Here is a 144179-nt window from a genome sequence, read left to right as displayed (position 1 = left end):
TTAATCAAGTTTTGAACAGATGAGTGATCTATATATAAGTTAAGGAGGGTAGTTTGGTCCCTCCCCACTTAGAATTTGAAACGACTTTCAACAAGTCAAGTGCCTTCAGACATTTAGTTTTAAAGGAGTTTAATGCGACGACCAGAAACGTTATGATATTGAGGTGAAACATCGTCTGATTCAAAGGCAATGTAGCGTTGCGTATCATTCGCATATATGTGGAAACCAATGAAATGTCTCCTGATAATGTCACCAATGGGAGAATGAGACTGTGCACAGAAGGGGCCGAGAACTGATCCCTGGAGAACACCATGTAACAATGCTGACTTTGATGATTGAGCATTTCCGATTTTGACAGATTGTGTGCGGCCTCGCAAATGAAGAGATCCACTTGAGGCCAATTTCCTGTTACACCAATGTGATGTTTAAGTCGTTGCAGGGAGTAAGGTATGATCCTATGGTATCGAATGTCCACACACATCCATGATATCAGAGCAGTGGTAACACGTCCCGCACAGTACAGTGTCTAAACCAAGAATGGCTTTACACCCAACGACTGTAGTCTCTAGGGTTTACAAAGACCCATTCTTGTCGTAAGAGGCGACTAACGGCATGTAGAGTAACCTATGTGTCACATGATGTCGAATAAGTGTCATAAACATGGACATAAGATGGTTTTATGTTTTGAATTTGAGAGTAAAACTTTTAAAATGTTGAGTAAAGTGAAAGGTTTTACAGGAAAACACATATTTCTTATTCAGTAATATATATGACAAATGCTAAATCATTTCATCACTGAACAACCAATATACTTTAGATATTCAGTGACCATCAGTCCCCTCAACTGCTTACTATTTCCTGTATTTAATTCCGGTCTTGTCTCCCTACATAACGTCAGCATACATTCAACATCACATTGACAATTATCCATGCCATGTACTCATGATTACAGTCTTTAAACAGCGGAAGCTGACCGTATGTGACACTACACCACGCTGAAAGAAAATTATCACCAACCATGTACACATGATTACAGTCAGGCAGCCACACACAGGAAGCTAAAGACATCAACCCTCCTAGGTCCGCACCAACTGTCACCTACTTGAACATATCTGTACACGCATAAGCATAAGTGATACAAATGACAGCATTAAATGCTTAAATGGTGGTCAGATTTAATGACTGGATGCTGGTGCTTTTAACAAACATAACACCTTACACTATTTCATCAATCACGGCTGTCACATGTCTCTTCAGTGACGGCTCAGTGAGCAAACGATTCTGCTGTTAGTACTGACAGTGAGTACATAGACAGCATATACGGGGGGCCCACATGGATTTAACAGCTACAATCGTTTATTGTTCACAGATATCGAAACATTAAGACTTGTTCCTTGTTAGCTGACAGCGTATTTTAACCAGGCTTGTGATTTGACAAAATGCGCTCTGATATTTTACCTTATAAATGGCAGCTAAATTTCCCCTCATTGTGTGAGATTAATTCTTCGTTGAACCAGAGACCATATAATAGAGGGACGGCCCTCCCCAACAGTTTATCACTAACCATCAGCGCTCCGGCCTGGCATGTAACTGATACACATCGACACCCTGCTGCTAACTTCCCTCTACCGGTACACATGCGCAACAAATGCGCAGACATTCGCAAATGAAGCACTCTGGTAACCACGTAAACAATATTGCGTAATATCCGGGTCGAGGAGTTAATTCCCTTAGCGGTATTTCACCGGCTGCGTTTGACAGTTAAGCATTACATGGACAGCTCCATTAAACTGATTACAATAATCTTAATTGTTATCTTCTCTCATTTGCACATGTCAACTGACAACATCGCAGAACATGTATCATTCGCGAAATGCGTGTCGTCATAAGCCTGGAATATTTGTTTCAACATTCGGCATGGTCATGGATGACTTCATTCATTCACTGGGATGATTCCGACTTGGACCTCGATACTTACTTGGAGAATTCACAGACTCCGACAGGACAGAGAATATAAACCAAAATACAAAATCAAACTAACCCAGTCAGGTAAAGGCAGTTTTAACATTACAGTTGCCAAATATCCCCGATGCTCGCTAAACGTATCATCACATGGCTAATCCAAGATTTACTTGCAAGTATTCGTTGGCACAAAACGAGGGTGTGGTCAAGCAGTCGATGAAAGTAAAATTCCCGCGAATATATAAAGAATGTGCAGATTTGCAAGCGTTAGCCAATCAGAGGACTTGCTTCGACCACACCCTTTTGTGTGCGGACATATCGTCATCCATTTGTGTCAAGATCGTTTAGTTGAGAGTCAAAATTGGTTTTCAATCGACTTGCAGAAATAACAATAAAATTGGTAGGTGTCATGAGTGTTGCTCGATAGGCCAATCATCTATGATTATGTTTACATAAAGTTTTTAATCGATTGCATGCGATGGTAGCGTAGCGATCGGCAACACCAGTCGGGTAGGAGTGCACCCTAGAAGTGTCCGGCCTTGTCATTATGTATTGTACTGTGAAGCATTTTGAGTCGGGGTGTCATCTCCAAAACAATATTATTAAAATCCATGAATCCTCGGAAAGACACGAGGGCCTGTGACTGACTGGTGTTTATTATAAAGTTTATAGTCCCAACGAAACACGATTTCACATTTTCCAAGAGCGTTAATGTGTTTATAATGCCAGTTTGGGGCTAGCAGTGATTCTGCTTCGGGCCGTATGGAGACACTTGTTGTTTTTTTCAAAGGGAAGCCACTAAATACTAAAGTCACTTGCCTCCGAGCCCATGAAATATATGTGTTAAATGGGCTGTACTACATTCCCCTATCAATTAAAAAAATTCAGCAAAGTGTCAACTTTAACTTGGCAGGAAAATGCAACCAATATCATTAAAACACAACATCACACGTTCTTATATGTACAATGTATTTATTGTAGGAATAGGACCATAGATCTATATGTATTACTAAATTCAACCATTTAGATATTCTTTCATTCTTTCATTAAAAAAACACAGTAAATGTGAATTTCAACTGTTGCAAATAAACTCTAAACTGAATTTGAAATTAAAATTATGCAATAGTTGGTTGCCAATGCTCTTTCAAACAAGGTATATCTACTTAATCAAGATGGGAATATTGTACTTAATAGTAGGCTCTTTGAGTAGCCCTACCGATGAAAACTTTCTTTTCCTGGGCATCTACAAAACCAATGATAATTTTTGATATAAATATAATGTTGAATAATGAGTTCATTTTTCATTTTTTGTTGTTGCATAAGACAGGCTGTAGGTACTGTCTAAGCCCAGGTAAACTCATAATCAAACTTCTTTAGGAAGAATAATGATAACAGAAAAATATATTAATTGTAGTCATGATAAAATAAAGGGAAGATGATAACTTATAAACTTCCTGCAACACAACCTGCATAGTTATGTTGTTCATTTTAGGACTGATTGTGAATGTAAAACATAAAATCATACAAATCTGAACACAATCTTAATATGACTTCATTAACAGATATTTTAGATATCCATGAAGTGAACTGTACATTGGATTTTAATTTCCATAATTTCTACTCATGTACTTTATTACATGTTAAATTATTAGGCAGATATTGTTGAAATAGCTCCTTCACTTATGTCTGCACCAACTGGAATCAAATCTGCAAATCTGTGTTCATAATTGTGCCAACGCAAACATGGTATGTAGACAGTTTTGATAAAAATTTCTTCATATCTCTTAGAGTGGGGAAAATGCAGATAAACCAATCCAGAATTCATGATTTGGGCCAAAGTCACGTCGATGTGCATATACTAGTATTGCTGATGTAAAGGATGGCTTGATGACTACTGAAAGCTGGACTGAGCCTACGTCAGTCATAAAATTGCACAATACTAATGTTTTTCACGCTTGTTCCTTGAAATTGTAAAATTGCCTAGCTCATCTACATGAGGCTCCTTTTTAATGTTAAATATTGCTGGTATCGCAGGATGTCATCAACAAATTCATCTTCATTGTTGTCCGGATGATACTGGTGAATTGTCAATGAAATAAACCCAAAGAATTCATCAGCCGAACAACCATCAGAATCTATCACTTCTTCCAGGCATGGGGGAATTTGTGGGTTCATCGGTGAGGTCAATGAAGAATGACTTCCATGCTTTGTCCCACAGTGCATCTCTTGAACTGAAAATGGAGTTACACAATATTAATATTAAAAAATAAATTTGAAGTGTTCTAAATAGTTGTTAAAATTATGCAATAGTTGGTTGCCAATGCTCTTCCAAACAAGGTCTAGTTACTTACTCAAGATGGGAATATTGTATTTAATAATTTACACTATACCGTTGTTTTACATAAGAAAAGAAACAATATTAATATTTGATTATACAATTGCTTTGATATTTTAAACTTATTTCTGCAGGTACCAGATATACAAGTACCAATAACTACAAAATATCAACACAAAATTACTCATTTTTTTTCTTTCAAAGACATCATTTGTGAATTTCTTACTTCCATTATTACTTACCTGCAATCGTCGAGAACAGTTGATTGAACTGATGAATAAGAATGTCAGAGAGAGGAAGAACTGACACCTTGTTGTCTCGGACCCCACTTTGAGTAGCCCTTCCGGCGACTGCCGATGAAAACTTTCTTTTTCCTGGGCATCTGCCAAACAAATGATAATTTATTATATAAATAGTGTAATGATATAAATAAAATGTTGATTCATTGTTGCATAAAGTCAGGCTGCTGGTACTGTATAATAATATAATAATATATAGCAATATAACTCTAACTTCAGTAGGAAGAATAATGATAACAGAAAAATATATGAATTGTTACATGATAAATATGGACCTTTTCCACAAATATAATCATCAAAATGAACAATAATGGAAATATGTACTTTTTTCAAACGATCAGGTGAATGAGACTTTTGTAGAATGATTTAAATATATATTCACGTTATATTAATGAACAAAATGAATGTTATGTCGTCTGCTACATGATAACTGAAATGTTCAGTATACGACGCAAATATGGGTTTACGCCAAAAATCATAAAAAATAAAATACCGATCGTAGCCATATAAAAAGTGTACCACGCAAAAGAGGAAATCGCCGTGAATGTTCACGTTTATTTTAAACATGCTAGTAATAAGCTGTTCTTGTGAAAGCGTGCGAAAATCAAGTGTTGTGGAGTAAAATATTTCGGAAAACATCATATTTCATCGCATTGCACGAGCCAAAATAAGGAATGACGCGAACGCCACAGACTTATAAATGCCCCTATACAAATCTTTATCTTATTTTCTTTCATTACACCCTGGTAACTAAGGATTTGCATTCAGAATTAGTATCCGTTATTGAAAATCAAAATCGGGACTTTTGCCGATTTTACACTTCCGCCATTGTTCTCCACAGAACGACGAGCACACATGACAGTATTCATCAAATACAAAGACAAATAATGCTTTAGCACCCCTTATACACCTCTAATGCACTGTTGCAAATGTAATTTTATGCATGAGAATACATGAAAAAATCAAATCTCACCTTTGCAATGAAAATACGCGAAATCGATGATTGAAGTCAACACTCGTTTTCGCCAGCTTCCCAGATAGGCTGCGCAGTACAAGCCGTAGCGCTGATGGTTTTGCGCACTGGCTAGAGGGGCGTCCCTCTATTATATGGTCTCTGGTTGAACACTGTGCCTGAATAACATTATTTTCCCTACTGCCACATGCCCTCTCTGCAGTGCTAAAGCCCTAAATAAAGCAGGTCTAGATTTCCTCAGGTTCTGAATCTCTTGTGTACTTAGGGCTTCTTTTCAGGGAGGGTGGGGCTCAACAATCGTTTAGGTCACACAAAGGTCACACCTATGTTACGTCATAAAAAGAAAATGGCGGATTTGAGGCTCAAGCAAACACCCCCTTCCCCCCCTCCACTCTACCCTTACAACAGTCAAATACCACTTCCTCTGATTAGTTATTTATTCTGTACGATCAAATGCTATATATAAAAACATTATTACTGAAAGTATTGGAGATATACATGGTTGACGAATAATAACAACACAATAACATACATTCAAGGATAAATCAATATTACAGAGTTTTGTATTAACATCTCATTTAGGTACGACACACATGACGTCATATTCATATTTAATACATTACATTATAAATTCTTGAAACTCTTAGCAGACCGATGTCTGTCGGCATATTGAGATATTATAGAACTCTGTGACGCTCAGAAGGTAGTCATTTTGATTAGTGACCAAGACCTGTAAAATCATTTTAACTGTTCGAACTCTTCATCTATGTAATATTAACATCTTAAATGTGCTGCCCGTTGCCAAGAGACAGAAATAAAATGTAGCATCACGAATATTACTACATAACATGTTTCTTACACTTTCTGATTTTCTGACTTTATAAGAAAACAGTTCTTGATATTCTAAACAAGGGGGTATTTTCAGTTATGATATATATATGGTATTGCACAGATTATTATACCACTCGTCAAGGAATGTTACATCACCCCTCTGTGTGGGTGATACAAGTATGCAGTATTAACCATTAAACAAGGAGTATGTGATACACAAACCGAGTTGAGGAACATGTAACATCTTACCTAACATCCGTACGGCCAACTGTCAATGGAGTGGAAATGACAGGAGACGCCCTTCATGAGTCACGTGACCAGTGCTTGCAGGACGTGTTGAATGGCCTACACTTGTCAACACTTGAACAACAAACACTTTTTAGTGGCGTTGTAAATCTCCTTTAGCAATTACAACTGCGGATATAATGTGATCGTCAGCTGTGTTGTCTGTAAACCAGTACCTCCTGGAAATCACAAAACACTAAGGTGATCATAAGTCACTAAGGTAACCTTAGTGCAATGTTAAAGAATGGGGTTAAGGTTAACCCGAGAAACATGCGTGCTGGGGAGATGAGGTGCAGCTGTCCTTTATAAGTATTGATTACAACGTTAAATTAGTACATAAAGTCATTGGTGGCGTCGTTGGCTAGGGTTTACCGCCGCACCCATTGTATGGGTGTCATATTGTACGGAACTGTCCTTTCTCGTGACGGGGTCATAGTTATTCAACCATTTATATATACTAGTATACCACGCAGCAATATTTCCAGTTATGTGACGCTGGTCTGTAAATATTCGAGTCAGGACCAGACAATCCATTGATCAACAGCATGAGCATCGATCTACGCAACTGGGATACGATGACGTATGTGAACCAAGTCAACGAGTCTAGACTACCCGATCCCGTTAGTACCCGATCCCGTTAGTCCCCTTTTACGACAAGCATGCATATGGGTTACTGAGGATCAATTCTAACCCTGACCCTCACGGCCATTGCTCACGTAGACGAAGTCGCGAATGTCGTGAAAACATAGCGAGGCAAAGATTCCAAGAATCCTCTGTTCGCCCTCGATATATACGCAGGTATGTCTTTACCAGACTTGTGTGCTTTGGTTTCAACTACTGCAAGTTCAACTTTGACCCGTGAGGAAAATAGGAGAATATTGTGCCCTGTTCAATGATGTGTTCAGTCTGTGCCAAATTGTTTGGAGTGACTTGTGGCAAGATTAGACATTGTGTCGTGATGAGAATCGTTAGGGCTTCCAATCTGCACATGATAAACTGGGCCCCGTTCCTCAAAGCGATCGTAGCGCTACGACGATCGTAAGTCCCATACTTTAACATAGACTTAAGACTGTCGTAGCTCTACGATCGCTTTGAGGAACAGGGCCCTGGACGTATAGTTGAGAGCCGACGTGTGTGTGCGTGCGCATGCGTGTGAGCGTGCGTTTCGGCTCAGCACTTCCGGTGTCCATTGTTTACAGTTGTTACTGAAAGGTCTAGTTGATAGATCCTAGCTGATGATACTTTGCTGTCGGACATGTGACAAGGGGCAGGGACACTCCCAATGACAGATATTACTTATCCTGGGTTGCCATGACGATGTATAGAGTGCGGAAGGAAAATAATTGACGTCTGACCCCTGTTGGCGAGTATTTTATTACGAATTACGAATTTTGCCGACACCTCCACTTCTGTGTTACAACACCATTCTAGAAATTCAAACGTATCAAAAAGCAAATCGTATTCGTGTGTAATTAATGCGAATAAATCACTTGAAGCTCTGGGAACTATTTCATTAATTCATAATAGTTTCCCTAAAATAGTAAGTTCACCAAATAGTTTCAAAAGCTATGATCGTGCATATATTTTTCTTATGTCATTTAGGGCAGTGGGGTAGCCAAGAGGTTAAAGCGTTCGTTCGTCACACCGAAGATCCGGGTTTGATTCCCTATATTGGTAAAATGTGTGAAGCCCATTTCTGGTGTCCCCTGCCGTGATACTGCTGGAATGTTGCTAAAAGCGGCGTAAAACCAAACTCACTCACTCTTAAGACTGCACTGAGCAGAAATGATAAGCATATGGACACTGCTTGTCATTTTTCTCGAAAGTAATGCTTCTTGCCCATTTCATGCAATTGGATCAAGAACCTGGTTACGTTTCTTGGACCATTTCAACTCACTCTTTCCCTGGTTCAAACCCAACAATTCATTTTCAAGATTCCCAATAAAAAAATAATTTCACAATAACTGTGCCTCTGGGTTTAGTTGGCTGGCGTACCAAGGGACCGAACTCCGCGCAACGAAGTGCAATGTCTGAGACGAATTCCTCAGACCTTCCATGCTCCAAGACGTCATCTGAGAGTGAGGAGGCAATAAACTACGTCAGTGATTACTGTCAGGCAATACTGAGACAACGCTGCTGTGAGTGATGGCAGCCTCGGGAATCCGCTTAACTCCCAGTCCGTAGATCCCCCCTCGACCTCCCCACCACGGTAACGTCGTCCTCTCACGACCGAGCTCTGTCTACAATACATATGTGTAAGGCGTTGTGCGCGCAGAGAAATGAAATAACCCGTTGTTTCACAACACACGCTAGATTCCGATTGCTCACGACTTGGACATATTGTTATCGACCAGCATCTGAACATTGTCTCCTGAGGGGTGACACCAGCAGGTGCGCGATGCCGCTCCCCGGGCTGCCTCCAAGTCCTCCTTCTCCACCACACGTACCTCCTCCTGAGCAGTATCCGCACCCCTCACAGGCGAGTCTTAGAAGCCTAGGGTCCAAACAACAGAGTTTTGCAAGGTCAGTGACTTAAAATGTTTAAATTTTACATACTGAGTTTCCTTTCGCGTCAACCTTCGCATCTAGCGTGTCACAAAGAGGTATGTGCGCTCTTCTTATATTCTTCTTTATATGTTAGAGAATCAGTTTCCCTTAAAAGTTTTAAATCCCATATAAGCTCGCGTAAGTCAAAAGCACCAGGATATTTCTCATTTGGTAATAGAAAACTCAATGTAATTAATACCCAGCTAAGATATTCGAATAGTAGATTAAATGGTGATCTATATAGGATCGGTCTCATAGGAACCCAGAATGTAATTGTAAATTTACCTGTGAAAATTCTCAACATTATTTTATGGAATGTTCTTTGTGTATTCTGTTATCAGACAGGAAATGATTATAAAATATTAGCAGAATTTGTAACATTAAAGCACCAACAAACCTAGACGTACTATTAAATGGCAGTGCAGATCTTCCGTATAGTGACAATATTCACATTTTTAGAGAATTTCAAAAATATATATCAAATTCCAAAAGGTTCAGTGATTGGATATAATGTGTATGATCTAAATAATTCATGTATTCATTGTATTGTATATATCATTTTGTATATATCTTTCTATCCCTGTACATATAGTTTGTTTCACTTTTGCATGTAAGCACTGTAAATAGGAGAGGGTTTCACTAAGTTGGCATAACTTGTACCCAATCCATTCTCTTGAATAAATATGTTTAAATCAAAATCAAATCTTCTTATACCTCCATAAAACTCAACTTTGGACGCACAAAACCACGCTGACCCCGATGGTACTGCTGACTCTTACCGTGTTTCAACCCTAGTTATTAAAGGACTAAAAACGAATTAAAAGTGTCAGAAAGCAGCAGTTCGATTGAGCTAAGGTTATCACGTGACTTTGACTCAGGAACGCTTTTTATTAGAAGCAGGGTGCTCCAAGGCTGTACTGAATGCTTAGCCCATGGATGTATAGTAATTCAAACTCCCAGAGAGGCAAGTCTTTATAAGCGGACAATACAAACAAGTAAGGACGCCAGTATGTTTGAGGGAATATATATATGTTTTAGAAATTATCATTTAAACTATTAATCATTCAGTATAGAATTCTGCAAGTCTAGTTACAAGGGATTTATTGAAGAAATGCATTTCCCTGCCGAGAGGGCAGATAGTTATTGTGCAATGATATTTTGAATCAATCACGCCTCAACATTCCAACGTCACGATATGGCTGAAATATTGCCGATGTGACGTTAAATATTAACTCACTCACTCACTCAGCATTCTAACATGGTGGTGTGGTTATTATTTGATCGTCAGTTTAGATTTGATCGTCATTAATGTAGTAAGTAATTTACGTATATATTCATAATAGGACATTGGACCACAGTTCCGTGAAGATCCGGATTAAAATTGGTCTTCAGTAACCCATGCCTTTCATAAGAGGTGACTAACGGGATCGGGTGGTCAGATTCGCTGACTTGGTTGACACATGTCATCGTATCCCAATTGCGTTGATCGATGCTGTTGATCACTGGATTGTCTGGTCCAGACCGCCGCCATATAGCTGCAATATTGCTGAGTGAGGAGTAAAGTAAACTTGACTCACTCACTCACTTGCATCTCATTAGCGGCAGCTGTGTGTAGCCTAAAGAAGAGATGTGACATTAAGCAGTCGATTGTCACTGCAATTCGGAAATATTTGACTTGACGTTTAGCATGTATTTAACTGTATCTTGTCTACTAGTCTGTCTCACAGTCCCCGAACTACATTATTTATCCCTCTGCCCAACCTTTCTGATGAAGCAGGCCACCAAGCGGACACATCCAGTTTTGGGGACATAATATTTCAGTCTTGTCAGAGGTTACACCTGTTTTATTTGGGATTACACTTTTTCAGTAAAGTACAGATTTTAATGTTTTGTCGGGTTGAGACTCATCACACTCAAGAGTCTGGCACCTAATCGCCAGCACACAAAGTCAGCCGTCTAACCCACTCAGCCACCACAGCTTCCACAACAGTGGACTGACTGACTGACACCAGAAATGGGCTTCACTCATTGTACCCATGTGGGGATTCGAACCCGGGTCTTCGGCGTGACGAGCCAATCCACAACAGTGGAAGTCGGACTACTGGGAATCTGGACCTCAGACTGTATTGCACCCCTCTGATGAGGAGTAAACTGGCAGGGTGGACAGCTATGGACATACAATGTCATTTAGGAAATGGTCAGATGTAACACATATTATATTTGGGAGTACGTTTTCTCAGAATTGTGTGTTCTTGTCAGATGTTCGCGATGGGACAGGCGATGGGGCACCCATGGTTCGAAGCTGAACAGATGTTTAGTATGTTTTCCTTCCTGAGAATATTTTGCTTCATAACTGTAATGGATTTAGGACTTTCGTAGGAGCTTCGAGCCTGGTTGTCCACACCCAGTTTACTAATAAACGACAAAAGGCGACGTAGAACGAGTAACTTGTGAGTGAGTGAGTTTAGTTTTACGCCGCATTTAGCAATTGTCCAGAAATATCACCAGAAATGGGAAATGGGCTTTACATTGTACCCACGTGGGGCCTCGAACCTGGACCATTGGCGTGACGAGCGAACACTTTAACCACTAGGCTACCCCATCGCCCCTTGACTTGAGACGAGAAATAATTGTATTACACAGTGAAGTCTCGGGCTGTTCTCGTTACATGTGACCGTCACCGTGGTGTAGTGGCTAGAGCGTCCGCCCGGAGAGCGGAAGGTCGCGGGTTCGATCCCCGACCGCGTCATACCAAAGTCGTTAAAATATGGTACTTGTTGGTCCCTACCTGGCGCTCGGCATTAACAAGGACTGGTCGGCTCCGGAGTCAGTATAATGTGTCTGAGTGGGGTATTCATGCTTCACTGCGGCATGGTATCTCAGTGGGCAAGCACTATAAAACCAGCTTCAGTCTGGGCTGAGTACAAGCAGCCGCACATACACAAACACACGCATGCACGTCGTCATATGAGCGAAATATTCTCAAGCACGACGTTAAACCTAATTTCACCTCACCTCACCTCGTTTCATGTCGACAAGACGTTTGACACAAGACAAATGTCACGTTTTTCTGGATTTGATGTCACTTTGAATTGTAACGGTACAACACTTCTCTGATTACGTGAAACTCTCACCACTCTCCCCACCCTCATGTCCTGTGACTCTGGTGAGTTAACAAACATTTCACGATATCATGTTGATATGGAGGAAGACAGTTATTACTTCGTTGAAAGCCGAGAGTATGGTGCTGAGACGGGATGCAGTCCCACGCCACATGTCCCTAGGACGCCCCGAGGGACTATCTCTTCAGCCAGTAACAGAGCGACACTTAATGCGCTGGGCGAAGGAAAGTATACAATTTAAGATTGTATTTGACCAAACAAAAGAGTTACCAGCATCCGAAACATTGTAGACTTCAGATCCAAACACACAACAAAGGGTTCCCTGTTCACATATGTGGGTGAGGTTGAAGGTTGTGTGATCTTCTGTGATCACGCCACCTTGAATCAGCTTGACTACCTGAACAAGTCTGACATGGTCGTTATCGAGACTCGGATCTCATAAAGAATCGTAATTAATCACCACTGTTGTATTGTGTTAAAGGTGTGCGTGCATATCGATTAGCAGGTGCGTGGTTGATTATAAGTGTACACCACGGTGGTGTGGCCGTGGACGCAGTGTAGCGTACGGTACACCTAATGGAGATCTGATTTGTTAATGTGTGTAGAACAAGAGATCGAGGGGGTATTTTCTCCTTGTTCTGGTTGTTGCTTAACGACACACTCAGCAATATTCAGCTATATAGCGGCGGTCTGTAAACAATCTAGTAATCAACAGCATGAACATCGATCTACGCAACTGGGATACGATGACATGTGTCAACCAAGTCAGCGAACCTGGCCATCCGTTCCCGTTAGTCGCCTCTTACGACAAGCATGGGTTGCTGAAGATCAAGTTTAACCCGGATCTTCACGGGCAATGTGATCCAATGTGCTATGATGAATATATACCTAAATTACTTACTAATTCAATAAACTGACGGTCAAGAAATTATCACACCAACATGTAGAATGCTGAGATGTGATTGGTTCACAAGATCGTTGTAAAATAACTATCTGCTCTCGGCAGGGATATGCATTTCTAAGTGAAATGAATACATCCCTTATAACTGAACACAAGTCCCTAAGGTAATAATTGATAGTTTAAATGATATTTTGTACACGGGTTCATATTATGATTTAAACCCAAAATATGAAGATTTCCGTTTCAAGTAATGACGATGCAATTTGTTTTTAGTATAATTGACAACACAGATACAGAAACCTGGTAACCACCCATTACCCCTACATGCCACTACCCTACAGCTTATAACAACATAGTTTATGGTCTGTTGCATAACTAATCTCCTGCCTGTTCCCTATTCCATACAGTGGACTGGTCCACTTAAGATGCACAACATGACACAAGACAGATTTTAAAAAGTGACTTTAATACATGTGTTATCACAAAGTACCACATCATTGAGATCAATTGTCAAGTTTTTCAGTCTATTTTACATTCAGTGTTTTAATCATCTCATCTCATATCACATCAGGATAAGAGAAAACCAAATTATTACATTATCAAAAGTGTGACCTTAATACATCACACATTGAGATCAATAATTGTCAAGTTTTTCAGTCTATTTACATTCAGTGTTTTCATATCATCATCATATAAGGATGAACAAAAGATCACATTTGTGAAAACCTCATTTGTAATTCTGATTGGAACTAGGGATCGAGGGAGCATACCTATGTAGTATGCCTGTAGTCATAAACATTATATGTACCCGTGAAGGTCCGGGTTAGAATGAACCTTCAGTAACCCATGCTCGTCGTAGAGGCGACTAACGGGATCGGGTGGTCAGGCTCGTTGACTTGGTTGACACATGTCATCGTATCCCAATTGCGCAGATCGATGCTCATGCTGATGATCACTGGATTGTCTGGTCCAGACTCGAGTATTTACAGACCGCCGCCATATAGCTGGAATATTGCTGAGTGCGGCGTATAACTGAACTCACTCACTCATTCTATGGATACAGGACAGGTAACAACTTTTTAAACCATAATGGTTTGACAAGACGCAAGTACCACCTGGTGTTGATGCCCGTCAGTGAACCAGCCTCAACACAATCACGTCACAATACCTTATGACGTAAGTTAGGAAATGTTCTACGAGATGCAAAGGCGAAACAAATTCGTGTGACGTCATTATAGCTTAGATATTAGATATTCGAGTCCGGGCCAGACAAGCCGGTGATCGATGTTGTGAGTTATAACGGCGCGCACAACCAAATGTTCTATCTCGGCTTTTGATCAGTCCGATTGCTTCTCTGACCGCCACGGGTTATAACAACGTACAATAAACTGCGCAATGTGTCGAATTGGACTGTTACGGCGACACCGCTTATCTCGAGGATCGGACACCTGACCCCGCCCATCAGAGGCTGAAGGCGTGGCACCGAGGAACAGTTCATTATTGATACAAGTAATGAGTAATGAAGCCATTGTGTCCACACTAGAATTAATTAATACAGATCAACGGTTGATTAACTTCTGTTATATATATACCTGATTTGTTTTGTTGCTTGAGTGCAGAATTCCCTTGATTTGATTGCCCCGCCTCGGCCCGTTTCCTGTGTTTTCGTATCGGGTTGGCAAGCTCTGGACTAGATCTCTGTCGCGATATTTGTAAGGAAATCGTAGAAATCAATAAACTAAAAGACGGAGGGCAGGTTATACTGACCGTTTGACGTCATCACTATTTGATAGAAGTTCATGAATACATGCTTGTGAAATATTTAGAATAGTACGATGGACGTTCAGAGGATTATGTTTATGAGGGAGTTGTCTCTTTATTCACCTGTTCTTAAAATATACAAGGATTGACACCCCAAATCGGCATAACGTGTTTTCCATATTTCTTTGTGATTGTGGTAAAGAATCTTATTTTTGTTTGTTTGTTTGTTTGTTTGTTTGTCGCCCTTTGAAACATTCCAGCTGAACAGCGGTCTATAAGTAGTCGAATCCCGGTCAGACAATCGCCGTTTTAAAATAAACAAGCTGTAGAACGTGCAAGATAAAGGTCTTTGCTAAAAAATATTGACATTTTCACAGTTTATTAGTTTGATGTTGATTTAATATCTAATAAAACAGTTTATTACTTAATTATACGTGACGTGCATACTCGGTGTAACTCTAAACTGTGGTGTAACTCCTGTGATCGATAATCAGCTGATGGGCACAGGGCACGGATCGATATATGATCAATATAGGCTTACGATCGTATTGGTAATGTTACTACGACAGGCGTTAACAGGGCGGGGGGAGAGGGGGAGATTGGAGTTACACATGCACTTTGATTCTATAACCATTCACCGCCCTCCTAACCCGCACACCCGAGTCGTTTTAACAGTACTGGCTTAAAGCGCCAATGCGATAAAATATTTGATATAAAGATAACTGTGTACATTTCATACTGAGACAATGCAAATCAATCATAGTGTTGAAGCTTTTGAATGATTCAGAGCGATACTGTGAGGTATAGTTTTACAAGCTTCTCATTAATCATGTATTTTCTGCGTCAAACCTTGCCTCTTCTCGTGTAACAGCTAGATTCTTGCGGACTGCAATAGTTGGCGCGCACCTGCTATACCCGGTTCGGGGAATAGGCTCTTTCCTCCCGAGATGATCTATAGACGGTAAGTGATGTGTGAAACATGAGCACCGATGAGGCGGGGACGTGAACGACGTTCATCTACAAGAATGGATTATATTTAGAGCTCCTGATTTAACACAGGGACGACGGACATGGCCAGGAGTTGTTGAAGGTGGGAGCATCTAGGGTTGCAGGTGCGTACATACGGATACGTCTGACAGAAAGGCGAAAGACAATTGTACTTATTTATCAGCGATGTGAGGATCATATACGAACCTTTTCATCTGATATACGAACCTTTTCATCTGGTATACGAACCTTTTCATCTGGTATACGAACCTTTTTGTCTGGTATACAAACCTTTTCGTCGGCTATACAAACCTTTTCATCTGGTATAGAACCTTTTCGTCGGCTATACGAACCTTTTCATCTGGTATACGAATCTTTTCGTCTGGTATACGAACCTTTTCATCTGACATACAAACCTTTTCCTCTGGTATATGAACCTTTGCATTTGATATTCTGGACCTCTTCATCTGATATTCTGGACCTTTCGAGTAGACGGATACCGTTCAGGAATCGTGGATTACTTTGCACCACACCACATCCAAGCCTGTCGTTATTTTAGCGTCATGAACCACGGGTGTAGAAATACTTGATTGTTGTGTTGGAATACTGAAGGTACGCGGGCTCCGTGAACCACTTCTGCAGGAATACTGGACCGTTGAGCCCCTTACCAGGTACCCTAGCCTCTTGGACCACGTGCAGGAATACTGGGCCTTTGAGTCTCATTACAAGGCACCCTAGCCTCTTGGACCACGTGCAGGTATACTGGACCTTTGAGTCTCATTACTAGACACCCTAGCCTCTTTTACCACGTGCGAAGGGATACTGGACCTTTGAGTCTCATTACTAGACACCCTAGCCTCTTGGACCAAGTGTGAAGGAATACTGGACCTTTGACTCTCATTACTAGACACCCTAGCCTCTTGGACCAGGTGTGAAGGAATACTGGACCCTTGAGTCTCATTTCTAGACATCCTAGCCTCTTGGACCACGTGTGAAGGAATACTGGACCTTTGAGTTTCATTACTAGGCACCCTAGCCTCTTGGACCACGTGTGAAGGAATACTGGACCTTTGACTCTCATTACAAGGCACCCTAGCCGTTTGGACCACGTGCAGGAATACTGGACCTTTGAGTTTCATTACTAGGCACCCTAGCCTCTTGGACCACGTGTAAAGGAATACTGGACCTTTGACTCTCATTACTAGGCTCCCTAGCCTCTTGGACCAAGTGTGAAGGAATACTGGACCTTTGACTCTCATTACTAGGCACCCTAGCCTCTTGGACCACGTGCAAAGGAATACTGGACCTTTGACTCTCATTACTAGGCACCCTAGCCTCTTGGACCACGTGTGAAGGAATACTGGACCTTTGACTCTCATTACAAGGCACCCAAGCCTCTTGGACCAGGTGTGAAGGAATGCTGGACCTTTGACTCTCATTACTAGACACCCTAGCCTCTTGGACCAGGTGTGAAGGGATCCTGGACCTTTGACTCTCATTACTAGGCACCCTAGCGTCTTGGACCACATGTGAAGGGATACTGGACCTTTGACTCTCATTACTAGGCACCCTAACTTCTTGGACCACATGTGAAGGGATACTGGACCTTTGACTCTCATTACTAGACACCCTAGCCTCTTGGACCACGTGTGAAGGGATACTGGACCTTTGACTCTCATTACTAGGCACCCTAGCCTCTTGGACCAAGTGTGAAGGAATACTGGACCTTTGACTCTCATCACTAGGCACCCTAGCCTCTTGGACCACGTGTGAAGGAATACTGGACCTTTGACTCTCATTACTAGGCAACCTAGCCTCTTGGACCAGGTGTGAAGGAATACTGGACCTTTGAGTCTCATTACTAGGCAACCTCGCCTCTTGGACCACGTGTGAAGGAATACTGGACCTTTGACTCTCATTACTAGGCACCCTAGCTTCTTGGACCACGTGTGAAGGAATACTGGACCTTTGACTCTCATTACTAGGCACCCTAGCCGTTTGGACCACGTGCAGGAATACTGGACCTTTGAGTTTCATTACTAGGCACCCTAGCCTCTTGGACCACGTGTAAAGGAATACTGGACCTTTGACTCTCATTACTAGGCACCCTAGCCTCTTGGACCAAGTGTGAAGGAATACTGGACCTTTGACTCTCATTACTAGGCACCCTAGCCTCTTGGACCACGTGCAAAGGAATATTGGACCTTTGACTCCCATTACTAGGCACCCTAGCCGTTTGGACCACGTGCAGGAATACTGGACCTTTGAGTTTCATTACTAGGCACCCTAGCCTCTTGGACCACGTGTAAAGGAATACTGGACCTTTGACTCTCATTACTAGGCACCCTAGCCTCTTGGACCAAGTGTGAAGGAATACTGGACCTTTGACTCTCATTACTAGGCACCCTAGCCTCTTGGACCACGTGCAAAGGAATACTGGACCTTTGACTCTCATTACTAGACACCCTAGCCTCTTGGACCAGGTGTGCAGGAATTCTTAATTCTTGACAACATGCATAAATGGTAGCATTTCCTTAGGTCTCAGGGTCAAATACGCATATTTAGAGACACGCCTTTCAACATACTTCTCGTGGCGTCGGATCAAGGGAATGTCCAACGAGGCGCAGTAGGAGATAATCACAGAGTAAAATCCTTACCTGGATGTTCTATTAAACACGTGATGCTACAGAGTCTTCACACACGTAACATGCTTATGATACGCTGGTGTACATGCGGTTGAGAGAATATCCGATATCGGTCTGGAGGTTATTGTTACCAGATAATCGGAGGATAGCAGCACCTGGCTTTACTATCAGGAGTGGGATTACTCAATATCGTGATGGCATCTGGCGAGAAGCCCAACATGATGTGGACAAAGCTGGGGTAAGTTGTCCAAGACGAAGGGGAGTGTTTGGTGATGTATAAGGAGTGAGTGAGTGAGTGAGTTTAGTTTTACGCCGCATTCAGCAGTATTCCAGCGGCGGTCTGTAAATAATCGAGTTTGGGCCAAACAATCCAGTAATCAAAAGCATGAACATCAATCTACGCAATTGAGAACCAATGAAATGTGTCAACCAAGTCAGCGAGCCTGACCACCCGATCCCGTTAGTCGCCTCTGACGATAAGCATGGTTTACTGAAGATCAATTCTAACCCGGACCGTCGATACCGATTATTTGTGTTTTGTATCATACAACTGATTTTGAATGTGGTGAAACGTGACAAATGTTATGTTTCTGAGGACACTCTGTCAGTAAAGTACAAACTAGGGTTGAATCCCATTCGCGTTACCAAAATAACGCGTTTGCATTGTGTCTCAGTCAGAAAGCGGTAGTATTTTATTTGTACAGTAGAACACGGATATAACGAACTCCAAGGGACCAAGAAATTTAGTTCGCTATATCCGTTGTTCGTTATTCACATTTGACCGCCATCTTGGATTGTAGAGATGTAGAGAAATGTATATGCTGAGGCTACAAATCTTTATTCTTGTACATGTATTACTGACATAACACTAAGTGTTCGGTGGAAGGAAGACCAGTTTGACGTGTGTCCGGTGTTTCACAACAGGATGGGCAGGACAGGACTGGCAAACTGCGTACATTTTGAAGCATCTAAGCTTTGCTGACTTCCTGTGACTAACAACTTAAGTGTTTCACTTCCGGACGTGTTTGCCGCTTGAAGTATACCGCTAAGTGGCTTGAGCTGACAATGAGCTGACACTGAGTGAGTTCGCTAGTCACGTTGTTAATTGGGTCTTGGGGTAGTAAATCAATTCGCTATAGCCGTTAATTCGCCACTCACGAGTTCGTTATTCGCGTATGATTTTAATGATATTATAAAGGACTATTGACGGGACTTTAAATTTGTTCGCTATATCCGTTTGTACGCTATATCCGTGTTCGCTATATCCATGTTTTACTGTATGTGTGATTGTGTGATGAAGACAAGTCTTGTGGATAACAGCTTCTTTATTTGTTTACCATGACAACTGTGAGGTTTTAACTCACCACTCAGCAATATCCAAGCTATACGATACCGACCTCAGAATAACTGTACATGAACCAGACAATCTAGTGATCCATCTAAGCATAGTTCCACCCTCTTGCATTGACACGATATCAGTGAGTGAGTGAGTTTGGTTTTAAACCGCACTCAGTTATATTCAAGCTGTATGGCGGTTTGTAAATAATCGTTTCTGGACCAGACAGTCAAGTGGTCAACATCATAAGCATCGTTCTACACAATTGGGACACGATGAGATGTGAAATATTGCAGACTACGTCACAAGACACTATCCATGCACTCGCTCTGAACGCGAGGCGCAACTTCCGGTAATAGATTTCCGGTGACAGGCATGTATACAAGAACCAGTTCTGGTTCCATATTGCGCGACCGCAATATATGACTTCACTAGACTGGACCAAGTGTACTACCACCCTTGGCTGCTTGAATATACCCCTTGTAACAGTGCTATCGACATTGCCGTAAAACCTTGTTTGTCACCGGAAGTACTAAAGTCTCGCAAAGTGCCGTGACCTATTTACGGGCTCTAAAAGGCCTTGACACAGGAATGGGATCTGTGAGGCGAGGTGAGGTGAGGTGAAATTGGGTTTAACGTCGTGCTTGAGAATATTTCGCTCATATGACGACGTGCATGCGTGTGTATGTGTATGTGCGGCTGCTTGTACTAGCCCAGACTTAAGCTGGTTTTATAGTGCTAGCTCACTGAGATACCATGCCGCAGTGAAGCATGAATACCCCACTCAGACATATTATACTGACTCCGAGCCGACCAGTCCTTGTTGTACCCATTAATGCCGAGCGCCAGGCAGGGACCAAAACGTCTTTTGGTATGACGCCGTCGGGGATCGAACCCGCGACCTTCCGCTCTCCGGGCGGGCGCTGTGTTTCCCACTACACCACGGAGGCGGTCATGGGATCTGTGACGTCAGTAATGTATCAATTTTGAAATCTTTGTTTGGTGTTTAACGCCGCACTCTCCAGTTATAGGCTTTGTGACAGCAGTCTGTAAATGTTCCAGTCTGGACCACTCCATCCAGTGATGGACATTACGAGCACCGATCTACTGAACTGCAATAAGAAGACATGCATAAATAATGTCACCGCGTCTGACCTAGCTAGCCTCAAATCTCAACAGTCGTCTCCCTACGACAAGCATGCTGAAGATAACTTCATCTTTAGGGTTATTTTGAACATTATTTGAATTGTATCACGACAAATTCTAGCGAGTTGGCCTGAATTAGTGCATGGCAAGGTTGTGAACGTGTGCCTTCTTGGAGCGTTGAGTTCTGCACACTGGCGATGCTTGGGTAGTCGGAAGAAAATATTTCTAACTCGACTGTTTTCGTGTTAAACTTGCGGTCCGTTTGTCTAGAAAAGAGAACGATGTACTGACAAATTACTTAAAAGTGCTTGTTTTGGGCTAGTCCTCCTTACGTTGTGCCCCATCCGTTAAACATGTCAACTTGTCCACATAACAGCATGGTAGTTTCTAAAACAACTTGTTTCAGTGATGGGTATAAAATAACAAATCGCAGATATTATTGGTTATACAGAGTATTCCTTGACCCGTACCGTTCTTTACGATTATGAGTTATTTTGTAATTCATCGGCCTCATTCACAGACAAAACGGGCCGTAGTAAGGACTTTAACGTGTGCCGTAGAGGTGTGTTATGTTTACCTTCTTTGTTTCAAAGAGTCGTGCATGGTATTCAAATGTTGGTGTTTTTTTTCATATTTTGACTCTTGTATTTATTTTTTATACATGCTGGGTGGGCCATATCATAAAGAGGTGTACTTTATCATTCATTCCCATGACTAATCATTCACAACAATTGATTAACACAACTCTATTTTCAATTTTCGTAATGAGCGCTGGATGTTTTCGAAAAACAATTTCATGATAACAGCGTTTGAAGGAGCACTTCTTCGGAAATGAACGCTATTCTCCTTTCGGAATTATTTCAAAATATTCTTGGTTTAGTTCAATGCAATCTTGAATCGAATGTTGGGTGTACCTATTTATCAGAATAAATCCTTCTTCCTTCATCTCATGTAGGTATTCTTTGTCAGAGTGAGTGAATTTAGTTTTACGCCGCACTCAGCAATATTCCAGCTATATGGTGGCGGTCTGTAAATAATCGAGTCTAGACCAGACAATCCAGTGATCAACAGCATGGGCATCGACCTGCGCAATTGGGAACCGATGACATGTGTCAACCAAGCCAGCGAGCCTGACCGCCCTATCCCGTTCTTACAACAAGCATGGGTTACTGAAGGTTCATTCTAACCCGGACCTTCACGGGTTATTCTGTCAGAAGTGGAGGTATTTGCAAATGGTCTATCAGGCGCGGGTGGTCAGACTCATTGTGTATCTCAGCTGGATGCATGTCGTATTTTCGGACATAACAAGCATCGAGACGGGGACGAGACTTCTTGGAGGTTACGGAAATGGGCGAGTGGTGACGAATGCCGTGGTATGCAGCACGTCGCCTCTCGTCTCTTTCCGTGCTTGACCCGGAATCACACGTGTTGGCCCATTCGTCACCACTCGCCCTTTCCGTAACCTCCAAGAAGACGTCCCCGTCTCGATGCTTGTTATGTACGAAAATACCACAGAGCAATCAGAACGCGCGTAATGGTTGCGATGCTTTGATAAAAATAATCCGAACTACTTAAATCGTTTTTGGCATTATGTTATTGTTTAAAAAATGATGAAAATATTTATCGTCTTTTTGAAAGTATTAAGAACGTAGGTAACAGAATTGTGCTATCTAATGTGAAGTTTTTTTTTATCAGAATCATGCGATTGACGGTGAGAGATTCAAATACACGCATATGAGTTTATTTGACATAACGGTCCAAATGAGTGTATTTCTGCGGGCTTGTGGTGATTGTACGTGCGCTTCTAACAGTTTCTGGAAATGTAATTATAGATCGCTACGACTTTCAATAATAATAATATTATATCTGTATACATGTAACTCATCAACTTTAATCCTTAACATTGGGTATAAATTTTAATTCTCTGGGAATATTTTAATCTGACCTTTTTTTGGTCATTCATATATTTTTCAGCGAATTCATTTAAAATTCCACTTGGGGTATGACAGCAAGGTTACGCGTATGAAATATTACAAAAGTCATTTTTGAGTTTCTGCTTTTTATAAATTATTTGCATATCCAATAAAACAAATCCCATTTCTCATTATTAAACCCTTTCCAGAAATAAAATTGAAAATATAAGGGGAAAATCTGGTAATAATTACGCCAGAATATGTCTTTAACAAATATGTTTTTCTCTTTCTTTTAGTTGTACCAAGGAGGTTTAATTCTTTGAAATAAATAAGCCAAAAACAAAAACCACAATACAATGTATGAGTACTTCGGTGATATTAAGTACCATTGGAATCAAACAAATAGAGTTATCGTTCCTGTTTGAAGTAGTTCTGATGTTCCTACATACGCCAATATGAAATCCTTCCAGAGGGCACGAGTCGCTATTCTGCTTGTCCCGGAATAACACGAGTTGGTCACGAATGGAGTTGGCCATGGCCGATATCGATGTAGCATTATATTGAGAAGCTGAAATATCGATAATATCAATGCCTGAAAAAGTGATTGATGGCAAAAACAATATTAAGAAACAGGGAACCCACGCCACACAGTTACGGCCATGCTGTCCAGGGAATCCACCTTCGATGACTGGATACCGACAACCTTGTAAATGCACGATCACTAACGCGTGTGCTGCGGATGAATACATCAATGAATGTTCTGTTTTTTAAGCTCTATACTTTTTTATTTAAAATATAATTGATTTATTGAGATCAATCATCAATCTTGTGAAGTTTAATCTACTATTCTAAAGATGCGCACCACAGCAAAAAAAACCCACCCACCCCAACACCCACCCCGCCCCCGACCCGCCTTTGGTTAGTCGATCCCACTTGCGTTGAACGATGCCCATGATATCAATCACAGGACTGTCTGGTTCAGAATTTTGCTGAGTGCGGCGTAAAAAATTAAATAAAACAAACACGACAAAACCCCACAAATATGATTGAATATACTCATGCCAATAATGGTTGTCAGACCCCCACACACACACACACACACACACACACACACACACCCCTCACACCCCACACTCCCTCTCCAATTAAAACAATTAAAGGGGTGACAACCATTATTGGCATGAGTATAATTAGTATGTATGAGTATAAATATATTTTGCTTAACCCACTGTCATCTTGACATCTTACGTTACATAGGAGAGGCAATTGTTGAATACGTAATAAGCATAAATAACTGCGATATTCCTTTAGATGTACATTAGAAATTTAGTATTCAACATTCAGTAATGACTTTAATGATTTGTAATAAGATAAATGTGCTGATTCATTTATTTTGCTAAACATATTTTGATTTGCAGAATCTATAAAGTCTTTGTTTTAAACATAAATACAAAATCATGTACGCTACCAACTTTTATGGCTTACTCACACAAAACCAAATCCATACGTGTTTAACAATATTCTTATATAAGATGCCCAAGTAATTCTGCTACAATCATCAAGCTTTTCAAAAGAATATAAGATTGCTTGGGGTAACATGTGGCTACATGTACACTAGTGAGTCCAAACTTTTGATGGGGAGTATATATGAAGGCGTATAAATATATACATATAAACATCGTTTGACCCACCGTAATGGCCTGTATGTCGTCAGTTCGCAGACAAACACCTTTTGTAGAAACAGAGGACATGGTAAATTGTTCCGACGTCAAGTGGTTGATTATAGCTGTGTCGACTTCACACAAAGCGACACAAAGTCTAAGGGATACAGTCGAGTTCAGCTCCTTTCAGGGGCTATTGATACCGTTCCATTGATTCCACTTGCTATTCAAAACGGAACAAGCAGATTCATTTACGGCAAATGGAGCGGGATATCTACATTGTCCTTAACATGTGCAGGCCTTGAGTGGACGTAAACACCCCGTACATGTTAGGGTATAATCTATGGAACGCTTACTGACTTGAGGGAACCGCTCAAAGAGCGGGTGGAAGCAAAGCGTTAAAGGGGACTACCAGAATATAGGTTGTTTGTTGTTTAACGTTACACTCTGCCATATTGCAGTTATATGACAGCAGATATTCAAGCCGAGTCTTAGACGAGACTATCCAGTGATTGATATTATGAGCGACAATCCACGCCGTTAGGGCACTATGATGGTCTGGTCACCTGATTCAATAACTTGCCGTGATTATAGCGCTCGCTCTCGTCACGCCGAAGACGCACAAGGGTACAATGTATGAAGCCCATTTCTGGTGTTCCCCGCTGTGAAATTGCTAAAAGCGGCATAAATTTAAACTCACTCACTAAGACTGTCTCCGTTGCCTTGTGGTCTGAGTGTGTGCCCCGATAGCGGAAGGTCTCTGGTTCGATTCCCGGACGCGTCACACCAAAATAAGTTATAAGATGGTCCTTGTTGTTTCCGTGTGTGTCACTCGACTTTGATTGAGTGAGTGAGTGAGTTTAGTTTTACGCCGCTTTAAGCAATATTCCAGCAATATCACGGCGGGGGACAACAGAAATGGGCTTCACACATTACATCCATGTGGGGAATCGAACCCGGGTCTTCGGTGTGACGAGCGAACGCTTTCACCATTTGGCTACCCCACCGCCCCACACCTTGAGGGGATACAACCATTGCATGATCGCCACGGAGTCGAATACGATGTCTGAGCCGGGTATCCATGTTGTAGGCTCAACCGACATTAGTCCTCACAAGTGCACATACGCACACACGCACGCACGCACGCAATGGGGGCTGAAATGAAATGCACAAGAAATAGTTATTGATCGATATTGGCGTGTTTGATACAGGTATCACAGGTGTTGTTAGTGAGGTGAGTGAGTGAGTGAGTGAGTGAGTGAGTGAGTATGGTTGCGCTTTTAGCAATATTCCAGAAATATCACGGCCGGGACACCAGAAAGGAGCTTCACAGTGTACCCTTGTGGGCAATCGAACCCGGGTCTTTGGCTCTTTAACCACTTCAGGTTACCCCACCGCCCCTTTGTTTTGGTAAGCGTTTTGACGATTGTTTTCAGTCTTATATTTCCTGGCAACGTTATTTATTTATTTATTTATTTATTTGTTTGTTTGTTTGTTTGTTTTGTTTATTCTAAAATCCAGTTTTCAAGTGTATACTTTAATGTGCCAGGCAGTTCAGCTTTAATATTGCTAAGTAAGACTTTAAACAACAAACAAACAAAACAAACATGCCTTTCTACCAGCCCGAAGTTGTGTCGCTCGATCCTTTGATATGTTTAAAAGGCCTCACTGTCTGTAAAAGGCCCTCACTGTCTATGAAGGTCCGGCAGTGGGTCTTTGATACACTAGGCATTCAGCCGCTCTGACAGTCATAGAGCTCGGACAGAGAAGGGTGTCTTTAGACACAATCCACCCTGCATACCACGGTGACAGCTAGGTGAAATATAGGCTCGACCGCTGACATGGAGGGAGGAGACGCGTCAGTTTCATCGACAATATGGCCGAAATGGGTCTCAGTAGTCTCTCGATCGCCGCCAAGAGATTCAAGAAGAAGGGAGCTAAAGATGAGGAGGGGATATCGCCAGCTCGCGCTCTTGGGGTAGGTGTTAAAAACCGCAGTATTAATCTGTCCAAACAGACGTATTTCGGTGAATGGTTGGAATATTCCCAGACACTGGCGGCTTAAACATGTTGATTCTGACATCCATTTTATACTTAACGATAGGAATTAATCAAGAAAAGTAATAATCGAAAGACGAAGGCACGGTTACCATTGGCTTGTGGGTTTCATCTTGGCTTTACACTCCAGTGAAACCTTGATGTTACCACGTACTTTGCTAGATATTTGAGGCGCACTGAAAGAAAAAGGGAACTTAATATTTTTGACTACCCTTAAGCATGTATGATATCACATCTTCTAAGTACCACTTAAATATATCATAATACGAAGATTACTTTCACAAATACTCAAATATTTGTATTTTACAGAATTGATAAATGTATCGACCTTTACTACACAAAGTAATTATTCAAGTTTGAATGTATGATTACAATGATATAAACATTTATTGTGACGAACTGAAGCCACTAACAAACATAATATATTTATTATATTTGTTGTGTGGAACGATTTATTTGTTGTGTGGAACGATTTATTCGTTGTGTCGGACCTTATATTTGTTGTGTGGAACGATTTATTCGTTGTGTGGAACGATTTATTCGTTGTGTCGGACCTTATATTTGTTGTGTGGAACGATTTATTTGTAGTGTCGGACTTTATATTTGTTGTGTGGAACGATTTATTTGTAGTGTCGGACTTTATATTTGTTGTGTGGAACGATTTATTCGTAGTGTCGTACCTTATATTTGTTGTGTGGAACGATTTATTTGTAGTGTCGGACCTTATATTTGTTGTGTGGAACGATATATTCGTTGTGTCGGACCTTATATTTGTTGTGGAACGATTTATTTGTAGTGTCGGACCTTATATTTGTTGTGTGGAACGATTTATTTGTAGTGTCGGACTTTATATTTGTTGTGTGGAGCGATTTATTTGTAGTGTCGGACCTTATATTTGTTGTGTGGAACGATTTATTCGTTGTGTCGGACCTTATATTTGTTGTGTGGAACGATTTGTTTGTAGTGTCGGACTTTATATTTGTTGTGTGGAACGATTTATTTGTAGTGTCGGACTTTATATTTGTTGTGTGGAACGATTTATTTGTTGTGTCGGACTTTATATTTGTTGTGTGGAACGATTTGTTTGTAGTGTCGGACTTTATATTTGTTGTGTGGAGCGATTTAATTGTAGTGTCGGACCTTATATTTGTTCTGTGGAACGATTTATTTGTAGTGTCGGACCTTATATTTGTTGTGTGGAACGATTTATTGGTTGTGTCGGACTTTATATTTGTTGTGTGGAACGATTTATTTGTAGTGTCGGACCTTATATTTGTTGTGTGGAACGATTTATTGGTTGTGTCGGACTTTATATTTGTTGTGTGGAACGATTTGTTTGTAGTGTCGGACTTTATATTTGTTGTGTGGAACGATTTATTGGTTGTGTCGGACCTTATATTTGTTGTGTGGAACGATTTATTTGTAGTGTCGGACCTTATATTTGTTGTGTGGAACGATTTATTCGTTGTGTCGGACCTATATTTGTTGTGTGGAACGATTTATTTGTAGTCGGATCTTATATTTGTTGTGTGGAACGATTTATTCGTTGTGTCGGACTTTATATTTGTTGTGTGGAAACGATTTATTTGTAGTGTCGGACTTTATATTTGTTGTGTGGAACAATGCGTTTTAGGTGGTGTGAGACTATGTATTCGAATTTGGGACGTTGGAATAGCCCACTGGTTAAACCGTTTGCTCGTCACACCGAAGACGCGGGTTCGATCGATTCCCCATATGGGTACAATGTGTGAAACCCATTTCTGGTGTCCCCCGCCGTGATGTTGCTGGAATATTGCTGGAAGCGGCGTATTCGAAGACTTTATATTCGTATGGAACTATGTGTTAGTGTTGGACTGTACTCTGGGTATGTTTGGTAAATGGGTGCTTTGTTTGGAACTAATTATACTTTATTAGATGAAAGCAAAGCAGAATTATTCTTTTGCAAATTCACATTTTTCAACGGGCTAGATACACAGTAACATCCTTGGAGGGTCAGTTATAAACATAATATTTTCATCAGGAAACATATCAAAGCGATGAATTGTGTATTGGTGTAAAACAAGATTTGGTTCCCCATAGTAAAGGTTCCGTTGGAACTTTTCATTTCAATATTTGTTCCTGTAATAGTGCATGCTGAACAATTATTTAGTTCCGTATACAGAAAATTTATTCCGGTAAATAGGAACTTTCACACACATCCTAAAGTGTCTAAAAGAAGGTTTTGTTTGTTGGGGTTGAAGTCTTAAAATTGGGGCGCGGGAGACGGAAAGGAAAAAGGGATTTTTCCTACGGTATTTGTTCCATATGGAACAAATCATGTGGCTATCAAGGAGCAATTATCATGTGTGAAAGTTCCGTACATTTTTTATGAAAATAGATTCCGCAGAATGCGAACTGATGATTCTAAATGAATCTTGTGTTAAAAAGAGTTCACAGTCATTATGTAACCAAGTTACCTTCATTAATCAGGTTACAGTCAATATGTAACCAAGTTACCTTCGTTAATCAGGTTACCGTGTAAACAAGTTACATGTCAGTCAGTATCAAGTTACCAAGTCCAGTCAGTATCCAGGTTACAGTCAACATGTAACCAAGTTACAGTCAGTCAGTATCCAGGTTACAGTCAATATGTTATCAGGTTACAGTCAGTAGCCAAGTTACAGTCAATATGTAATCAAGTTACTGTTAGTCAGTAGCCAGGTTAGTGAACATGTAAATAAGTTACAGTCAGTATCCAGGTTACAGTCAACATGTAACCAAGTTACAGTCAGTATCCAAGTTACAGTCCATATGTAACCAAGTTAATTAGTCAGTCAGTATCCAGTTTACAGTCACGATGTAACCAAGTTAATTAGTCAGTCAGTATCCAGGTTACAGTCACGATGTAACCCAAGTTACAGTCAGTATTCAGGTTACAGTCAACATGTAACCATGTTACAGTCAGTAGCCAGGTTACAGTCAACATGTAACCAAGTTACAGTCAGTAGCCAGGTTACAGTCAACATGTAACCAAGTTACAGAACAGTATCCAGGTTACAGTCAACATGTAACCAAGTTACTGTCAGTATCCAGGTTACAGTCAACATGTAACCAAGTTACAGTCAGTCAGTATCCAGGTTACAGTGAATATATAACCAAGTTACAGTCAGTATCCAGGTTACAGTCAACATGTAACCAAGTTACTGTCAGTATCCAGGTTACAGTCAACATGTAACTTAAGTTACAGTCAGTATCCAGGTTACAGTCAATATGTAACCAAGTTACAGTCAGTCAGTATCCAGGTTACAGTCAACATGTAACCAAGTTACAGTCAGTATCCAGGTTACAATCAACATGTAACCAAGTAACAGTCAGTATCCAGGTTACAGTCACGATGTAACCTAGTTACAGTCAGTATCCAGGTTACAGTCAACATGTAACCAAGTTACAGTCAGGAGCCCGGTTACAGTCAACATGTAACCAAGTTACAGTCAGTATCCAGGTTACAGTCAACATGTAACCAAGTTACAGTCAGTATCCAGGTCACAGTCAACATGTATCCAGGTTACAGTTAGTATCCATCATTACAGTCAACATGTAACCAAGTTACAGTCAGTATCCAGGTTACAGTCAACATGTAACCAAGTTACAGTCAGTAGCCCGGTTACAGTCAACATGTAACCAAGTTACTGTCAGTAGCCAGGTTACAGTCAACATGTAACCAAGTTAAGTTAGTCAGTAATCAAATTACAGTCAACATGTTAAGTTACATTCAGTCTGTAGCCAGGTTACAGTCAGTATGTAACCAAGTTGAAGTTAGTAGACATCCCGGATGTTGACAAGTTGGATGATTCCATTTTGCATTCAATAATGACTGGAATAGATTAGGCTTATGGTATTTGTTCCTGTTCGATATAATATTTGCCGTATGTTCGGAATTTTTATTCGTGTCATCCATTCTCTATTTCACGGCATTTATTCCGAACTGGAACATTTACTACTCGGAACAAAATCATTTTTACATTGTTACATGGGATCTAGTCAAATGGGCCGAAGGACAAAGGGCCGAGAGGTGCCAAGTATAGGCTGATGAAAAGTCAAATGGGCCGTAGTGAAAGTCAAATGGGCCGTGACAAAATGTCACAAGGGCCTTATTCTTAGTTATATGAGCCGAAAACACAAAAGTTTGCAAAAAATTTCTCCATTTTTCATTGATATATATAACACTAAAGAAATATCATAATAATATCAATAGCATCCTCCTGGCAGACTTGAACAGGTCTTGTGTTGCAGTCTTCACTTGTTACATATACGTCATTAATTTTACGTGTCTGTTAATCTTTTAATTTATTCAGTCATTTTCTTATTCACACACTGATTCCTTTGTGTTTAAGATATAAAAACGCGAACCAAAGTGGCATAGAACAGACTGTGTATGTGTGCCAAGGGGAGACCACTCTTATTCAGTTGCTAGGCTCGCTAATCACTTGGCGTAGTAATAATATCTCTATTTTTTGAGATGGCTCTCTAACATGTCAGTTTATGTTCAAGGATGATCGTACATTGTTTTGATCTTTGGAACGATATGGATGTCTCTGGTACAAGTCCAAAAGCGGAGCACTGGACTATTATAGATGAACTATTTCTACTCCGCTTGCTTCCGGTAAATGCAATTCGGTGAACGATTGTTTACAAATGGTTGCAGATGGAAAGAGGAGGAAAGCAGTGAAAGAAGTACTGTTTCCTCATATTATGTGTGTCATGTTTGTTTGTATGCATATGATATTTTCGACAGATGACGGCATAATATTCTCGTGTATGTCAGGCTAGACAGTGTTGGCCATCTGTTGATTCATTCCACTATTATCACGATTTTTATTATTTCAGCATCGCAGCAAGAATCAAAATGGGTCGCAAGGGTGACAAGACTTTAGGCAAAGACAAGAACCAGTCATCATCAAGTCAAGATGCCCAAGACGAGGATTCCAACAAAACCCCAGGTTTGTAATAATAGCAATACCTTTTGGCTCTGTAATTAGGATTTAGAATTGGTGACTGACATAGGTCAGACAGACAGAAAGTTATAATTTTAGTATTCTTATTTAGGGCTAAGCATAGCTTCTCAAACCCGATCATGCTATCAATAGTATCATTACCTTTGCTTAACACTGACACTCCACATGTTCAGTATTATGGAAAACCTGAATGTATTTTGAGATGCTCTCCTTGACATCAAGATAACAATGAAGGTTTTGTAGAAAGAGGTACATAATATCCTTATATGGAGAAGAAAGTTGGACATATTAACAACTTGATCATTGTCTTTAATCAGAATTCAGAAGTGGACCTGAGAATCACCTCCTTTTCTATATTAGAAATTTGAAGATAATTTCCTTTTGCTGTTATGTTGGTCAAAATTAGTAAACAGGTGCTTTTTTGTTTACTGGTCATATTGATATGTTTTTTTAATTGTTTATATTTATCAGTTTAAGATAATATAAGTAGTTTCAAGATATCTTTATTGTAATTTGATAATTTTGATTGAATACTGTTCGACAGGTTAGCAACTTGATGGATAACTTTAATTAGATTTCAGACCTGGAGCTTGACGAATCATGTCCTTTTAGTTTTAAGCATCTCTGAGACAGAAGCAGAACATTGATTGCCTCTTCACAACAGGACCAAATCCAATTTGTGTTTGGTATAATATATCAGAGGTTATTCATATCCATTATTACTGATGTATTATGTCCAGCTTGCAGTAAAATAGCCTAATCGTTCAAGGCCCTGATTCAATTCTCCTTATGGATACAATATATGAAAACATTCCCATTGTCTACTCATGTGACAAAGGAGGAGGGGAGGAAATCTCTTAGTGACAGGTTCGGTCCTCAAGTTAATTTTTTCAATCTTGGCTGCAACAGGATCACAAAGTTTTGGACTCATGTTTGTTTCAGAGCCATACAACTGCTCCGGGCTGTTCCAGTCCGACTTTGCTGAGTTGTGTCATAGGCAAGACATGACATTTGTCCCACAGATAGTTCCACGCCCGCGGCCGCCGGCGCCATCTCCCAGTCAGGTTGCGGAAGGTAAACCAGAGAAAGGAAGGGATAAAAACAAACAAGTCAGTGCCCCGGAACCAGACCCGGAACCTTTGTTAGACGAGGACGGTGGTAAACGTTTATTTTGTTTCTTTTCATTTCTTCTCATCTGCTTATTTCTAGTATTAAAGAGAAAACCCAGTTCTATTACTTTCTTTATCTGTTTCTTTGAGGACCATCAGGGATGCAGATCGCATCGCTTGTCCAAGGGGCTGTTTTCAGTTATTTTCAATCATTACTTTTTTCCTTCTTTTAGTGTGGTTTTGATTGTGTATGCTTAGTCATTCAATTATTTTATAAAGTCTTATTTAAATCTTATTTCATATATTTATAATCATATTGTGTTTTTGCTTTTTCCTTTTTTATACCTTTAAACTACCAGTCCTCAAATACGGGTTGAATATGATGTGTTATTAAGTAGACAGTGTTCAAAAGTAAGGGTGTCCTTGAGGTTTACATCTGTTGCATGGAATATGAGGTCTTCTCCGTTTGAATCATGTATCATGCCTTTATGTATTGAATCATGTATCATGCCTTTATGTATTGAATCATGTATCATGCCTTTATGTATTGAATCATACAGGAATCCTGTTCCTATTTTTTTTGGGCATCAGCCTTATTGATCAGTTAATTCATTTTCATTTTCAAAAATTCCAATTGAAACCAGTTGATAAAACCAACATCATTTCAACTGACAATGTCATTTCAGTTAACATTATTAACATTCATTTAACAGCATATTAAAGCCATGTTTTACTGGACCTGGAGGGATGCTGTGTAGTGATGTTGTTCATAGCAGCTTGTCATAAGAGGCTGACTAAATACATGTAGTGGTCAGACTGACTTGGTTGACACATGTCATCATGTCCTGATTGCATGGATTGTTGCTCGTGATGCCAATCACTGGATTGTCAGGTCCAGACTCAAATATTTACAGACCTCTCTGATATGAGTGGAATATTGCTAAGTGCAGTACAAAACAACAAACAAAAGGTTGTGTAACTGTCACTGAATTCCTGATTGCTTGCTACCAGAGCCAGTGGAGCCTCCTCCCAAGACGTACACTGTGAAGGACAAGTTTGAGTACTTCAAGCCATCGATACAGGTGGAGATGGACAACCCTGACAAGCTGGACACTGTCACTGAAATATACATTCGTGGTGGGTATATGTGGACACTGTCACTGAAATATACATCTGTGGTGGGTATATGTGGACACTGTCACTGAAATATACATCTGTGGTGGGTATATGTGAACACTGTCACTGAAATATACATCTGTGGTGGGTATATGTGAACACTGTCACTGAAATATACATCTGTGGTGGGTATATGTGAACACTGTCACTGAAATATACATCTGTGGTGGGTATATGTGAACACTGTCATTGAAATATACATCTGTGGTATGTGAAAACTGTCACTGAAATATACATCTGTGGTGGGTATATGTGGACACTGTCACTGAAATATACATCCGTGGTGGGTATATGTGGACACTGTCACTGAAATATACATCCGTGGTGGGTATATGTGGACACTGTCACTGAAATATACATCTGTGGTGGGTATATGTGGACACTGTCACTGAAATATACATCCGTGGTGGGTATATGTGGACACTGTCACTGAAATATACATCCGTGGTGGGTATATGTGGACACTGTCACTGAAATATACATCCGTGGTGGGTATATGTGGACACTGTCACTGAAATATACATCCGTGGTGGGTATATGTGGACACTGTCACTGAAATATACATCCATGGTGGGTATATGTGGACACTCTATTACCTTAGGTTTTCGGGGTGTTGTACCCTTATTACCTAGGCAATCTGTCTAGCCACTCTGGTTCTGGGGATGATGTAGCTAGATGGATAATCAAGGATAAGTCCAGTATGGTGTTCAAGTCCGGTTTATTTTAACATGATTTCTTTCACAAAAGTCCTCAAATATTTCCTAGATGTCCTGGTTTACATGTAACACAGATTCACACATCTCCTGGAAGAACTTGTTGGTTTCTTTTCACAATTACTAAAGTTACAATTCCATCTGAGCCAATCTCTCCATGTGCAGAGAGAACCTCTCAAGTCAACAGCAGGGCTCAGTCTCTCCCCTCTCTCTCAGTCACTAGTTTTTTAGTTTTCTTCACAATTTCTGGGCTCCTCCCCGAAATGACTCATATCCAATCTTGATAATTAGTTATTTTCATTAGTCCCTTTCGGAGACTTTATTTGGTACCATCAATTTCTTCCAGTGATAAAATGACATTTCTAGTTATCCTTAAGCCATACATCAACCCAACGTTGGCATATCTAACTAGTATCTCAGACTAGTAGACACTACTAGATACTTAATCAAAATCATTTCAGATCTTATGCATGCCCTTTATTGACAAACTGACCAAACTGACCATCTGTATCCCAAATGTCCATCCACCCAATTTGTGTAGGAACACCAGTTTGAACGTTTCACCCTCATTTATGTCAATTGAGAGAATTTGTTATTCCCCAAAGAAAAGTAAATCAATAACAGTTCAGTTAGCTTGGTCAACGCACTTTCCCAGTACATTCACCCTTCTGAACTTAACTTCAAATTTTCCTTAAATATTATAAAATGTATATAATATTTTCAACTCTAAATACCCTGGTTATACATGCCCCTCCTCCTGTTGTAGAGCATGTCCCATGCGACTGATAAATGGCTTAAGTTCTAACATACATACACATATATCAAATACATATCAATTGTTTACATATTAATAAGTCAAGAATATAATATCAATGAGAAATATTAAATAAGTAACTACATATTTGAGGACCAGAAAACGCAAAAATTCAAGTACAGGTAGAAGTGTCTCAGATAGGATCTGTCTTAGGTTGTACCTATCTGAGAAGTGTAGAAGACATGTTAGAGTAAATAACATTTTAAAGTAGCAATTGCTGATTGAGTATAAAAATTTAAACATTATAGGTATTACAAATCAAATATCGAAAGTTTGGATTCTTGAACATTTTCTTCTGGTTTTTTTCTTTACAAATCATGATAGTTTTACAACACCATATTATACATCCAGATTATAAATGTACAAAGCATGCAACATCAGAATACAATATGGAATCATTTATACATGAGGACACTAGTACGTCCTGAGTTCAAGTAAGTTTGTAAAATGAATTAGATAATTCAAAGTCACATCAGCTTTCAAAATGAAACTTGAAAGTCATCACAAAGTTCTCCTGTTTTGAAGGAACTGAAGGTGAAATTAACTTTATATCTTGTTTGTGTTACTGTTGAGCAAGGTGGGTGGAGCAGAAAGACTACCTAACTCATGAATAAGTATTGGATATTGTTCACTTCCATGTACCAGTGGAAACAGAAAATGAATAAAATTATGAGTACAAATAATCACCCATATATGAGATATGGTCTTGATATCCATTGCATGTTCCCAATCATAGACCATCTATTCATTAAGATAGAGTCAGTTGGGTATATGTAAATTATCTTATTCTCTTCTGCTAACTTTTATATGGCTCTTGAAGACACTCTTTCGAACGACTTTCCTTGATAAAGTTGAGTTTTTCTGTCATTGGACTTTACTGGTAACATCATAGAAACATAGTAGTAGGGTAATGTCTGTACCTTAGAAGCTGTGTAGTATTTGAGTATTTCTGTCCTTTGGAAGTCTATTTTATTACCAATGTATGATTCTGTGTCTGTTCATACGTCAAGATTTCTCCCCTTATAATGACTAAAGGTAGTACCCCAAAGAAACCCATAGGTATCTAAAACACATATCGTCAGTGGTATTAAGTTCCACATCGTCAGAAGTGTCATCATCACTTTAATTGTGAAGCCCGAAGGGTCCTGTAGAACACAAACATCCGAATAAGTTCCTGTTTTCAAATACTGTTCCTCTCCTAATCATCAAGTCAGTATCTCTCTCAAATATAGGAATATTTAACAATCCCAATTGGTGCGTCACCAATGTACCCTACAACGTATCAATATCTCATAGATAATGTTTGTAACATTCAATTAACTGAAGAACAGTTACACTGTTCATACAGCCTTAGTTCATGAGAAAATAACCGCACGCGGTACTTTCGTTGAGTCAGTCAAATATTCCATCTAGAAGGTCTTGTTAAACTGTTTTAATCACTTAAGTCAGTTCTGTCCCAGTCATAGGTAGTCATTCCTATGTTAATCTCTTACTTTGGTCTATCCAAATAGATTGTACGTCTTGTACTCATAAAGCGCCTCTGACCAGGAAAAATTTTTTGTCTCCCATTGATGTAATTGGCCTCAGCTTACATTCCACGACCGATTTATAGGTCTTCACCCAGGCTCACGAGATAGATCGACACTCCATCCTTCGTCCTCCAATGAATTCATCGTTAGTCTTTCTCGACTGTCCTCATATTTCAGCAACCTGAGGTAGATGCCAATCTACCCCACACTAGAGAGTGTCAGTCATCTCTAGACTCTTTTGAGCTTTTCCGTTCACGAATGCAGTCCTTCTGCTTCATAACCAAGGCGGTCTCTCTCCGCTACAAATTCATCAAGTCTCACTGGTGCGGTCTCTCCGCTTCATATACATCAATTCTCATAGTGCAGGCATGTCCCTCTGCTTCATATTCATCAATTCTCACAAATGCGGTCTCTCCGCCTCATATACATCAATTCTCATAGGCGCGGGCATGTCCTCCGCGACTTTTCCATAACCATTCTCATAACTTTTGGGTACCCATATAAGTTGACACGTGTCATGATAAAGTGGGACTTAGAAATATGTCTTACTATCTTATACTCAGAGATTCAGGAACATTTTGATCAGGAGTCTTATCCTTCGGTATTTTGCTTCCATTTCACTTTTCCTTTCATTGTTTTTCTGACATGGAAATCTTCCACTATTTCTGCTGGGAGAAATTCCCATAGGACCTATTCACTTTCTGTGACACCTACATACCGGACCTCGTACAATTTCCTCCTGTAATCCAACATACATTCTCTATTGCTTCAATTTGTCTGTCCTCTGTTGCAGGACTGGTTCCAAAGAATGGTCCTTGCTAAGATTGATTGTATTTCCTACTTAATTAACCAATTTTCGTCCCTAAAACAACTATTTGGTTTGTCTGTCATGTCACTTACAGCAGACATTAAATTGTCAAAATCAGATTCAGGTAAGGTATCTGGAAACATACCTGGGTAGGTGTAACTACACCTGTGGTACCACCTGTGATTTCCTGCTCTAACTTATATCACATATTGATACACCTGGGAACACCTGATGGTGTACCTGTGGACATACCTGAACACTCACCTATAGTCATGCCAGTGTCACCCGATGACTTACCTGTAGTCATATCAGTGACACCAGATGACCTACCTGTGTCATCACCAACAGGTACAGTGTGTATGTGTACATCATTAAACAATCTGACGTTGTTACCTGCTCCATTAACAGGGTACACAGATAGATGGGCCATGAATAGGTGAGCCAACCTGTAATGACAGGTCACTGTGTTTATCCGACATGGAGGCAAGTTACCATGTGTACCTGAGTGCATGGCCAAAACCATATCAGGATTTGTCATATAGTCTTCAACACTATCAGTCAAATCAACCTGACACTCGAGTCCTACTGTCAGTCAACTTGGTAAAAACTGTCACCTGTGTCAACTTGTTGTATAATGTGTGAGCTGTTTCCAGTATTGGTCTCACTATACATATTCTCAAAGACAACTTTCTCTATTACCCAGATTCCTACCAAAGCAGGTATATTAATTTCTCAACTGGTAGTGTTTATCAATCTAAATGATGCTATTTGATTTATAGGTGAAGTGATACCTCTAGTACCCTAACACATGTAAAAATCTTGTAACAGACTCAATTGGTTCAATGACTCCTAATTCAGTGTCTGGGTTATTCACTTAACATGTAATAGTGTCTCTATACTGGACACTGGAATTAGCAAAGAAGCAATAAACTTTGTCTCTGCAAGTCCTTAAGTGTAAGTTAATGAGTCAATCCATTGCTAGACTTAAATCAGTGGTAGTTTTCTGTCTCTGTAACAAAAAATGTAAACCTAACAATGCATCAACAGATATGTTGAATGTACATGAAATGCTTGATCAATGCTTGAGATATACCTAAAACATTTAACTGATTCCAATCTGCTCCAACCAATGCCCTTGCACCTTGTCTTGTAATAGGGAAAATAGCTCTCATTCTTGTTAAATGAGAAAACATATCTGATTTCATGCAGCTCAAACTTGCACCTGAGTCACATAGCACATTGCATGATTTCCCTGAATCTTAACCCTAACACTGCTATGGGATAGTCCCACACTACATGTCAAAATAACAACATCACTCAAATCAATATTCTTACTGTGATTTGGCTCTTGATCATCTTCAATTGTAAATGTGTGCCTACCGCTCTTAATAGCATTATCATGAATGTGTGCTAATTCATCACCAGGTTCACACAATATGTGTCACACTGTGACTTTGGCAAAAGTTTGGCTCAGAAAAACAGAATCAGCTAATGTGGCAATCCTACCACATCAATAACATTGTAATATTCTAGCAAAGTACTCAGACATACTAAAATGTGTCCTACCGCAACCTCTGCATATCCTCATAGGATGTGGCATCTGTGTACCATCCATATGGTTCATATGGTCCATAGTACCCAGGTCTGTCTATGGACTTAGACCTCTGATACAGAGATCCGGGTTTCTGTCCCTGAGAGCTATAAAAGTTCTGTGTCCCACTAGGCTCTTGAGGCTGAAATCCTGAATTGTCCCGAATGTCACTCTGGAATGTCACCCGGCGAGGAGAAGCACTACGCCGTCCATATGAATTGTCTCTGTAGTCACGTCCATATGAATTGTCTCTCTGGTCCCTTGAATTCTCCCTCGATGTCAAGGATAATATTTGTCCCTTTAAGTCCTCAATAACAGCTACAAGTCTATCTGAGGAGGGCGATGCACTACCAAAAGCTGCGTCTCCCATCCTTGCACTCTCCAGCACCTCATCTTTTTGTATCGTGAGGGCCTGGTCAAGATAAATTGCTTTATCTGAGGTTTGGAGTTCCTGATTACAGCATCCTTGACAAAATTGTCGTTAAAACGATAAAGACTCCTTGCCTCATGTTCAAGGTCTTGTAGGAAGTCCCTCAAAGTTCTCAGAGTCTTTCTGCTTCCTACTGTACAGCTTATCTAACCTATCATAAATTTTCACAGAATTTTGCTTGTACCTAGCAAGAAAAGCAGCTTTACTTCCTCCCAGGTATCATCCTAAAAATCTTTTGCCTCGAACCATTTAAAAGCTTTGCCATCTAGCCACAAAATGAAAGCTTCGTTCTTGCCCTCATCAGAATAATTGTTCAGAGAGGTAAACTTTTCATAACGTTTCAACCAAGCACTGGCCTCACCTGATTCACTTCCATCTAATTTCTCACAATTGATGTGACTATGGGCAAATGTATTAGCCAATGTACAAACACTTCTGTCTAGTCTGTCTGGGCGTTCCCCATCATACTGCAAAAGAAACTAGACTGACCCTCTTTCTTAACTCTAGTCACTCCACTCTCTTCATTGACATACGGCATTTTGAAATTAACAGTTGTATCAACAGTAGACTCTCCAAAACAATCTAACTCTTTCTGAGAAGTAGGAGAAATAAAAGAAGCACTAATTAGAGATCTAACAACTGGCTCAGTTAAAGTAGCGAAACTTGGTGAGAATGCTGGCAAATCAAGAGAGGCATTGGAATGGTTAGTGGGAGTAGAAAACTTAACTACTGTACCCTTATCATCAGATGACATGACGCGATATAACACATAATTGGTACAAACAATAGTAACAAGATAGATAAATGTCAGATTCACAGTACACAAACTAAACAGTCAATGCACACTGAAGAAAGTTACTAATCACACACAGTAGGCTGCTGTGAGGGTCTGTCCCGCTGAAACTGTCCAACACCAGGAAATCAATAACACTGTAGTGGTAGTGACCACACTGTCCAGAAAATCAATAAGTCCGGGGGCCCACAGATTTAATGTTCACTGTCAGGCGTGGAGAGGTCCTCACACGGTTGAAAGGCAAAATGCACCCTTTTCAGTAAATCAGGACATAACCTACCATGAATGGCAACAGTCTCTTCCAGGTCCACATAGCACATACCCATAGCAGGAGATGGAAACAGTTCACGTTATTTTGCTTTTCACATGAATTGCAAGTCCAACACAATCATAACTTTTTCACACAGCAGGAAAAGCTTTTGAGCATGGTACAGAGAACTTAAAGCAACTCCACCATTTATTACCTTAGGTTTTTCAAGTTGTACCCTTATTACCTAGGCAATCTGTCTAGCCACTCTGGTTCTGGGGATGATGTAGCTAGATGGATAATCAAGGATAAGTCCAGTATGGTGTTCAAGTCCGGTTTATTTTAACATGATTTCTTTCACAAAAGTCCTCAAATATTTCCTAGATGTCCTGGTTTACATGTAACACAGATTCACACATCTCCTGGAAGAACTTGTTGGTTTCTTTTTCACAATTACTAAAGTTACAATTCCATCTGAGCCAATCTCTCCATGTGCAGAGAGAACCTCTCAAGTCAACAGCAGGGGCTCCAGTCTCTCCCTCCTCTCTCTCAGTCACTAGTTTTAGTTTTCTTCACAATTTCTGGGCTCCTCCCCCGAAATGACTCATATCCAATCTTGATAATTAGTTATTTTCATTAGTCCCTTTCGGAGACTTTATTTGGTACCATCAATTTCTTCCAGTGATAAAATGACATTTCTAGTTATCCTTAAGCCATACATCAACTCCTAACGTTGGCATATCTAACTAGTATCCTCAGACTAGTAGACACTACTAGATACTTAATCAAAAATCATTTCAGATCTTATGCATGCCCCTTTATTGACAAACTGACCAAACTGACCATCTGTATCCCAAATGTCCATCCACCCAATTTGTGTAGGAACACCAGTTTGAACGTTTCACCCTCATTTATGTCAATTGAGAGAATTTGTTATTCCCAAGAAAAGTAAATCAATAACAGTTCAGTTAGCTTGGTCAACGACTTTCCCAGTACATTCACCCTTCTGAACTTAACTTCAAATTTTCCTTAAATATTATAAAATGTATATAATATTTTCAACTCTAAATACCCTGGTTATAACTCACTGAAATATACATCTGTGGTGGGTATATGTGAACACTGTCTGGGAAATATACATCTGTGGTGGGTATATGTGGACACTCACTGAAATATACATCCATGGTGGGTATATGTGGACACTGTCACTGAAATATACATCTGTGGTGGGTATATGTGGACACTGTCACTGAAATATACATCTGTGGTGTGTATATGTGGACACTGTCACTGAAATATACATCTGTGGTGGGTATATGTGGACACTGTCACTGAAATATACATCTGTGGTGGGTATATGTGGACACTGTCACTGAAATATACATCTGTGGTGGGTATATGTGGACACTGTCACTGAAATATACAATCGTGGGTATATATGTGGACACTGTTACTGAAAATATACATTCATATATGTTAACATGACCGGAAATAGAGTGAATTCATTAGTATACATGGACACTAAAATAACAGGCTGTATGTACAGTTGATGGGGAGAGTAGCCTGTCAGTAGATGTCATGTTAGCAAGCTCTAATGCAGGGTGTGTATGAAGGAGGCTGCATGGGACAAGGGGAAGTAACCCATGGTTTCTGTTTCCAGGTTGGAAGGTTGACGAGTGTATGATGAACATATTCAAACAGTGCTGGCCGGCCATGGAGAGGCTACATACAATCAAGTGAGTCGATTATTTAAACATTTTACTGAAATTGGAAAAATGTGTTATCAAATACCTGTCACCATGGAGCTGGAGACTAAAGGACCATTCATAATTTATGGCTAAGGGGCTGTGATTGTAATTTGAATTTTGTGGAGAAGCATGTCCCCTAAACTTTATGTTCAAAGTAAGCCAGCTGGTTTGAAAGTAATTCTATTGATTCTGTGTTGGCATATGAATCTTGGAAATGTTATCTTATGTCTTTCATATCAGCATTATAGCTCTTCCAGGCTTACTGTTGAACACTATTAAGACTTTCTTTGAACACTAGTAAGACTGTTGAACACTAGTAAGACTGTTGAACACTGTTAAGACTGTTGAACACTATTAAGACTGTTGAACACTGTTAAGACGGGTTGAACACTATCAAGACTGTTGAACACTATTAAGACTGTTGAACACTAGTAAGACTGTTGAACACTAGTAAGACTATTGAACACTGTTAAGACTGTTGAACACTAGTAAGACCGTTGAACACTATTAAGACTGTTGAACACTATTGAGACTGTTGAACACTATTAAGACTGTTGAACACTAGTAAGACGGTTGAACACTATCAAGACTGTTGAACACTAGTAAGACTGTTGAACACTGTTAAGACTGTTGAACACTGTTAAGACCGTTGAACACTATTAAGACTGTTGAACACTATTAAGATTGTTGAACACTATTAAGACTGTTGAACACTAATGTAAGATCGCTGAGACACTAGTAAGAGCGGTTGAACACTATCAAGACTGTTGAACACTATTAAGACTGTTAAACACTGTTAAGACTGTTGAACACTGTTAAGACTATTGAACACTATCAAGACTGTTGAAAACTATGAAGACTGTTGAACACTGTTAAGGCGGTTGAACACTGTTAAGACTGTTGAACACTGTTAAGACGGTTGAAAACTATGAAGACTGTTGAACACTGTTAAGACAGTTGAAGACTGTTAAGACTGTTGAACATTGTTAAGACGGTTGAACACTGTTAAAGACTATTGAACACTGTTAAGACTGTTGAACACTGTTAAGACTGTTGAACACTGTTAAGACTGTTGAACACTATTAAGACTGTTGAACACTATTAAGACTGTTGAACACTAGTAAGACTGTTGAACACTATTAAGACTGTTGAACACTGTTAAGACTGTTGAACACTATTAAGACTGTTGAACAATGTTAAAACGTTGAACACTATTAAGACTGCTGAACACTGTTAAGGCGGTTGAACACTGTTAAGGCGGTTGAACACTAGTAAGGCGGTTGAACACTATTAAGACGGGTTGAACACTAGTAAGACAGGTTGAACAGTATTAAGACTGTTGAACACTATTAAGACGGTTGAACACTATTAAGACTGTTGAACACTGTTAAGACGGTTGAACACTATCAAGACTGTTGAACACTATTAAGACTGTTGAACACTAGTAAGACTGTTGAACACTAGTAAGACTATTGAACACTGTTAAGACTGTTGAACACTGTTAAGACCGTTGAACACTATTAAGACTGTTGAACACTATTGAGACTGTTGAACACTATTAAGACTGTTGAACACTAGTAAAGCCGGTTGAACACTATCAAGACTGATATGTACAGTGATACCTATCTATTTAGACAACATGAGGTTTACAACAGTTTTATTTACAATCAGTGTGAGATAAAACAAAATGATCCTGTACATGTGGGCCTCAAATCATTTTTCACATCGTTATATTTGATAGGATATTTATTTAGTGCACATATCCACACAACTAGTACATGCTCAAAGGTGCTTGAGTGTTCCCTTGATCAAACACTGTTAAGACTGTTGAACACTGTTAAGACTGTTGAACACTGTTAAGACTGTTGAAGACTATTAAGACTGTTGAACACTATTAAGACTGTTGAACACTAGTAAGACTGTTGAACACTATTAAGACTGTTGAACACTGTTAAGACTGTTGAACACTATTAAGACTGTTGAACAATGTTAAAACGTTGAACACTATTAAGACTGCTGAACACTGTTAAGACGGTTGAACACTGTTAAGACGGGTTGAACACTAGTAAGACGGTTGAACACTATTAAGACGGTTGAACACTAGTAAAGACGGTTGAACAGTATTAAGACTGTTGAACACTATTAAGACGGTTGAACACTATTAAGATTGTTGAACACTATTAAGACTGTTGAACACTATTAAGATCGTTGAACACTAGTAAGACGGTTGAACAGTATTAAGACTGTTGAACACTATTAAGACTGTTGAACACTAGTAAGACTGTTTGAACACTATTAGGACTGTTGAACACTATTAAGACGGTTGAACACTATTAAGACGGTTGAACACTAGTAAGAGACGGTTGAACAAATTATTAAGACTGTTGAACACTATTAAGACTGTTGAACACTAGTAAGACTGTTGAACACTATTAGGACTGTTGAACACTATTAAGACGGTTTGAACACTATTATGACGGGACTTGAACACTAGTAAGACGGTTGAACAGTATTAAGACTGTTGAACACTGTTAAGACTGTTGAACACTGTTAAGACGGTTGAACACTATTATGACGGTTGAACATTAGTAAGACGGTTGAACAGTATTAAGACTGTTGAACACTATTAAGACTGTTGAACACACTATTAGGACTGTTGAACACTGTTAAGACTGTTGAACACTGTTAAGACTGTTGAACACTGTTAAGACTGTATTTTGCTCGTGATGTTCTTCTCATTATTTGTTAAACTCTTTATGGGGAGATTATTTGTTAAACTCTTTATGGGGAGATTATTTGTTTACGTGTGAGTGTCCTGTATATGTTTCTGTTCCCAGTTTGTGGCAGGTGGGACTGACCGGGAGACTGTGGCCATCTTGGCGTCCTTCATGCCGCTCTGCATGAATCTGAAGTAAGTTGTTTCCTTCCAGGTTTCACCTCTGTGAGGGTTCCAGGGTGGCACAGTTCTTGCCTAGCAACCATAGATGTTGTACATTGTTTCATTGTGTGTTACTGTATCCTGTTTTCATGGTGTGTTGCTCATTATATTGATAGTTGGTTTTGTCTGCTTTCTTAGATACATGTCCCAGGTGTATTTCCACTTGAAATGGTTTTGTTTTGATTTGCAACTTAAGTATGTACAGTGATACCTATCTATTTAGACAACATGAGGTACAACAGTTTTATTTACAATCAGTGTGAGATAAACAAAATGATCCTGTACATGTGGGCCCCAAATCATTTTTCACATCGTTATATTTGATAGGATATTTATTTAGTGCACATATCCACACAACTAGTACATGCTCAAGGTGCTTGAGTGTTCCCTTGATCAACAGATGTCTTTTTCTGGCAATCTTTTAACCAGCTCAACTCCCCTGGGAGTATTCAGCTCATGCAGCCTTTCAGGCTAATGCGAGGTTATCACACAGCCTCATCCTCACAAGGTACCCATTTGCAGCTAGGTGAACTGGGACACATAGTCACAGTGTTTTGTCCAATGATACTGCACGTTACTATACCCGCAACTAGGTGTACGCACGTGTTCGTGTGTCCACCGTTTATGTAGGTGTACATGTTGATAAGTGGGCTGTGGATTATTATTAACTGATCCGGGACTTGGAACAACACACTGCTATGTGTTGAAGTGGCTACTTAGAGTGAGTGAGTTTAGTTTTATGCCGCCTTTAGCAATATTACAGTAATATCACAGCAGGGACACCTGAAATGGGCTTCACACATTGTAACCATGTGGGGAATCGAACCTGGGCCTCGGCGTGACGAGCCAACACTTGAACCACATGGTTACCCCACGCCCTGGGTACTTGAAACACTGCACAAGCATGCTATAGGTTAAGGTAACTAACTGCGGTCAGGCCGCGTTAGACTCAAGCTGTTACCAATCTTGTTTACTATATTAACACGTCAATTGTTGATTCATTAATCCGATGGTTCAATCTCCGGCGCATCCTCGATAATCTCCAGGGTATAGATTCGATAAGTCTCCACTATACCCTGGATGCATCTATGGCTTGAGCCGATGATTTTATTACCTCCCTTTGCCGCCCGTAACCGAGCTTGCCAGTTTCAACAAAGATAGCTATCGCGGCCAGCGAAGTTTGTTAAGCAGTGCGACTCAGAACATACAGAAAAATTGACAGGTCTGAAATCTTAAAAATATATGCAAGAACTCCTTCTACCTCTTTCTGAGTACCCTGCAACAATATATTATTGCGTTGCACAAGTTTAATCGGTTAGATAATTTAAAAGCGACAGTGAGTTGTGATTGAATAATGCTCAGCTTGACACCTGATTGGATGAAAAGCCAACCAAGGGAGGTAATAAAATCATTGAGGCGCATCAGGGTATAGTGGAGATTTATCGAAGCGTATACCCTGGAGATTATCGAGGATGTCTCTGACCCGAACATCAATTATTGGTAATGGATTAGTTAATTGTTCTTGATTTTCTTTTATTAATCCGTCTGTAAATACAGCGGCCATATTGTACAATTATAGACTGGTGATGAAGTCAACACAGGTACTGACTGAATTCACCAGTCCATATTGTTTTATTATGTAATTACCAAAAGAAAGAAGCTTCTAAAAGCCAAACCATGTCGGTTTAGTCAATAAAAGTAATTTTATTTTCGGTACAAACCAATAACATTATGTCAACAATACTGTGACATGTAAACAATAGAATCACGTCATAGCTTGACATCAATGTTCTTTTGTCTCTCTCAGACAAGTGAAAGGGAAGTAACGCTACTGCAGTTTCATCATCCAAAACATTTTTTATGGCACTGTTCTAATTATCGCGGCCTGACTGTGATAAGCAGCAAGGTGGACTCGGTGCAGTCGTACCTAGATGGGATCCTGCTAATTATGTCCACTGCTGGTTTGTCTGTCCTGGATATTTACATGCCCAGTGCTACACACAGCTACATACAGAATACTGCTTACTTTGACGTGAAACAACCACAGACAATGCAAGACCTACATGTGATAATGATCCTGTCAGTGCTGGATATGATGGATGTGGGACTGTAGATGAAATTGTCTGTTACAGGAACCTGGTCCTGGATGGCAACTGTATACAGGAAGGTGAAGAGAGAACTGGCATCTGTTGGTGGATGATGACAGCAGGTGAGGGTGTGTGCATTAGGGTGAGGTGCAGAGGAGACATAGCACCTGTAGAGGAACTTTCCTTGTCCTCCTCTCTCTTCCTCCTTCTCTTCTCTCTTTCCCCTTTTCTCTTCCTCCTCCACCTCTTCTTCCTTTTCCGTTTCCCCTCTTCTTCCCCTCCTCAACTGATTCCTCTTCTTCCTTTATTTTCCCCTCTTCTGCCTTCCCTCCTCCTCTTCTTCCTTTTCCGTTTCCCCTCTTCTTCCCCTCCTCAACTGATTCCTCTTCTTCCTTTTCCATTTTCCCTCTTCTTTCTCCCCTCTTCCCACTGCTTTCCTCTTTTCATTTCCCTCTTCTTCCTCCCCTCTTCCACTGCTTCCCCCATCTTCCTTTTTTAATTTTCCCTTTCCCTCTCCCCTCCACTGCTTGCTCTTCTTCCTTTTCCTTTTTCCCTCTTCTGCCTTCCCTCCTCCTCTTCCTCTTCCATTTTCTCTTCTTCTTCCCCACCTCCACTGCTTTCCTCTTTTCATTTTTTCCTCTTCTTCCTTCCTCTCCTCCTCTTCATCCTTTTCCATTTTTCCCTCTTCTTTCTCCCTCCTCCACTGCTTCCTCATCTCTTTTCATTTTCCCTCTTCTTCCTCCCCTCCCTCTACTGCTTCTTCTTCCTTTTTCCATTTCCCTCTTCTGCCTTCCCTCCTCCACTCCATCCTCTTCCATTTCCCTCTTCTTTCTCCCCTCTTCCACTGCTTCCATCATCTCTTTTTCATTTCCCTCTTCTGCCTTCCCTCCTCCACTCCATCCTCTTCCATTTTCCCTCTTCTTCTTCCCCTCCTCCTGCTGTCTGCTTCCTCTTCTCTTTCCATTTCCTCCCTCTGCCTCCTCTCCTCCTCCACTGCCTCTCTTTCTTCCTTGCCCATTGTCCTCTTCTGCCTCCACTCCTCCACCGCTTCCTCCTTCTACCTTTTTCGATTTTCTTCTTCTTCCCGACCTCCTCCTGCTTCCACATCTTCCTTTTCCCTTTCCCCTTCCATTTTCATCCCCTCCTCTTTCTGCTTCCTCTTCTTCTTTCTTATTCTGGGCAAGTGGCGGTTTGCCTAGTGGTTAAAAGCGTTCGCACTCGCTCGAAGACCAGGGTTCAACTCCTCTTCTGCCTCCCCTCCTGCCATGATATTGCTGGAATATTGCTGGCGGCGAAACCATGTTCCTCCTTCCCTTCTCTTTCTTCATCTTTTCTGCCTCCCTCCTCCTTTCTCCCCTGCTTCCTTCCCTCTTCCTGCCTTCCTCTTCTCTTGTTCCTCCTTCCCCTCTTCTGCCTCCCCCTCCACTGCTTCCTCTTCTCCTTTCCCCTCTTCCTGCCTCCCCTCCTCTTGTTCCTCCTTCCCTCTTCTGCCTCCTCCACTGCTTCCTCTTCCCTCCTCCCCTTTCTGCCTCCCCTCCACTGCTTCCCTCTTCTTCCTCCATCTTCCTTTCTCCTTTCCTTCTCTTCCTCCTCTCCTTCTCTTCCTCCTTTCCTTCTTCTCTTCCTCCCTCATCTTCCTCCATCTCCTCTTCTTCCTCTTCATCATCACTGTGCCTTGATTACCTTTTGGTATTGAAACTTGTAAGAGGTCTCTCACATAATTAGATAAACTGTTATATTTCTGAATTTAGTTTCTCAATCATTCAGCCAAACTCACCCACTGACTCACTCCTTTCAGTGTTCAGCTTCTCTCACTCCAACATTGCGCCGTCTCTGATGAAGCTGCCGAGGGCATTGGCAAGGCTCTGGGTACTGCCAAACGCTTCAACACAAAGCTCTTGTCTCTCAACCTGGCTGGCAACAGAATCACAGATGTTGGCGCGGAGCATTTAGCAGGGGTAATTTCTGGAAAAATCTCTCAAGTAACAGATTCGGGGAAGTGACTGTGTGTCTGATTTACATAGCTTGCTAAGACTGCATGGCCTGTTTCATGTCATTAAGCTGGCTCTTTTGATAGTGTCTCGATAAACCAACACAAATATGTACAATTTTTTTATGAGAATTGCTCAGATACTCCAGATTAACTAGGTTTCACATGAAGATTCGCTGGTTAGACTAACATCTAGTTTCAGAAATTGAAAAATTTCACAGAAAAAATTGTTCTGATAAATATATTATAAAGGAGCCCAGTTACTCTTTTTTCAGAAGTTGTAGTAATGAAGACTGTTGTACTAATACAGTCATATTTGGGTTATATTGGATGTATTCGTGTCGGTCAGTATTACTGGTAGTTGCTTGTCTAGCTCAGTTGTATATGTGACCTGCAACGTTGTGCCAGGACTTGTACATACAGGGCACAATCCACACTCTGGTGCTGTGATGACTTAGCATTACATCACTGCCACAGGCTAATTTGCATATCACGTGACCAGACTATTTTCTTGTTTGTAAACAAACGCGCATATTCATAATAAGAAGAGACTAGTCTTACCAGAGATCATATAATATGGTCTCTGGTCTTACGCAAGCTTTTCGGTGGGCTCTTCACAATGTTTTACATTGTTGCATATATATACTGACACACATTGAAAACACAAAACCAAATTCAAATGAGGAAAACTTAACAAACAACAATACTTGGATGAAAATTGTTCTACAGTTATGTTGAGAATTTCATTGTGCTTCATTTTCATAAAAAATGATTGCAAGAGTTCCGCCAATATGACTGACACGTCAAGCGTCACACACAGACCCTCCTTACGTCCGTCAGTAGCGAGTGTGACCTCCCTGAGCCTGTACACATGCATGGAGTCGACATGGCATGGATTCGCACAAATGTCGAACAGGTGCTTGGGGGATGTTCTGCCACTCCTGTCAACTCAGCGACGTTGTTTGGCTGACGTTGACGTTGCCATTGATGAATCCAGCGACCAAGCTCATGTTCATGTTGCTGCCTGTGGACGCGTTGTCTGCCATCTGCAAATGACACACAGAACCTGGACCCATTGAAAAACACCCACTGGTTGGAGATTCATGGTGGTTGGAGGCTATGTTGCTGTGCAAAAAGGAGTCTGTTGACTCGATGACGTTGCGTAATGATGTTTCCCGATATGGCCCCTTAGTGCCACAGCCTGCAGACGTCAAATGACTGTCATGGCGCTGATGTGGCGTACTTTACGTCCTACGGTGTTTCGAGGTGAGTTTGCTGCTGTCTGAAAGCGGCTTCTTTGGTGAACTCGTCGGATGTGCCGGCCTGGAAGTGCGTCATGACCGGAGTTTGTCCTGGTAAGGGACAGTCATGGATGCTTCCAGTTTGCTGATGACGATTTTGGAGTCTGTTGATGGTGGATTTGTGATGTTCCCACCGACAGCATCCCGATAGCTTGTTCCCTCTGCTGTTCACTGAGCCGTGGCATTTTGTGACTGCTAGTGAAACGGTTGAACCATAATGCCTTTTATCGCGTCCAAAACCTGGCTTTGCATGTGTATGTCATGATAATGTAGGTCCATATGCATGATAATCCATGCAGAAAACTTAAGGCTGGAATGATTGAGAGGAACTGTGGCTGTCTGTAAGGAATGATGCCAGAGTTGTGTTTCCATCACCATAAAAAAAAGGGCCGAAGGTTTAACTTTTAACTGGACAATGTGATTTTCTCAGATGAAAGTTCTGTGTGGCTGTTTCCTAATACACTGAAATTCTGGACCCAACAAACTGAAAAACCTTTGTATCAGCCCAAAGTACAGTCGAAATTTAGCGTGTGGGGGCATATCTGTGTTAGGGGCAACACCACTCTGTATATTTGAAGGGAATATGAAAAGTGGCGGTACACAGATATTCTCGAGGGACATATACTTCCATCTGCTCATGTGTTCTATGGAAATTGTTGGATTTTCCAGCAGGACAACGACCAAAACATCGTTCAAATCATTCACAGGCCTGGTTTCGGACCCAAAATATTACATTATTAGATTGGCCAAGCTATAGCCCTGACGTAAACCCAATAGAAAATGTTTTGGGACTTATGAAGGAAAGTGTCAATAAGAAACATCTGACAAATATTGCTGAAATGAAAAAAGAGGTGGTCCGATATTGGGACAGCATGGACCACGACTTTCTAACTTCTTTGATCAGTAGTATGCCCCGCCGCATTGAAGCCTGCATTGCTGCCCATGGTGACTTGACAAAATACTAACTGTTCACTTGTCTTTGAATCTGGAGTTATGTTCAGCTAATATTCACATTTAATACGTTAGTAATGAGTTAAAAAAAATTTTTTTATGATCTTTAAATTTTCAATAATTTCTTGTTGTACTGTATATTCTTCCACACCGGCGACATTAAGGTTTATGAAATACATTATTTTTCCTTATCCTGACTCATGATGTTTTCCTTAGCTCCCTTTCCCTTGCGAATGGTAGTGGAACACTTGAATCCCTTGTAGTTCCCGAAGCGGATGTAAAAATACACTCACCCACGAGTTGCCTCCCTTCTTTCCCACGCAAACAGTCATGTGACCAGCCTTGCTGTCACTCTCTCCCTTTTCGCCCAAGCGGATGGTTGGGTGAGCACTGGAGTCCCATATACGGCAGATATCCTTTGTAATTAGATCCTATTTATCAAAATTACGCTGTGTATGGTATTTGACTATAACTATAATGCATTAGTTGTATAAAATTTGAAGAAATTTTCGTAATTTGTTACACTTTTTCATCATAATGTAACGTGTCTACATTTCATGAAATCTTGCATTGTTTGCAGGCACCGGCTATCTGTGGCTGATCCTCACCCCCAATGCCCATCGTGCATTAAACCATGTTCTTCCAGCTCACGCTGTACATATTGCAGTGATTTATCAAATTTGCAATTTAATCAATATTTGTCTTATATCTATAGACGTGCCATGGATAGGGTGAGGAAGTCATCACAAGTCATGGTTGATAAACCTGGAGTTCAAGCCGGTAACCGTAACGTTGTTTGCTACTGCAGAAATAAATAATTTTGGTGCTATGTTGAGTACGTTGCAGGGGTCGTCGTCTGGTACGGGGTCGAAACAGAGGTCTGCTACGACGGAGTTGATGCCCTCTCAGAGTGAGAAAAAGACTACTGCTTTATCCACAACGCAGAAATGGGCATCTATAACTAGGTTAGCGTCAAAATCAACACAACCTAGCAAGTCAACTCATCAGAGGTCGTTTAATGAGGAGATCTTTCTACCGCACGAGGCAGACGTGTTTGATGAACCACCGTTACTTCTGCCTGAAGTACCTACTAGATCGGCGATGCAGACGACCTCCACGACTACTAGATCGTCTCCTGCAACTACAACAGCGGGCGAGCTGTTTGACGACCAACCACCAACTTCTCAATGCAGTGAAGTTGAAGCACACAACACATCAATGCAGAATCAGTTCCAGTCAACGCAGAACTTCGATCCAGGCGACTTTATGAGGCAATTTACTACCCAAATGATGGCCATGATGGAACGACGGTTTGATGAGGAAGTGAAGGCACGACAGAATCTTACATCAACCGACAACATTCGCAAACCCTCAGACCTGCGCGAACCTGATACGCCGTTGGTGAACGTGTACGTTCATCACAATCGGACAACTTTGTCATCATGGAACAGGATGGAAGGTTTGTGAAGGCTACTAACTCTACGAGAACTTCGTCTGCAAACCCTCAAGATTTGAGAACGCCTAGGAATCCATCTCCAAGAGCCAGCTGTTCCAGATCTACGTCCCGCTCTCACACACGAACAGAAGGTTTCGCGAAGGTAAGGTTTGCGATAGCACCGGAGTTCGCTAAGGCTAGGTTTTCTGCGAGAGACAAGTTTGCGAAGGGATGGATCCGCGAGACAAGGTTAGCGAAGGGGTGGATCCGCGAGACAGACGTTCGTGAAAGGATGGATCACGAGATAGAGGTTCGCGGAAGCTAGATTCGCAAAAGGAAGGTTCGCAGAAGGAGGATTTGCGAAGGCATAGGTCTATAGAACGAGAACTATCTGATGAACATACCAACTACGTCTTCTCAGATACGGAAGTTACAGCTTGGATAGCTAATTGATTGAACTTAGAGTCTCCCTCCAAGGAATTGGATGAAGCTTACACATACAAGATGTGCAAGGATGACTTCGACTCGGTGACTATTCCTCCTTTTGAGCCAATATCCAAGGTGCCTTCAAACCCTCGCATATCTTTGACAAAGCTACTAGATTCCAGAATCAATATCTGCCACCCCTTTATGAGAGCGCTGGACTTAGATGAGAACATAAAACTGGTCAACAAATTTCGGAACAAGTTTTACAAGGTGGAGGATAAAAAGTTGGCCCAATTTGATACTGCGACGAGGAGATCCTTCTTCGGATTAGCGAGATCCAGAGCAATCAATGAGGCATTAATTAACAAGTTCCAGAACCCCAGTTCGAAAGAAGATAGGATGATATTATCTGCTCTGCTCACTCAGAAGAAGGACCAATATCCATATCGGATCATTTGGCCTCAGCGTCGGCAGGGTCTCACCTTGTTCCTGGAGTGACAAATTTACCCAACCCCTACTTAGAGCTCCTTGGCGGTGCCTACCATCTTGGAGGTGAGATAGATGAAGCAGCTAAGGAAGGGAGGGGAATCCATGATGATCAAGTCTATAGATACTCTAACCAAGCGTCATTAAGTCATACTTCACAGAAGTACAACAGCAAGTCAAAATATTCAGGTATCCAGAAGGCTAAGGAGAAGAAATACTCCAGTTTCAGAGGCGGGAAAGGCTCTTTTTGTTGCCCATCCGAAACTAGAGAGGAAACTCAGGGAAGGACGTACTCCCAGAGGTTTCAGAGGAGCTAGGCGTTGAAATTGGGGCTCTGAGCGACTGGATACTTCCACCCCCAGCCGTTCCTGTACAACCATCGACAGTGGGTGCTTGTCTACAAAGGTACTGGGAACATTGGGGAATACTGGAGGACGACTATGTCTCACAAGTACTGCGAGAAGGATACAGAGTGCAGCTCAAGGCCACACCACCGTTAACCCTCAGATGGATGGTCTTCAACTATGCAGATGAGCAAGCAGACAAGCTACAAGACTCAACTCACTTTTCTAACCAAGAATGTGGTAGAGAGAATAGATCAACATCATCTCACGCCAGGCTTCTACACCCCAATTTTCCCTAGCAACCAGAAGAATTCCAAAGAGAAAATTCAGGTTGATTTACAACATCTTGGAAATTCAACCAAGACTATCTACTCAACCAGAAAGGTTCAGAATGATCCACCTACCTCAACTCAGACTACTAATTCGTCCAGCAGATTATATGGCCAGCATAGACCTCCAGGATGCATATCTACACATCCCCATGTTCCAGCTACTGCGTGTGGACCATATCAAAACCTGTCTGAAGAAAGAGGATGCTCCGCCAGAGCAGCGAAAGCAGTAACCTTGGCGTTACGCAGATGTACTCGCAATTTGTAAGGATGACAAATGGCAGAAATTTGAAAATATGCAAGGCGAGGAAGGGCTTCACAGCTATGAAAGCTGCTCATTCTCAAGTGGCCGAATATCTATGTCACGTTAGATATACAAGACATCTGAAAGGTTCGACATTATCCACATCAGCATCAGCCATCAGCACAGTCGTCACTAAGAAGTCAGGCATCAAATTGACGAAAGTACCAGAATTACTGGATCTGCTGCGATCTTTTAAACCGGAGGACCAACAAAAGAAATTCAGAGCACCAGCCTGGGATCTGAATGTAATTCTACGTCATCTCATGAGCGTTGCCTATGAGCCTCTAGAACAGACTAACTTCGAGCTACTCACACAGAAAACTCTGTTCCTACTTGCCCTAGCCACGGCAGCTCGTATGTCTGAGATACATGGGCTGTACGAATTAGATTCAACACGGGGCACCGTGCTGCAGTACATCTAGGACTAAGATGGGACTTTATTGCAAAGAATCAACTACCTGGTCAACCAGATAAACAGTTCCATGTGCCAGCGCTATCTAGGATCCTCGGACCAGAGGACACCCTGGACCTATCCTTGAGAGCCGTTATACTAAGAGCCTACAAAGCAGCATGATTAGAACCTCCAAGAGCTTCCAACCCACCGCGAAGTCAGAGCACTGTCATCAACACTTTCGCTGTACATGGAAATTGCTCTATATCATCAATTATGGAGGGCTGCTTCTGGAAGTCAGATCACGGTGTTTGGCAACCACTACCTCGAGACATAGCCACCGAAGACTGGCTGGTCACATGACTGTTTCTTGGGGAAAGGGAGGTAACTCCTGTGGATGAGTGTATTTTTACGCCGCTTCAGGGAACTACAAAGGATTCAAGTGTTCCACTACCATTAAGCAAGGAAAAGGAGATAAGCAAAGATCATGAGTCAGGATAAGAATAAAATATCAATTTTACTTTTAAAAATTACATATTAATATATCAACTGGCTGCATCGTTTGCTGTCTGTAATGGCTTTGGCGATAGCATGTGGAGCCATTACAACGCATGTAAACAAAAGGATCGCTACATAAAATCGAAATATTGTTACAGGTTTCAGAGCTACAGATAACTTTTGGGTCAATGAGTTATGTACTTCGCTTAAGCTTGTGAAACGATAAGAAAGAGTGAGTGAGTGAGTTTTTGTGTAATGTCACATCGGCAATATTTCAGCCATATAAGTGACCGATAAGAAAGACCACAAGTTGCCAAGTCCAGGAGCTGAAATAAAAACACTCAATACACCTCAGTTATTTATCTATTTTTGTTTGTAAGCATGTATTTACAAAAACTGAAGCGTACTTGTACGCAACAGATGTAATAAGAATTGAGTTTTCACATAAATATTTGCGTAATTTACGCAGATACGCAGCTTATCTGTACCTCTGACGTTTTAGGATATTTTGTCAGTGAAACTAAACGATTCTATCAAGGATGATTTGTTAGATATGTAGACTCGTCAAAAATAGAAGAGTTAAGAAAAATGTACATTATATTGAATGGTCGGTGCAAGATGTGACGAATCGTCACATCTTTCTGGCCTGTGGCAGAGGTACTGTGCTGGCCACATGGAACTCCGGGTAGGAGAATGGGCACAATCAGGCTGGTAAACAGTGTTGATTGCTGGGGATGGGTGATGTTTCTTACGTGCGTGTCTGTGAGAATCTTCAATGATTAAAGGGAGATAACACACATCATGTACTACATGTTGAACAAGTGAAGGTAACAAAACTAGCTGGTTATATTAATGGATTTTTACATAATGGATGTGCAGCAACCCATTTTTGTTTTAAGAGGCGGCTAACAGGATTGGACAGTCATTCCTGGTTGAAACATTATCATTTCTTAATTGCATAAATAAATGGTCATGATGTTAATCACTGGATTGTCTGGTCTTAACTTGATTATTTACAAACAGCCATCAGACAACAAATAACAAACATAACAAACAACAAACCTGGTATTATGATGATTATAGTGTTTTGTGTTCTGTGTTCCAGGGACTTAGGATGAACAGAACACTGCTGTCTCTCTCCCTGGCCAACAACCAGATCGGAGATAAGGGGGTGAAGAAAATAGCAGAGGTCAGTGAGCATTGCTTCATTTAATTCATGGGGCACATAATGCAAGACACATTCTTTTGTTATGATTATAATACTGAAAATGTACATATTGGATATATGGGTACAGTTACCCTGTTTTGAGGGTTTGAAAGGGCAGTGTGCAAAATAGCCACTGGCCCGCTAGCCTAATGGCTAGTAAAATCAAGTTAGGCCAGTAAATGTCCACAGTCTCTGGCCTGACTGGCTAGTGAATTTTCATTGGGTCATTTTGTAAATATATCACTCTCTCCAACATATCAGCATCTTAATGATAAAACCCATGTCTACATTCAAATTTCGGACTAGTAAATTATTTTGTGGGCTAGTAACTGAATGGCTAGCAAAATTTGGAAACTATTTTGCACACTGGAAAGGGAGCTGCTTTATGCACGGGGTTAAAGATGTCTGAGTATTGTTTTATCTGTATAACTTTCTGATTCTAATGGTGATGTCAACCAGCATCCGATTGTCACTGATGTGTTTTGATGAAATTATGGGGTCACTTAAAACATGTGGTTGCATGTGGAATATCGGGGTTGTGCATGTGATGTACTTCATTCCGACTTCTAGCACGACGTTGTGTGATACTTGATTCTGATTGGCTGAGAGCTCATCAAAACCGTATGTAAATGGCAGTTAAAGGACTGCTAATTAAAGTGACCGATTCACCGCATATTAATAAAGTGAACCTGTTGTAAACAAACACATCGGACATTGGTGATTTCTACCTCAACAACATCTCAGATGTTTTTGAAGTAAGGGACTGTTCATAATTTATGGCTAGGGGGGTGTGATGATGATTTTAAGGGGGATCACCCATTCTGTTCAGGGGAGCAAGGTGGGTGTCATCAATTTTGCACACATGTACTAGGGGGTCAGCAATTTTGTACATGACATGCAGGGGGGATGTCACTTATTTTGTACATATATTATAGGAGGGGTAATTCACAATGGACATGCTCCTCCATAAATGTCATCATCATCCCCCCCAACCATAAATTATGAACGGTCCCTAAAAAGCAAATGGTTTGAAGAAGAATTTTTTTAGCTTAATCCCATTGAAGAAACTTCCAAGCAGGAAAAAGCACGTTCAGTTTTTAAGTTACATTTAGCCATCTTAAATCAACGATAAAGGACTGCCACATTGAAAACAGAGTAGCATTATCTTCTAATTAGTTTGCAAGCAGGGTACAGAGATTAGCATTGAGTTCATTGATTTTACAAGGGGTCACCTTATGAGTGAGATTACATGTATAGCCTATATCTCGTCTGTAGGCACTGTCTCGGTTTCCCCTGACACACGAAGAGGTGGTGGCACGTCGTCGTCTCATCTCAGAGAAAGGTTCTCCAGAGAGAAATAAATCTGTAAGTACTATTAATAATTAATACTTATTTGTGATGCACAAAAAACACCCACTGATGCATGGTCACAGCACTCCATTGGGTACCTTGCCTAGTGGATCAGTGTGCACTAAATTCCCATTCTCAACACCCTGGGGAGTATGCAAATACCAACCTTATAGAGAGTAAGGCGCCTTACAATCACTGCCACTAGTTACCCGTTCACTGCAGGGAGAACAGAGACATGTTTCACTCAGGAAAGTCACTCAGGAGATACTAGTGTTTCAGTTTGGTCAGGATTAAAGCACAAGAAACTCTCAGAACTACATGATAACCCATCCTCCAACTCTCCTTTACACGTCCTACCTTTACCAAATTTGTGAAATCAAAATGGGGAAACTACTGTTTGTAAGATAAATTACCTCCCTTTGATCTGTCGTAGTCTTTAGATCCGTCTGTAAGACCAGGCTGTTGGGTGCACAGATGATGGAATTGGATCTGCCATAGTTTTTAGATCCGTCTGTAAGACCGTACGACCAGGCTGTTGGGTGCATAGATGATGGAATTTCACTGGTACATTTTGAAAATTAGAGTGAGTGAGTGAGTTTAGTTTTATGCCGCTTTTAGCAATAATCCAGCAACATCACGGTGGGGGACACCAGAAATGACCTTCACGAATTGTACCCATTTGGGAAATCGAACCCAAGTCTTTGGCGCGAAGAGTTAACGCTTCAACCACTAGGCTACCCAACCCATGAAAATTAAGACTGGTAAGACTGTCTCTACATTCCTGCCTGATAACGACGCCATTGTACTTGCACAGGCTACCTTCGTGAGCAGGAAATATTTCTGCTTCATGAACCTTTCCTTTGAGTATGGGTCGCCAAAAGGCCTTCATGACCTGTTGAACCTTTTAGACCTTGTAGGTGATATATGATGGTATATCTGCATGTCTTTGTTCACTGTTCACTTTGCACTGTTCACCCCTAGCCACCACCGAGTCGCAGAGCGGATTCTAAGGACCGTCCTGGCAGTGTACGTAGCAGCTCTCACACGGACAGGGACAAGTCTAAGCGAGACAAGCCATCTGCCAAAAAGAATAAGGTACTCTCTGTGGCTTTATACTGTTGCAGGCAACTGATACATGTCAAATGTATTGTTCCAGTATTGCGTTAGTACTGACAACGGTATACAAGCAGTACTGGTGTACAAGCTGGTAATACAATATTGGTAATACAATACTGGTGATACAATATTGGTAATACAATATTGGTAATACAATAATGGTAATATAGTATTGGCAATACAGTACTGGTGATACAATATTGGTAATACAATACTGGTAATATAATATTGGCAATACAGTACCGGTGATACAATATTGGTAATACAGTACTGGTGATACAATATTGGTAATACAGTACTGGTGATACAACATTGGTAATACAGTACTGGTGATACAATATTGGTAATACAAAACTGGTGATACAACATTGGTAATACAGTACTGGTGATACAATATTGGTAATACAATACTGGTGATACAATATTGGTAATACAATAATGGTAATATAGTATTGGCAATACAGTACTGGTGATACAATATTGGTAATACAGTACTGGTGATGGTAATACAGTACTGGTGATACAATATTGGTAATACAATACTGGTGATACAATATTGGTAACACAGTACTGGTGATACAATATTGATAATAAAGTACCGGTGATACAATATTGGTAATACAGTACTGGTGATACAATATTGGTAATACAGTACTGGTGATATTATATTGGTAATACAGTACTGGTGATACAATATTGGTAATACAGTACTGGTGATATTATATTGGTAATAAAGTACCAGTGATACAATATTGGTAATACAGCACTGGTGATACAATATTGGTAATACAATACTGGTGATACAATATTGGTAATACAAAACTGGTGATACAACATTGGTAATATAGTACGGGTGATAGAATATTGGTAAACAAGTACTGGTGATACAATATTGGTAATACAGTACTCGTGATACAATATTGGTAATACAATACTGGTGATACAATATTGGTAATACAGTACTCGTGATACAATATTGGTAATACAATACTGGTGATACAATATTGGTAATACAATAATGGTAATATAGTATTGGCAATACAGTACTGGTGATACAATATTGGTAATACAATACTGGTAATATAATATTGGCAATACAGTACCGGTGATACAATATTGGTAATACAGTACTGGTGATACAATATTGGTAATACAGTACTGGTGATACAATATTGGTAATACAGTACTGGTGATACAACATTGGTAATACAGTACTGGTACAATATTGGTAATACAAACACTGGTTGATACAACATTGGTAATACAAAACTGGTGATACAACATTGGTAATACAATACTGGTGATACAATATTGGTAATACAATAATGGTAATATAGTATTGGCAATAGTACTGGTGATACAATATTGGTAATACAGTACTGGTGATGGCAATACAGTACTGGTGATACAATATTGGTAATACAATACTGGTGATACAATATTGGTAACACAGCACTGGTGATACAATATTGATAATAAAGCACCGGTGATACAATATTGGTAATACAGTACTGGTGATACAATATTGGTAATACAGTACTGGTGATATTATATTGGTAATACAGTACTGGTGATACAATATTGGTAATACAGTACTGGTGATATTATATTGGTAATAAAGTACCAGTGATACAATATTGGTAATACAGCACTGGTGATACAATATTGGTAATACAATACTGGTGATACAATATTGGTAATACAAAACTGGTGATACAACATTGGTAATATAGTACGGGTGATAGAATATTGGTAAACAAGTACTGGTGATACAATATTGGTAATACAGTACTCGTGATACAATATTGGTAATACAATACTGGTGATACAATATTGGTAACACAGTACTCGTGATACAATATTGGTAATACAATACTGGTGATACAATATTGGTAATACAATAATGGTAATATAGTATTGGCAATACAGTACTGGTGATACAATATTGGTAATACAGTACTGGTGATGGTAATACAGTACTGGTGATACAATATTGGTAATACAATACTGGTGATACAATATTGGTAATATAGTACGGGTGATAGAATATTGGTAAACAAGTACTGGTGATACTATATTGGTAATACAATACTGGTGATACAATATTGGTAATACAACCGAGATAAGAGATAAGAGTTCCAGTATTATAACACTTGCCATGTTAGAGATACTACCAGTATTATAACACTTGCCATGTTAGAGATACTACCAGTATTATAACACTTGCCATGTTAGAGATACTACCAGTATTATAACACTTGCCATGTTAGAGATACTACCAGTATTACAACACTTGCCATGTTAGAGATACTACCAGTATTACAACACTTGCCATGTTAGAGATACTACCAGTATTATAACACTTGCCATGTTAGAGATACTACCAGTATTATAACACTTGCCATGTTAGAGATACTACCAGTATTACAACACTTGCCATGTTAGAGATACTACCAGTATTATAACACTTGCCATGTTAGAGATACTACCAGTATTACAACACTTGCCATGTTAGAGATACTACCAGTATTATAACACTTGCCATGTTAGAGATAAGAGTACCAGTATTATAACATTTGCCATGTTAGAGATAAGAGTACCAGTATTATAACACTTGCCATGTTAGAGATAAGAATACCAGTATTATAACACTTGCCATGTTAGATATAAGAGTACCAGTACTATAACACTTGCCATGTTAGAGATAAGAGTACCAGTACTACAACACTTGCCATGTTAGTGATAAGAGTTCCAGTATTATAACACTTTCCATGTTAGAGATAAGAGTACCACTATTATAACACTTTCCATGTTAGAGATAAAGAGTACCATGTTAGAGATAAGAGTACCAGTATTATAACACTTGCCATGTTAGAGATAAGAGTACCAGTATTATAACACTTGCCATGTTAGAGATAAGAGTACCAGTATTATAACACTTGCCATGTTAGAGATAAGAGTACCAGTATTATAACACTTGCCATGTTAGAGATAAGAGTACCAGTATTACAACACTTGCCATGTTAGAGATAAGAGTACCAGTATTATAACACTTGCCATGTTAGAGATAAGAGTTCCAGTATTATAACACTTGCCATGTTAGAGATAAGAGTACCAGTATTATAACACTTGCCATGTTAGAGATAAGAGTACCAGTATTATAACACTTGCCATGTTAGAGATAAGAGTACCAGTATTATAACACTTGCCATGTTAGAGATAAGAGTACCAGTATTATAACACTTGCCATGTTAGAGATAAGAGTACCAGTATTATAACACTTGCCATGTTAGAGATAAGAGTACCAGTATTATAACACTTGCCATGTTAGAGATAAGACCAGTATATAACCAGTATTATAACACTTGCCATGTTAGTGATAAGAGTTCCAGTATTATAACACTTTCCATGTTAGAGATAAGAGTACCAATATTATAACACTTTCCATGTTAGAGATAAGAGTACCAGTATTATAACACTTTCCATGTTAGAGATAAGAGTACCAGTATTATAACACTTGCCATGTTAGAGATAAGAGTACCAGTATTATAACACTTTCCATGTTAGAGATAAGAGTACCAGTATTATAACACTTTCCATGTTAGAGATAAGAGTACCAGTATTATAACACTTGCCATGTTAGTGATAAGAGTTCCAGTATTATAACACTTTCCATGTTAGAGATAAGAGTACCAATATTATAACACTTTCCATGTTAGAGATAAGAGTACCAGTATTATAACACTTTCCATGTTAGAGATACTACCAGTATTATAACACTTGCCATGTTAGAGATAAGAGTACCAGTATTACAACACTTGCCATGTTAGAGATAAGAGTTCCAGTATTATAACACTTGCCATGTTAGAGATAAGAGTACCAGTATTACAACACTTGCCATGTTAGAGATAAGAGTTCCAGTATTATAACACTTGCCATGTTAGAGATAAGAGTTCCAGTATTATAACACTTGCCATGTTAGAGATAAGAGTACCAGTATTATAACACTTGCCATGTTAGAGATAAGAGTACCAGTATGATAACACTTGCCATGTTAGAGATACTACCAGTATTATAACACTTGCCATGTTAGAGATAAGAGTACCAGTATTATAACACTTGCCATGTTAGAGATAAGAGTACCAGTACTACATCACTTGCCATGTTAGTGATAAGAGTTCCAGTATTATAACACTTGCAATGTTAGAGATAAGAGTACCAGTATTATAACACTTGCCATGTTAGAGATAAGAGTACCGGTATTACAACACTGGCCATGTTAGAGATAAGAGTACCAGTATTATAACACTTGCCATGTTAGAGATAAGAGTACCAGTGTTATAACACTTGCCATGTTAGAGATAAGAGTACCAGTATTATAACACTTGCCATGTTAGAGATAAGAATACCAGTATTATAACACTTGCCATGTTAGATATAAGAGTACCAGTACTATAACACTTGCCATGTTAGAGATAAGAGTACCAGTACTACAACACTTGCCATGTTAGTGATAAGAGTTCCAGTATTATAACACTTTCCATGTTAGAGATAAGAGTACCAATATTATAACACTTTCCATGTTAGAGATAAGAGTACCAGTATTATAACACTTGCCATGTTAGAGATACTACCAGTATTATAACACTTGCCATGTTAGAGATAAGAGTACCAGTATTATAACACTTGCCATGTTAGAGATAAGAGTACCAGTACTACATCACTTGCCATGTTAGTGATAAGAGTTCCAGTATTATAACACTTGCAATGTTAGAGATAAGAGTACCAGTATTATAACACTTGCCATGTTAGAGATAAGAGTACCGGTATTACAACACTGGCCATGTTAGAGATAAGAGTACCAGTATTATAACACTTGCCATGTTAGAGATAAGAGTACCAGTGTTAAAACACTTGCCATGTTAGAGATAAGAGTACCAGTATTATAACACTTGCCATGTTAGAGATAAGAGTACCAGTATTACAACACTTGCCATGTTAGAGATACTACCAGTATTACAACACTTGCCATGTTAGAGATACTACCAGTATTATAACACTTGCTATGTTAGAGATACTACCAGTATTATAACACTTGCCATGTTAGAGATACTACCAGTATTATAACACTTCGTTCCCATGTCTGTAGGACCCCAAAGCGAAAGAGGAGGACAAGAAGGGAGGGACAAGGAAAGAAAAAGATGACAAAGGCGGCACCAAGAAGGGTAGGTTTGATGTTCCGATGTTCCTGTATCAGCTCAGTCAGAGAACCACTGATCTGTGTGAGACATAGTGTACATCAGTAGGACATATACAGTGATGGTACTTGTGGTCCTTTTGTCATAGTTAATTATTAGTGTCTGATGCTCATTCTTATTTGTTTATTGTGTTTGCTATTTGTATGAATGTGTGATTGTGTTTTAGGGTTTGTTTTGTAATTTGTTTCTGATATTGAGACAATCTTTTACCGATTCCAGCTGTCCAATCATTCGACTCCTTATATCTGTATGCCCCCGAACGTGAGGACACGATGACTGAAACCATAACAGGTTAACCTCTAACTATATTCCAGAGATATACATTTATGACATACTGGTAACAGTAGCTTTAAGATCACTTGAAACAGAACCTGTTGTGATGATTTGATGGTTTTATTTAGGTGTTTTCAAATCATTTATTGGACAGTTGATGTTTGAAAGTAAGTTGTGCATGCTTCTGTTGACAAATTAGATTCCAGAACTGTCACCTCTAGTGACAACTAAGTCCCTCAGATTCTGACGTAGTATCCTGTCCGGCCCTGTCCATTAGCTGAACGCTAACTTATCAACTCTCGCAGGGATTTATCTAGACCAGTGTGCGGTTGTACTAAGCGATATTAGCACTAAGGTGATTGTTACTCCCATACCTTAACATAGACATGCAATATTCTTAGCATTAAGGTGATTGTAACACCAAGACCTTAACATAGACTTACGAAAGTCTTGGCGCTGAGGTCATTTTGTGCAACACCGCCCTCCTGTATTTGGCCCCAAAACGGCAGCCAACGTCGCTACAAGTGACATGTAGTCATAGTAACATGACTACCAGTGTTATGGCATTGTAGAGGGGTGTTTTATTTTGCCGAAAATAGAACCAGTAGAGGAGTTGAAAAGGCTATAGTGGTTAGTTTTCCCCTCAAGTTAATTTGAAATCCTACCAACTTTAACAGAAATCCCTATTTTGAAAAGAATGATGTGCTTTCCCAGTTTGGTTGCCATGGTAATTAAGTTTAAAATCTTAGAAAGATCCCTCATACTAATGATACTGTTTGTTTTTAACATTCTTGCTTCTTTCTCAAAGTGAAGAAAACAAATTCCTGTGACCCTTATCTTGTCGGTCACTGAATAGGGCTCCAGCAATCTATTCTCTTCCTAAGAGGCCACTAAACATATGTAATGAAGACTCTCACTGAATAGGGCTCAAGCAATCTATACTCTTCCTGAGAGGCCACTAAACATATCTAATGAAGACTCTCACTGAATAGGGTTCCAGCAATCTATTCTCTTCCTGAGAGGCCACTAAACATATCTGATGAAGACTCTCACTGAATAGGACTCCAGCAATCTATTCTCTTCCTAAGAGGCCACTAAACATTTCTAATGAAGACGCTCACTGAATAGGACTCCAGCAATCTATACTCTTCCTAAGAGGCCACTAAACATTTCTAATGAAGACGCTCACTGAATAGGGCTCCAGCAATCTATACTCTTCCTGAGAGGCCACTAAACATATCTAATGAAGACGCTCACTGAATAGGACTCCAGCAATCTATACTCTTCCTGAGAGGCCACTAAACATATCTAATGAAGACGCTCACTGAATAGGACTCCAGCAATATATTCTCTTCCTGAGAGGCCACTAAACATTTCTAATGAAGACGCTCACTGAATAGGGCTCCAGCAATCTATACTCTTCCTGAGAGGCCACTAAACATATGTAATGAAGACTCTCACTGAATAGGACTCCAGCAATCTATACTCTTCCTGAGAGGCCACTAAACATATCTAATGAAGACGCTCACTGAATAGGGCTCCAGCAATCTATACTCTTCCTGAGAGGCCACTAAACATATCTGATGAAGACGCTCACTGAATAGGACTCCAGCAATCTATTCTCTTCCTAAGAGGCCACTAAACATTTCTAATGAAGACGCTCACTGAATAGGGCTCCAGCAATCTATACTCTTCCTAAGAGGCCACTAAACATATCTAATGAAGACACTCACTGAATAGGACTCCAGCAATCTATACTCTTCCTGAGAGGCCACTAAACATATCTAATGAAGACGCTCACTGAATAGGGCTCCAGCAATCTATACTCTTCCTGAGAGGCCACTAAACATATCTAATGAAGACGCTCACTGAATAGGGCTCCAGCAATCTATACTCTTCCTGAGAGGCCACTAAACATATCTAATGAAGACTCTCACTGAATAGGACTCCAGCAATCTATTCTCTTCCTGAGAGGCCACTAAACATTTCTAATGAAGACGCTCACTGAATAGGGCTCCAGCAATCTATTCTCTCCAGCAATCTATACTCTTCCTGAGAGGCCACTAAACTTATCTGATGAAGACTCTCACTGAATAGGGCTCCAGCAATCTATTCTCTTCCTGAGAGGCCACTAAACATATCTAATGAAGACTCTCACTCTCACTGAATAGGGCTCCAGCAATCTATTCTCTTCCTGAGAGGCCTCACTAATACTCCAGCAATATTCTCTTGAGAGGCCACTAAACATATCTAATGCTCACTGAATAGGGTTCCAGCAATCTATTCTCTTCCTGAGAGGCCACTAAACTTATCTTGTGAAGACGCTCACTGAATAGGACTCCAGCAATCTATTCTCTTCCTGAGAGGCCACTAAACATATCTAATGAAGACTCTCACTGAATAGGACTCCAGCAATCTATTCTCTTCCTGAGAGGCCACTAAACATATCTAATGAAGACGCTCACTGAATAGGACTCCAGCAATCTATTCTCTTCCTGAGAGGCCACTAAACATATCTAATGAAGACGCTCACTGAATAGGACTCCAGCAATCTATACTCTTCCTGAGAGGCCACTAAACATATCTAATGACGACGCTCACTGAATAGGACTCCAGCAATCTATACTCTTCCTGAGAGGCCACTAAACATTTCTAATGAAGACGCTCACTGAATAGGGCTCCAGCAATCTATTCTCTTCCTGAGAGGCCACTAAACATTTCTAATGAAGACGCTCACTGAATAGGGCTCAAACAATCTATACTCTTCCTGAGAGGCCACTAAACTTATCTAATGAAGACTCTCACTGAATAGGACTCCAGCAATCTATTCTCTTCCTAAGAGGCCACTAAACATATCTAATGAAGACTCTCACTGAATAGGACTCCAGCAATCTATTCTCTTCCTAAGAGGCCACTAAACATATGTAATGAAGACTCTCACTGAATAGGGCTCCAGCAATCTATTCTCTTCCTGAGAGGCCACTAAACATATCTAATGAAGACGCTCACTGAATAGGGCTCAAGCAATCTATACTCTTCCTGAGAGGCCACTAAACTTATCTTGTGAAGACGCTCACTAAATAGGACTCCAGCAATCTATTCTCTTCCTGAGAGGCCACTAAACTTATCTTATGAAGACGCTCACCGAATAGCAATCTGTCTAGTTTTGCTATGGTTGTAACCTGCTTGACACATGTCATCGGTTCCCAATTGCATAGATTGATGCACATGCTGTTGATCACTGGATTGTTTGGTCCAGTCTCGATTATTCACACAGTCGCCATATAGCTGGAATATAGTTTGGCGTTAAACAAGAAACAGTCATCATAAGGTAAAGCAATATGCGTGAAGCAGGATATCTGGTCGCAACCTGCTTATAAGTAATGTAAGAGAAGAACTACTTTATGGCACAGTAAAACTCCAATGATGATATTTCAGCCCTGAAGGTGTTATAGAGCCTTCCTCCAGGTGAGCGTCACAGACAAACCATTGACAAAATTCCTTTAATAGAACAGCTTGAGGTAGAATCTGCAACAGTCTAGTGCATGACTAGAGTTGAACTGGGTGAAATATCTTGGCTTTCTTGCATGATACATTGTAGATATGAATGTAGAGTAGACAAACAGATTAGCTAACTTAATGGCTCTAGCTAACTTAATGGCTCTAGCTGCCTGTGTAAACAGCACATGAATTGACATGGACAAACATGTTCCAGTCTTGGTGCCTGTAGATGTGTAGACAGTCTAGATAACTCGCTTCATTGGCTGAGACACTGATGATGTCACTGTGATGTCATGGTGGTCTGTGAAGCAATAGGTTGTAATATTTCCAGGGAGAGGTCACTTGATCTCATCCAAGTGCTACCTCCTGTGGAGGTCAGTTTTGGATGGTAACAGACAATACCATACTCAGGCCTCAGTTCAGTAGTTCAAGTCATAGTCTGTATATGTCTCTGCCATGCTTGCTAAACGGAGTATTTTCTTAAATCTGCCTCAGGATTAAAGTACAAGTGAGGATATATATAAGTTAGAATGCTACTTATTTGCAAAAGTGTTCTCATTGGGAATCTTAAACATTTTTTCAAAAGATATTATTTCACAATTTGGTCACTGCTGTGTTTAAATGTAAGACAATCAGTAGAGAGAGCTTTAGTCATGTACAGTGCTTGTAAGATGGGTAGAGTTATCTCCCTTACACTGCTCCATGACAGTCTTGTGACGTGAGTTTTCTCTTGAAACTCTCTTGAATACATTGAGTATAGTGTATGTGGGACAGGTCAGAGTTGACCCCCACAATCACGGGACTGACCTCTGTCCTGAAGCTGTTGATGATTACTGAGATGACATTAAAGAAATTAGATATGAAACAAACATCTTCCTGAGCACATTGTCTTCGATGAACCATTTATCTTAAATAACTGTACTTGTCAGGTACTTTTGGCATCACATATCGGTAGATATTTATTGATAAATCTCTGATTGCCACCATGTAATGCAGTGTTTATAACTTTGGATCAGTAGCTGAAGCAGCAGTGTATGTATGATGACTAGTTTGTCTTTAGCATTTTTGCAGATTGGTTCAAACACTTTTTTCTTTAGCTTTTTATCTGAGCAATTTACTTTGATTTGGTAAACGAATCCTTGCCAATTTTAGATATTTTGCAGAAATCTTTATTATTTCTTTTCTTTCATTTTAAGTAAGTTATTTACCCTTGGTTTGTTTTTGATAACCATTATAATTAAGACAGTTTGCTTTGTTTATTGTCCTTGAAATGTTTTGCTATGCAAACACTTTGCTTTGATTATATTTTTTAACTGTTTATTATATTTTGTATTTATGTTTGGAATATGGGACACACCACTGTTCTAGCTGGCTATCTTGTCCTGAGCAGGCTAGAACACTTTCTGTTCTGTGGTGATTCCTGCATGGAGTTGAACCCAGACTATCAGTGGTTTGGTGGACAGGTTCTATGGTCTCTGGTCATCATGACCCAATGTGTGGGATGCTGCTCCCAATATCAGTCACTGGATTGTCTGGTCCAGGCTAGAGACATGTGATTTACAGGCTTGTTTTGTGTGCGTGAATATAGCTGAACACAGTGTTGTGAAGCTGTAATGATGCATGTTAAGTTTTGATAACGTGTTTTATAATGAAATTTCAGTTTAATAATCACAATGTATTGAAACTAACGTTTATTTTTGTTGCTTCCAATGTTGCAATGTTCAGTCAATGAGAGCGTTGATTCCTGAGGCCCTGATTTTCAGTATGAGCATGAAAGATTTGAGATTACTTGCCACTTTTGAGGCAATAGTTACCCCACCTGACTTCAGAAGGGGACGTAATGATTTACCTGCATCAAAAGAAGTAAATTTTGAGTATTTTTCTGAAAAAAAATTGTCTGCCAGACTTGGCACGTCTTGGCTTCCTTTTACAGTTTAGTGGTTTTTCATACAAAACATTCTTCAAAATTAATCGTGATTGTCAAAGTGTCATTAACTCTTTCATTAAAAACACAGGTTTATCTATTGGGCCACTGAAAATATTAATGGTTAGTGTAACAATGATAATAAATTCAATTTATAATTCATCAACATACATTCCACAGTAAAAGATCACTACATTGGTATTGTCTTGGTCAGTGGGTCAGTGTGCTTGTTGATTCATTTCAACCCACAATTAACTGACAGGTGCCCTTTCCCTGATGTATCTAGAGTGGGGTCTATTTTGTAAGGTCACTCACTGAAGGAGACGCATCATGTGCTATGTGTGCTCCTGTGTAGGGCAGTCACTCAGGCCTACCAAAGAAAGCTATCCGACTGTGTAGAAAAACGCAGAAAAGCCCACATTAATCGTGGAAAAAGCAACATAAACATATTACCTCGCTACTGAAACAGTAAACACGGGCAACGAAAGACTATGAAACTGCAACATTTTAATCAGAAAACTTTGACCTCTACTGCGCATTACGATCCGCGCTTCTTTCAGCTTACTGAACAACCTTGAATGGCCTCACGTAGAAAAAGTATTGAATATGTCGAAATAATTGCTGTCAATCATTTCATATGAATGGAAAGTAAACTAAACAAGTGTGCACACAAGTATCATGATGATAAATGCCAAATAACACAGCAAAAATACTTAGAAAGGTACATGTATGTAACTTTTGTCCAAGCTGTAAAATGTCAACATGCGTTCGAGGCTTCCTCTTCCATATGCACATGCGCAAACTCAAAGTTGCAGGCTCTTCGTTTTTTTATCCAGTTTTAGCGATTTAAAGTTCCCGTTTTAACTGTTTCAGTAGCGAGGTATTATGTTTATGCTGCTATTTCCACCATTAATGTGGGCTTTCCTGCGTTTTTCTGCACAGTGGCAAAGTTTTCTTTGGTAGGCCTGTCACCGATCCATCTGATTTCACTGACCCAGTTAGTGACCTTCACCTTCACCTTCACCTGTCCGGAACACAGAGCCTCTACCCAACCAACCTACATTCAAATACAGACTCATTGAAAAACAAACAACCATAGGACCCAATCTGGTAGAGAAATGTGAAATAAATGATTCCAAAACATGTACAGTCCAAAATGAGAGTGAGTTGCCGGGTTGTGATAGTTGTGGAACAGTCAAAACCACAAAATTAAATGTTACTGTGGTTTTTACAGTCATATTTCAAAACAGTTGCTGCTTCTACTTATCAGATAAATACTGTTTTTGCTCAACAAAATGTTAAAGATTATAAATATTTAAGGAATATTTCTTTTTTATGAAATTGCTTACCTCACAGGGACTGTTCATAATTTATGGCGGGGGGAGGGTGTGTGATGACACACCTCTCCCCCCAAATCAATGTGTACAAGATTTATGAACTCCCACCTCCCCAGAACAAAATGTGTGTTTACCCTACCCCACCCCAAATCATCATCACCCCCCAGCCATACATTATGAACAGTTTCTTTACTTAAAGAACCACTAAACTTTGTTTTTTTGTACTCTGTTAACTATTACATATGAAAGATTTGTGGTTAGACTTATGCGGAACACCAAATTCATTCTTAAAAAACTTGTGGTTAATTAATACCGAGCGATTAAAAGTTGCCAAAATGTCGCCTGCTTCACTCTCGCCCGCCTTTACGAAACCACAGACAGGTTACGTAACTCTGTCGCCAGAGCACTGCAGTGACGTCATATGAGGAACGATTTTCAGTTAATTGTATAGAAAGTGTGTAGCACGCTCATCATTTTGATGATTTCTCGACATCAAAGACAACATGCCGAATCGTTGCTTTGTCGTCAATTGTTCCTAGGGGTCGGGCGATGGTGTCACCATGCACAGATTTCCACAGGACCTCGCAGTTCGTTCTAAATGGGTTATGTTTGCGAAGCGACCATTGTGGAAGCCTGAAACGATATCTTACTTGTGTTCAGATCGCTTCATGGAAGTTAAAGAATCAAAACTACTTACTAGTTGTAGTAAAAGATGTACATGATTGATGACCATAAAGATTTTCCGTGACACAACTTGTAACATAACGATTTCATCCTCGGGGGAGAGGTTGTGGTCGAAGTAACAATAATATTGTAAGTAGTATTATATTGACACCCACCTCGCTGCCACGAGAGAAATTGTTATGTTATAAGCTATGTCATGCAAAATCCTATTGCCATCAATCAAATACATATTTTACTACCAGTAGAAAGTAGTTTTGATTTTGTAACTCGATGAAAACAAACCTAATTAGCATTTATCCTCAGACTGGCGAATGTTCGCGACAGGGCGCCGCCATTTTGAAAATCGTAAAGTGACGGGCTGAAGTCTGTTAGAATTAATGAGATTATGGTTTGTTTTCATCAAGTTAGAAAATCAAAACTGATTTCTACTCGTAGTTAAATATGAATTGGAATCATAACCAAAAGGATTTTGCATGACACAACTTATAACATAACGATTTCTTCCACGGAAGCGAGGTGGGGGTCGAAGTCACAATACTGCGCAATAAATTTCTTGCTAGATGCACATGGTTAATGTCCACTCACCGGGATGTAGATACTAGTCAATGCGCGTCTTTATATTTGGTCTTATAATCCTAATTAGTTTATTATCATACTTGTATGCATTTTGAAACTTAATAAGAAACAGACGATCTGCTGATGCTTATAGTGAATATATACCAGAACTGTAACATCTAGACATTTTGTAGTTTGCCAATGTGAATCATAATTCGCACACACACCCTAGTGTATGTTGTCTGTCTCATTACACTTCACGGCGAAAACAATGATTCTGTTGAATGCCACGACAAATGAATAAAAACAAAATGCAAATATTAAAATTAAAAGATTAAAAATGCAAAGATTAAAGTTATAGGAACAATGTCAGGCTATTACCTTGCTCGAGGAATGTATCCATCGATATCCACAAAAACGAGTGATATGCCATTCATCTGCAGCTGTTCCAAGTGATGTGTCTTTTAACAGTTTAATATACGAAAAAGTGATAAATCTTTTCAGGTATTTCACATTGGTGTATAGTCTCATTGGTCACCCAAGATAGCACACCTGGCAACTAATTGCATAATGTCCGTCTTTCTTTACAGTAATTTAGTTAGCCAATAATGAGCAATCAATCAATGTATTGCCGGTTAATCCTTTGAAAGAAGGACATTGTTTTTACGCAGACACTGACACGCCAGAGTGTATTCAGTATAGTTTAGTAAATGTACATACATAAACACTACCTTTTGACAAATCAGCTGTGAAAAATAAAAGTAATTAATCAATTAGCGTGTTATCGGTTAATCCTTTGATTGATGTTTATAATGTTGAATATTTACTCCAGACACAAGAAATGCCAAATGGGAACCTTTGTCGGGTAATCTAAGTGTGTTACCATTAATTATATCTGTTATAAATTCATTAACTGACCATCAAGTGAATGATGACAAATAACATGTGTAGGTTTATACCACCTAACACGGGTTACAACAAGGGAGTATTAATTGCTGTATTGCATGTGTGAACTTATGGGCCGACACTGTTTTGAGAATACAAACAGATTTTTACATGACATGATTAAATATTGAGGTAAAAAAACACAGAAATAGGATCAATTTGGATTAGTCATTATACAAATAAGGCCTAACGATACCAAGCGATTTTGACAGAATCGTCTATGAAAACAAGTTGTAACTCGGAAACTAGGCAAAGCAGGAGACAAAATTAAATGACAGTAGATTGTGAGAACATTTATCTTTCATTTTCAACAACAGTTGTCACGATTTCAGGTTTATACAAACCTGTAAACAAGATAATTTACCCCCTGAAATGTAGATGAATTCTGCATCGGCCATCACATCTATTCCTCATATGACGTCACAGAGACGCCCCGCTCTGATTGGTTGAGATTTCGTTCCCGGGTGAGAATTGTGCACTGTTGTCAAAAAGGTCGATTTAAGTTAATTAAATACCGAAGTGAGTAGTTTTAATGACGGGGTTTCATTTATAGCGATGCCAGCTAGTGATTTATGTATTTGTACCCCCCTAGAGTATATGTGATCTTTAACCTTTAAGCATATGCCCATTGATATTCATGACCCCTAACTTTTGTTGTTGAGTAAATGTGACTGACAACTAATGATGTTATTTCTTCTCTCCTCTAGAAGCCCGAGGAGCAAGAGGTTATGATCCTTTTCTCCAGTTTTACTCCAGTTTTACTCCACATTGCTTTGAAGCTGTCCCTGTCCGAGAGATTCACCTGCCCAACACAACACACACATACAAGTTGTTGAAGGGATAACAGTTTTACTACAGTAATCGTGTACAACATTTGAGGTTTAGGATGGCCCTATATTCCAAGGTGCCCCAAATTGCTGTGCAGAGTTACATCCCCTAGGTGCACCAGTAACCTATAATCACGTAATTGATCGGTTTCATTATTGTTGTCTCAAGCGGGAAGTCCTAAATAAGTGGCATGCAGCTTTAAGCAGGATGTTAGCCAATCTGACCACTGTAATCTCAATAAATGTCACCATTTCTTTGGCAGTAAATTAATACATTCGTAGTGATGTTCATACATTTGTAGCGATACATTGTCAACTTTAAATATCTATTAATACGTCAATATCCCAATATAAAATGGCAGCTTAAGTATTTGACAAAACTGAACATGAATCTTATAACATTGTGATTTGAAATTTCAAATATCAGATCCTGCCCTGCCTAGGGGACACAACTCTGGACTTCACATTCCTGTACATATGGTGACAGGGGCACTGTGGGATTTATAAAAAGCTATCAGTCAGCAAATGCTTTGTAACAGTCATAAGAAAATCAAAACTTCTCTTACAAAATATGCCGCATGTGTGAATTTACTTGAGATCTGCTGCTTGTCGGAATATGTGTGACAGAGTGTTTGGGGTGGATCTCTTTAGTGTTTCTCTCCTCTTGAGGTTTTTTGACAGTGGGTGGTACTAGCTGTGTGTCTGACCCTCCTACAGCTGTTTCTGACCCTCCTACAGCTGTGTCTGACCTTCATCCTGTGTGCTTGTACTTCTCAAATACTCCCGCTGATATGAGTGTTCTTACTATAAAGAAAACATATTTACAATGTGTATGGTTAAACATGTACTGATTTCATACATCTACTTGTTGAGTGTTTCATTTATGTGTTTCAATTTGCCCATTAATCTGTGATACTTTTCACAATAGTGATTCTTGCTCCTTTCTGTGACTATTTGTTGGTCAGTAAATTCTGTAATGATATTATACCAATTGATAAGCTCCTACTTTGTCAAGATATTTGAAAGGTTTTGATGCTGGTTCATGTTTCATGCAGTATTTGTTCAGGTTTTGATGAAGACGTGATATGAGCCTATGTAGACTGGCCTTTGTGTGCAGACATAGGAACACAGGTTTTTACTGCAGACAGTTTTCTTTAAGATCAATAGTATTCATTAATACCATAATAGATGCATTAATAGCAAAAACTCAACTCATGAGAGTTCTTTGGAATTTTGACTGCAATATGCACTATATTCCATAGACACACCTATAGTTTCATATATCTCACAGAAACACAACTAGTTCCATATATCTCACAGAAACACAACTAGTTCCATATATCTCACTGAAACACAACTAGTTCCATATATCTCACAGAAACACAACTAGTTCCATATATCTCACAGAAACACAACTAGTTCCATATATCTCACACAGAAACACAACTTGTTCCATATGTCTCACAGAAACACAACTAGTTCCATATATCTCACAGAAACACAACTAGTTCCATATATCTCACAGAAACACAACTAGTTCCATATATCTCTCACAGAAACACAACTAGTTCCATATATCTCACAGAAACACAACTAGTTCCATATATCTCACAGAAACACAACTAGTTCCATATATCTCACAGAAACACACCTAGTTCCATATATCTCACAGAAACACAACTAGTTCCATATATCTCACACAGAAACACAACTAGTTCCATATATCTCACAGAAACACAACTAGTTCCATATGTCTCACAGCAACACAACTAGTTCCATATATCTCACAGAAACACAACTAGTTCCATATATCTCACAGAAACACAACTAGTTCCATATATCTCACAGAAACACAACTAGTTCCATATATCTCACAGAAACACAACTAGTTCCATATATCTCACAGGAAACACAACTAGTTCCATATACACAACTAGTTCCATATATCTCACAGAAAACACAACTAGTTCCATATCTCACTCACAGATATATCTCACAGAAACACAACTAGTTCCATATATCTCACAGAAACACAACTAGTTCCATATATCTCACAGAAACACAACTAGTTCCATTCCATATATCTCACAGAAACACAACTAGTTCCATATATCTCACAGAAACACAACTAGTTCCATATATCTCACAGAAACACAACTAGTTCCATATATCTCACAGAAACACAACTAGTTCCATATATCTCACAGAAACACAACTAGTTCCATATATCTCACAGAAACACAATTAGTTCCATATATCTCACAGAAAGAACTAGTTCCATATATCTCACAGAAACACAACCAGTTCCATGTATTTTTCAGAAACACAACTAGTATCATATATCTCACATAAATACAACTTGTTTCATGTATCACAGAAACATTACTAGTTTCATATATCTGACATAAATACAAGTTGTTTCAAATATTTGTAGCAGAAGCATAACCCATTTTTACCATATCTCCCTGCTTACAATGGTATTACTGTTTGTAGCAGGTGCTAACCCAACCATACCATGTAGTCCCAGCTTACAATGGCTTACTGTTTGTAGCAGGTGCTAACCCATCCATACCATGTAGTCCCAGCTTACAATGGCTTACTGTTTGTAGCAGGTGCTAACCCATCCATACCATGTAGTCCCAGCTTACAATGGCTTACTGTTTGTAGCAGGTGCTAACCCATCCATACCATGTAGTCCCAGCTTACAATGGCTTACTGTTTGTAGCAGGTGCTAACCCATCCATACCATGTAGTCCCAGCTTACAATGGCTTACTGTTTGTAGCAGGTGCTAACCCATCCATACCATGTAGTCCCAGCTTACAATGGCTTACTGTTTGTAGCAGGTGCTAACCCAGCCATACCATGTAGTCCCAGCTTACAATGGCTTACTGTTTGTAGCAGGTGCTAACCCATCCATACCATGTAGTCCCAGCTTACAATGGCTTACTGTTTGTAGCAGGTGCTAACCCATCCATACCATGTAGTCCCAGCTTACAATGGCTTACTGTTTGTAGCAGGTGCTAACCCATCCATACCATGTAGTCCCAGCTTACAATGGCTTACTGTTTGTAGCAGGTGCTAACCCAGCCATACCATGTAGTCCCAGCTTACAATGGCTTACTGTTTGTAGCAGGTGCTAACCCATCCATACCATGTAGTCCCAGCTTACAATGGCTTACTGTTTGTAGCAGGTGCTAACCCATCCATACCATGTAGTCCCAGCTTACAATGGCTTACTGTTTGTAGCAGGTGCTAACCCATCCATACCATGTAGTCCCAGCTTACAATGGCTTACTGTTTGTAGCAGGTGCTAACCCATCCATACCATGTGTAGTCCCAGCTTACAATGGCTTACTGTTTGTAGCAGGTGCTAACCCATCCATACCATGTAGTCCCAGCTTACAATGGCTTACTGTTTGTAGCAGGTCCCAGCTAACTGTTTGTAGCAACCCATCCATACCATGTAGTCCCAGCTTACAATGGCTTACTGTTTGTAGCAGGTGCTAACCCATCCATACCATGTAGTCCCAGCTTACAATGGCTTACTGTTTGTAGCAGGTGCTAACCCATCCATACCATGTAGTCCCAGCTTACAATGGCTTACTGTTTGTAGCAGGTGCTAACCCATCCATACCATGTAGTCCCAGCTTACAATGGCTTACTGTTTGTAGCAGGTGCTAACCCATCCATACCATGTAGTCCCAGCTTACAATGGCTTACTGTTTGTAGCAGGTGCTAACCCATCCATACCATGTAGTCCCAGCTTACAATGGCTTACTGTTTGTAGCAGGTGCTAACCCATCCATACCATGTAGTCCCAGCTTACAATGGCTTACTGTTTGTAGCAGGTGCTAACCCATCCATACCATGTAGTCCCAGCTTACAATGGCTTACTGTTTGTAGCAGGTGCTAACCCATCCATACCATGTAGTCCCAGCTTACAATGGCTTACTGTTTGTAGCAGGTGCTAACCCATCCATACCATGTAGTCCCAGCTTACAATGGCTTACTGTTTGTAGCAGGTGCTAACCCATCCATACCATGTAGTCCCAGCTTACAATGGCTTACTGTTTGTAGCAGGTGCTAACCCATCCATACCATGTAGTCCCAGCTTACAATGGCTTACTGTTTGTAGCAGGTGCTAACCCATCCATACCATGTAGTCCCAGCTTACAATGGCTTACTGTTTGTAGCAGGTGCTAACCCATCCATACCATGTAGTCCCAGCTTACAATGGCTTACTGTTTGTAGCAGGTGCTAACCCATCCATACCATGTAGTCCCAGCTTACAATGGCTTACTGTTTGTAGCAGGTGCTAACCCATCCATACCATGTAGTCCCAGCTTACAATGGCTTACTGTTTGTAGCAGGTGCTAACCCAGCCATACCATGTAGTCCCAGCTTACAATGGCTTACTGTTTGTAGCAGGTGCTAACCCATCCATACCATGTAGTCCCAGCTTACAATGGCTTACTGTTTGTAGCAGGTGCTAACCCATCCATACCATGTAGTCCCAGCTTACAATGGCTTACTGTTTGTAGCAGGTGCTAACCCAGCCATACCATGTAGTCCCAGCTTACAATGGCTTACTGTTTGTAGCAGGTGCTAACCCATCCATACCATGTAGTCCCAGCTTACAATGGCTTACTGTTTGTAGCAGGTGCTAACCCAGCCATACCATGTAGTCCCAGCTTACAATGGCTTACTGTTTGTAGCAGGTGCTAACCCATCCATACCATGTAGTCCCAGCTTACAATGGCTTACTGTTTGTAGCAGGTGCTAACCCATCCATACCATGTAGTCCCAGCTTACAATGGCTTACTGTTTGTAGCAGGTGCTAACCCATCCATACCATGTAGTCCCAGCTTACAATGGCTTACTGTTTGTAGCAGGTGCTAACCCATCCATACCATGTAGTCCCAGCTTACAATGGCTTACTGTTTGTAGCAGGTGCTAACCCATCCATACCATGTAGTCCCAGCTTACAATGGCTTACTGTTTGTAGCAGGTGCTAACCCATCCATACCATGTAGTCCCAGCTTACAATGGCTTACTGTTTGTAGCAGGTGCTAACCCATCCATACCATGTAGTCCCAGCTTACAATGGCTTACTGTTTGTAGCAGGTGCTAACCCATCCATACCATGTAGTCCCAGCTTACAATGGCTTACTGTTTGTAGCAGGTGCTAACCCATCCATACCATGTAGTCCCAGCTTACAATGGCTTACTGTTTGTAGCAGCAGCTAACCCATCCATACCATGTAGTCCCAGCTTACAATGGCTTACTGTTTGTAGCAGGTGCTAACCCATCCATACCATACCATGTAGTCCCAGCTTACAATGGCTTACTGTTTGTAGCAGGTGCTAACCCAGCCATACCATGTAGTCCCAGCTTACAATGGCTTACTGTTTGTAGCAGGTGCTAACCCAGCCATACCATGTAGTCCCAGCTTACAATGGCTTACTGTTTGTAGCAGGTGCTAACCCATCCATACCATGTAGTCCCAGCTTACAATGGCTTACTGTTTGTAGCAGGTGCTAACCCATCCATACCATGTAGTCCCAGCTTACAATGGCTTACTGTTTGTAGCAGGTGCTAACCCATCCATACCATGTAGTCCCAGCTTACAATGGCTTACTGTTTGTAGCAGGTGCTAACCCATCCATACCATGTAGTCCCAGCTTACAATGGCTTACTGTTTGTAGCAGGTGCTAACCCATCCATACCATGTAGTCCCAGCTTACAATGGCTTACTGTTTGTAGCAGGTGCTAACCCAGCCATACCATGTAGTCCCAGCTTACAATGGCTTACTGTTTGTAGCAGGTGCTAACCCATCCATACCATGTAGTCCCAGCTTACAATGGCTTACTGTTTGTAGCAGGTGCTAACCCAGCCATACCATGTAGTCCCAGCTTACAATGGCTTACTGTTTGTAGCAGGTGCTAACCCAGCCATACCATGTAGTCCCAGCTTACAATGGCTTACTGTTTGTAGCAGGTGCTAACCCATCCATACCATGTAGTCCCAGCTTACAATGGCTTACTGTTTGTAGCAGGTGCTAACCCATCCATACCATGTAGTCCCAGCTTACAATGGCTTACTGTTTGTAGCAGGTGCTAACCCAGCCATATACCATGTAGTCCCAGCTTACAATGGCTTACTGTTTGTAGCAGGTGCTAACCCATCCATACCATGTAGTCCCAGCTTACAATGGCTTACTGTTTGTAGCAGGTGCTAACCCATCCATACCATGTAGTCCCAGCTTACAATGGCTTACTGTTTGTAGCAGGTGCTAACCCAGCCATACCATGTAGTCCCAGCTTACAAATGGCTTACTGTTTGTAGCAGGTGCTAACCCATCCATACCATGTAGTCCCAGCTTACAATGGCTTACTGTTTGTAGCAACCCATCCATACCATGTAGTCCCAGCTTACAATGGCTTACTGTTTGTAGCAGGTGCTAACCCATCCATACCATGTAGTCCCAGCTTACAATGGCTTACTGTTTGTAGCAGGTGCTAACCCATCCATACCATGTAGTCCCAGCTTACAATGGCTTACTGTTTGTAGCAGGTGCTAACCCATCCATACCATGTAGTCCCAGCTTACAATGGCTTACTGTTTGTAGCAGGTGCTAACCCATCCATACCATGTAGTCCCAGCTTACAATGGCTTACTGTTTGTAGCAGGTGCTAACCCATCCATACCATGTAGTCCCAGCTTACAATGGCTTACTGTTTGTAGCAGGTGCTAACCCATCCATACCATGTAGTCCCAGCTTACAATGGCTTACTGTTTGTAGCAGGTGCTAACCCATCCATACCATGTAGTCCCAGCTTACAATGGCTTACTGTTTGTAGCAGGTGCTAACCCAGCCATACCATGTAGTCCCAGCTTACAATGGCTTACTGTTTGTAGCAGGTGCTAACCCAGCCATACCATGTAGTCCCAGCTTACAATGGCTTACTGTTTGTAGCAGGTGCTAACCCATCCATACCATGTAGTCCCAGCTTACAATGGCTTACTGTTTGTAGCAGGTGCTAACCCATCCATACCATGTAGTCCCAGCTTACAATGGCTTACTGTTTGTAGCAGGTGCTAACCCATCCATACCATGTAGTCCCAGCTTACAATGGCTTACTGTTTGTAGCAGGTGCTAACCCATCCATACCATGTAGTCCCAGCTTACAATGGCTTACTGTTTGTAGCAGGTGCTAACCCATCCATACCATGTAGTCCCAGCTTACAATGGCTTACTGTTTGTAGCAGGTGCTAACCCATCCATACCATGTAGTCCCAGCTTACAATGGCTTACTGTTTGTAGCAGGTGCTAACCCATCCATACCATGTAGTCCCAGCTTACAATGGCTTACTGTTTGTAGCAGGTGCTAACCCAGCCATACCATGTAGTCCCAGCTTACAATGGCTTACTGTTTGTAGCAGGTGCTAACCCATCCATACCATGTAGTCCCAGCTTACAATGGCTTACTGTTTGTAGCAGGTGCTAACCCATCCATACCATGTAGTCCCAGCTTACAATGGCTTACTGTTTGTAGCAGGTGCTAACCCAACTATTGGTGGTCGCAGTTCTGGTGGTGAGTAGCTGAAGTGTTGAGCTGTTTGACTCGATTAGTTCTTGTAACAACTGTTGTGACAGACTTTACCCTGGAAGAATTGGTTAGTGTAGATTCATAGGTTGTTCTGAGAATTTGCTTTAAATTGTTCAGTATTTTGGCATCGATAGGGGCACATGATGTTTATTTGTATCATAGCAACGAACCGTGAATATTTCATGGTATCGAAATCAGAAATGTTGACCTAACTGATTCTGTGCATGTTGACATCATTAGATAATTCCTTATGTTTTGCTTTGGGAAGTTTTTACTGACAACGTTGCACTTTCTGTTTTGGCCCTTGACAAACTGATTTGTCTCAAGCTTATGACTGACCTGAAACTGATACTCAAACTTAATATTTACATTTAACTGATGCTCTGGATTTTAACAAGTTACATACCTTCTTTCACAGATTCCAGTGTAACTTTACAGTGTGTTAATGTTGTAGGATTTCTGACTTACATGGAAATCTAATATAGCTCTACAGGGAAAAGTCTGCATAGAAATTTACAAGATATTTTTATTCAGTTTTTCAAAAGTTTCTTATAATTAACGATTTTACTAAAATGCATACTAATAGCAGTGTTGAGTCTAACACGCACTCTCCTAGACACTGTTGTGTGATCACAGTGTCGTAAGGCCGAACACATTGACACTGTTGTGATAACACTCCTCTGTAGTTGTAACACTTCAGTAATACAACTGAAAACAACAAAGCAACATTACCTGAACATACAGTGTCCACTACTTTATAACCTGAACATTTATATTACCTGAACATACAGTGTTCACTACATTATTACCTGAACATACAGTGTTCACTACATTACCTGAACATACAGTGTTCACTACATTATTACCTGAATACATCCAGTGTTCACTATGTTGTGTACTACTGAAAATACAGTGTTCACTACGTTATTACCTGAAAAATACAGTGTTCACTACGTTATTACCTGAACATACAGTGTCCACTATGTTACCTGAACATACAGTGTCCACTACGTTATTACCTGAACATACAGTGTCCACTATGTTATTACCTGAACATACAGTGTCCACTATGTTATTACCTGAACATACAGTGTTCACTACGTTATTACCTGAACATACAGTGTCCACTACGTTATTACCTGAACATACAGTGTTCACTACATTATTACCTGAACATACAGTGTTCACTACGTTATTACCTGAACATACAGTGTTCACTATGTTATTACCTGAACATACAGTGTTCACTACATTATTACCTGAACATACAGTGTTCACTATGTTATTACCTGAACATACAGTGTTCACTACGTTATTACCTGAACATACAGTGTTCACTACGTTATTACCTGAACATACAGTGTTCACTATGTTATTACCTGAACATACAGTGTTCACTACATACAGTTATTACCTGAACATACAGTGTTCACTACGTTATTACCTGAACATACAGTGTTCACTACAGTTATTACCTATGAACATACAGTGTTCCACTATGTTATTAACATTACCTGAACTTTGTTCACTATGTTATTACCTGAACATACAGTGTTCACTATGTTATTACCTGAACATACAGTGTTCACTACATTATTACCTGAACATACAGTGTTCACTACGTTATTACCTGAACATACAGTGTTCACTACATTAGGACCTGAACATACAGTGTTCACTATTTTATTACCTGAACATACAGTGTTACACTACATTGTTACCTGAACATACAGTGTTCACTATGTTATTACCTGAACTTGCAGTGTTCACTATGTTATTACCTGAACATCCAGTGTCCACTACTTTATAACCTGAACATACAGTGTCCACTACATTATTACCTGAACATTGCAGTGTTCACTATGTTATTACCTGACCTGAACATACAGTGTCCCTGAACATACAGTGTTACTACATTATTACCTGAACATACAGTGTCCACCTACATTGTTACCTGAACATGAACATACAGTGTCCACTACATTATTACCTGAACATACAGTGTTCATTACACCTGAACATTCAGTGTTCACACTCCACAAGTTCTGCAATTGCTAAAAGCAAATCTACATCACCTGAAAATATATTGTCCATAACACTCACACCCGCTGCACAGATGCTTGTCCGATCACATCCTTCTAAATAACAGGAAAGCTGCATTATCTGAAGATACAATGTCCACAACACTCACACCCACACAGATGCTGGTACGATCATGAGCCTTCTAAATAACAGGACATCTTTATCACCTGAAGATACATCATCCACAACAGTCACACCCACACCCACACAGACGCTGGTCCAATCACATCCTTCTATACAAAAGGAAAGCTGCATTATCTGAAGATGCATTGTCCACAACACTCAAACCCACACACAGACGCTCGACTGATCACATCCTTCTAACCCACACAGACGGATAATAGGACACCAGCATCACCTGAAGAACTCCATGGACTGTGTAAACTACAAACTACAGACTGTACAGTCAGTTCCTGTATTCTCTGGTAGGGTTAGTTGTAATCGTAATCGTGACCAGTTGATTCAGGGCAATATTGCTGCCTTCACCTGGCTTCTGTACTTCGCAGCTGGGCCATGGTGGCTGTCTTGTACTGTGATGTTCTAGTCTACGACTGGCTGGTGCCATGGTGGCTGTCTTGTACTGTGATGTTCTAGTCTACGACTGGCTGGTTGCCATGGTGGCTGTCCTGTACTGTGATGTTCTAGTCTACGACTGGCTGGTTGCCATGGTGGCTGTCCTGTACTGTGATGTTCTAGTCCACAACCTGCTGGTTGCCATGGTGCCTGTCCTGTACTGTGATGTTCTAGTCCACGACTGGCTGGTTGCCATGGTGGCTGTCCTGTACTGTGATGTTCTAGTCCACAACCTGCTGGTTGCCATGGTGGCTGTCCTGTACTGTGATGTTCTAGTCCACGACTGGCTGGTTGCCATGGTGGCTGTCCTGTACTGTGATGTTCTAGTCCACAACTGGCTGCTGCCATGGTGGCTGTCCTGCACTGTGATGTTCTAGTCTACGACTGGCTGCTGCCATGGTGGCTGTCCTGTACTGTGACGTTCTAGTCCACGACTGGCTGGTTGCCATGGTGGCTGTCCTGTACTGTGATGTTCTAGTCTACGACCTGCTGGTTGCCATGGTGGCTGTGCTGTACTGTGATGTTCTAGTCCACGACTGGCTGGTGCCATGGTGGCTGTCTTGTACTGTGATGTTCTAGTCCACGACTGGCTGGTTGCCATGGTGGCTGTCCTGTACTGTGATGTTCTAGTCTACGACCTGCTGGTTGCCATGGTGGCTGTCCTGTACTGTGATGTTCTATTCCACAACCTGCTGGTTTTGCCATGGTGGCTGTCCTGTACTGTGATGTTCTAGTCCACGACTGGCTGGTTGCCATGGTGGCTGTCCTGTACTGTGATGTTCTAGTCCACAACCTGCTGGTTGCCATGGTGGCTGTCCTGTACTGTGATGTTCTAGTCCACGACTGGCTGGTTGCCATGGTGGCTGTCCTGTATTGTGATGTTCTAGTCCACAACTGGCTGCTGCCATGGTGGCTGTCCTGCACTGTGATGTTCTAGTCTACGACTGGCTGGTGCCATGGTGGCTGTCCTGTACTGTGACGTTCTAGTCCACGACTGGCTGGTTGCCATGGTGGCTGTCCTGTACTGTGATGTTCTAGTCTACGACCTGCTGGTTGCCATGGTGGCTGTGCTGTACTGTGACGTTCTAGTCCACGACTGGCTGGTTGCCATGGTGGCTGTCCTGTACTGTGATGTTCTAGTCTACGACTGGCTGGTGCCATGGTGGCTGTCCTGTACTGTGATGTTCTAGTCTACGACTGGCTGGTTGCCATGGTGGCTGTCCTGTACTGTGATGTTCTAGTCTACGACTGGCTGGTTGCCATGGTGGCTGTCCTGTACTGTGATGTTCTAGTCAACGACTGGCTGCTGCCATGGTGGCTGTCTTGTGCTGTGATGTTCTAGTCTACGACCTGCTGCTGGTGCCATGGTGGCTGTCCTGTATTGTGATGTATTATTCTATGACTGGCTGGTGCAATGGTGGCTGTCCTGTACTGTGATGTTCTAGTCTATGACTGGCTGGTGCCATGGTGGCTGTCCTGTACTGTGATGTTCTAGTCCACGACTGGCTGCTGCCATGGTGGCTGTCTTGTACTGTGATGTTCTAGTCTACGACCTGCTGGTTGCCATGGTGGCTGTCCTGTACTGTGATGTTCTAGTCTACGACCTGCTGGTTGCCATGGTGGCTGTCCTGTACTGTGATGTTCTAGTCCACGACTGGCTGGTTGCCATGGTGGCTGTCTTGTACTGTGATGTTCTAGTCCACAACTGGCTGGTGCCATGGTGGCTGTCCTGTACTGTGATGTTCTAGTCTACAACTGGCTGGTTGCCATGGTGGCTGTCCTGTACTGTGATGTTCTAGTCCACAACTGGCTGGTGCCATGGTGGCTGTCCTGTACTGTGATGTTCTAGTCTACGACTGGCTGGTTGCCATGGTGGCTGTCCTGTACTGTGTGATGTTCTAGTCTACGACTGGCTGCTGCCATGGTGGCTGTCTTGTACTGTGATGTTCTATTCCACAACCTGCTGGTTGCCATGGTGGCTGTCCTGTACTGTGATGTTCTAGTCCACGACTGGCTGGTTGCCATGGTGGCTGTCCTGTACTGTGATGTTCTAGTCCACAACCTGCTGGTTGCCATGGTGGCTGTCCTGTACTGTGATGTTCTAGTCCACGACTGGCTGGTTGCCATGGTGGCTGTCCTGTATTGTGATGTTCTAGTCCACAACTGGCTGCTGCCATGGTGGCTGTCCTGCACTGTGATGTTCTAGTCTACGACTGGCTGCTGCCATGGTGGCTGTCCTGTACTGTGACGTTCTAGTCCACGACTGGCTGGTTGCCATGGTGGCTGTCCTGTACTGTGATGTTCTAGTCTACGACCTGCTGGTTGCCATGGTGGCTGTGCTGTACTGTGACGTTCTAGTCCACGACTGGCTGGTTGCCATGGTGGCTGTCCTGTACTGTGATGTTCTAGTCTACGACTGGCTGGTGCCATGGTGGCTGTCTTGTACTGTGATGTTCTAGTCTACGACCTGCTGGTTGCCATGGTGGCTGTCCTGTACTGTGATGTTCTAGTCTACGACTGGCTGGTTGCCATGGTGGCTGTCCTGTACTGTGATGTTCTAGTCCACGACTGGCTGCTGCCATGGTGGCTGTCTTGTACTGTGATGTTCTAGTCTACGACCTGCTGGTTGCCATGGTGGCTGTCCTGTATTGTGATGTATTATTCTATGACTGGCTGGTGCAATGGTGGCTGTCTTGTACTGTGATGTTCTAGTCTATGACTGGCTGGTGCCATGGTGGCTGTCCTGTACTGTGATGTTCTAGTCCACGACTGGCTGCTGCCATGGTGGCTGTCTTGTACTGTGATGTTCTACAGTCTACGACCTGCTGGTTGCCATGGTGGCTGTCCTGTACTGTGATGTTCTAGTCTACGACCTGCTGGTTGCCATGGTGGCTGTCCTGTACTGTGATGTTCTAGTCCACGACTGGCTGGTTGCCATGGTGGCTGTCTTGTACTGTGATGTTCTAGTCCACAACTGGCTGGTGCCATGGTGGCTGTCCAATACTGTGATGTTCCTAGTCCACAACTGGCTGGTGCCATGGTGGCTGTCTTGTACTGTGATGTTCTAGTCCACAACTGGCTGGTGCCATGGTGGCTGTCCTGTACTGTGATGTTCTAGTCTACGACTGGCTGGTTGCCATGGTGGCTGTCCTGTACTGTGATGTTCTAGTCAACGACTGGCTGCTGCCATGGTGGCTGTCTTGTACTGTGATGTTCTAGTCTACGACCTGCTGGTTGCCATGGTGTCTGTCCTGTACTGTGATGTTCTAGTCTACGACTGGCTGGTTGCCATGGTGTCTGTCCTGTACTATGATGTTCTAGTCCACAACTGGCTGGTGCCATGGTGTCTGTCCTGTACTGTGATGTTCTAGTCTACGACTGGCTGGTTGCCATGGTGGCTGTCCTGTACTGTGATGTTCTAGTCTACGACTGGCTGGTGCCATGGTGGCAGTCCTGTACTGTGGTGTTTTATTCTATGACTGGCTGGTGCAATGGTGGCTGTCTTGTACTGTGATGTTCTAGTCTATGACTGGCTGGTGCCATGGTGGCTGTCCTGTACTGTGATGTTCTAGTCTACGACTGGCTGGTGCCATGTTGTCTGTCCTGTACTGTGATGCTCTAGTCTACGACTGGCTGGTGCCATGGTGCCTGTGCTGTACTCTGATGCTCTAGTCTACGACTGGCTGGTTGCCATGGTGTCTGTCCTGTACTGTGATGTTCTAGTCAATGATTTGCTGTTGCCACGCCCTCCTCACCTCTCTCATGAGCCATTCCCTCCCATCTTTTTGATGGTGCCACACCTTCCCTAAACTATCTGATAATGCCATGACACCCTCCAAATCTCTGATGCTCCTCCCATCTCTTTGATAGTTCCATGTGTCTCCCTGGCTGTGCCCTCCCCACCTGCTTCAGTCTGCCCTGTCAATGTTGATTGTTTCTAGCTCTTGGCTGGTCTAATTGAAGTCAGATCTTTTGCTCAGTTACAACTCATGTGACAACCTCAGGTTATCCCTGTATATAAGTTTGTCCAGTCAGTGTAAGTGGAGCACCCATGAGCACAGATACCATGGATACAGATACCATGGCCCTCAGAAATGACCTGGTGTTTAAAGTGGTAACAATATAGTGATGTAATGGTGCAGCCTTTAATAGTTACATTCAGAGCCGGTCGTACAACTTTGTACAGTAGTCTGATACTCATCCGAATATGTATCAGAATTAATAAGTCTTAGTTACTTATTAAGAAGTTTACACTGTTGGTTTTCTGAGGTCATCTGATCCTGTTGTATCCGAGTACAAGATCTGAATTTAATGATACTGAATTTTGTGGGCCTTGACTTCACTGTCAAAGGGGCCATCTTGTTTTCTTTGAAAATTGTTTTGCCCATGTTGAAACATTCCATAGATGATGTTTTGAAGGCTTGGTGGCCCAGTCATCATAGTACCACAATCTATGTCAAATTGTGTCAAAATGTCCCTTCCTGCCATTCTGGGTTTGAATCCTGGTTTGCCAGTGTATTGGGGTTTGTCAGTACCAGACCTGTGCCTGTGGGTAGCACCAAAATGGTAAAGATCTGAGACCAGCATCCCTTCAGGATTTCTTACCACATGAAGCTGACATGCCGAGATGTAACTGGGAGACTGTTTAAACAGCATGATACCCAACTCACTCAAAATGTTTGTGTTTATGTAACATGTCAGTGTGTCCTGACCCAACTAGTAATTATGTCCTGTGGTTGACCTTCTGCTAACAACTTAATCATGTCTATTTGTTGAAATATCTGTTTCATAATGCTGATGTTGCTGGTGTATGTTAATGTTCATGTTATCCATGGTTTATGTAACAATTATCATGGGGATGACCGTATCCTATATCACGAGTCCTCTCACACCTTGACTGGTTTATGTAAGAATTATCATGGGGATGACCGTATCCTATATCACGAGTCCTCTCACACCTTGACTGGTTTATGTAACAATTATCATGGGGATGACCGTATCCTATATCACGAGTCCTCTCACACCTTGACTGGTTTATGTAACAATTATCATGGGGATGACCGTATCCTATATCACGAGTCCTCTCACACCTTGACTGGTTTATGTAACAATTATCATGGGGATGACCGTATCCTATATCACGAGTCCTCTCACACCTTGACTGGTTTATGTAACAATTATCATGGGGATGACCGTATCCTATATCACGAGTCCTCTCACACCTTGACTGGTTTATGTAACAATTATCATGGGGATGACCGTATCCTATATCACGAGTCCTCTCACACCTTGACTGGTTTATGTAACAATTATCATGGGGATGACCGTATCCTATATCACGAGTCCTCTCACACCTTACCACAAATCTAGCTGAGCACTACAGTGCTGTTGTGCTGTTAATCCTGCCTTTAATACCATGGATAGGTTTACTGATACAGCGAGCCAGTCGGTGACCTTGGCAGTACGGCCTGATAAACATGGAGGGCAGGTCAGGGAGCTGGTGGTACCTAAGGTCCATACATCGCTCCAATGCTGATGCAGTAAAACAGCTAATGTGTTATAATCTCAGAATTATTCTCAAAATGTCATTATTTAATGTCACATTTTGTATTATACATACTAATATCTTTGTTTGGGATTGTATATTGGGTTCACGTTTCTATGTTCAGTGACTTGTTAACTTATTCAGAAGCTGAGTTGATACAGATACAAACTCATTCATACCCTGACTTAGTGTTTGGTGATGGACGGATGCCTGTTTAACATCAGTATTAATAAACTATGTATGGAGTTTGTTTATTAATGTGGTTTCTACTTGTGGGTGTTTCAGACCATCGTCCAGGTCAGTTAACCAGAACAGTCACTGTCTTTACACCACAGAGTGCTGTCAACTCACCTAACATCGCTATGATCACATGTCACACACGTGTGTCAGTCCATTGCACTCACCACTCTCTCTGTCGTTATTAAGTAACTCACCTTCAGGAACATGGGTTTAATCAGTGTCGTAACTCACCTTCAGGAACATGGGTTAAATCAGCAATACTAAAGACATCTTGGCCCCCATGACCCAAACTTTTATGGTATTGTATCTCACCCTCAGGAACATGGGTTTAGTCAGCAATTCAAAAGATCATTGCCCCCCATCCTATTGTACTGACATTCAGGAAATCTTGAGTTCTTGTGATCTGCTATTGTCCCAATGATCAGCTATGCTCCCCAGGATCAGCTATTGTCCCAGTGATCAGCTATGCTCCCCAGGATCAGCTATTGTCCCCATGATCAGCTGTGCTCCTTCAGGATCAGCTATTGTCCCTAAGATCAGCTATGCTCCCCATGATCATCTATTGACACCATGATCAGCTATGCTCCCCAGGATCAGCTATTGTCCCTAAGATCAGCTATGCTCCCCATGATCATCTATTGACACCATGATCAGCTATGCTCCTTCAGGATCAGCTAGGATCAGCTCAGCTATGCTCCCCAGGATCAGCTGTTGTTCCTCCTATGATCAGCTATATGCCCCCAGGATCAGCTGTTGTTCCTAAGATCAGCTATGCTCCCCAGGAGGATCAGCTCCCCATTGACCCTCCCCAGGATCAGATCATCTAGCTATGCTCCCCCCCAGGATCAGCTGTTGTTCCTAAGATCAGCTAAGATGCTCCCCAGGATCGTCCCAGTCTATTGTCCCAATGATCCTATGCATGATCAGCTATTGTCCCTAGCAATGCTCCTTCAGGATCACCTATGCAGTCCCAGCTAAGATCTGCTTTTCTTCCAAGGATCAGCTTTTCTTAATATGATCATCTGTTCTTTCCAAGATGTGCTATTCTAACTTGGATCAGCTATTCTCCCCAGATAAGGACAAAACTTAATGGATGAACAACTCCGTTATTCTGGACGATGCGACGTTGATGCAGTTGTTGATCCATAAAGTTTTGTCCTTATCTGATTCTGCAACTTCAAACATGCCATTCAAAGAAGTTATTCTCCCAGGGATAAGATACTCATTAAGATCAGTTATTCTGCCCAGCATCATTAGCTATGGTCCCTAAGATCAGCTGTTCTCCCCGTTCTAATACATGTATTTGGTCTGCCAGCAGCATACTGGTGCTAGTGGTTTTCAACCCTCAAGGGCATTTTTAGTGACCTTTGCTTCAAGAGCTTTATGTTGTGATATAAACCGTTAGTATTCAGTGTCATGGCCTTGCCCTTTGGAAGTCAATGTCGTGACCTTTCATTTTGGGGTTTAATATGGCAACCTTGCCTTTTGGGGTTTAATCTAGCGATCTTGTCCTCTGTGTTTTTGCATGAAGTAACCTCATCTAACTACTGAAGGTTGCTGTAGCTGCTCTTAGGTAATAGTCAAAGCCTGTGTTAGAGGTCCATTCTGGCCTCATTTCCTTAGCATAACCATGTTCTTGAAACAGAGTGAGTTCTTTTTGGTCAAGAATTATCACAACTTTTAATCTTTTCTCTTAACATTCACCATTCTAACAAATCTTTGATTTTTCACCTCAACAGCCCTAAAACTTCTGTCCGTGCTCACTGGTATGATCTTGTCTTGACCCACACCCTTACTGTCATGTGGCATGTTTTTCTCACTATCATCACCGAGCACGCTGACTGTCATGCAGCATGACCTTCACTGTTGCTAACAAGCAGGCTGTTGATGTAGCATGACCTCCCTTGCTGTTGTCAATTAGCAGGTTGTGATGTAGCATGACCCCCTCGCTGTTGTCAATTTATTAGGCTGTGATGTAGCATGATCCCCTCGCTGCTGTCAATTTATTAGGCTGTGATGTTGCAAGATCCCCCTTGCTGTTGTCAATGAGCAGGCTGTGATGTTGGAAGATCCCCCTCGCTGTTGTCAATTAGCAGGCTGTGATGTTGCAAGTTCCCATTAGCTGTTGTCAATTAGCAGGCTGTGATGTAGCATCACCCCCTCGCTGTTGTCAATTAACAGGCTGTGATGTTGCAAGATCCCCCTAGCTGTTGTCAATTAGCAGGCTGTGATGTAGCATGACCCCCTCGCTGTTGTCAATCAGCAGGCTGTGATGTTGCAAGTTCCCATTAACTGTTGTCAATGAGCAGGCTGTTGATGTTGCATGACCCCCTCGCTGTTGTCAATGAGCAGGCTGTTGATGTTGCAAGACCCCCTCGCTGTTGTCAAATAGCAGGCTGTGATGTAGCATGACCCCCTCGCTGTTGTCATTGAGCAGGCTGTGATGTAGCATGACCCCCTCGCTGTTGTCAATGAGCAGGCTGTGATGTAGCATGACCCCTCGCTGTTGTCAATGAGCAGGCTGTTGATGTAGCATGACCCCTCGCTGTTGTCAAATGAGCAAGCTGTTGATGTAGCATGACCCCTGGCTGTTGTCAATGAGCAGGCTGTGATGTAGCATGACCCCTCGCTGTTGTCAATGAGCAGGCTGTTGATGTAGCATAACCCCCTGCTGTTGTCAATGAGCAGGCTGTGATGTAGCATGACCCCTCGCTGTTGTCAATGAGCAGGCTGTGATGTAGCATGACCCCTCGCTGTTGTCAATGAGCAGGCTGTTGATGTAGCATGACCCCCTCGCTGTTGTCAATGAGCAGGCTGTGATATAGCATGACCCCATCGCTGTTGTCAAATAGCAGGCTGTTGATGTTGCAAGACCCCCTCGCTGTTGTCAATGAGCAGGCTGTGATGTAGCATGACCCCCTCGCTGTTGTCAATGAGCAGGCTGTGATGTAGCATGACCCCCTCGCTGTTGTCAATGAGCAGGCTGTGATGTAGCATGACCCCCTCGCTGTTGTCAATGAGCAGGCTGTGATATAGCATGACCCCCTCGCTGTTGTCAAATAGCAGGCTGTTGATGTTGCAAGACCCCCTCGCTGTTGTCAATGAGCAGGCTGTGATGTAGCATGACCATCTTGCTGTTATCAATTAGCAGGCTGTTGATGCTGCATGCCCCCTCGCTGTTGTCAATGAGCAGGCTGTGATGTAGCAAGACCGGCTCAGCACACCTGTCTGTTGTCAGTGAGCATGCTTGTCTGTTTCAGCACACCTGTCATTCAGCTATATTCAGGATACCACGGTTAAATTGTTCACAATATCCACCCCTGTCATCTCAGCACACCAGTGGATGCATGCGTCCATGTTCACCAACGTTTTTCCATGATGGACAATTATTTTCTTTTGTACTAATGTTGTGTCAACAGACTAACTTATTTCTCATATTTCTCATACATCAATGGTGTTTGTGAAGTTTGTGCTGTACTATACTGTTATTGTTGCCATATCTGGTGACAATTTGTGCTTGCCTGTTATTGTCAACAATGTGCTTGCTTCATTTCATCAACAATGTGCTTGTCAATTCTGTCAAAATGTGTAGTTCCATATTGTCAACACTGTGTACACCCATTTTATATTTTTATAAAAACAATTACCCTGGACTAATCAGTGCAATCATTTGGAGTCTAGCTGAAGCAGTAAACGGTGCCTTCCAGTCCAAGTGCATGCACGCTTTTTACATGATTGCAACAAGTTTTTATGTGACAAGCCATGTTTCATGACCTCAACCAATATAACTGGAAAAACCTGCAGCACAGGAACTGCCTGTGAAAAATCTCTGAAATATAACTAGTGCTCAGGAACCAGGTACTGAGTTCTTCTTTCACTACACATCACTCCTGTGTCAGTGTTACTGTTATCACTTTATGTTTTAATTGAATACTTCATCTAGTTCATAACATTTACTCTGCACTGACCTTTCTGTTCCAGTTCAATTCACCATTACTCACACACCAACATCATGTTATGTTTTCAGCTATGTTAAATTTTGTTCAATGACACTATGATGTATTTGCTATATATTGTTAAACTAGAGTTTTAATGTTGCAGTGAATGTAAATATGCAACATACTGTTGTCTTGCTGTTGATATAGAGTATAACATCTCATACTTTCTAGTTAAGTATTTTCAATGGTAATGTCTTCATCCAGATCTCTTTCCAATTCTTCTTTAATTAATAAGAATGAAAATATAATGTTGAAGTAAAATGGAAACGTGATACAAGACTGACTATTTGACAGTGTGTTCTGCTCACTTGTTTGAAATCCCTATGTGTATTGATGTTTATCGTGTCACTACCGGGTACCCACCAACAGCTATGTACATGTATGTTGTACAGCCTCTATAGCAGCTGATGCAGGGAAGAGTGTGGGGAAGACAAAGGACAAGAAGAACAAGAAACCCACACCACAGGAGCAGGAGGTAAGTAGTTTATCTCTACAGAAGTGAATCAGCAAAATTTCATGCCAATTTTATCAATATTTCAGCAATATCACAGTGGGAGGGCACCAGAATTGGACTTATCACATTGAAAAAAACGTCTTCAGTGGACTAATCGATAAACCATTGGTGGTTCCATCTTGGCATTGCAAGACCAACAGATGTCAAAAGATGGTACTTGATATTGCCTTGCCTGGCACAAGACTTGAAGGGATAAACTAAGGGTGTGTCTAGGTGTCTGTATCTGTATGTATCTGTATCAATATGTATCTGAGTGGAGTATCCATGGTTTTAAGTAGGCTAGCACGATAGAAGCGATGCTTGGCTGGTCTAGTACAAGCGCACGCGCGCACACACACACACACACACACTCACTATATAGGTGATATAATCTTGAGTGTAGCCCTGTTTCACCTCAGCACATGTGAAGAGATAATCTGACCCAGTATAATATCAAGATATCCAGGTGTGTTTTACCTATATTTGTAATCACCATTTAGCCCTGTACATGTTTGATATACCTGTGTGTCTTCCCATTTGGCAAATCTAAATGTCAAGCTTGATTTACAACATAAAACATGCATCCCTTCAACCTATGATCAACGAGGCAACCTAAGAGTGTTATGTCTTCTTACACCAAGTGCATGCAAAAACATTTTCAATTCATGTCTGACTAACCGTAGTTCTCCATACAACAGGGCGATGGAATAACATAGTGGTTAAAGCATATGATCGTCATGCCGAAGACCAGGGTTCGATTCCTCACATGGATACAATGTGTGGTGCCCATATCTGGTATCCTCCGCCGTGATATTGCTGGAATATTGCTAAAAGCGATGTAAAACTAAACTCACTCACTCACTCTCCATACAACATGGAGCTATGAGCACACTCAGATCCTCAAAGCTTTATGTAACGTTCACTGTTTTCTTTGTCACGCTTTTGTGGACTTTAGGTCATTAAATGTGCAAGATTTTTTAGTGAAAAATCATAACACTGATTATACTTATAAAGAGAAGATGAACCATTTTGCTGATAATTGCTGTTAATAACAATGCTGACAGGAATGGCAAGGTTGCAAGCTCCAAGTAGCATCAGTGAGTTACAATCTGGCCAAGATTTAGGACATTCTAACCAATAAATATTGGCACCCAAATTGAGTAAACGTGGTTTATATTATATATATGTAAATTTCACAATCTTAAAAAAATAGCATAACTAACAGTGGTGTTTAACATGGTCACTTCAATACACTCACAGTTAACTATGTTATAGCATATGATTGAAAAGTTCACGTCCTTTATTTATCAACTACCTGTGAAGATCTTCAGTATTCCATGCTTGTCTTAAGAGGCAACAAATGGGATTGGGTGGTCAGACTCGCTGACTTGGTTGACGTATGTCGTATCCCAATTGCACAGATTGGTGCTCATGCTGTTGATCACTGAATTATCTTGCACAGACTGGATTATTTACAGACTGCCACCATATAGCTGGAATATTGCTGAGTGTGGCGTAAAACAGGGCAAGTGACTTTAAGGAAAGTAACTTGTCCTGACTAATTTTCCACTTGCCCTGACATAATTATGATGATGGTATTATGAGAGAAGAAATCAACATGGTATTTGATGTTAATGTTTACTGGACTATTTATTGAAAAGTGATAAATAGCAAAGAAAGATAACATGACCTACGGCAGAGATCGTCCTCACGAGAAGTTGTGGTGCTGTATTCTAAAGGTGCTCTCTCTGCTTTATTATCATTGCGAAATGTAATTGCTACATTTTGAGCAGGTATGAAATTAAATCCAAGTTAATTTGCAGTTTGAAACCATTAGTGGAAATTATCTAGTAGCCCACGGACAAGTAAGATACCATTATTTGATTGCGAAATGAATACTGACTTGTCCCGGGCGTCGGGCGATGGGATTTTTGAACCCCTGTTATTTATCAACTAACTTAACACAAAATGGCAGCCACACCATTGGACATGCATGTTTAGAAGCTGATGGTTTTAGCACACAGAGCTACAGTCAAAGTTGGTCCTCTCAGTCGTTGTGTACAAAATCATAATGTTCAGTCTGATTTTATGATGTTGAAAATACACATGACCATATCTAATTTGAACATTTAGTTTACCGACCTACCAGGCTCCCTAGTCTGACTCCAAACACTGTGCTTCAGTTTCTCTGTTGTTCTTCCACAGCAGCCGGATGTCCCCGAGGTCATCAACCCTCTGATGGAGGTGGCGGACTACATGTCGGAGCTGAAGACGCTCATGGTGGCCGGCAACCGGGTCTTGTTGAACCTTAACCTGTCCAGTAAGTCGACTACATGCTTACATCACAGCTGGTGTTGATCATGTTAGACCAAGGTGTTGTATCTCAGTGGGCCAACACTATACAGCTGTCCAGTAAGTCGACTACATGCTTACATCACAGCTGGTGTTGACCGTGTTAGACCAAGGTGTGGTATCTCAGTGGGCCAACACTATACAGCTGTCCAATAAGTCGACTACATGCTTACATCACTGCTGGTGTTGACCGTGTTAGACCGAGGTGTGGTATCTCAGTGGGCCAACACTATACAGCTGTCCAGTAAGTCGACTACATGCTTACATCACAGCTGGTGTTGACCGTGTTAGACCAAGGTGTGGTATCTCAGTGGGCCAACACTATACAGCTGTCCAGTAAGTCGACTACATGCTTACATCACAGCTGGTGTTGACCGTGTTAGACCAAGGTGTGGTATCTCAGTGGGCCAACACTATACAGCTGTCCAGTAAGTCGACTACATGCTTACATCACAGCTGGTGTTGACCGTGTTAGACCAAGGTGTGGTATCTCAGTGGGCCAACACTATACAGCTGTCCAGTAAGTCGACTACATGCTTACATCACAGCTGGTGTTGACCGTGTTAGACTAAGGTGTGGTATCTCAGTGGGCCAACACTATACAGCTGTCCAGTAAGTCGACTACATGCTTACATCACAGCTGGTGTTGACCGTGTTAGACCAAGGTGTGGTATCTCAGTGGGCCAACACTATACAGCTGTCCAGTAAGTCGACTACATTCTTACATCACAGCTGGTGTTGACCGTGTTAGACCAAGATGTGGTATCTCAGTGGGCCAACACTATACAGCTGCCAATGTATAGCCCTCAACAGCTCTTCCTGGTGTCGTGTGTTGCAGCTGTGTGATTGTGATGTGTGTATAGTGTGTGGTTTGCTTGTGGAATGTGAGTAATATTTGAAGTATATGTGTAATGTGTGTGTGCAGAGTTTGTGTGTACTGTCCAGTGCCAAATTTTGGGTATGGGTGGCACCCCCATCATTTTCCAAATGTCTCTACAATAATAGTATACAATAATAGCGTGTTGATTTGTTGGTGTGACTTGCGCTTGGGTGGATTTTCACCCCTTGCCCTTATCCCTCTACCCACCACTACTGCAATAACAAATAATGCCAAATCCTAAAAATACTGGCTGAACATATGATGTGAATGTGTTGCAGGGAACCAGATCACGGAGGACGGTGTGATGGAGCTGATCAAGGCGGCGCAGTACCAGAAGACCCTGCTCATGGACAACAAGATTAATGGCACCGGTCTCATGAGGATCTGTCTGCATGTACGTCAGCTTCGACATTGATTCTTTGTTTCCTTGTTCCTTGTCTAATGTCACACGTGGCACCGGTCTCATGAGGATCTGTCTGCATGTACGTCAGCTTTAACATTGATACTTTGTTTCCTTGTTCCTTGTCTAATGTCACACTTGGCACCGGTCTCATGAGGATCTGTCTGTATGTACGTCAACTTCGACATTGATTCGTTGTTTCCTTGTTCCTTGTCTAATGTCACACTCAGCAAAATTCCATCTATTTAGGGTTCGCTCATCACGCTGAAGTCAGGTTGGATTCCCCACTTATTCACTCACTCACTCCATCTATTTGACAACAACCTGTATGCTATCAGATCTCGATTAGACTGTCCAGTGATTGATGTAATGAGCATTACTCAACGCCATCCAATATATCACCAAGTCACCACTCATTACGCCGCCTCATGGCATAGCCCAGAGGTTTAAGTGTTCCCTGGTAACGCTGAGGACCCTGGTTCGATTTCCCACACAGGTACAATGTTTGAAGCCCATTTCTGGTGTTTCTTGCTGTAGTGTAGCTGGATATTGCCAAAAATGGGGTGAACCCGTGCTCTTTGAAATTTCAGAGGATATTGAATTGTGTTGTTTGTTCTTCTGGGATCTGTCAGGTAATAGGGTTATCATCAGTTAGTTTCTTTTGTAGAAGAACAAACAGGGTGAGTCATGTGGGGAGGCAGTGTGACAGGTAGGTCCAGGCTGAGTGTGAAGAGCTGAAGAAACTGAATGACATGATGGCAGCTAAACATCCGGGTTCTACAAACCTCCGGGGAGGCAGTGTGAGAGGTAGGTCACACCTGATGGGGAGGCAGTGTGAGAGGTAGGTCCAGGGTCAGTCGAATCTGATGGGGAGGGTGGTGAGGTAGGTCAGGGTCAGTCACACCTGATGGGGAGGCAGTGTGAGGTAGGTCCAGGGTCAGGATGTCAGTGTGAGAGGTAGGTCAGGGTCAGTCACTGATGGGGAGGCAGTGTGAGAAGTAGGTCCAGGGTCAGACAGGTAGGCCCAGGGTCAGTCACACCTCTGATGGGGTCCAGGCAGTGTGGCAGTAAGGTCCAGGTCACAGTCACATCTGATGGGGAGGCAGTGTGAGGTAGGTCCAGGGTCAGTCACACCCATGGGGCAGCAGTGAGAGAGTAGGGAGTCACACCTGCAGTGTGAGAGAGTAGGTCCAGGGTCAGTCACATCTGATGGGGAGGCAGTGTGAGAGGTAGGTCCAGGGTCAGTCAGATGGGGAGGCAGTGTGAGCCCAGGGTCAGGGTCAGTCACACCTGATGGGGAGGCAGTGTGAGAGTAGGTCCAGGGTCAGTCACATCTGATGGGGGAGGCAGGAGGGAGGCAGTGTAGGTCAGTGTGACAGGTGAGAGGTCAGGGTCAGTCACACCTGATGGGGAGGCAGTGTGAGAGGTAGGTCAGGGTCAGTCACACCTGATGGGGGGCAGGCAGTGTGAGAGGTAGGTCTAGAGTCAGTCACATCTGGAGCATTTTAGTGTGTTGTTTTGTAAGTTACAAGTCTCCCAAGCATCCAAAGGGTCGTGAAAGTGCTGTTTTGTGTTAAATATTGTTTTTGGTTGAGTTTCCATCGGTATTGTTTTGGGAACATAATTCTAAAATTACTGGAACAATCTTCACCAAATTTGATATACTGCATCTCCACATCATCTAGATGGGCCTTTTTGTCGTTTGAGTGTTTTAAAATTTTTATTATTTTCTGTTTCCATGGCAACAATTTGGTCTTTGTCTATTTGAAGGGTAAAGTTCATTTCCAGAGCAAAATTCTGAAACTAATTGACCCATCTTCACCAAAGTTGGTATACTGCCTCTCCATATCATGTAGATGTGCCTTTGGGGGTTTGAACCTTTATTTCAGCTGTATTTTTTTCTGTTTCAAGGCAACAAATTTGGACTTGGTGTTTTTGAAGGATAGGGTTTGTGTTCGGAGCTTAACTCTAAAACCACTTCACCCATCTTCAACCAAATTTTGTATGCTTAATACCAATACCAATTATTAGTGAGCTTAGAAGTATCAACCACATACATATACATGTACTACTATAAAACATGTATGATATGTATTTTCATACTTAGATATTTTGAAATTGAAGGGATCAAATGAATTGTTTGAGGTCTCAACGTTGAATTAGGGAAGGGAGTAAAACACTTTCGTTTTTAAGTTTTCATTATGACAAGTTGGAATTAAGGGTATTGCTCTATTCTCGATTATAACTCCACAACTCTTGAATATTTCTAGATTAAACAAGGTGTACAGATCAGTCACAATAGGGCTTTTTCAATGTGTTGCATGTATTTTTCATGTTTTCATGATGTCAAGTTAATTTAAAATAATACTATAAAATGAAAATATTATTGTTTCGAAAACTATTTATAATACAAGATGGAAGAGATCAGACTAGTGGTGAAGTGGTGCTTTTCTATGATTTGATGATACGAAACAGCAATATTTTTTAATTCACTTAACTGTCAAGGGTATCGTATCCAGAGGCAATGGGGTGAGTGAGTGAGTTGACTTTAATGGTTTATCAGCTTTATCTGTCATATAGTACCTCTTTTGGCAATGAACCAAAAGAGGGGTACGAGAAGCCAAACTCCAGCTCAAAATTACAAGAGATTGGGAGGATATGTCATCTCCTTATGATGGCTGGAAGTTTTAGAAACAACATTGGGAGTTGTTCGAGTTTCTCTCTGATGTGACTGTTGCAGCAAGGCCTGGGGAACATCTCCTCACATGTTGCATGTTATGCTCTTTTACGCAACTATAATATATCTTCTTTCTTTTGCAGGTGTCAAAATTTAAGCAAAATGGATCGACACTTGTAACAACACAAATTCTGACTGAGGACATCAAAATACCAAAAATGCTGCTTTATGGCTTTTTGATCGAGGGAGCTTGAAACGGAACCTTACCACGATGATGCTGATGTATTTGCATGTTTTATAGTAAAACAGTGTGTGTGTGTTCAGAACTCATGCTGTGATGGTATAATTGTGATATAGAAAATGTAAATATTCTCAAAATGATAATAAACCTGTTTGCCTTTACATATTGTGTAAATGTTCATGACTTTGAGGGCAACAGGAATAAGGCCTGACCTCCCCCCGACCAAGTTGTATGCTTCTCTCGAGGGTAATATGGTCTGATAAAAACCTGTCGACGAAGGACAGCAAAACAACTAGACGATCACAGCTAGGGAATTAAAACTAGCAAGTAACATTTAACGTTTAAAATAAATTACGCTTTACTGGATACAAGAAGAGATCCCTCCCTGCCCACAGATTTCAACTATCTGGATTAGATTTTGACGCTGTACTCCAAGAAATGAGTAATTGGAATTGATAGATAAATCTATAAATTAGACAAAAATCATGAAATACATGCGAATTCTGATGTCAGAAATAAAAAATCTGAAATGAACCAATGAAATTCCTTCACGTAACACTATCAAGTTACCTTTTCTCCTATAGCAGTAGCTGTACATTGCGGAGACTTAGTAGCCAGTGTGTACAACAAGCTTAGTAGCTAGTGTGTACAACGAGCTTAGTAGCCAGTGTGTACAACGAGCTTAGTAGTGTATAACGAGCTTACTAGTGTGTACAACGAGCTTAGTAGCCAGTGTGTACAACGAGCTTAGTAGCCAGTGTGTACAACGAGCTTAGTAGCCAGTGTGTACAACGAGCAAGGGAAGTGCAGGCCAATACTATGAAGTAAAACAGGCGCTGATCTCATGCACATCCAATAATCATTCGTAGTATTATACATTTTAGTGTAGATTTGAAAATACTATGAATAAGATGTATGAATTGGAAACGGTAACGTGCTGAATGTTTAACTCCAATTCTCAGAGAGAATGCCCAATTGGAAACACGCGAATTGTAAAACATATATCGACAGCTTTGGCGACACCAAGAATGACTAAATTGTTACACGTTTTGATTGCTACAAACAAAATAGCCATTTTAAGGAAATTTCTACTAATTTTACCAGTTTACTAGGTAGTACTGGGTGCGTATTTGACTTCATGTTTATTCGTCTGCTAAACAAATACAAATCAAAAACGACATAAAAAAAAATGACTGCGCATTCTCTCTGAGCATTGGTTTTAAGTCGTTTCATTGCTTTATGTATCATGACATACAGCGTTACTATTTTTGCCGCCTCCTTTCTAATGTCTTGGCATTCTGTCAAGAACATCTACGTCACACATGTATTCTGATGCCAGTCTGATAAAACCTACCTGTATTCTTGCCAAGTGTGATCCACTTAACACGCCAACATCTGACGCATCAGTGATAAAAAATGCAATCTGAAGCAATCTGCTCTCTTGACTTGTCTCAGAAGTTCCCGATGTTGTTGTTTTTCAACAGAACAACAGTTTCTGACTTTCTGACGTGTTTATAGTGAATGCCACCGGTTGGGCAGGTTGCACTCACCGTCTCCTGAACACCTGTGGCCGTATGCATATGTCGGGCGTAAATTCTAATCCGGGCGTAAGTAAAATGTGCGCCCGGACGTAACGTTAAACCTGTATGCACATATTAGACGTAGTTTAAGTTACGCCAGTCGTAGCGCTCTATATTTACGCCACCTACCCAGCAGGCGTAAGCCAGGCGTAGCCTTGTAAGGGTGGCACTGGATGCCGAGTTTTTTTTCAGGCGCACATTTTCAAAAGGTTTGAAAAGTGAACGTTGTGCGAGAATTGCTCTCGCGTGGTCCTGGATCAGCGTACGGCTATAAAATTACGCAGAAATGTAGAATATTTAATTTCCAATCCGTTGGTATAAATATAAGTGCGACTACCTGGGCGGTTTTAGAAATAGTCACTGCTAAATGTTGTCCAAAATTTTGTTACCCGTTAAAAAACTGTCAATTTCTTAGCTTTTTGTCGTGCACCGATAAAAGCGCTCTGCTAAGATTTTTTTAATTTGGCATCTTTACAGAAAGTGTGAGCGAAGAAAATACAGACTGATATCTGAACGACATAAGTGTATATGAATTGGGTTTATGTGCTAATATGGCATTGAACAAGGCTAAATGTATATTCTAAAATTAATTTGATGAAAAAATATCTGAACGATATGCAAAATGTACATCATAATACTGAAAGTGTAATCAGAAGGATAGGGCGATTGTGTTTACTCTTGTTCAACCGACCTTCACCTCAAAGAAATGGCCTAACATGTACAACAATGTTGACGTATGACATCACTACCGCCGACCGATTTCTTATAAAATGGCGGCCTCGCTGACATGGGTACACAGGATTTTGCGACGACCCTTTCCTTGATTCAGGGATCGTTTGTACATAAATATGATATGTAAGTAATCAGAATGATTCTGACTATATGTGTATTGTTATATGTTTTATTGTTTTCATTGTAAGTAAGAGAAGAAGCCATGCTAATAATTACCTTTGTCGTTCTGCCGTAATCATTAAAACCCTATATCAGTGATCATTAATATGCTATTTTTTGAAATTCAAAACTTCTGAATAGTAATTATCCGATTTGAACATTTCAAAACATACACCAAATAACGCTGTGAATCGTGATTTTATAATGTGTCAAAATTGGCGACATTTATGATGAAGCCTATTTTGAAAGTCCATGTTATTTCTCCATTATGAACCATCGGTTTTCATTGGCTTTCCATGATTACGGCTGCAACGGATGTACCGCGCCTTTTACCGGTGGTTTAAAAACGTTCGAAAATCTAAAAATAGCACACTGCTCCTCGACGTAAATCCGTTAAGTCGGGCGTAGTAACGCCTAGGCTTAACCGACGTTGTGCATGACGTGTAAGAGGAGGGCGCTGCTAAGCCCGACGTAGTGTGTTACGCCTGACGTTAGCTACGCCCGACATGCGCATACGGCCACAGGTCTCCTGTGTGGTTGTCTTGTTGTATTCCGACGTCGACAATGGCTCCGGTGCGAGTATTTCCATGCTGTACATAACATCTCCAGACATGATGCTGTATTTTGATGACCACACTACTAGGTCGGACAATATCTTCACCATTCCAGGGTGTCGTTGTACAGCACAACCTTAGCGCTATAAAGGCTACCTTAAGCCTATGTTAAGGTATGGGAGTTACGGTTACCTTAGCGCTAAGATCGCTTTCTACAACGGCACCCAGGGGCAACATACCCATGGTGCTTAGAACGTTGTTTGTAAGCAAGCCGTTGCTTTACTTAATCATCTTTTAGTGTTGAAGAGGACCTGATACCTAAACAATGACTACATTCACTTTACATGTATGTACTGTGATATAATACACAACAGTAACACATTGCACTTTAATGCAAAACCAGTGTTACCACCTAACCAAATTGTACAACATTCAAGATGAGTCGGTCGTCTTTCAACAGTATCGTTTTTCACAAAAACTAAAACGTTTATGCACTACATCTAGCTTGCCATCGGTGAATGTGCCGGCATTCTACGTTTGTTACATAATTCCAACATAAATCGTTAATACATGTCCAACCACTTCCACTCTTTCCACCTATCGACATGATCGATACCATATCCAAAATACGGCACGAAGAAAAATGCAATTGGCAGTTTTCATTCTGTTTGAAATTCGGTTTTCTATCACATCATCTGCTCACTGTAAGGCAAATATACTGCATCGTAATTCTGGCCAGTTTTGACACATTACGAAATACACACAGTTAACGTCAAAGTGAATTTTCAGCCGTATTGCAGAGTGTTTATAAAATCACGTCACACGTACTCTTACACGAATCCCTGAATCCCCCATACAGTTCAAAATAAAATGACAAATGGTATTTGTCACTAATATCAAGTGTTTCAGTGAAATCTAACGAAATATATCAGATGCCGCGCTGGGAAAGGACCACGTCGTTTGAAATGTAAACAAAGTCGAATTCTGATTTCACTCTGTGTATCTGTTCGCCTACTTTTGTTGCATACACTTGTTCACTAGTTTTAGACCATGTACGGGAAAGGTATTGTAGCAAGCGCTGGTTAAATAAAATAGGTGTATTCAAATGATTTCCGAGATTCATCACAACATATATAGTTTCTGAAAGCGTGACGCCATGACTGATGAAAAATTCACGCACGGCGACGATGGAAGTTCTCCTCATTTCTGACTGTTTTCCTTGGTCACAATGAAAACAAAAAGAAAATATGAACCAGCAGATTGTCAGAATGTTACGGACTACTTACATGTCATATTTATGTATACACGTTGCTTGAAAGAACGAAATTTCCCGTCGAAAAATCCGGCGTACTCGTGTCAGTGAACACGCCATTTTGAGAATGTCGCTTCTCGATAGTGATGTCATACGCACGTGAACATTGTTACACATATCTGGTCTTTTCATTGACGTGAGGCTATGAATGAAAATACACACGAGCAATCTTTTGATTTGGGATTAGACAGGATCAAAGGGCTGTAACTCTGGCCTGTTTAGCTCGGCAAACAAGGACCGCATGATGGCATAACATTTCAGCACTTATTTTGAGGGACGATATACTTTCATTGTAAGAAAAAAGAGTGTATAATTTCAAACATTGATATCAAATATTGAAAATATTTCATTTTGCTTCACATAAGAATAAATGTGATTTTATCGTGTACACTTCCCCTTTAAGATATACGATAAATCCTGTAAAGTAACACGTGACTTATATCCTGTAATGTGAGTGAGTGAGTGAGTGGGTGAGTGATGATCGTTTTACGCCGCGTTTAGCAATATTCAAGCAATTATCACGACAAGGGACGCCAGAAGTGGGTTTTGAACATTGTACCCATGTGGGGAATCGAACCTGAGTCTACAGCGTGACGAGGAGAAGCTTTAACCATTTGGCTACCCTACAAACCTCTGTAATGTTATGCACGATACATATCCTGTACAGTAATACATAAAGGACCCTGTTATGTATTTTCAATAAAAGTAGGAGGTGTTTTATTTGGGGTTCATCTACAGGAACATGCACCATTATCTATTTAGTTATGCTGATTCTCATCCGGCATTCCAACCCACACTCTCAGAGTCTGGCACCTAATCGCCAGCACACAAAGTCAGCCATCTAACTCATTCAGCTACCGCGGCTTCCAGAACAGTGAAAGTCGGACTTCGTCGGACAACGGACTTTGTGCACCCTCTGATAAGTGATAATTGGCACGACTCTCACGTCCGAAAGCTATGAATACCCCTTTGTGGACTCAACCCAACAAATGTACTAGAATCTGTACTTCCCTGACACAGTGTAATCCCAGCTATAACGCTTTTAGCAGAGATTTCTGATGAATGTGTAAAGGGTTTTGTCGCCGCTTCTATTTACAATATATTTGATGTTACTTTAACAGTGACAATACACAGAACAGTCTTGTACCTACAGAGTACTTGACACTGGATATCCATTTCAATATTCTCAGGTAGGTATCGCCATGTCGGTTGTTATGGTGCCACGTGTACGCACACTACTGGTGGAGCATGTGTTTCCCCGAGCTGGCATTCTGTCAAACACTTGAGTCGGGCTATAGTACCACGTTTACCCGGCGGCGAGGCAGTCGTCCTCATAGCTGCGCGCTACACAGTACAAGTGCACAATGGAGGTATCAACTATTATATTCATCAGTCTCGTGCTCTGCGGTGTCAAAGACGTACAGGCTGATGCCAGTTTGTCCGAGTTGGATACACGGGTTGGCCAGGTTGAAAGAGATATTGATGCATGGAAACGCACAACTGGTGGTAATCAGATTAGAATGATTAAGGACTTTAAAAAGTTTGAGTCGTCACTAAAAGAAGAACCTGACCGGAACATTCGTCCCGACCCTGATAAGGCGTCTAGTCAACCAAGCAATAACTGACATCCTGACAGAAGAGTATATTAGCAATATCATCAGCCCACGTGTTCTCCATGAAGTTGACAGCCTGAAAGCTGACTTCATGACGCTGAATACAAGCTCTGTGATGATGAGAAATGAGGTTGAAACGTGCATGGATGGACTACAGAAAATCCAGCTGAAGTTACCCACAGATATTCAGAGTTTAACCTCTCAACTGAACCAGACCAAAGAAGATCTGCTTGATACAAAGGAAGTAATCAGTCGACTTACAGAGGACTTTATTACGCTGAATACAAGCTCTGTGAAGACGAGAAACAAGGTTGAATCGTGTATGGATGACCTACAGGAAATCCAGCTGAAGTTACCCACAGATATTCAGAGTTTAACCTCTCAGCTGAACCAGACCAAAGAAGATTTGCTTGATACAAAGGAAGTAATCAATGGTCTCGAAGAGGACTTTATCACGCTGAATACAAGTTCTGTGAAGACGAGAAACAAGGTTGAATCGTGCATGGATGGCCTACAGGAAATCCAGCTGAAGTTACCCACAGATATTCAGAGTTTAACCTCTCAACTGAACCAGACCAAAGAAGATTTGCTTGATACAAAGGAAGTAATCAATGGTCTCGAAGAGGACTTTATCACGCTGAATACAAGTTCTGTGAAGACGAGAAACAAGGTTGAATCGTGTATGGATGACCTACAGGAAATCCAGCTGAAGTTACACACAGATATTCAGAGTTTAACCTCTCAACTGAACCAGACCAAAGAAGATTTGCTTGATACAAAGGAAGTAATCAATGGTCTCGAAGAGGACTTTATCACGCTGAATACAAGTTCTGTGAAGACGAGAAACAAGGTTGAATCGTGTATGGATGACCTACAGGAAATCCAGCTGAAGTTACCCACAGACATTCAGAGTTTAACCTCTCAACTGAACCAGACCAAAGAAGATCTGCTTGATACAAAGGAAGTAATCAGTCGACTTACAGAGGACTTTATTACGCTGAATACAAGTTGTGGTATGAGGAAAGAGGTAAAACCGAGTGATGGAAATGAAGGTTCGTCATTGTCGCAGGTGTCACCTACGACTCCAACCACGACGTATCCTGGAAATACAACAGGTGAGACTGTTTGCAGAGAGTTGTCGCTTAATTAACGATCTATCTTGATAGTTCAACCGACAGATATGAGAATAATAAGTCCAGTATAGGGTTTACAAGGCATGTAAAGTTTGGGGTATGAACAAATGTTGGAACGGCAGGTAATATCAGCAGGTAATGTCAGCCCAGGGCTTACAAAGGCAGGCAACGTTGTTAGCAGGTAAAGCCTTACAAGGGTACAGGGCATGTAATGGGTCAGCAGCCCAGGGCTTACAAGGCATGTGAACGTTGGGTAAGCAACACAGGGCTTACAAGGCATGCCGTTGGGGGTAAAGCCTCCTGGGGCCTGGAAGCCGTGTAATCGCTGGGTTAATGGGTGATGCCAACACAGGGTTTATAATAAATATTGACATGTAGTATAAAGGTTTCCATGTGTCTTTTGTTCTTATTTTGTATCTAGGACAAAAAGAGAAAGTTCAGTTGCCTTGTAGCTGTATGTAACTTGATACAACATTAGGCCGCCTTTACACAGGGCGGCGACCGCTCTGCCTTCTCTCTGCGTTCTAACAATTACCAGGACGCACAACAGTCGCCAAACCTATGTTTCTGTGTAACTGCTCTGGCGTCCCTTGTGCCTTCCTTGTACGACCTAAGCTGCCAATTTTTGACATTTTAGTGGCGTTCTTTGAGCGGCCTTAGCGTCCTCAGCCTTCCTCTGCCTCTCCTCCTCCTGCCTCCCTCTCTGCCTCTGCCTCCCCTCTGCCTCCCCTCTGCCTCCCCTCTGCCTCCCCTCTGCCTCCCCTCTGCCTCCCTCTGCCTCCCCTCTGCCTCCCCTCTGCCTCCCTCTGCCGCTCTGCCTCTGCCTCCCTCTGCCTCCCCTCTGCCTCCCCTCTGCCTCCCCTCTGCCTCCCCTCTGCCTCCCCTCTGCCTTCCCCTCTGCCTCCCCTCTGCCTCCCTCTGCCTCCCCTCTGCCTCACCTCTGCCTCCCCCTCTGCCTCCCCTCTGCCTTCCCTCTGCCTCGCCTCTCCCTCCTCTGCCTCCCTCTGCCTCCCTCTGCCTCCCCTGCCTCCCCCTCTGCCTCCCCTCTGCCTCCCCTCTGCCTCCCTCTGCCTCTCCCTCTGCCTCTCCTCTGCCTTCCCTCTGCCTCCCTCTGCCTCCCCTCTGCCTTCCCTCTGCCTCCCCTCTGCCTCCCCTCTGCCTCCCTCTGCCTCTGCCTCCCCTCTGCCTCCTCTGCCTTCCCTCTCCTGCCTCCTCTGCCTCCCCTCTGCCTCTCCTCTGCCTCTCCTCTGCCTTCCCTCTGCCTTCCCTCTGCCTCTCCTCTGCCTCTCATCTGCCTCCCCTCTGCCTCGCCTCTGCCTTCTGTGTACCATCATATGCATATAACGGCGTCCGTTCAGCATGGCCTCTGCTGTCTCTGGCGACTGTTCAGCAACCGGCATACTCTAGGTGTATAAGTACCTGGCTACGACAGTTCATCATTAGTTTCATACGAGCAGGCTAAGTGGAATCATCGTATAACGACTTCAGTAAGCATGAACAATGAACTACGTTTGCAAATAGCTTGTTTGCAAGGTCAACAAGCATTGTTTTTCAACCAGATAGCCATTGCCATCATAAATAGAAGGATATATAGATGTAGAAGAAGAAGCTTGAGAACCCTGTGGGTCCGCCCTTGGTTGATGCAACACAGACGGTTGCAATTCTGGGACTACAACCAACTAATGCAAGAACTGCGTCTTGAAGATGAAGGGTCATTCTACAATTATCTGAGAATGGAGCCAGCCCTTTATGACGAACTCCTCCAATGGGTTGGCCCAAGAATCGCCAAACAGAACACGAATTGGCGAGCGACTTTAGAGCCAGGACCCGGTTGTATCAAACTTTAATGAAGCATTAACGTGCCATTACACGTTCATTAACTAATGTATCATTAAATTCTGTTGTACTGACGTTTTAATTATGCTCTGTTGTCATTAGTGCGTCATTAACTTAATGAAGGTCCTGGGGTATCATTAGAGCGTCATTAAACTTCCTGGAAAAGTGAAACATTGCGCCAGAATTTCTTTTGCGCCGCACTGGATCTACCTACAGCTATAAAATTACACAGAAATGTAGAGTATTAAATGTCGTATCTCATGGCATAAACTCAGTTTGAAAAGTAGACACTGCTGAATGTTACTCCTAATTTTGTTATGCGTTAAAAACAGTAAATTTCTCTGCTTTTTATCGTGCACTGATAAAAGTACTGTGCTACTATATTTTCAATTTGGCATCTTTACGGAAAGTGTGAGCGAACAAAATTCTGCCTGATACCTGAATGAAATAGGTATGTGTTAAATTAGTTTGTGTGCTTATGTATAACGTTATACACTCAATCTTAAAAGTGACTCGCAATATGTGTTGAAAATGGATTTTCCCCCATGACGTCAAATGGCTACATAAAGTTCACACGCTTATAAAGATAAGATGGCCTCACTCCGGTATGCTTCGTACTAAGTCATTGTAACTCAGATCACTTGGCGAGAATTTGCTGTGAATAAGGACACAATATTTTCGTGATGTTCTGTTCACGGAATTATCGAAAACAATGATACTAAAAACATTTCTGACAAACGCGCACCTGGCCAATGGTTATATGCCATTGTTTTGTCTATAACACAACATAAACAAATTCAATGAACAAGACATATCCTTTAAAAACGTGTGCATATATACATTTCATTATTTACTTAGGTTTAAAATACTAAATGTTGATAATGAAATTAGTTTCATGAAACCATATGTGAACGATACGCAAAGTATACATTATAGATAATACAAGTATAATCTGCAGGACAGTGTGATTGTGTTTACTCTTATTCAACCGACCTTCACCTCAAAGAAATTGCCACATATGTCCAACAATGTTGACGTATGATATCACTACCGATGACCGATTTCTCATGAAATGGCGGCTTCGTGGATATGTGTGCCCAGAATTTTGCTAGGGAACCTTGGTCCATAAATGTATGATGTAAGTAATCCGAAACATTCTGACTATCTGCGTATGGTTGTTTGTTTTTATTGTTTTCATTGAAAACGTCAGAACTGCCGATAATTGCCTATGTTGTTCTCCATGATTTTGCGTCTCGCATGGCGTCACGCTGCACAGAACTTTCGTGTAAATATATCAAATTTCAGTATTGTATCTGTTTTAAGTTTTCTAGTTCTTGCTACGATACTCTTTCCGTGCATATTCTAAAAATATTGAGCTCATGCATGCTACGAATAGACGAACTGATGTCTAAAAATTTTAGAAAATGCTGCACAGTATAAAATCTGATTTTTGCTTTGATTATATATTTCTAGCAAGCGCTGTGTAATGAGCACAACGTCCCGTTTTCACACTTTATATGTTTCGTTTTTTCTTAGACACATGGTTATAGTGACAAAGACATTTGGAATTTGATTCTAAAATGTATGAGGAATTCAGCAATGCATTTGTCACAACTGAATATGAAATATACATGATGTAATAGGCGTCCTATGACTGGCCTTAGCGAAACTTGATTTTGTAAACACTATCCAATATGGCGGAAAGCTCACTTCGGCGTTCGTGTTCGTGTATATTCCAAAACATCCGAACCGATTCTAGGTTTATCGGCGACTTTTCAGAATTATTTAGACGTGTTTCTTCACAGCAGTCGAAATGTCAAAGTAAAAGTTAACCTCCTTATTTTCACATCTGTGCATGACACCGATATCGCATTTTGCTGTCAAAGAACATGATCTGATGATGATAGCAGTTGAATTTAACCTCATCACGGTACTTAAATCAATCAAAATATATCATAACAATCCGTATGAAAAATGTGCTCGCTCAGCAACAACCCGGAAAATGCCATGTAACAATCAGGTGTATCTAAAATGCACCCCTCTCATCGGAAAACATGTATTTACGCATTAACCAATGACAGTATTTCATTTATGTTTGACTTATCATTTAATGGAATGATTTTTGCAAATCTAAGTATGTACAACTTTAATTAAGATTATTTGAACAGAAAATAAGTGTGGCTTTACTAAGTCAAGAAAAGATTTAAGAGGTACAATTTTGAAAGTTTACAATGCTTTCCTTGCTTTCCAATCCATTACAAGGATTCATATCCTAGAAAATGCATATTTTCATGGAATGATTATCTGTGAATCTAAACACATCACTTGGTAAGGTGAATTGTCAATACTTACAAAAAGAGACAAATCTGAAACACGCATGCTAATTGAAATCCCATAACGATCCGTTGCATTCCCCATAACACTCCGGAATTCCAGTAACAATCACGTCACCAACGGCGCGTATTACAGGGTGTGGACCTGACAAAATCGCCCTTTCATGATTAACGCCACACCAAGTGGTTCTCCAAGCATGGGGGAGGTTACCCCGGGGAGTTAGGCAGTGCAAGAATGCAAATTTGTGTATTTCGTTTTTGAATTACTTCACTAATTACCAAACTGCCTGATTGCAGAAGTTTATTTGTTTGACAACTTCTAAAACATATAACTGACAACTTCTAAAACATATCACTGCGTTAATATAATTACTATTGCCTGATGGCTAGATAAACGCTGCAGCTAGCATGTACAGATTACAGCCACAAACCGATGTTTTACTTTCATTTCCCAACAATCATGACATAAAATTAACAGGGAACTGACTAATATTCTGGATATTATGGATACGGTATCTAAACATAATATCTATTCCACACCTTGACTGAGTTGGGGAACACCTATCTACACTTAGCACAGCAGGCTCAGAATGAACAGGTTGTCTTTCAAGGTAGCATTTAGTTGTTTTACGCTCACTGTAAGTACGTAAATGGTTTTATTTGACAGAATGATCGCAGCTTACATACATAATTAACATTGTTATACAATTGTTGTCCAAACCATGTCATAGGTAATTTATTAATACAAAATCTGTTGTAATATGTTGCTTTCATCTGACGAAACCGGAGGGCAAACATGGGTCGGACAGAAATATTTCCATAGATCTACTGAGTTGTTACTCAGTACAAGCTGTCGAGCGCCAAACTTTCACGTACTCCTAACCTGACACGTCACAATGACGTAATAGCTGGCAGCTTTGGGGTCGTAGTGTCGGCAGTCAAGGCATTTCATAACTAGCAGTGAGATGTGTCGCTCGTGTTAGGACGTTATTGCAGGGTAAGTTCTAAGTTTCTGCTTTTAAACTGATTACGGAAATTGATGAAATAGTGTAAATGTGTATTGTACGACTCCTGAAAAGCAGTATGAAAGTTATAGGAAGCAAGTGCTTGCTTCACACAATGTTTACACCCAGACGTTTGTTTAGCCTGTCATCGGCGGGAATGAAGGAAGGTCTGGGTAAACAACGCAGCGTTTCACCTGATAGACTTGTTATATTTAATCAAATTATGTGCTCGTAAGTTTCGTCCTTTGAACTGATAACATTTACAACTGTCACGGAAGATTTTATGAGATTTTTTCAACTGCATTGCATTGAAATACATCCCCGCTACATAGCACACGGCCAATGTGTACATTGAAGGCCTGTAGCTCTAGCTTTGCTCTTTTAACACTGAAACCTTTATGTGGAACACATGCTTTTCTGCAACACTTTAAAAATATGCTATGGAATGTAGATTAAGGAAGGGAAAATGTGCTTTTTTCTCGTTATTTCTAACATTGACGGAGAATGTTAATCACTCGGACAACCGACATTTCGATATTTACCACCTCACACTGCCACGTGTTTGTACCCTTGTTGTTTATCAAAGCACATTGCAACAACAAGTACGGTTGTGTCAGCTACAGTTTCCGCCTCAGTTAACAGCCGTTTGAGAATTGTACTGCCGCCGTCGCTCGGTATGAGTGCTTGACAGACCTGCCAGAGTTCCCCTTAATTGACAGCATTCCAGTTAATGAGACATCAATAAAATCTAAATTTTGGTACAATTTATTGCAACAGAAATTAGTTAAGACATCACCTGAAGTTGCAAAAGACAAATTGAGACCTGTTATGAGATTACCACTAGAAAATAAATTTAAACAACTCCATTTGAAAATTTTACACACTGTTGTACCATGTAATATTTACTTTCATAAACTTAACATGAAGAATACTGCTAAGTGTGAGAAGTGTGATTTAACTGATACTCTTAATCATTACATGTTTTATTGTTCATCAGTCTTGCCTTTTTGGTTAAAGTTTATCGATTGGCAACAGAATAATTTTTATAGACATTTCAAACCACAAAGTTACAGAGAGAATGTATTGCTTGGATGTCAGGAAACAGATTATTTAGATAAAGCTAATATTATAAGTCTTAATTATGTCTTCACAGTGGCAAAATTTTATGTTTACAAGTGCAATGTGTCAAATACTATTCCAACACTCAAAGCTTTTAAAAGGGAATTTCTCAAACAGCTAGCAGTAATAAACCGTAGTTCTTATAAACATAAAATTATAATGTTAACCACTTTTGACTTTATGTTACAGTAAAAAAGCTTGTATTCAGTGTGTGTAGAACGAAGCTAGGTCTGTAAATGATCGTGGAGCCCTGACCACGTGGCATACGTAGATCGATATGTATCAGTCGTGGTCTTATGTCTGTGTTAATAAAGAGTGGAAAAAAACAAAAACAAAAAAGACAGAGTTTGCCTGACACTATCTTTAAACTGTGTTGCACAAACACCGAGTCAATTGCCATGCTGCCCTTCACACTGCGTGATAAACATGAAGAGGAATTATGACTGGGCATAAGTGCAGATGTTTTTGTTTGTTTATCTATTTTTTCTTTCAGTGTATTTATCTGAATAATCATGTATGTTTAAATACGAAGTCCACATAGAATATGATCGCCTCTAACCTAGCCCAACCCGGGGGGCGAACAGATTCTTTAGTTTCACCGTTCATGTTATTATTTCAAAAAAACCAAAACAATCTATTCATTACAACATTTCAACAAAGAGGGGCATCTCAGCTGTTAACACACAGTCAGTGCGCAGCTTACTACATTTTCAGATTCAAACTGTAAATTTAAATTTAAGAAGTGTTCCTTTTTTTCCTGCAGACACACGCGGTCTTGATGAACAGGTATCTCAATCAAATCAAACCCTATATTAATATTTAATACCTCTGCTATAAGAGATGTATTCTGAATTTATTCATACATAATATTGAAAGGCAAATCATTTGTGGGAAGCGAAAACTGAGACCATTAGTTATAATGCGTATGTGCTATGTACAGTTTTCTGACTAAAAGATTCCCTGTTTCAGCCTCCACTGACCCGAGCCTGAGCAACACGGCTTCACTAGCGCCAGTGACGACTCAACACTCTGATCTACACGGTAGGTTAGAAAACCCGGCAGGCAGGAAGCTCAGTCCTTAATTTTTCTTCCATTTAACAGGCTGATGTATATACCTGTGGAGATTCTGACTTGAGGGATGAGTCTCACCTGTAGTATCGATCGACGTTCATGTTGTCAGTCACAGGATTTCAAACTGTAAAAACTAAATTTAGGAAGGGTTAGTTTTTTTCCTGCATAGACACGCGGTCTCGATGAAGAGTTATCTAAATCAAGTTGAACCATATATATTTAAATACTTCTTCCATAAAAGATGTATTTAGAATTTAATCATACATAATATTGAATGGCACAACTTATGTGGAAAACTGAGGACAGTAGTAGAAATGCTTATGTGTTATATATAGTTTTCTGAACAACATATTCCCTGTTTCAGCCTCGACTGACCCGAGCCCGATCACCACGGTTCCACCAACGCCAGTGACGACACAAGACTCCGATCTACACGGTAGGTGGGAAAACCCAGCAGGCAACCTTATATCTTATTGCCCTAATAAATACCAAACAACATTTGTACTGACATTATCAACTTGTAAAGTTCAACAAACATCATCACTCTCCACACGTACACAAATATTGCTACAACTTCTGGTTCTAACAGAAAGTTCTGTATTAAACACACCATCCATAATTCCAGAAACCACATGTTGACATTCCCGCCATGTTGTATTGTTGTCAGCCATGATGGAATTGTTTAAACGATGCAGCAATGTCCGAGTCACGTATCACATGATGAAAACATTGTAGATGTGTGACAAAGATGTCTGATGTACACAGTTTACTTTGTGTTGCAGCGACTCCATCACCAGCAGCAGGCCGCCGCCTCTGCTCCGCCAGCGAGGACGGTGACCTGGAGAGAGTGAAGCGGATCCTGGCAGCGGGTCACGTGGACATCAACACGAGAGGAGGAGGCTACAGCCTGACACCGGTGATGATGGCAGCAGTGAGGGGACACAGAGATGTGGTGGAGTTCCTGGTGGGTAGAGGGGCTGATGTGTCGCTGGTGGACAGGTACGGTTACAACGTCCTTCACTGGGCCTCTCTGGGTGGAGACCTGGAGATCGTGAAGCTGATCGTGTCCAGGAACGTGCTGGACATCAACGCCAGGGACAACTACGGGCACACAGCGGTCTACTGGGCGAGACGCAGGGGACATCCGCGAGTGGTGGAGTTCCTGGTGTCACGTGGTGGACACTGAAGTCGGTGTCGGTGTGGACAGTGACGGTGCACATGTCGTTACTGACACTGACGAGGTGTGTGCCGTCCACGTTGTCGTGTGTCACGATTCAGGTGATTTCCTTTTACTTTGTGAATATAAATAAAACTTGTTGAAAGTATTTTCAGACATTTTGTCATTTGTTGTGTTTGGAACCTCGCGTGATCAGGTAAGAAAATTGTGAAGTGAGTGTAAACATGAACGGTGAGTGATTGTACGTAAACGTCGCCCGTCTTAACATAATTCTGTGTTAATTTTGTTCTGAGAATATCGCGAATTGTGAAACAGACAACAACAAACTGTTTGTTTACATGTCGCTGCACTCTGTGACCTCAGACTGAGTAGAGGTTCACCCCAGCTGACATGGCGCCATTTGTAGAGTGACAGTGACGTCACACTGCTGGTGACGTCACAGATATACACTGAGGTGCCCGGCCGTCCTCTCAGCGGCGCAATGCTGGCTTCATGCCATACAACATATTTGTCAAATACCATCGTGTGGTCGGGAAGGAAACGTTTGATTGTTTAACAAAGGAAGAATGGGCATTTGTAGCTGATTACTGCTGAAATTTAACCCTTTTAAGATTTAACACACAGTATACAACATCAAACACATAACAATCATCACCCAAATCATCTCAGCTTTATTAATTCAATGGATGCCAGGGAGACAATTATTTCCCCCACTTCTCTGTTTCTTGATGTAACATTGTTTTTTAGGCAAAGTACAATTGCTGATATGGCCGGTAAGAATTATATACTTCGTAAATCTCGCCATTTTTGACTAATGAAGCCATTCGCGGCATCGTTTACTGTATGTTGCAAATGTAAATATCGGATAATTACCCGTTGAACTGATTGTCTATTAGAGATCACTGGTATGTGGTCTTTTTGAACAAATCGCCAAAGGTTATTCTGAAACGTCGCCTTTAACCCTGAAATCGTTTGAACTGTCTCGGAAGTAAACACAAACGCCGAAGTGAGCTCTCCGTTATGTTTGATAGTGTTTACAGAATCATGTTTCACGTCACAAATATTTAATACCCAGCTGCAACGCACACACCCCTGAATTCCTCATGTATTTAAAATCAAATGCCTGATGGTCTTTGTTCAAATAGTGTTTTTGATATTAACCCCCTGGTTGCCGTTCAAATAATGTTGATGATATTAACCCCTGGATGCCGTTTAAAAAATGTTGATGATATTCACCCCTGGATGCCGTTCAAACAATGTTGATGGTATTAATCCCTGGATGCTGTTGAAATAATGTTGATATTAATCCCTGGATGCCGTTCAGATAGTGTTGATGATATTAACCCCAGGATGCCGTTCAAATACGTTTCATGATGCTAAACCCCTGGATGCCGTTCAAATAATGTTGATGATATTAACCCCCCAGGATGCCGTTCAAATAATGTTGATGGTATTAACCCCTGGATACCGTTCGAATAATGTTGATATTAACCCCTGGATGCCGTTCAGATAGTGTTGATGATATTAACCCCCTGGACGCTGTTCAAACAGTGTTGATAATATTCACCCCCCTGACACAGTTGAGTTGTGTTTTCTTTGTTCTGACACACAAGCCTGAAAAGTGAACGTTGTCGCTATAAAAGTGCACAGTAATGTTGAATTTTAATTAAATTCCCTATCCGATGTATTTGTGAAGATCCGTGCTAGACCTGATGTAACTGGAATCCTGCTAAACCCAACTCACTCACTCATTCCATCAGCGGCCCGTGAAGATCCAGGTTAGAATTGGTCTTTAGTAACCGACGCTTGTCGTAACGGGATCTAGGTGGCCAGGCTGGCTAACTTGGTTGACATATGTCACCGGTTCCCAATTGCGTGGATCTATGCTCATACTGTTGAACACTGGATTGTCTGGTCCAGACTCGAATATTTACAGACCGCCGCCATATAGCAGGAATACTGTTGAACAACAAACAACCAACAAATCAACCAATCCTATCCGATGAGTGAGTGAGTGAGTGAGTTTAGTTTTACACCGCACTCAGCAATATTCAGCAATCCAGTGATCAACACCATGAGCATCGATCTGCGCAAATGGGAACTGATGACATATGTCAACCAAGTCAGCGAGCCTGACCACCCGATCCCGTTAGTCGCCTCTGACGACAAGCATGGGTTACTGAAGGCCAATATTCTAACCCGGATCTTCACGGGTATAATCCTATCCGATGGGATAAATACAAATATTGCCTGTAAATACTAAGCCGGCTTGAAAAGATGTCCGAAATTTTGTTATGGGTGAAAAAAAACACATAAAAAAAACAACAAAAAAGCCCGAAGTAAATGTCTCCAAAGCACTTCACGACGATATTTGTTTTCGACTTCATGGAATGTGTGAGGGAACCAAATAATGTCTGGTTGTATCTGTTGTTCACGATGAACCAGACTACTCCAAAGCAAAGATCCACTTTGTAACCGGATACGTTGTAGTATCACAAATTACAGGAAATATTAAAATCACACAACATGAGAATTCATGCAACAGCGAAATGGTTGGTCCTGCCCCATATCTACATAAGTTCTTAGATTCCCATATTCCGGTGTTTGTGTAGATGTATTCCGAGTAATTTTTCATCATCATTAACAGAGTACAAGTCACATCTTCAAATATAAAGAAATTACTGAAAATTGCGACGTCGGAAAAGACGACATTTGTATGTTTATTGATCAACATATGTACCTCACATAATTCCGTAAATTATATAAAAGGCTTCGTATTGGCTGCCATTCTTTCCACAGAACATGAAATGAATGAATTCCGATTTAAATAATGCCCTTATAGATAAACAGTTACCAATAGACAGTTTGATTATGTATCTTAATTTAACGTAAATGAAACGAAATGGTTCACAAGACAGGAATATATTTTCAGTTATAGGAGTTTTCTTCATGATGATGTGGTTTTTTCTTTTCAAAAGTAATGAAAGATGCCAAAAATAGTTCCTTTTGTGTGGAGTTTTCAGAATAATTATTTAAGGTTTGTGCAAAGGAATAATAAATATTGAATACTGGACATTATGTACTAAAGCACGTGTTTCAGTTATGCCTACTTTTCATCCAACACTTGTGTAGGGGCTAAAAATATTGTGTACAGCGCTAAATGTGTCACTTTCGTCTGTAAATATTGTTTAAACAAGCCCCCCCAAAAATGCAAAGAATAGACAACCAGAACATATAGCCTATGTCCGTCTATGGCATCATATTATCATATTGAATAAGGCTAAATGTAATATTTTTCACCTGATGAAGGAGTAAGTCTATACCTTGAAACGTTGTGTTCCCGATAACAAAGACGTTGACATTCATAAAACTCTCTCCCTTATGTTTATGGCTTCTGAATGACATTCAAATACCTGAAGACTTAATGTAGATAATGAAATTAGCTCGCGAAAAAAAGATCTGAAATAAACGTAAAATGTACATTATCATACTTAAACTGATAGTATGCTTAGCTTGATAGTATGACTGTGTTTAATCTTATTCAACCGACTTCCATCTCAAACAAATTGCCAAATATATACAACAAACTTGAGATACTACATCACTATCAATGACAGTGTTGTTTTTTTTTTGTTTTTATAAAATGGCGAGTTCACTGACTTCTCAGGATTTGGCGAGGGTCCTTTCTTTGATTCAGGAATAGTTTGTGGTGTAAGTAATGAGAAACACCCTGACTGCCTACGTATTGCTATTTGCTTTCGTTTTTTTTAGTGAAGTTAGGAATGTCGATGCATTCCGTTGTCGTTGCATCGTTGATTTTGCGTCAGTCACGGCGGACGGAAACACTGACAATTTCGTTTGAATTCATCAAATCACTGTCTCTGTTTTTAATTACCTAACTCTTGCTACAAAATCTATTCTGTGCGTCTACCGAAAATACCGAGACAACGAATGCATTGAATTGACGAATGGATGTCTGACAATTTGAGAAAATGTTACACAGTGTGTAAAATCTGGATTGTTCTGCGTTTACATATCAAACAAGCACAGTCTTACGAACAGAATGTTCGTTTTCACACCAAATATATTTCGTTTGATATCATTTGGACACTTGGTATTGGTGACAAAGACCATTTGTTATTTTATTCTCAAATGTATGAGGAATTCAATGATGCATTTGTCCCATCTGAACGTGAAATATACGTGACGTAATGCAAAAGTGATTTTTTTCCCAATTAAATAACCGATGTTTGCATTTGGCAACATACAGAAAACAACCCAGTTAATCGCGGTTTCGTTATCTCTCACAAATGGCGACATTTACTACGTACCCAAGTTTGAAAAGTCATTTTCAGTACTTTTACTTTGCCAAAGATGATAGTGGATCCTATCAATACACAGGAAGTTTGGGTTAAAATGAAAAACATAAAGACAAATAAGATGACACAGATTGGGAAAGTGTTTACTTACATCATTCACTGATGTACACTAGTATATACAATCCCCCAAACAACGGATCACTGAATATATAGTTCTTTAATTAAAAATCAAAAGTAAAAATATACTTTAATAAATGTAGAAGAATAATTTATTGCACCCATGTTTAGAGGGAAGTACGGAAGCGTAGTAGGGCTCCGGCGAATTTTTTTTTGGGTCATTATCTCCTACGTAGGACTTCGTATCTCCTACGTAGGACATACTATCCCCTACGTAGGACTTAGTATCACCTACGTAGGACATATTATCTCCTACGTAGGACTTCGTATCTCCTCCGTAGTACTTAATATCTCCTACGTAGGACTTAGTATCTCCTACGTAGTACTTAATACATTTATATCCTTTTTAAGGTTGGGATTATCAAGTTTGGTTATTTAGTTGAGAAATGTTTGGCTATGCAGGACATTAGATAGTCGGAATGTGAGTCAGTGAATATTCATGACACTAACGCAGTGTTAGAGAGAGAGAGAGAGAGAGAGAGAGAGAGAGAGAGAGAGAGAGAGAGAGAGAGAGAGAGAGAGAGAGAGAGAGAGAGAGAGAGAGAGAGAGAGAGAGAGAGAGAGAGAGAGAGAGAGAGAGAGAGAGAGAGAAGGGGGGGAGGTGCTGATATGAGCTTGGGACTGGTCAGTTATGACGAGGTGAGGGTGGGGCTGTCAGTTATGACGGGGTGAGGTTGGGATTGATCAGTTATGACGGGGTGAGGGTGGGGCTGATCAGTTATGACGGGGTGAGGGTGGGGCTGAAGGTGGATGAGTCGTTTAATGAAGTGTGGAAACTTTAAGAATAATAATGTATGAATGAACAACTTCTTTGTTACAATGGAGGCGACGGTTTATTGTTGGTTGTATCACGGTTAGTTTTCCATGCTACTTTTATATCCATATATGTGATACTCTAGATATTTTACAGTCCGACGATGACTGGTTATTTACCTACTTGTATCTGTTGTGTATGTCCAACATTTCTCGTCACTATATGGCTGAAATATTGCCGAGGTCACGATAAATATTAACTCACTCACTCACTTACAACGTGTTGCCTTACCATACACTACATGACTTGAATCAAGTCTTCACACAGTATAACCACTACTCCGAACAGCACGTGCAACAAACAATGCATAACATTAACAACAAAACCCTTTATCATCAGCCTCCCTTACTATGTGTTAGTACACAAAGGCAAGAGACTCTGGAAGAAACAGGCAAATATAGGTGTAGTATTGAAGAGGATCAACAGCATCCAAAACACCATGAAAGCAACAGGGAAACCACTAGCCAGCCAGACACAACAACCACGGGGAACAGTAGACCAGGTTCCATGCAGTTGTGGACAGGCTGCTGTAGGTGAAACATCCAGACACCCAAATGCCTCCCACCCATCCATCCACACGCCCTAACGTTTAGCCATCCACCCATTTACCCACCCATACGACCTACCCATCAATCCATCTACCCAATGTTCCATCCATTATATCCACTCATCAACATGCCCTACTCATCAACCCATCCTCCCACCATTGCATCCATCTGTCCATCTGTCCATCCACTCCCCATCACCATCCACACCAACCTATCCTCCTCCACAATCCAACCATGCATCCATACACATTTCCCCACCCCTTCCCCTGCCCCACACCATTCCATCCATCGACCTTCCCACCAATCCAGGCTGAACGTTACCTGCTGCTGAAATACGCGTGATGATAACAGTGATGATAACAGTGATCGTAATAGAGATGAGGTGATAACAGTGATGATAACAGCGATGATAACAGTGATGAAAACAATGATAACAGTGCTGAAAACAATGATGATAACAGTGATGATAACAGTGATCGTAACAGAGATGAGGTAATAACAGTGATGAAACAGTGATGATAACAGTGATGATAACAGTGATGATAACAGTAATACACCGGTGATAACAATGATAATAACAGTGATGATAACAGTAATACACCGGTGATAACAATGATAATAACAGTGATGATAACAGATATGAAATAGTTATGATAACAGTGATGAAACAGTGATGATAACAGTGATGATAACATTGATGAAACAGTGATGATAACAGTGGTGAAACAGTGATGATAACAGTGATACCGGGATGATAACAGTGATACAGGGATGATAACAGTAATGACTGCAGTGATACACTGGGGATGACAATGACAATAACAGTGATACAACGATGATAACTGGGACGATGGTGGTAATGATGATAACAGTGAATGGTATCCATGATGCACTTGTGATAACAGTGATGAATACTGATGCGGAAACGAGAACAGTGATGATAACAGTGATACAAGGATGATAACAGTGATACAAGGATGATTACAGTGATGAAAACAGTGGTAAAGAGATGGATACAGTGATGTTAACAGTGATACAACGATGGATACAGTGATGAAAACAGTGGTACAGATATGGATACAGTGATGATGACAGTGATACTGCGATGGTAACATGGTTGCTAACAGTGATGAAGGGGTGGCAACAACGATGATAACAGTGATACGGGCTGATATCAGTGAAGAAGTGATATAACTGATGATAACACTGACGATACCAGTGATACAGGGATGATAAGAGTGATACAGTGATGATAAGAGTGATACAGTGATGATAAGAGTAATACAGTAATGATAACAGTGAAACAGTGATGATAACAGTGATACAGCGATGATAACAGTGATACAGCGATGGCAACATGGTTGCTAACAGTGATAAAGGGGTGGCAACAACGATGATAACAGTGATACGGGATGATATCAGTGAAGAAGTGATGTAACAATGATGATAACACTGACGAAACCAGTGATTCGGGGATGACAACAGTGATACAGGGATGATAACAGTGATACAGGGATGATTACAGGGATGGTAACAGTGATACAGGGATGATAACAGTGATACAGGGATGATTACAAGGATGGTAACAGTGATACAGGGATGGTAACAGTGATACAGGGATGATTACAGGGATGGTAACAGTGATACAGGGATGATAACAGTGATACCGGGATGATTACAGGGATGGTAACAGTGATACAGGGATGATAACAGTGATACAGGGATGGTAACAGTGATACAGGGATGGTAACAGTGATACAGTGATGATAACAGTGATACAGGGATGGTAACAGTGATACAGGGATGGTAACAGTGATACAGGGATGGTAACAGTGATACAGGGATGATAACAGTGATACAGGGATGGTAACAGTGATACAGGGATGATTACAAGGATGGTAACAGTGATACAGGGATGATTACAGGGATGGTAACAGTGATACAGGGATGATAACAGTGATACCGGGATGATTACAGGGATGGTAACAGTGATACAGGGATGATAACAGTGATACAGGGTTGGTAACAGTGATACAGGGATGGTAACAGTGATACAGTGATGATAACAGTGATACAGGGATGGTAACAGTGATACAGGGATGGTAACAGTGATACAGGGATGGTAACAGTGATACAGGGATGATAACAGTGATACAGTGATGAAACAGTGATGATAACAGTGATGATAACATTGATGAAACAGTGATGATAACAGTGATGAAACAGTGATGATAACAGTGATACCGGGATGATAACAGTGATACAGGGATGATAACAGTAATGACTGCAGTGATACACTGGGGATGACAATGACAATAACAGTGATACAACGATGATAACTGGGACGATGGTGGTAATGATGATAACAGTGAATGGTATCCATGATGCACTTGTGATAACAGTGATGAATACTGATGCGGAAACGAGAACAGTGATGATAACAGTGATACAAGGATGATAACAGTGATACAAGGATGATTACAGTGATGAAAACAGTGGTAAAGAGATGGATACAGTGATGTTAACAGTGATACAACGATGGATACAGTGATGAAAACAGTGGTACAGATATGGATACAGTGATGATGACAGTGATACTGCGATGGTAACATGGTTGCTAACAGTGATGAAGGGGTGGCAACAACGATGATAACAGTGATACGGGCTGATATCAGTGAAGAAGTGATGTAACTGATGATAACACTGACGATACCAGTGATACAGGGATGATAAGAGTGATACAGTGATGATAAGAGTGATACAGTGATGATAAGAGTAATACAGTAATGATAACAGTGAAACAGTGATGATAACAGTGATACAGCGATGATAACAGTGATACAGCGATGGTAACATGGTTGCTAACAGTGATAAAGGGGTGGCAACAGTATGATGGTACAGGGATGGTAACTGATACAGGGATGGTAACAGTGATACAGGGATGGTAACAGTGATACAGGGATGATAACAGTGATACAGGGATGGTAACAGTGATACAGGGATGATAACAGTGATACAGGGATGGTAACAGTGATACCGAGAAGCTACTCAAGTCCATGAGTTCGTCTTTCATGAATGAGCGATGCAGTCACACTCCACAAACACCGGCTTGGAGTAAGTTGCCTTTATCCTCAGAACATGACCGAGACGGAAGATCGTTCACACTCAAGTTTGGAGGTTCAGTTGAGCCAAAAAAAAATAAAAAAATATGCGACTCAAAAGTTATTTGTTCAAGATTACAAAATTCAAAAACTCAAAGGTATCGTCACAAGTTAATAATGATTTATGCACACATGCTCATGATCTAGCCAGTGTCGTACAACAGTCTCTCCTTACAGCAATGCACTTACTAGGGGTTCAAGCAGAGTAAAACAATCCTCACTCACTCGTCGAATACATATAATCTGTGAACGTACTCGAAAGAGGATGTGTAGGTTCCGGGGTCAGCTGATGACGGGTCCATGTCTCGCCCTGGACACGATGACAACTGGATAGTTCATCTGCAGCCTCCACGTCTTCATCGTCTTCGTCGGAAACAGAACGTGTGTATTTTTCTATTTAGCTTACTGAAAAAGAAACTGTCAACTTTATTCTAAACATATTTTGTTCACACCGAATTAGGAACGGTAACCAGTAAAACTGCTGGGTGGTGTATTGGCTTGGTACAGAAACCAAGTAAGAACACGTCCATGCCGCGTGTGCTGTGGCACCCCCCGTCCGATCAGAGATGGGCGTGGGCCTGTTCTAAAACCGAAAACCCAATTCGACGTCGCAGAATGAAATAGTCGTAGCTGGCACTTACACCCCAAAACCTTTTTTTGTTCTCTTTCTATTTGCATTGGTGTTGTGCATTTTCACAAGAAAATGTGGATTTATCTTGTCATTTTTTGAATATATTGAATTTAACAAAAGGCGTATGTAAAACCCCTAACTCGGTTACGACCTTCTTCTGGTGTTAGGTCTATGATATTGCGGTAAAACGAAAGGGTGTGTGTAGGTCCATGGGTCAGCTGATGACGGGTCCATGTCTCGCCCTGGACACGAAATTGCGTTGTAAGTGGTACATCCGACAAAGTAGATATATCGTACTTGTACATGGTGAAATTATGTCCAATTTGAAGTTGTATAACATAGAGAGTGAACGGTATGGGTCTAATATCTAGCGTCCATGTTTCTATTGTTTTGTGTTTGATGGATGTACAATATCATACTGCTGAAACTACATCATCACGTGGCCATCGAGTCCCGAAAACACGCCATGTGTGAACTGTATACAGTCTACATGCCATGGAGGGACTTAAATAACTGAACCCGTGAAGGGCCGGGTTAGAATATTGGCCTTCAGTAACCCATGCTTGTCGTAAGAGGCGACTAACGGGATCGGGTGGTCAAGCTCGCTGACCTGGTTGACACATGTCATCGGTTCCCAATTTCGTAGATCGTAAGTGTAGCCCTATGCTGATTCTCATATATCATGTCAGAGTCGTTAACTGACACTTGAGATTCTTTGTCACCTGATTTGGTATTCATATCACAGCTATTTCATCAATACATCAGCACTAATAATTTCATCTTCTTTGTAAAAGGACAATAGAAATAATTACGACGACATTCTGGGACACTGGTCTTTGGGACGAATTTATATATTGTCCAAAATGGACGTTGTAGGATTTGTGTGATAATTGTCGAATTCTTGATCATCCATGGAAAGGATGGAATACTTCTCAGTTGGGAAAATAACTGATTGAGCAGTGTCTCACCAATAGGTTTTGTGTGATCCAATGTTCAGATGTTAACCACAGAGGTATGTGTTTCACTTCAGACAATTGTCTATCTCACCGCCCGTAGGTCGTCGTGATCAGCGTTATTGTAGGCCCGGGAGGGCAGGTAGCTCTGTAAAACATGGAATCACTTCAACATTCAAACCACCAACTTAGCCAAGGTAACCATTAGTACTAGCACCCCTTACACCTGCAATGAGGCTAATGCTTTGCAAGAACACGTGTGTCTATCAAAACGTGTACCACTGCCTACTATGACCGCTACATACCACCACCATTACATACAAGCATCACTGCATCCAATCATCACTACATATCATCACTAAATACCAGGATCACTACATACCGTCATCACTACATACCATCATCATTACATACCATCATCAGTATATACCATCATCACAGAATATCATCACCACTACATACCATCATCACTACGTACCGTCATCACTACATACCATCATTACCCCAAACAAGCATCACTACATAACATCATCACTACATACAATCATTACCCCAAACCATCAACACTCCATACCATCATCACTACATACCATGATCACTACATATCATCATCACTATATACCATCATCACCACATACCATCACGACCACGAACAATAACCACTTCGTACCATGATCACTACACAATATCATCACTACATATCATCATCACCACATTCCATCATCACTACGAACCATCACCACTGCATACCATCTTCAGTAACCCATGCTTGTCGTAAGAGGCGACGAACGGGATCGGCTGGTCAGGGTCTCTTGGTTGACACATGTCATCGAATCTCAATTGCGTAGTTCGATGCTCATGCTGTTGATCACTGGATTCTCTGATCCGAACTCGATTATTTACAGACCGCCGTCATATAGCTGGAATATTGCTGAATGCGGTGTAAAAGTAAACTCACTAACTGGAATCTTGAAATTACAGCCCCCACTCAGCTATTGTCTTCACCACCATGGCAATCTGTACAGCCAGTGATCGAGTAACTAAATTTTAAAATTTTGAAACAAATCAACTCATCCTTCAGCAGGAATATAATCAGCTAAGAAATATTTATAATGCTTACCAAGCTACATTTACAGATGGATCTAAGGATGGTAAAGCAGCAGCCTGCGCCACCATCACTGGATCCAGAACCATGTCATCTCGTTTACCAGATAACTGCTCCGTCAGTCGAGGTTGGAGGAGGTCACTATAAGCCGATGTACCACGCGTACCAGTTTAGCACCATACTGCTCTGTCAGTCGAGGTTGGAGGAGGTCACTATAAGACGATGTACCACGCGTACCAGTTTAGCAGCATACGGCTCTGTCAGCCGAGGTTGGAGGAGGTCACTATAAGACGATGTACCACGCGTACCAGTTTTAACAGCATACCGCTCTGTCAGTCGAGGTTGGAGGAGGTCACTATAAGACGATGTACCACGCGTACCAGTTTTAACAGCATACGGCTCTGTCAGTCGAGGTTGAAGGAGGTCACTATAAGACGATGTACCACGCGTACCAGTTTAGCAGCATACGGCTCTGTCTGTTGAGGTTGGAGGAGGTCACTATAAGACGATGTACCACGCGTACCAGTTTTAACAGCATTCGGCTCTGTCTGTCGAGGTTGGAGGGGGTCACTATAAGACGATGTACCACGCGTACCAGTTTTAGCAGCATACGGCACTGTCAGTCGAGGTTGGAGGAGATCACTATAAAACAATGTACCACGCGTACCAGTTTTAGCAGCATACGGCTCTGTCTGTCGAGGTTGGAGGAGGTCACTATAAGACGATGTACCACGCCAGCGTACCAGTTTTAGCAGCATAACGGCTCTGTCTGTCGAGGTTGGAGGAGGTCACTATAAGACGATGTACCACGCGTACCAGTTTTAGCAGCATACGGCACTGTCAGTCGAGGTTGGAGGAGATCACTATAAAACGATGTACCACGCGAACCAGTATTATTAGCATACGGATCTGTCAGTCGAGGTTGGAGGAGGTCACTATAAGACGATGTACCACGCAGCACCAGTTTTAACAGCATACCGGATCTGTCAGTCGAGGTTGGAGGAGGTCACTATAAGACGATGTACCACGCAGCGCTACCAGTTTTAGCAGCATACGGCTTTGTCAGTCGAGGCTGGAGGAGGTCACTATAAGACGATGTACCACGCACCAGTACCAGTTTTAACAGCATACGGCTCTGTCTGTCGAGGTTGGAGGAGGTCACTATAAGACGATGTACCACGCAGCATACCAGTTTTAACAGCATACGGCTCTGTCTGTCGAGGTTGGAGGGGGTCACTATAAGACCATGTACCACAGCATTACCAGTTTTAACAGCATACGTTTTAACAGCATACGGCTCTGTCTGTCGAGGTTGGAGGAGGTCACTATAAGACGATGTACCACGCGTACCAGTTTTAGCAGCATACGGCACTGTCAGTCGAGGTTGGAGGAGATCACTATAAAACGATGTACCACGCGAACCAGTATTAACAGCATACGGATCTGTCAGTCGAGGTTGGAGGAGGTCACTATAAGACGATGTACCACAGCGTACCAGTTTTAACAGCATCGGATCTGTCAGTCGAGGTTGGAGGAGGTCACTATAAGACGATGTACCACGCGCGCACCAGTTTTAGCAGCATCACGGCTTTGTCAGTCGAGGTTGGAGGAGGTCACTATAAGACGATGTACCACGCGTACCAGTTTTAACAGCATACGGATCTGTCAGTCGAGGTTGGAGGAGGTCACTATAAGACGATGTACCCAGTATTAACGCATCAGCATTGTCACCAGTTTTAACAGCATACGGATCTGTCAGTCGAGGTTGGAGGAGGTCACTATAAGACGATGTACCACGCAGCGTACCAGTTTTAGCAGCATACGGCTTTGTCAGTCGAGGTTGGAGGAGGTCACTATAAGACGATGTACCACGCCGCATTACCAGTTTTAACAGCATACGGCTCTGTCTGTCGAGGTTGGAGGAGGTCACTATAAGACGATGTACCACGCAGCGTACCAGTTTTAACAGCATCCGGCTCTGTCTGTCGAGGTTGGAGGGTCACTATAAGACGATGTACCACGCGTACCAGTTTTAGCAGCATACGGCACTGTCAGTCGAGGTTGGAGGAGATCACTATAAAACGATGTACCACGCGTACCAGTTTTAGCAGCATACGGCTCTGTCTGTCGAGGTTGGAGGAGGTCACTATAAGACCATGTACCACGCGTACCAGTTTTAGCAGCATACGGCTCTGTCTGTCGAGGTTGGAGGAGGTCACTATAAGACGATGTACCACGCGTACCAGTTTTAGCAGCATACGGCACTGTCAGTCGAGGTTGGAGGAGATCACTATAAAACGATGTACCACGCGAACCAGTATTAACAGCATACGGCTCTGTCTGTCGAGGTTGGAGGAGGTCACTATAAGACAATGTACCACGCGTACCAGTTTTAACAGCATACGGATCTGTCAGTCGAGGTTGGAGGAGGTCACTATAAGACGATGTACCACGCGTACCAGTTTTAGCAGCATACGGCTTTGTCAGTCGAGGCTGGAGGAGGTCACTATAAGACGATGTACCACGCGTACCAGTTTTAACAGCATACGGCTCTGTCTGTCGAGGTTGGAGGAGGTCACTATAAGACGATGTACCACAGCGTACCAGTTTTAACAGCATCGGCTCTGTCTGTCGAGGTTGGAGGAGGTCACTATAAGACGATGTACCACGCGTACCAGTTTTAGCAGCATACGGCACTGTCAGTCGAGGTTGGAGGAGATCACTATAAAACGATGTACCACGCGTACCAGTTTTAACAGCATACGTCTCTGTCTGTCGAGGTTGGAGGAGGTCACTATAAGACGATGTACCACGCGTACCAGTTTTAGCAGCATACGGCTCTGTCAGTCGAGGTTGGAGGAGGTCACTATAAGACGATGTACCACGCGAACCAGTTTTAACAGCATACGGATCTGTCAGTCGAGGTTGGAGGAGGTCACTATAAGACGATGTACCACGCGTACCAGTTTTAGCAGCATACGGCTTTGTCAGTCGAGGCTGGAGGAGGTCACTATAAGACGATGTACCACGCGTACCAGTTTTAACAGCATACGGCTCTGTCTGTCGAGGTTGGAGGAGGTCACTATAAGACGATGTACCACGCGTACCAGTTTTAACAGCATACGGCTCTGTCAGTCGAGGTTGGAGGGGGTCACTATAAGACGATGTACGACGCGTACCAGTTTTAACAGCATACGGCTCTGTCAGTCGAGGTTGGAGGAGGTCACTATAAGACGATGTACCACGCGTACCAGTTTTAACAGCATACCGCTCTGTCAGTCGAGGTTGGAGGAGGTCACTATAAGACGATGTACCACGCGTACCAGTTTTAACAGCATACGGCTCTGTCAGTCGAGGTTGGAGGAGGTCACTATAAGACGATGTACCACGCGTACCAGTTTTAGCAGCATACGGCTCTGTCTGTCGAAGTTGGAGGGGGTCACTTTAAGACGATGTACCACGCGTACCAGTTTTAACAGCATACGGCTCTGTCAGTCGAGGTTGAAGGAGGTCACTATAAGACGATGTACCACGCGTACCAGTTTAGCAGCATTTATCATCAATCCGAACATTTATTACATTTTCAGATTCTGTATCCTGTCTCCAGGCAATTAAGAACCAGTTCTGTAAGCATCCATTTTTTATCGAAACTGCTGATGTAGTAAATGTTTGTGCTACTGGCCAGTGCGACATCGTCTCCTGTTGGTTACCATGCCACGTTGGAATTATTGGTAATACAATTGCAGATGCTGATGCAAAGGCGAAACTCACCTGTGAAACCACTTCCTATCCAACAGCGATTATATACCTGCCATTAGATGCCATGTCAGTGATCTAATGCCACAGAAGTGGGACACCAAAGTGGATACCAAGGTGGATATCAAATTAAACCAACTACACCTACTTGGGCTGTGAGTCGAGGTTTGAGGAGGTCACATTAAGAAGATGTCGTATTGTAAATTCACGTTATACTCATGCCTATTTATTAAAAGTTGAAGATCCTACATTCTGCGTCACTTGTGCTGACAGAATTACAGTCACTTGACTCTGTTAACTTTCTATCACAAGGGATAACATAACATAACAGGCCATTTTAATAGCGCTAGTTCCATGCTGAATGCATGCTCAAAGCTCACAATTGAGAGAAGTCGATTCAGGGAAGAAAAGCTTGTCGGAAAAAATGTGTTTTAACTCTTGTTTTGAACCTTGATAGAGTTCCTGAGAAACGGATCATCTCGAGAAGAGAGTTCCAACATGAGGCGGAAAATGCACGTTGACCATAAGTTGTTGTTGTGACTTAGGCACACTGAGGATGTGCTTTGATTCAGAGCGTAGAGAACAGCTAGGATCATATCGGTTGAGTAAGTCCGAGAGATAGGAAGGAGCTTCATTGTTGAGACACTTGTAGGTTAGGCAAAGGACCTTGAATGTGATTCTGTGAGAGACTGGAAGCAAGTGTAGATCCCTTAGAATTGGTGTTATATGGTCTCGTTTCTGAGTTTGTTTTAGATGATTCTGGTGGCGGTGTTCTGAACTCACTGGGTCTTGTCTGTAAGGGACAGAGGAGCACCACAGAGGACACTATTACGATAGTCCAGTCTCGAGGTGACGAGGGAAAGAACCCAAATTTTGGTGGAGTCTGATAATTTCTGATACTCCCGATGTTCCTGAGCTGAAAATCTGACGTTTTGACAAGATGGTTGACGTGTCCTTCGAGGCGAAGGTTTGGATCAATGATGACCCTAATTCTCTGACGGATTCTCACAAGGGAATGGTGCACGGTTCAAAAGTGAGAGAGTTCAATTGTGAATATCAGATGTGAATATCAATGTTTCAAGTTTCATGCTTGAAGGACCCTTTTAGTGTCAGTCCATATTTAGTTATTGTTTTTCTTAAAAGAAATTTAATTAACTATTACATTTTAATGCGAATGCATATTGTAAATAGTAACTATATGTTATAATTTGGATTAAAAAAATATGTTTTTATTACGTTTGATTGTTAGAGGCTTTGAAAGGGTGTAAAATAATTGTCCTCTTGAGTGGGTACTTAAATCCCGTGACATTGAAAGTAGTTTTCATCCTCCGTGGTTTAAATAGCAGCATTTCTGCTAGCTTTAATTGTTTGGCTTCATTGTCTGATAATCGCCAGTAGCCAAAGGAATAGTGTATGTCCAGCTAGGGTGCCGTGCAGGTGTAAGTACCCCCACGTGGTCCCTAGTATGGTGGCCTAACTTTAGATGCTGGTGATCTTGAGATCAGTTTTAGAATGTACTGTCACAGTTTAATGCTTACGTGCTACTTTGAAACCTATGTCTGTGATAATCTAGTCATTTTACTGTCCATTGTTGACAGGTTTTTAGTTTGAAATGTATTATTAGTGTGTAACTTGTTTTTTGTCACGATTTGGCTGAAATACTGACTTGAAATGTTAATTCACTCACTCACTATTTACAACCATCACTATATGCCAACATCACTAAATGTCACACTGACATATATGTTACAAATATTTCACAGCTTTCGTTTTGTTTACTAAAATGTTTTAGCGTTGTAGTTGGACAATAGTACTGTCGATTTATGGTATCGGGGAGTTTTAATACCGTAAGAGCAAATGATACAGCTGAGATTACATTCTTCACAAACCACAAATTCTTGTACTTTTGCAAGTACACTGACAAAAGCGGATGATTTTACATCTTGGACTTGTTTCTTGGATATTTTCCAGGCCGATCACGCTCAGGTTCCCTGTGAGCAATGCCAGTCTCTGTGCTATGTATACCCTGGGTCACTGTGACCTGTACACACTGAAATAACGGCTTTTCTTGTTGTTTATCACTGTGAGTGTGTCAATATATACTGGACAAAATAAGTTAGGGATATTGGTATTTTCATGGTTGATATTTTATCAATGTGTCAATGAATAAATACATCATTATTCATAATTTAAAAATTTACATATACTGAGTCAAAAAAGAAACTTCACATTCTTTCTTCAGGGCACTATAAAAGAACAAGAGATGGTAAGATTGTTAAATTGCTATTATTTCATTGCTGAGATCTGTGTGATGTACTCGATACACTGACAGTGCCATAATCAGTTCCATTAGGCTGCACCGCCGTTCCAAAACATGGGTATACAGAATGTCAAGTCACAAGAATAAAAATGCGAAATGTCTCAGTTCAATATCGTGTATGGCCGCCCCGCGCATTCACCACTGCCAAACACCGTCTCCTCATCGACTGCCTGATGCTTGTGAACACGTGGTTGGGGATTCTGCGCCATTGCTCTTGCAAGGCAGCGCCAAGTTCCTGCAAAATTCTCAGGTTGGTTCCTAAGACCACGAAGCCTTCTCCCAAGTGCATCCCAAACGTGCTCTACTGGATTAAGGTCAGGGGACCTCAATGGCCAGTCCATGACGTTGATTCCAGCGTTTTGAAGGAATTTTCGTGTCAACATCGCGGTATGTGTCCGACATTATCATGCTGGAACTGTAGACCTGGGCCATGAGCCGCCATGAAAGGAACGAGTTCAGGGGTGAGCACCTGGTCGCGGTAGGCAGCAGCTGTGAGGTTTCCACGGATGACCAGAAGTCGGGAACGGTTGTTCCCACAGAAAGCACCCCACACCATGCAACTTCCGCCCCCGAATCTGTCGACTTCCTGTACACAACATTGGGCATACCGTTCACGAAGTCGTCTCCAGACTCTATGCCTGCCGTCCGCGAATCTGAGGGTAAACCTGGATTCATCGCTAAAGACGACTCGATTCCAGTCTCTCCAGGCAGCCCGCAACCGATTTCGAATGGTCTTTGAGGACAGTCGACCTCTAAACATCTCAGCCCTGGTTCGTGTAGCCGGCAGAAATCTGTCACGTAGGTGACGTATGACGATTTGACGGTCTTCTGCTCGTGATTTCACACGTGGACGACCCGACCTTGGGCGATCAGAAGTGGTGCCAGTTTGTTGTAGACGACCTCGCAAGTCATACACAGTACGACGGCTGCATCCCATTTCTCTTGCGACGTCAATAACTGATCTTCCCGGTTGCAACATGCCAACGGCACGTTCACGTTGTACATTTGACAATCATGGCATTTCAAGTACCGTTAGAACTGTGGTTTAAAAGTGTTTTTTCAATTCTTGAGGCCAGTGCAAACACGTGCATATGAAGAAAACTTCGATGCGAAGATCACATGATCGACTGCACTTGCAAAACCTGATTTGGCACTAACGTCATTTGCACGAGGAATAGATGGGTTTGAATGGGTTTTGCTAACGTTTTTCTAGAGTCGACAGATTGGGATCCCATTTCGGATACATACATGTATCATCAGAGAAAAATTATTCATTATTTTTCTAATTACATTTTGTGAAGTTTCTTTTTTGACTCAGTATCCCTAACTATTTTTGTCCAGTTTATAAAGCACAGATTCTGAGCTATTGTCAGAGAGGTGTCAGCAGTCTGTGCGCTCCTCTTCACTAAATCCACTTCTGAGTTGTTTTGCTTCGGAGAAGTTGGAAAGTTATATCAAATCAACAAGAAGACATTTTAAACTCGGCAGTTCCAAACGAGAAATTTGTCCCCAGTGCTGATACAGACGTACACAAGTTCATGTGAACATAACTGTGTATTGCTATTTACTAACCAGTAGGTGTTTCTGAACTGAATACATTCCTGAAATGGCAGGACAGTGATTTGACTGTAAAGAGCAAAGTCCCTGTCATGCACTGTCAATACAGCTATGCAAGATCATTTTCGAATTACAAAGAACTATATATCTACGTTCATGATCATTAACTTATTTCACAGCAAGAGAAGAAACAATGCAATGACGAGTATTGACTTGAACATGGATCTATATGTTCAGATAATATATCCTGACTCTGAAATATTTAACATATATTTAAAACAAAGTTACGTGAACGTTGACATTTGGATAGATGTAATCACTTTGTTGACACTACAATAGATTGAGAATGAATATTATTAAATCGTCTCATAGTTTTACTCGAATGGTTACCCTCTCGTAGTTAAAAAAGAGGGGTGACCCTCCCACAGTTAAAGAAGAGTGGTTACCCTCCCATAATACAGCAGGGTTTGCACAAAATCCTTTAGTGACAAATTCATGGGAGAACTTACACCAGGAAATGTGTTCAATGTTCCTGGCTGTCTTCAACAACATATAGCACTAGATTATGTCATGGCTGACATAAAGTTTATTCTCAAACTCAAAATGTCAGTGAAAAGACAACGCAGTCACTTAGAACAATCGCGTTATTTCTCGAAGCGTGAGTGAGTTTAGTTTTAAGCCGCACTTTAGCAATATTCCAGTTTTATATTGGAGGTTCCAGTCTGGACCAGATACTGCAGTGATCAACAGCATGAGCATCGATCTATGCAATTAGTATACCAACAAACCTATATGGAATTCGACTCTACAGTCGTCGGATCCTGGTGTGACGTATGTACATAACGGGGAGTTGCGGCGCCACCTGGTGGCAAGCTGACAAAATGGGGAAGTAACTCATCCAACTTTATTGAAACCAAATTTACTAATAGTATGCTGGACAACATATACTACACAAACGTGTACTCTGCCCTGTGTTCGAACACGATTTTACCCAAGTTTGCGTTAACAAGAAGACAAATTAAAGTCATCAACATCCCCGCAATTGCAAAATACTCTTCGTGAATATGTCAACTAGTTATGACTATGTCAAATGTTTTGGCGTGTATTTTGCACTGAGTGAGTGAGTGAGTTACGTTTTACGCCCGCTCAGCAATATTCCAACTATATGGCAGCGCTCTATAAACAATTGAATCTGGACCAGACAATCCAGTGATCAACTGTATGCGCATCCATCCATCTTCGGGGCATGTGTCAACAAAATCAGCGACTATATGGCACAGTGGAAGCAAAGTTTGTAGAGGTTTTTAAGTTCTGCTCTAGAAAGGAGCACTACCACCAAATTCAGTCAAAGTCAAACAAACGCAAACAAATATTTTATTCAGAAATCTAAAACTACCAAAAGGCACCAGTACACCCCAAATCTATGTGCCAAGTTTGGTGAAGAAATATCGAACGGTTTTTATGTTCTGCTCCAATAAAGACGAATGTGCACGGACAGACGGACGGAGTACATTTTAATTTCATCCCAGGTGTGCTCGACAGGGGACAGGTCCGGACAAACAGCTGTCCAGATGAAATCTCGACTCGTCAGTGAACAAAACACCATCCCACTATTGTCTCTTGGAACGTAGATGCTGTTTATTCCTGGCAAGACTTGCCTGGACCGTTTTCAGAAATCACTGGAAATTGTATTAAATAATTCACGTATATTTATGGCATCATGTCTTTACTCCGTCACAAGAAAGCTGGGGCGCTCCGTGACCTCTTCAGACTTTGTCCACACACGGAGAAGTGCTTAGATAGGCCGCTGGCATTTGCAAGTGTTTCAAGACCTGTCGTCAGACAACTTTACGTCGAGATATAGTTCAGTTCATCTTTAACTTGTATACAGTAAATTAGCGGCATAAATTCCGTCTCGGCGCGCTCATGATTTGCGAAGTTCTTGCAACACTGTATTATCGCTCTATTTTTTCATCAAACTGCTTTAAAGTTTGACCCATGTTTATCAAAGATTCTTCTGAAAGGTTCGTGAACAGTAGTATATGAACTATTGCAAATAATTAAACATGATTATATTCCAAACCGGGTTCATCCTAGTTGTTTTGTTTAACAACTGTTTAAATGGAAGTGCTTTTGTAAGGTGAGTGGATATGTTAACATGAAGTCGTTGGAGGCCAACCTAGTACTCTCTTGAAATAAGTTTTGATAGATTGTGGTACCCTACCGCTTCAAAAGAAAAAAATAGTGAGTGAATTTAGTTTTACACCACAATCAGCAATATTCCAACTATATGGCGGCTGTCTGTAGATAATCGAGTCTGGACTTTACAATCTAGTGATCAACAGCATGAACATCGACCCACGCAATTGGGATACGATGACATGTGTCAACCGAGTCAACCGTTTACAACAAGCATGGGTTACTGAAGATCAGTTCTAAGCTGGATCTTCACAGTTAAAGGAAAAATGATAAAACCTTCACTTTGTGAAGCTTTTCAGAGTTAATAGGGTCCCTTATGTACATGGTAAATGCCCCAGAGGACACCCAGAGCTGTAGAGGCCAACATATAGAGCTGGTTAGATTATCTCCAAAGGTAACGATAAACTTTTTTCAAAATGTTTCAAAAACCGTCACGCTGAAGATCTGGGTTCGATTCCCCACATGTGTACAATGTGTGAAACCCATTTCCTGTGTCCCCCGCCGTGGTATCTAGAATGTTGCTTAAAGCGGCGTAAAACTGAACTCACTCACTTACTTACTCTTCCCATACAGGCACAGAAATATGAATATATAAGTTCATCGAAAAGTCACCTACTGTCTTAATTATCCATAGGTACTACAGTAATTAACATATGTCCATGGAAATCAATGAGAGGATTGTGGAAAAGATTGTACGTTTGTACTTCAAAGTACTCCATTGACAGGTGTAAAACACATTCATTAAAATGCTCTTCTTGACTGGTTGTTTTTGTAAAACCATTTATAGGCTATCATACCAATCCTCAAAAGCTATGTTTGGTAACTTTAGAAACAACAAATCCTCTAGAGGCATTCATTGTCAACTTAAATTATTTGATCATTTAGTACAACGTTAACCTGCATTATTATATTGTACTGAAGCATGGGGTTAAGAAAGTCTTATTGCATTAAACAGCTGAACACTCAGAATGTCACAATAAAATGGGGATTGGGGTACATAGAATTATATTCTGTGATAAAGGGCAAAAATGTTCCTCAACCTTCGCGAAATAGAATTTTTTACACACTATTTACTTACCTTTACGAATTTAATTTTCACTGGAACTGTTTTATCGGTAGTGCATCACGTGTATTAACTTAATCAATGGCTACATGTGGTGTAATAACATCAGAAATCCCCGTTTGAAACAGATGGTGTATTTGTATGCGGCTAAAATAATTCTAAAAATATGCAGGTTGACAAACTAGACAGATTTCAGCAAAATTCAGGTCAGTCAAGCATTTGTTGCACTGCAATTTGAAAATAAGTACATTTTACCAAGAATCAGAAACAATTGCCTTGAAACTGAACATAACATAAATGGTTCGAAATATTAGCTATGGCAACTGTTGAATACATTCAGGATACAGATACACAACTATATGTCATGAAAAATGGCGCCGTGAACAAGCTGACATCGTTCCATTCGTCACCACTCGCCCCTTTCCGTAACCTCCAAGGCTTGTCCCGGAATAACACGAGTTGCTCACGAATGACATCGTTCCTCTCCGAAATCATCATCTTACAACCAGAAACGTGACAACTTGCGTTCCTAAATGAGTCTGTGGCTGCCCAGTGGGGGTTGTAAGAAATCTAGGATAAAGTTACCACGTCACGTCAAGGTACCCTACTTTACCTGCCAAGTCTTTTATTACCATAGGCAATGCACCAAATCACAGTGTGCAGATAACAAGGTGAAGGTCACACCATGGTATGACTGATGTCACATAAACACGCTCGGTGACGTATGTTATATCACACTGTTGTAATGTGAAATCCATCCCTGAAACATACGAAAAGTGTAACAAATCTGTTATTGAGAGTTGTAGTTATGTTGTGATGGACACCATAAATGAAGAGTGATTGTTAACATATTAATCGTGAGTAACGGGGAAATAATCTAAAGACAGATGCATTATGATCCATGTAAATATGATTCCATCATCCATGTGATTAAGTTTAACAGTCACCCAGGTTGTCATAGTTACTGCCATTGCGCAATTCCTGCGACATTCAAGATGAGCGCGATCCTCATGGAAACTGTCCAAGAAAGACTAACAGCACTGTTTTGGGCGAGAATGTAAACAAACACATAAATCTACCTTTTATCACCTCCCGTCGCGGAGTGTGTCAGTTCGCTCACTCTTCTTTAAAACATTTAGGTTTCTTTCTCAACTCGCCAAAGTACTAGAATTTATGTTTTACTAAGAATGCATTCCTAAATGCATCATATGCTATTGCTGTATAACTTCCCTTATAACATAATGGGCAACACTGTGACGACGGTATGTAGACATGATTGTATGAAGTGAAGATAATATGCAGTGACGCTATAGTTTGGCATTAAATGTGGACCAGTTTTTTTTATAAATATCTCTTCTTCCAATGATCCAATCGATCTCAAACTGTGCAAGTGGATGTTTTGTCAGAAAACATAATCACATTGTAAATCACCGATTTTATGCATTTGTATTAAAGAATCTGTCTATGTGACTGTCAACAAAATAAACAGCAGAACGCTGACTGCTTGCAGAGGGAGGGAGCCAATGACCTGTAACAGCGGCAGTGTTGGATCATAAAGGTAAATGCACGTGCAGTTCACGATAGTTACCTGTGCACTGCACAGTGATAGACCGTTTGGATCATTCACATTGACTACTTCTAGGTGTCATCATGAAAGCTTATTCAGATGATGCTCAACGTTTAATTAGAAATGTGTTGAATTTTTTTTAAAAAGAGAGCAAAGGTAGCAAACCGATTTATATGGTGTCGGATTACATGAAACGTACACGTTTTGCTCTTGGCATGAAAAAGAACATCGTGCTAAAAATTGTGAAAAATAAACCAACAACCAAGAAACAAAACCTTGTACAAAAAGGAAGACTTCCAAAATTAGATTCTTTTGACATCAGGGTCATCAGAGATGTCATTCGCCGGCTATTTGCTAGAAATGAGCACCTGTCCACAAGAAAGTTAAAACACATCCTTGCAGAGGATCACGACATTAATGTTTCTAGGTTTATGCTAAACAAACTACTGCTCAAATTTGGATACAAGTACAAGAAGGTAGCAAACCAGAAACTTGTAATGTGTGAGAGATCTGATGTTGTGAAAATAAGGTGTGACTATCTGAGAGAAATTAAGCAGGCAAGAGAGGATGGGTTCGAATCTATATATCTGGATGAGACCTGGGCACTGCTGCCAGACAGTGGCTACCCACTGATCCCAGCGATGGTAGGAAAATACCAACGGGCAAAGGTGAACGTTTAATCGTTCTTCATGCGTGCTGGTTTCCACCGTGGATTCCTACCTGGGTGTGATCTGGTATTTCGGTCAAAGAGCACAGATGGTAGGGACTATCATACAGAAATGAACTCAACGGTTTTCACACAGTATGTTGAGGAACAATTGTTGCCAGCTCTGCCTTACCAAAGTCCTGTTGTCATGGACAATGCTCCCTATCACAGTGTTTGAGATCCAAACAATAGGTGCCCAACTTCCAATACAAAGAAGTCAGATATGCAGCAATGGCTAACAAATAACAACATACAATTTTCAATTAAGGCCACTTTACCACAGTTGTACTCTTTGATCAAACCTGACAAACCTCCACCCACATATAACATTGACAACATGCTACGCCAACACGGCCATAAGGTCTTGAGATTACCACCTTACCACTGTGATCTCAACCCAATCGAACTGATATCGAACTTAATATAAATATTAACTATCTACATGCTTAAAGCTATTAGAAATGCATTGCTTAATTTGGAATGTGAACGACATCAAAACATAACACTTTTGTCTTCATTCTATCTTTTCTTCAATGAGTGTGCATGATTGTGTGTGCTTGTGTCCGAGGGAACGGGCCAATAACAGATGTTGAGTTCTAACTATAGGTGGTCAGATTGATGATTTAGTCTAAATATACTTGCTGTGTTCTTTAAATGCATTTCCACTCAGGTACTGCATAAACAAAATATGACATTAACATTACAAATTTAAAGATTTTAACCTACAGAATAATTCTCACTAATGGGTTTTCTGGTTAATGTTGAACAACTCAGAGAAACAAACTCCGTATGATGGTTAACAGTTGGCACCAACCTTACCCTATTCACGACCTGTGACACCTCTTCATACCTGTCACGTGCATAGCTGACCTACATTGACGAACGTTGACCTTTATGACCCAAACACTGCCGCTGTTACAGGTCATTGGCTCCCTCCCTCTGCAAGCAGTCTGCGTTCTGCTGTTTATTTGGTTGACAGTTACATAGACAGATTCTTTAATACAAATGCATAACATCGGTGATTTACAATGTGATTATGTTGTCTGTCAAACATCTACTTGCACAGTTTGAGATCGATTGGCCCATTGGATAAAGAGATATTTACAAAAAACCTAGTCCACTATAGTTTGTAGTGATGCTGGTATGTAGTGATGATAGTATGTAATGATGATGATATGTAGTGATGCTGGTATGTAGTGATGTTGGTATGTAGTAATGATGGTATGTAATGATGATGATATGTAGTGATGCTGGTATGTAATGATGATGATATGTAGTAATGCTGGTATGTACTGATGATGATATGTAGTAATGCTGGTATGTAGTGATGATGATATGTAGTGATGATGGTATGTAGTGATGCTGGTATGTAATGATGATGATATGTAGTAATGATGGTATGTAATGATGATGAT

At 41.1% G+C, this 144179-nt stretch overlaps 3 protein-coding genes and 1 long non-coding RNA gene across 5 annotated transcripts; 2 read left to right on the top strand and 2 right to left on the bottom strand.

Moving 5' to 3' along the window:
* Positions 1-3951: 3951 nt before the first annotated feature.
* On the bottom strand, positions 3952-7394 carry LOC124284365. The gene is made up of 5 exons (XM_046720449.1): positions 7383-7394; positions 6862-6864; positions 5570-5727; positions 4540-4679; positions 3952-4193 (listed from the first exon to the last, which is right to left on the bottom strand). The coding sequence occupies exons 1-5, from the start codon at positions 7392-7394 to the stop codon at positions 3952-3954; spliced, it is 555 nt and encodes a 184-aa protein (XP_046576405.1).
* Positions 7395-31427: 24033 nt separating this feature from the next.
* On the top strand, positions 31428-102426 carry LOC124284375 (leucine-rich repeat-containing protein 71-like). The gene is given in 22 exon segments (XM_046720462.1): positions 31428-31495; positions 31629-31741; positions 32699-32914; positions 33877-34002; positions 42627-42702; positions 45552-45574; positions 45577-45625; positions 47785-47821; positions 47824-47861; positions 49538-49697; positions 57300-57383; positions 58677-58766; positions 59733-59846; positions 65017-65092; positions 82731-82769; positions 91270-91281; positions 95615-95697; positions 97921-98035; positions 99226-99341; positions 100015-100027; positions 100061-100188; positions 102168-102426. Coding segments are annotated over 21 exon segments (1650 nt in total). The 5' UTR covers positions 31428-31436; the 3' UTR covers positions 100072-100188; positions 102168-102426.
* Positions 48870-58110, bottom strand: LOC124284377. The gene is made up of 3 exons (XR_006900538.1): positions 57966-58110; positions 51993-52002; positions 48870-48880 (listed from the first exon to the last, which is right to left on the bottom strand). It is a non-coding gene; the product is annotated as an uncharacterized LOC124284377 (long non-coding RNA).
* Positions 102427-107925: 5499 nt separating the features above from the next.
* On the top strand, positions 107926-118036 carry LOC124284376 (early endosome antigen 1-like). Of its 2 annotated transcripts, XM_046720464.1 has the most exons (4): positions 107926-109330; positions 116610-116681; positions 117076-117147; positions 117494-118036. In XM_046720464.1, the coding sequence occupies exons 1-4, from the start codon at positions 108307-108309 to the stop codon at positions 117895-117897; spliced, it is 1572 nt and encodes a 523-aa protein (XP_046576420.1). In that variant the 5' UTR covers positions 107926-108306; the 3' UTR covers positions 117898-118036. The 2 variants fall into 2 exon arrangements, with proteins under 2 accessions (XP_046576420.1, XP_046576421.1); XM_046720465.1 differs by lacking the exon at positions 117076-117147.
* Positions 118037-144179: the final 26143 nt, after the last annotated feature.

The sequence above is a fragment of the Haliotis rubra genome, unplaced genomic scaffold (assembly GCF_003918875.1).
Source record: "Haliotis rubra isolate DU_JTF1 unplaced genomic scaffold, ASM391887v1 Scf335, whole genome shotgun sequence".
NCBI classification, from domain to species: Eukaryota; Metazoa; Mollusca; class Gastropoda; order Lepetellida; family Haliotidae; genus Haliotis; species Haliotis rubra.
This window is presented reverse-complemented; position numbering and strand designations above follow the sequence as displayed.

Coding starts and splice junctions, on each gene's coding strand:
- LOC124284365 (XM_046720449.1), bottom strand. Junction 4,680..5,569: donor CGCGTATTTTCATTGCAAAG/GTGAGATTTGAT, acceptor TTTGTTTGGCAG/ATGCCCAGGAAAAAGAAAGT. Junction 4,194..4,539: donor ACTGTTCTCGACGATTGCAG/GTAAGTAATAAT, acceptor CTCCATTTTCAG/TTCAAGAGATGCACTGTGGG.
- LOC124284376 (XM_046720464.1), top strand. CDS start 108,307: ATGACGCTGAATACAAGCTCTGTGATGATGAGAAATGAGGTTGAAACG. Junction 116,682..117,075: donor TCAACACTCTGATCTACACG/GTAGGTTAGAAA, acceptor TCCCTGTTTCAG/CCTCGACTGACCCGAGCCCG. Junction 117,148..117,493: donor ACAAGACTCCGATCTACACG/GTAGGTGGGAAA, acceptor TTTGTGTTGCAG/CGACTCCATCACCAGCAGCA.